Raw genomic sequence first — 144,179 nt, 5'->3', positions numbered from 1 at the left:
ACAAAAGATGCTTGGTAGTCCACCGAGAGTTATCCCATGATGGTAGATTTGTCGTAGAGGTGAGCGAGATCAGGAGCGAGATGGTAATACAAGCACCAAGACACAAGATTTAGACAGGTCCGGCCATCAGTATGACTTAATACCTACATCTTGTGTTCTGATGTATTGCATTGAGATGTTTGGATCATTGTCCACTAGGGGACCCCTGCCTCTCCTTATATAGTTTGGAGGGGCAGGGTTACAAGGAAAGTATCCTATTTGGTACTATACAATAGCTTGCGGTGCACGCCATGTAGCGCCGTGCACGCCTTGATCTTATGGGCTAGGCCACCTCTGATGGTGCGGCCCATGTCTTGTCTTGTTGAAAGGTCCTAATATGGCTAGAGGAGGGTGAATAGCCTATTTAAAAATCTACAAATCAACTAGAGCAATTTGATTAGTATGACAAATAGCGAAATGCAAACTTGCTCTAGCTCTACAAGGGTTGTAAGCCACCTATCCAACAATTCTAGTTGCAATGATTACTAGGCACACAACTTGCAATGTTACTACTCAATAAGAGCTCTCAATCTTGCTACTCTAAAGATCTCCACTAGATGAACTTAAAATAACAAAGCAAGCTCTCAATTCTAATTACACTAAAGAGCTTGCCACAACTAGTTTGCAAGAATATAAATGAGTGAGTAGGGTGATTATACCGCCGTGTAGAGGAGTGAACCAATTACAAGATGAATACTAAATCAATCACCGGGAGAATACCAAAGGGCAAGAGACAACCAATTTTTCTCCTGAGGTTCACGTGTTTACCGGCACGCTAGTCCCCATTGTGTCGACCAACACTTGGTGGTTCGGCGGCTAAGAGATGTTGCACGAACCTCATCCACACAATTGGACACTGCAAGAACCTACCCACAAGTGAGGTAACTCAATGACACGAGCAATCCACTAGAGTTACCTTTCGACTCTCCGCCGGGGAAGGCACAAGACCCCTCACAATCACCACGATCGAAGCTGGAGACAATCACCAACCTCCGCTCAACGATCCTCGCTGCTCCAAGCCGTCTAGGTGGCGGCAACCACTAAGAGTAACAAGTAAATCCCGCAACGAAACACGAATGCCAAGTGCCACTAGATGCAATCACTCAAGCAATGTGCTTGGATTCTCTCTCAATCTCACAAAGATGATGAATCAATGATGAAGATGAGTGGGAGGGTTTTGGCTAAGCTCATAAGGTTGTTATGTCAATGCAAATGGTCAAGAGAGTGAGCTTGAGCCAGCCATGGGGCTTAAATAGAATCCCCCACAAAATAGAGCCATTGTACCCCTTCACTAGGCACAACACGGGGTGACCGGACGCTCTGGTTAGTTCGACCGGACGCAGGACCCCAGCGTTCGGTCGCCCGATGCTTGCCATGTGTCATTGGCTTCAAACGCCGATCGCCCGATCTCAACGGTCAAGTGATGACCGGACGCATCAGTTAGAAAGTGACCGGACACAGAACCCCAGCGTCCGGTCGTTTCTAGTAAGGTTCCAAATGCAAAATTTTACGACCGGGCACGTCCGGTCATGCTCGACCGGACTCACCCGGCGTCCGATCACTCAACGTTTCCTCTATGCGCCTCACGTCAGCACTGACCGGACTCAGACCATGAGCGTCCGGTCAGTTTACACGCCAGCGTCCGTTCATAAGACTGAGACCATGTGCTTACTGCTGTCACTGATCGGACTCTGAACCCAGCGTCCGATCACTGCACCACCAGCGTCCGGTCACTCTGTGAACCCCTGTCTTTTTTGTATAGGGCGCTGGTGGTACCGTCGGACTGTCCACACTCTACGGGCGGACACTCCGCCGGTGAAGTTTCTAACCCTTGCTCAAATGTGCCAACCACCAAGTGTATCACCTTGTGCACATGCGTTAGCATATTTTCACAAGCATTTTCAAGGGTGTTAGCACTCCACTAGATCCTAAATGCATATGCAATGAGTTAGAGCATCTAGTGGCATTTTGATAACCGCATTTTAATACGAGTTTCACCCCTCTTAATAGAACGGCTATCTAACCTAAATATGATCACACTCGCTAAGTGTCTTGATCATGGAAACAAAATGGCTCTTACTATTTATACCTTTACCTTGAGCCTTTTGTTTTTCTCTTTCTTCTTTTCCAAGTTCAAGCATTTGATCATCGCCATGCCATCACCATCGTCATGATCTTCGCCATTGCTTCATCACTTGAAGTAGTGCTACGTATCTCATAATTACTTTTATAAACTATGTTAGCACTTAGGGTTTTATCAATTAACCAAAACCAAACTAGAGCTTTCACTTGTGGATATCAGGGGCCATACCCCCACACTTGGTGTCTTGTGACTCCGTTGAAGCATGCAAGAAGATTGTGCGGTGCTCCGGAGGAGGATTTGTGAGGGAGATTGTGCTCACCCTGCGGGGATCATGAAGAGCAACTCTAGTTGAGCGTGTCATTGAGCTACCCTCACTTTCGGGGTAGGTTCTTGCTGTGCCCGATGTGCAGGCTTGGCGGGTGATGCTAATGAGCCATCGAACCATCAAGTGAGCGGTCAACATAACGGAGACATAGCTTGGTGGCAACCAAGTGAACCTCAGGAGAAAATCACCGTGTCACCATTGTCTTCATCATTTTCTCGGTGGTTTGCATTCCGCGAAACACAAGCTTGTATTACTTTAATATATATTGTGCTTGTGTAGTTGCTCTTGTGACTAGTTTAGCTTTAGTAGCTTGCTAGTTGCCTTCTTGCTTGTGTAGCATAAGAAGTAGCTCACTTGAGTGGCTAATTTGGTTTTAATTACCTTGTTAGTCACATTACTTAGTTTGTGTAGCTAAGTAATTTGCGCTCTCTAATTTGGCTTGTGTAGCTTTGTTATTGAGCATTGCTAGTAAGCTTAGGTGGCTTTGTGCTTTTGCTTACTAGATTGTGTAGGAGCTTCCTCAGTTGTGTGAAGTACTAGTTGCATAGGTTTGTGTGACCTTGTAAGCTAGATTGGTTAGGTGAGCTCTAGCTAGCCTGGCACCTTAGTTTCTTGTTTAGAATCTTTTTAAGGTGCTTGATAACTTAGATAGAGGAGTGTAGTCTTGGATAAACCGATAGTTTTAATCCTGCACTTGTATCGGTTAGTCGGCGCGGTTAAGTTTTAGAAATGACTATTCACCCCCCTCTAGTCCGCCATCTTGACCCTACAACATGCCGTACCATCATCGAACCATCCGCCGTCCATTGGATCCTTTGCTGCGCTCTTCGATGGTTGCGCATCTTGAGCACGAGCGCGAGTCGCGAGGCGAGTCCCTTCGCTTCTGCGCCGCCAATCTTGTCGACTTAGGCGCTGGCATCGATGGGAGGAGATCGAAGCAGCAAGGGAGAGAATAATGTTGTGTTTGCGAAACGAGAGCAGGGAGAGGATACGATTATGCTGGATGCATAGGAAGGAAGCGACGTGCAGATAAGCATGGCGCGGGAAAATTTTTTAATTCATACGAGGATGGTGGATAAGCCATTCGATTCTGGCTAGTACGATGTTGAAGGGGACAAATAAGTTTCGGGTCTGTCTACTGCAGACTCAGGTGATTTGTGGTCTCCTGTCACCCGAGTGAGAAGGGCTAAAAATCACTTGATTCCGCAAAGAAGACAAAATGGAGTGATTTGAAGCCATCAATCACCCAATTTACAAAAACCACAAGATCTAGATCCAATGAACCAGATAAAATACAATTTAACATATTATTTTTATGAAATGCAAATTGAATAAATTCAAAACAAAAAAACAGATAAAACATACAAATTGCAAATAAAAATAAAAGAAAAATTACCTGATCAGTTCTATGGAAGAAAAATTGAAAGAAATTCAAATATAACAAAAAGAAATACAAATTCAACCAAATAAAACATCCATAAAATAAAAAAGCTAAAAAATAATCAGATAAAAATTGCTCGAATAATTCTAATCATTCTCATTTACAAATAATTAATTTACATCAATTAAATATAGAACTTACGTCAAACAGGCATAGTAAAATATAGTCTAATAAGATGTGATCTACCCTACTAAAAGAATAAGGCTCTGATTGATTCTTTAGCCGCTCCTAAAATTTCTGTCACATTGAATGTTTAGATACTAATAAGGAGCATTAAATATAGATTAATTACAAAACCAATTACATAGATGGAGACTAATTTACGAGATAAATCTATTAAGCCTAATTAGTCCACGATTTGATAATATGATGCTACAGTGAACATATGCTAATGATGAATTAATTAGGCTTAATAGATTCGTCTCGTGAATTAGCCTTCATCTGTGTAATTAGTTTTATAATTAGCTTATGTTTAGTCCTCCTAATTAACATCCGAATATTCAATGTGACATGAATTTTAGGAGCGACTATGAACCAAACACCCCTAGTTATGCATCATATATACGACCATTGCAGGGCCTACACACATGGGGCTACGCACAGGAGCCGAGGTGGGTGGATGTGACTGGGCAGCAGCATGCCTACAGCCTCCTGCTGCTGATCGATGTGGACCGTGGAGCTTTCTCGCGACGGCACTCGCGAGGCGCATGGGCCCTGCTGGCTGACAGCGTGCTGGACTTCACCGATATTATTCCCTGCGTTGACAGCGCCTGATCTGACGGATGAAAGATTGAGTGAGCAGCGGCCAATTTTCATCCGAGTAACAGATAGATTTAGCGTAAAGTTTCACCACTTTCTGTACTTTATGGATGGTGAAATTTATTTAGAATAATCGAAAAACCTCAGATCAGCCAGCCAATTGTTCCAAGTTCCAACAGCCGTCGTCCTTCTTGCTGGCTCGGGCGGTGAGGCCGTGCTCTGGATGAAAATTAAGACAAAATCACGGATTGCAATTAAAGAGCATTTCCAAAAGTTTCTTTTAAATTTGCTCTCTAAATTTTCATTGAAAGAGTCATTTTCTCTATTATGTCTTTTTTTTATCTTCCAATAACTTCTTTATATGTTGTAAGGACTCCTTTGTTCTTCATCTTTAGCCAATGAGATAACAATATTTACATCTAATTAAATTAATTATTAGAAGGATTTTTTTCAACTAAAATCTCTATTTCAATATTAAATTAATACGCCAAAAGGCTCTTTGTCAAAATAATCTATTATACCACCTAAAAAGAGAGAGAGGGTTTCGTCCAGAGGATTTTGGTGTGTGCGCTCCTTCGAAGTCCGACCACAATCAAGTAAGTCTTCGACTCAGGTTCGCGTTAGATTTCCTCCCCGCAACGGCGATTGGAAACGCGGGTGAAGAGCTGCCATTTGGAAAACGGGAGCAGCTTGCCGAGCGCTCGCCCTCCCTCCGGACCTCCATGTGGCCCGCCGGCGGATCCGTCCGCCCGCAACCGGAGCTCCTCCTGCGCGGAGTTTCATGCCGCCCGCCCGCAGCTCCACTGGTCCAGAGTTCCATGCCGCCCACCCGTAGCTCCTCGAGTCAGACTCACGCGCCCGGGCCACCCCTCACCTCCGCGCGAGCCGCCGACGGGCCTATCTGCTCGACCCTCCCAGTAGCACCGCCCCTCCCCTCGCGCGAGTCGCCCCTCTCCCTCCTCGCCTAGAGCACGGCGAGCACGGACGCATCTGGGAGCTGCTGCGTGGATTTGAAGAAGAAGGACCGGGATGCAAATAGAAACTTTTATCTAGGTCTAGTTGCAAGATTAAAGACTCATAGGAATAGTAGTAAGTAGTGCAAAGCAGTTTGAGAGAAGTCAAGGGTTCCCAATGCAAAATGTCCAGCCAGAAATAATCGGGACAGCCAAACGCCCAGCTTAGATTCTACATAATCCTACTCATTCTAAAAAAAAGATAATCCTGCTCAGCTTATAACCGAGACCTAGATGAGCTGAACCATAGATGGACAGGGATTCAGTGACTTACCTGAGGCAAGTCACAACGTAACTTACCTTTAGCATCCAGCCATTGAAATCAGATCCAATGGTTCAAATCAGATCCAGCCTTTCAGCAATTCAGAAATAGGTAAACAGCAGCAAAGTAGTTCAGATTTCACAGATACATAGTAGGTCACTGCATTTTCAAAGCTAATCCAGTGCTTACAAATTAGCTAATCCAGCAGCTAATCAAGTGCATCAGCTTATCAATTAAGTGACATAACTCGATCCAGTGCTTACAAAGCTTCCATCAACTACTTACAATAGTTGCTGCTCCTACATTCTGACATTCAGAGAAGTCTACTTGATTGGCATTGTGATATTCTCCACAAAATACTATACTTAGCCCTGCCCAAAATACTATAGTTAGCCCTGTCCAAAATACTAAGTAACCAACTAATAAAAGCTAGAACATATCTTGAAGGTCCAAATTTGCCAAAGTTGGAATTGTTATGAGCTGAGTAAAACTGTCAATGACAGTGTACTCTTGAAGCTCGACTTCTCCTTTGTTCTTGCCATCATGTTCTCCTTCTACTTGAGGCTCTGCACCACCTTTTTTCTTTTTTTTTTGCTGCCAAGAAATTGCAATTAATTAGTAGAGGATGAGCAGCAACTTATTGAAATGTCAGCATTATAGAAATTTTCAGATTGCAATTACAACATACTTTTGCTTTCTTCTTTGCTGGTACAGCAGATTTGGTTGGTTTGTGCTTCACCTTACGCAACTTATCTAACCAGGTTCTCAGTCTCTTTGATGTCTTTGACTGAACTTCCTTTTTCTTCAGCTGTGCAGCACTAAGGGCATCTCTTTCCTACACATTTGGGTCAGCATTTTCCAGCCCACTAAATGGGTTTTCATTCACAACTCCAGTACATGCATTGAGTTTATCCTCCAATTGCGTACCAAGGCAATCAAGTCCGTTGTCTAATAGCAAACAACATTCTGGAGAGCTAGCTGCTTTATATGCCAAATGCTGAAATTTATGGCATAGAAACTTGTGCTGAAGTTGAGCTTCAAGTTTCGGGTTTTCTACCACAATTCTTCCTTCTCTATCTTGTATACTTTCTTTGCGGGCTTCTCTAGTCCATCTCTTTAACACATAGTGTGTTGGCAATATCTTTATATTCATCAAATCAAGAACTTTCAGACCATGTGCACATAATATTCTTGTCCTATTGAACATTCCACAACTACATGAAGCTGTTTTGTTCAAGCACAAGATCAGTGACTTCATAATTTCCTTTCTCTCTATCCAATGAAATAGTCATCCGAGCTTTGCAAGCAGTTCTTGTTTCAGCTCTAAAACACTTAGTCACATGATCAATTTGCCCTTTTCTTCGATAACCTTCATTGGCACATACATATCTGCATGAAGTGACTTGATGATCGAATTTGCTTATATTTGTGTACCTTTTTTCACATCAAAGCCTGTAAGCCCACCATTGGCCACCCAGAATCGCCAAGCCTCATTCGGATTTCTGAACCTCAAACCAATTTTAGGTATCTTCTTATCAGATTATGCCATTCCCTTCCACAACTCAGATTCTGAACTTTCACAACTCGCAAAACCCAGGCATCAACTAGTCTGTAACCCAAACAATGGACATATGTGTATGAAAATTCTAATTCCACTAGTTCTGTAATACTACAGTGTAAAAAAAAGCTAAAGCACCTAATAGTCCTATAACAAAATCAAGCAATGTAACCTTTCTTGGTTCACTAAATCTTAAATTTGGAAGCATTCTTGTATATGACTTCGTTCTATTTTGCATTAGTAAATAGCAAAGACAAGAACCCTTACTGAGCTTTTGTGGTCGGCAGAGGATTCGTCTCCCACGGCGCCGCGGCAACACCACGGGCTACCGACGATACGTGAGGAGGCCTGCGGCGGCATGGGAGGCCAGTGGGGTCGCAGGAGGCTGGAGACGACGCCCACGGCGGCGCGGGAGGCCAACGGGGTTGCGGGGATGGCGCACGGGAGGCCGGCGTGGACGCGCGAGGCCAGGACGGTCACGGGCGCACGGGAGACCGGCAGCCATGGGCAAGGCCCGCGGCGGTGCGCGAGACCAGAGGGGTCGGCGGGTCGCAGGACGTCGCGAGTCCGGCGCGACCGCCCCCGGTGTCCACGCGCGAGCCAGGATGGTCACAGGCGTGGGGGAGGCCAGCAGCGGCAAGACCCGCGGCGGCGCGCGAGACCAACGGGGTCGCAGGAGTCAGGACGACACGAGTCCGGCGCGGTCGCGTGGGAATGTGGTCGTCGCTCCCATGTCCGCAGACTCTGTAAAAAAATGGATAGATATTTCTATTTTAGTTGCAAGTGCTGTGAGCCTTTGGATGTACTTGGACGGTGGATGAAGGGTCGCAAGTTACGTTGTGACTTGCTGTAGCTAAGTTACTGGATTTCTGTCCAGCAAATGGGGCCTCAGATAAATAAGGATCGGTCTCGTCTCCTCCTCGGGTACTCTACGTTAAAAAACCGTCCCACCCTCAACCCGTGTTCTCTCTCCTCAACCAGTGAAAATGAATAAAATAAGGCACGCGATGTCCAGCAGCATAATTATCAGTAAAGGAGAGTGCCTTCCAGCAAATGACTCAATTTTAGGTGTCCGCCAGCCAACGACCTCCATTTGGATGTCCAGTAGACATTTTCCCCTTATTTTATTCATTTTCACTGGTTGAGGAGAGAGAACAGCAGTGAAATGTCATTTTTACCCCTTTCTTCTTCACCTCTCCCTCTCACACTCTGCTCTCTAGCAGAAGCGATGTAGGCCCTCACAGCGAGCTCCCCTGCTTCTTCATCCTTCCCTTCCTCCTCCACCGCACACCGGCACCGCTGTTCCAAGCTCGTGCCGGCAACGCTTCTTCCTAGCTCCATGGCTGGCCACCGGCGCGAGCTCCTCTCCGGTGGCTTCCTCCGGCGGCGCTTCATCCCCTGCTCCATGGCCGGTCGCCGGCGCGAGCTCCTCTCTAGTGAGCGCATAGGCCATCATCACCGGCGCGAGCCCCTTCCCCGGCGGGCGCGTAGGCCATCCTTGGCGGCGCGCAGAGCCTCTACCCCATCCCCGACAGCCAGTGATTCAAGAGGAAGAAGAAGAGCTGTGTGGCGTGGGATCCGGTGGCGTCCCCGACGCGACCCCTTCACACGGAGGCGAGCGGCGCCCTGCCCTGGCACGGGCGCTTCCCCTACGATAGTGAGTTCTGGCCGCCCTGCCCTGTTGCGTGCTTTGGAGCCGCTCGACGCAACAGCGGACGGGCTTCGTCGCCCGTGTCGTCGAGGCACTCGTCGCGTCGGCGGCGTCTCGGCCAGACCAAGGTAGAAGAAAGGGGCAGGGGCAAAACAAATATTTTATCGTCCTTCTCTCTCCTCAACAGCCAGAAATTAATATTTTATTGGGTGGAGTGTCCACCAGCAAATTTGTAAAGAACCAGCAAATCGCTCTATTTTGGATGTCCAGCAGCAAAACGTGGTCACTTTCGATGTCTAGGAGCCAATTGTCCCTTTTATTAAACAATGTGCTGGTGGTACCTTCCCTAATACAAAACTTACGTTTTGTTCGTCCAGTTCACACATGTAATTCTTGTTCTATTGAATTTGCGACGGTCGTTTACTATGACAATGTGAATGCAGTCTACATGACAAGCAACCCTATCCATCACCGCCGCACGAAACATATCGAGATGGACATTGACCAGTTTGTTCGTGAGAGTGTTACTTTGGTGGGGCAAGTTTGAGTTCTGCATATCCCGCCAACACATCGGTTTGCGAATATCGTGACTAAAGGACTGTCGATAGTTCATTGATTTTAGATCCAGTCTTTATGTCTCGGATCCTCCGGCTGCAACTGTCGGCATGCTTAGAGATAAGAGCTTGACTATGACTTATATTGTACTCTTCTTATAAGACAATTCGTATCCCATCTGTATATAATGAAAGGTCACCTAACCGGCTCAACCTAGGGTATGAGGCGTTTTCCTATTTCTTCATATACATAGGCCCAGTTCTGACCTACTACTAGGCTACGCTAGCAAGTATCAAGTTCTCTTCTTTTAAATCTCTGTTGCATACTCTCTCTGATCATAAATAAGTGACATTGAATTGTTTTAAATCAACCATTTTAAAATTTTAGTTATATATTACATTACATTACATTTTATGTAAAGTTGGATACTTGAAAATGATACAAGTGGGTTTGCCTCACGATGTAGGGCCAAACACATCGTAGCCGTTGTGTTTTTTTCAGTGGCAGAACACGACAATCGTGGATTTTACAAGCGGATATTCAGTGGCAGAACACGGCAATCGCGCCAAACAAGTCATAGCCGTTGTGTGTTTTTTTCACCGCTTCAAGCCATGGACTACATAATTTGAACTAGGGTCCTGATTTTGGGTACCATAGCTCTCCCACCATGGATGGTGTGCCGCACCACACGGTGGGCACAAGCCAAACCAAATATGGCTGTAGTTTCGTAAAGCATACTTTTATTTCCTTTTATACATATTTTGTCACAAAAAGTACCAATCAAAGTTATGTTTTGTAGACTGTTTCAACGTTCAAAATATTCTTTTTTTTCTTCCCTGAAAGAAGCGATATTCTATTGTCCTGATCTATAAAGGGACTACTTATTAGGTTATGTTAGTTGGTATGGCAAAGAGGGCTTTGGGTAGGCATGAAGTTGTTAATGATCGTGCCGTATGCTGGTAGATTACATGTTTGCCAATCTTACTTGCTTTTAAGTTTCTGCAACTTAACCTCACCGTGATAAGCATATGTGTTCCTGCTAGTTTCACTGCAGGGAATATGTCAAACCCCTAGTAACATGCATATGCCAGAATTTCTTCCTTTGATGGAATTCTGCGACATCGCTACAATAGGTGTAGTCGTGCGCGCGGATGTGAACTATAAATACTAATGTGCTTGCTTTGCTAACGCTCCATACTAGTTGTCAGTTTTGCAAACAGGAAAAAGAAAAAAGAAAGAAAGAGAAGAAGTCATTTCTGTTGCCAGGAGCCAGCGGTGCATACAGAAACCACCGGCAAAACAAGGCTGGGTCCAGAGTAGAGGCTCTGTTACAACAAATTGTCTCTCAGTTTCTTTTAGACACGTTACCTTTTGGATTGCAACTCTTAGTTTGTGTGTTAAAGCTGAAAAGAAAATTTGTGCTGCTCGCAAAATTTGATTGCAGGAACAGGGATAGAGTTTATATGCTCCTCACAATATTGACTTCCTTTTGTGCTCTCAACAATTTCACCACATCTTATCTAGTGCTAATTCAGGGACATTTGTGTACGTAGGTGAGGGGGAAAAGCTTTTATGTTCTCCTTACTTTACTTCGGTGTATATTATCTGACAATATGTTTAGCTTCTAAAGATACCATATTTACTCTTTTATTACAATAAAGGGATTTCGTAGCAACCATATAATGCTAACAAAATTATCCGTCTGCGTATAGTGATAACAACAACGTGGAAATAAACTTGTAAATTAAATAGTTCTTCTTTCTCTTGGCTTAATTATGACCATCACACTGTTATTTTAGCCCATATTCTGGTGTCAAGGTTCAGATTTATTAAAATAAAGGTTTATTCTAAGGGCATGTTTGGATATGGCCCTAGCCGGGCAGTGCTCGCCAGGCATGCGCATCGGAGCCTAGGTGCTCGAAATCAAATGCTTGGGAGCAATCCAGACAATTAATGGTTTTGTTCATACTTAATTACTACCTACCAATTGTACACAATTAGCATAGTTGTCCCACGAATAATTGTCACATGCTCATATGTATTCTAGATTGGTATACATCTACATGCTAGGCTTGCATTTTTCCCATGAAACATATATTGCAAAACCATGCTATCTATCAAAGGCTTTCAGGTTGCAGCGTCGGTCTGTAATGATTTAGAAATAAATAATTCTAAAATATGTTTTATAGAGGACATGCCATGTTTATTAATGGCATATTTATTCCAAGATAGCAGTTATGTCCAATTCTTTTTTCCTAGCCTTTTAGTCTAACAGCCATACTATTTGCCTAAGCTGATTAGCTGGCTTTACCATCACTTCGGCGAGAGGCTCCACCATCAACCTTGGCGACATCGAACTTCACGGCGAGGGGCTTCGCCGTCATCGGCGACATTGATGTCACCTTCGCCAGTACTTCGGCAAGGGGCCCTGCCATCGGCCTCGACGACTTTGACGTCACCTTCGCCAACACTTCGGCGAGGGGCTTCGCCATCGACCTCGGCAACATCGACGTCACCTTCGCCAACACTTCGGCAAGGGCTCCGTCACCGACCTCAGTGACTTCGACGTCACCTTCACTAACAATTTGGCGAGGGGCTCTACCATCAACCTCGGCGACATTGACATGACATCGATGTCAACTTCACCCACACTTTGACAAGGTGATCCACCATCGACCTTGCCGACATCCACGTCACCTTCGCCATCACTTCGGCAAGGAGCTCCATCATTGACCTCAGTGATATCGGGGTCACGTTCACCCGCCATCGCCTTCGGTTCGAGTGAAGAACCTCCTCCCATGTTCATCGTCAACACCTTCATCAACTAGGCACGAGACCTTCGCCCGCTCATAAGCACTAGCCAAGATGGGCTAAGGGGGTGCATTGGAGAACCAATTCAACTCAGAGGACATGTATTGATCGATGCCCATGACCTAAAGGAGGCAAGCCCCGCTGGCTACGACAACTACACCATCTACGTCCACCTCGAGAAATGTGTCATCATCAACATTCAGTGACAACCCTTGCGTTTGACCATGATTGGATGACTATGGTAGCCAATACGACTGCTTCCACTACTACGACTGCTTTGGCTACAGAGAGCTACCCCTAGAGAGGTAAAGACCCTCACAGCAGCTGAGACAAGCAGGAGCAAGACTATCGACCTCTGCAAATGAAAAGCCATCATCATCATTAGATCACGGCCTCTAACCTTCGCTGCTGAAACATTTCCTACTCCGACGACACCTATCGTGGCTCGATACAGGGATCGTAATTGTACTCTTGGGCCTTTTTCCTATTATTATAGCAACTAGGTCTTGATGTACCTACCAAAACCTAGTGGCTAAGAGGCTACTTTGGGGAAAGGGGCGGTTGCGCCTACCCCTTAGATGTAGAAAGGCCCAAGGCCCATGGTCTAATGATCTCCACGTAATTTATAAACCGAAGAGGGTAGGGAGGAAGATTGCCTCCTCTCACCTCCCATATAAATAGAGCCCAACAACACATTTGGTTAGAGGGAATTGTTAGAAGGGAATGAGAGTTAATAGATGTGTGATTAAAATTCCTTTGATTGGTTGGTGGGTATGGGAGTTCTTGTGGGAAGGGAAGAGGAATTCGAGGGCCTCAACTCTCACCTTTTAAACCGAGGAAGAGAGGTGGGAATTGAGAGGGAATTCTTTATTAACACAAGACGAACGTATCTCCACCGTTGATGGTAAATTAATTTATGATTTTCCATTCCCAAATCTACCAACCAAAGGAAGAAGGAACTCTCTTAATTTCCAGCACATGCCAAACAAGGGATTGGGAGTATAAATCAAAATCCCACATCAATTCCCTCCACTAACTACCACCTCCAATTCCTATGCCCTTTCTTTGAACTTGCCAAACACACCGCATGGGGCAAGGGTAAAGGAGTTCTTCCCTCACACTCCAAACCCTCCAAACCCAGATTGATGAGATCAGTTGACCTACCACTACTAACCACACTTAACATTGTTTGTCTTCTGGATAGTAACACTATTCTTTGCTACAATTTACATGGATGCAGATAGCCAGTTATTTAGTTTTGATCTAATTTCACGCCGAGTCACGAAGATATTTAGGGATAGAGGTGTTAGCAACATAGTTCCATTCATGAGTGTTTATGTTGCAGGTATGGGTTTACTTAATTTTTTATTTACCTGACACTCTAAATGAAAACTTTTGGAGGTGCCAACATGAAAGTATGAAGGGTGGTTTGTATATACCGAAGATGGATAAATTTATTAAACATGACTATAGATAAGTGGTACAATGTGTTTAGATTTTTATGACCATCTTTCAATTCTCTAGACAGTAGTATGCATAGGAATTTCATTAGTTTATTCCTGTGTCATACATGAGATGTTGGTGTGTCGAAAAATAATAGTAGTTCTAGTTTTAGGTTGCGACTGGAAATTGTCTAGTGTAGCAGAAACCCAAAAAAATGAAGCTTCTATACTCCAAATGTATATTAGTCTTTCCTGTCTCTACCCCTATAAATTAATTAGTTTTGACCTATTAATGCCACCTAATAACTTAGAAACAAGGATAACCGAATATGATGCATGCCAAGGAAAGGTGGGATTTTCTCTAGAGTTTTAAGTTATGATTTTGTGCAAGTGTAGCTATAAAGAATGGACTAACGATAAGTTTGTGTTGTTTGGTGAATGTGTGGTCGTTGTAGTGATGAGTAACAACCATTCGTTGGGGGCAAATTGATTCCTCATCCAACTGATATTAATTTCAAAATTTTGCATGTTTCTGCAGCGCTTCGTGTAAGCAACTCTACACATGAAGGACCAAGAGAAGGTGCTTCAAGTGCTTCTTGAGGTTATTCTGCAATGTATAATGCAGGAAGTGGTTTTCTTTTTTTGTCAAGGATACATAGAGTGATTTCTCTTAATTTAGTACTTTACTTCAATTCTGATGTTATATTATTTTTTACGAGGACACTGTGTTATTATATAGGTGCTACTGTGTGTAGTCTTTTGCATGTACTCTTTGAAAGCAACTCCAAGCTATGAGGGCTACCTTTATGCGTGCTGCAGCATGTTTTTACTCTGTTTCCTGCACTGCTATGTCTAATGGATAGTCTAGCAATGTTATCTTGAGTGAGGTTGATTGCGTACTATTTTGGTAGATGTATGAGATTGAGTGATTGAAGATGTGTTTCTTTGAACCTTTTCTACAATTCTTGCTTATGCGTGGGGTATCCTGGTGTGTTGCCTGTGCATTGTGGCACCATTTGTATCCCTATGTTCACATGTCAATAAGTGAACTACGATGGCATGAATGGTTCATAAGTGCTAGCTAGGCGTGCTTATTCTCAGAAAACTTGACCACTGGTGGCGTTGCTTCTATAGTGTGCACTATCCCTCCATGGATCCGGATGTGTCAACAAGCTCAGAAAGGTAACTGTTGCAATTGTTCTGAAATTGCAATTGTTGTTTTAGCAAGGTCGGTTTCTCTAACTATAAGGTGAAAAAAGATGAAAACAAGTCGTGTGAACTAAGATTTATGATGTGTATATGTGCCCACAATACAGTGAGAATGAATTTTCTACTCTTTGCAGAAAAAGGTATAACATTGCATAACATGGGATCCAATGACATGGGAGGAGTGGATATCGGCGAATGGTTGGTCAAGGAGCCTTACCAAATAGTAGGAAACGGCCATGGTGCAAAATTGCTAAATCAGTCTGATCCTAATGGATCCTTCTTTTTTATAGCGCCCTTTATGTTGCCCCCCCCACTATCGATAAGTGGTACAATGTGTTTAGATTTTTATGACCATCCTTTCAATTCTCTAGACAGTAGTATGTATAGGAATTTCATTAGTTTATTCCTGTGTCATACATGAGATGTTGGTGTGTTGAAAAATAATAGTAGTTCTAGTTTTAGGTTGCGACTGGAAATTGTCTAGTGTAGCAGAAACCCAAAAAAATGAAGCTTCTATACTCCAAATGTATATTAGTCTTTCCTGTCTCTACCCCTATAAATTAATTTGTTTTGACCTATTAATGCCACCTAATAACTTAGAAACAAGGATAACCGAATATGATGCATGCCAAGGAAAGGTGGGATTTTCTCTAGAGTTTTAAGTTACGATTTTGTGCAAGTGTAGCTATTAAGAATTGAATAACGATAAGTTTGTGTTGTTTGGTGAATGTGTGGTCGTTGTAGTGATGAGTAACAACCATTCGTTGGGGGCAAATTGATTCCTCATCCAACTGATATTAATTTCAAAATTTTGCATGTTTCTGCAGCGCTTCGTGTAAGCAACTCTACACATGAAGGACCAAGAGAAGGTGCTTCAAGTGCTTCTTGAGGTTACTCTGCAATGTATAATGCAGGAAGTGGTTTTCTTTTTTTTGTCAAGGATACATAGAGTGATTTCTCTTAATTTAGTACTTTACTTCAATTCTGATGTTATATTATTTTTTATGAGGACACTGTATTATTATATAGGTGCTACTATGTGTAGTCTTTTGCATGTACTCTTTGAAAGCAACTCGAAGCTGTGAGGGCTACATTTATGCGTGCTGCATCATGTTTTTACTCTGTTTCCTGAACTGCTATGTCTAATGGATAGTCTAGCAATGTTATCTTGAGTGAGGTTGATTGCGTACTATTTTGGTAGATGTATGAGATTGAGTGATTGAAGATGTGTTTCTTTGAATCTTTTCTACAATTCTTGTTTATGCGTGGGGTATCCTGGTGTGTTGCCTGTGCATTGTGGCACCATTTGCATCCCTATGTTGACGTGTCAATAAGTGAACTACGATGGCATGAATGGTTCATAAGTGCTAGCTAGGCGTGCTTATTCTTGGAAAACTTGACCACTGGTGGCGTTGCTTCTATAGTGTGCACTATCCCTCCATGGATCCGGATGTGTCAACAAGCTTAGAAAGGTAACTGTTGCAATTGTTCTGAAATTGCAATTGTTGTTTTAGCAAGGTCGGTTTCTGAAATTGCAATTGTTGTTTTAGCAAGGTCGGTTTCTCTAACTATAAGGTGAAAAAAGATGAAAACAAGTCATGTGAACTAAGATTTATGATGTGTATATGTTCCCACAATACAGTGAGAATGAATTTTCTACTCTTTGCAGAAAAAGGTATAACATTGCATAACATGGGATCCAATGACATGGAAGGAGGGGATATCAGCGAATGGTTGGTCAGGGAGCCTTACCAAATAGTAGGAAATGGCCATGGTGCAAAATTGCTAAATCAGTCTGATCCTAATGGATCCTTCTTTTTTACAGCGCCCTTTATGTTCCCCCCCCCCACTATCGATAAGTGGTACAATGTGTTTAGATTTTTATGACCATCCTTTCAATTCTCTAGACAGTAGTATGTATAGGAATTTCATTAGTTTATTCCTGTGTCATACATGAGATGTTGGTGTGTTGAAAAATAATAGTAGTTCTAGTTTTAGGTTGCGACTGGAAATTGTCTGGTGTAGCAGAAACCCAAAAAAATGAAGCTTCTATACTCCAAATGTATATTAGTCTTTCCTGTCTCTACCCCTGTAAATTAATTAGTTTTGACCTATTAATGCCACCTAATAACTTAGAAACAAGGATAACCGAATATGATGCATGCCAAGGAAAGGTGGGATTTTCTCTAGAGTTTTAAGTTACGATTTTGTGCAAGTGTAGCTATTAAGAATTGACTAACGATAAGTTTGTGTTGTTTGGTGAATGTGTGGTCGTTGTAGTGATGAGTAACAACCATTCGTTGGGGGCAAATTGATTCCCCATCCAACTGATATTAATTTCAAAATTTGCGTGTTTCTGCAGCGCTTCGTGTAAGCAACTCTACACATGAAGGACCAAGAGAAGGTGCTTCAAGTGCTTCTTGAGTTTATTCTGCAATGTATAATGCAGGAAGTGGTTTTCTTTTTTTGTCAAGGATACATAGAGTGATTTCTCTTAATTTTGTACTTTACTTCAATTCTGATGTTATATTATTTTTTACGAGGACACTGTGTTATTATATAGGTGCTACTGTGTGTAGTCTTTTGCATGTACTCTTTGAAAGCAACTCCAAGCTGTGAGGGCTACCTTTATGCGTGCTGCAGCATGTTTTTACTCTGTTTCCTGCACTGCTATGTCTAATGGATAGTCTAGCAATGTTATCTTGAGTGAGGTTGATTGCGTACTATTTTGGTAGATGTATGAGATTGAGTGATTGAAGATGTGTTTCTTTGAACCTTTTCTACAATTCTTGCTTATGCGTGGGGTATCCTGGTGTGTTGCCTGTTCATTGTGGCACCATTTGTATCCCTATGTTCACATGTCAATAAGTGAACTACGATGGCATGAATGGTTCATAAGTGCTAGCTAGGCGTGCTTATTCTCGGAAAACTTGACCACTGGTGGCGTTGCTTCTATAGTGTGCACTATCCCTCCATGGATCCGGATGTGTCAACAAGCTCAGAAAGGTAACTGTTGCAATTGTTGTTTTAGCAAGGTCGGTTTCTCTAACTATAAGGTGAAAAAAGATGAAAACAAGTCGTGTGAACTAAGATTTATGATGTGTATATGTGCCCACAATACAGTGAGAATGAATTTTCTACTCTTTGCAGAAAAAGGTATAACATTGCATAACATGGGATCCAATGACATGGGAGGAGGGGATATCGGCGAATGGTTGGTCAGGGAGCCTTACCAAATAGTAGGAAACGGCCATGGTGCAAAATTGCTAAATCAGTCTGATCCTAATGGATCCTTCTTTTTTATAGCGCCCTTTATGTTGCCCCCCCCACTATCGATAAGTGGTACAATGTGTTTAGATTTTTATGACCATCCTTTCCATTCTCTAGACAGTAGTATGTATAGGAATTTCATTAGTTTATTCCTGTGTCATACATGAGATGTTGGTGTGTTGAAAAATAATAGTAGTTCTAGTTTTAGGTTGCGACTGGAAATTGTCTAGTGTAGCATAAACCCAAAAAAATGAAGCTTCTATACTCCAAATGTATATTAGTCTTTCCTGTCTCTACCCCTGTAAATTAATTAGTTTTGACCTATTAATGCCACCTAATAACTTAGAAACAAGGATAACCGAATATGATGCATGCCAAGGAAAGGTGGGATTTTCTCTAGAGTTTTCAGTTACGATTTTGTGCAAGTGTAGCTATTAAGAATTGACTAACGATAAGTTGTTGTTGTTTGGTGAATGTGTGGTCGTTGTAGTGATGAATAACAACCATTCGTTGGGGGCAAATTGATTCCTCATCTAACTGATATTAATTTCAAAATTTTGCATGTTTCTGCAGCGCTTCGTGTAAGCAACTCTACACATGAAGGACCAAGAAAAGGTGCTTCAAGTGCTTCTTGAGGTTATTCTGCAATGTATAATGCTGGAAGTGGTTTTCTTTTTTTGTCAAGGATACATAGTGTGATTTCTCTTAATTTAGTACTTTACTTCAATTCTGATGTTATATTATTTTTTACGAGGACACTGTGTTATTATATAGGTGCTACTGTGTGTAGTCTTTTGAATGTACTCTTTGAAAGCAACTCCAAGCTGTGAGGGCTACCTTTATGCGTGCTGCATCATGTTTTTACTCTGTTTCCTGAACTGCTATGCCTAATGGATAGTCTAGCAATGTTATCTTGAGTGAGGTTGATTGCGTACTATTTTGGTAGATGTATGAGATTGAGTGATTGAAGATGTGTTTCTTTGAACCTTTTCTACAATTCTTGCTTATGCGTGGGGTATCCTGGTGTGTTGCCTGTGCATTGTGGCACCATTTGTATCCCTATGTTGACGTGTCAATAAGTGAACTACGATGGCATGAATGGTTCATAAGTGCTAGCTAGGCGTGCTTATTCTCGGAAAACTTGACCACTGGTGGCGTTGCTTCTATAGTGTGCACTATCCCTCCATGGATCCGGATGTGTCAACAAGCTCAGAAAGGTAACTGTTGCAATTGTTCTGAAATTGCAATTGTTGTTTTAGCAAGGTCGGTTTCTGAAATTGCAATTGTTGTTTTAGCAAGGTCGGTTTCTCTAACTATAAGGTGAAAAATATGAAAACAAGTCGTGTGAACTAAGATTTATGATGTGTTATATGTGCCCACAATACAGTGAGAATGAATTTTCTACTCTTTGCAGAAAAAGGTATAACATTGCATAACATGGGATCCAATGACATGGGAGGAGGGGATATCGGCGAATGGTTGGTCAGGGAGCCTTACCAAATAGTAGGAAACGGCCATGGTGCAAAATTGCTAAATCAGTCTGATCCTAATGGATCCTTCTTTTTTACGGCGCCCTTTATGCCCCCCCCCCCCCCCCCCCCCCCCCCCCCCCCCAAGTTCTGGGTAAGACAGTCCGTATCAGATTTGTGCTAAAAAAAAGTGCACGTTTGGCCGGAGCAGCAACCTCATCCTCGATGACACTGGCATTGGCCTCTGGAATCCGTTGAATGCGTCTGCTTGGAAGTGGGCAGAAAGCCATGATTTGGTCTTAGAGAAAGTGAACCTTGGCTGTGCCCATTGTTTGATGTTATACATGCTTCTGAATGAACCCGACTTAGTTTATACATGGTAAGCTAACTATTTCATGCAGATATGATGCTGGATGGAATCCAGATAGTGTGAATTCCATGAATATTTTTTTCTTGGTTGACCTGATTGCCTAGGCATAGCAGCCACTAAGCCACCAGGAGGTGGCCAGTAGTAGCTGGGCGGTGGCTGGCCGTGGAGACGAACTGACATGAAAATGAGGGAGGCTCACATGGCAGCAGAGTGCTCATGCGCTCAGCCATTAGATAGTCAGCAGGCTGATTCTCTTGAAATTAAGCTCACCAATGATCTCAGTGAAGGACGCTGGGTCGATGGCCTCTATTTTCCTGTTACTACAAATGTGACTGAATGATATGCAGAACAGATTGATTCTTGTTATTTATCTTCCTTTTATCCTGATCTAGGTGAGAAAAGACACAACTGCTGGTCAGTACTTGATACAAGCTTTGGAAAGTGTCCGGCAAGAACTTCTTGCTTGACAAATTACAGGTATGTAAATCTTCTTGCTTGTGAAGGCTGTCGGGTAATACAGCTGAATACACTAATATCCAAGTTATAGATACCTGCTCCAAGTTATTTCATGGTGCTTGTAGTTATTCATTCATTTAAGGACATCTACTATATGTATAATGCAAAAAAATGTAGTGTTCATGTAACAAGAAAGGTAGCTTAATGCCTTTTCTTATTCCTATATTGCTTCTCTTAATTTTCTAGGGTCTTGAATAGTGTGGTAGAGTGTAGGCAGATCCTGGGTATTCGGAGGTGAGCCAAGTGATGCTATACTTGAATTATATCTAATATATAAATACATCCTTATGTTTGCATCCATGTTTGTGTGAAAAGATTAATAGTGGGTTAATGTATTTGGGTGAATCCAAAAGTGAGGAAGAACTGCTTACAAGTAAATTTTCTTCATTATTCTTGCATATATAATGTTGCCAGTGCTACAGTCAAGGCGCCGACCCACGGCCTAGAGCCTAGGCGTTTCAAGACGTTTTTCTAGGCGATGGCTTATACATGCCTAAATACTTGAAAGAAAAGAAAAAAAAAATAGGAGATCAGTGGTCAAGAAACAGGGAGGAAAAGAAGAAGGCCCAGAAGGCCCATTTAAGGGCCCAACTCTCCCACGGTCATCTTATCCCCTCCCCTCCCCTCCCTCCCAGCCTGTTCCCGTCTCTCTCTCCCTCCCAAACTCTGCCCGCACGGCCGTGCCTGTCGCTCACCCGCGCCGCCGCCAGCGCCCGACGTCGCCTCCTTCCCCGCCGGTCGTTGCCGCCCCCGCCGACGTTACCTCCTCCCCCACTGCCGCCCGACGTCCGCGCCGCCCCCATGCATCCCTGCCTTGGTGGATCTGCCTGCCGCCACAGCCTCTTTCCACCGACCGCCGCTGCCTCACGTAGCTCCTTCCCCATCGTTGCCCGACCTCCACGCCCGCCTTTAGCCTCCTGGCGCGCTCGCCGCCTCCCGTCGACCCTCCCGCAGCCCTAGATCTGGGGGCACACCGCCTAACCTCCGCCTACCCCCTTAGGCGAGACGGTGCCCCTCCGCCTAGCGTTGAAGCGCGCCCAGGCGAGCCTAGGCGAGCGCCTTTTTTAACATTGGGTAACCCTAATCCCCAAATCCTCGAGCGCCTCCGTCAATCCCCCAACACCGGGCCGAAGTCCTAAACGGCGTGTCGGTGCAGAAAGTGACCAACTAGTGAATATTTGTAGTTTTGCTGTATATTGTGATCGGAGGTGGCCTAGCACTCAATGACATATGATTTATACTGGTTCAGATAACGTGTCTTACGTCCAGTCGGGGTCAGTTGGTGACTTTATTCCTGAGCTCAGGTATCGATCTAAAGAACTCTGGCCAACTGGAATCGGTCCTCCTTGTTGGAGGAAACGCACCCCCTTTTATAGATGAAGGGGACAGCTTTACAAGTGAGAGGGTGAGGGTACGTATGCTGCCGAGCCTTGTTGTCCACGCCTTCCGAGCCTTGTTGCCCACACCGACGGGTACAAGATAGTGGTTGGCGTCTACAACACTGTTGCTGTCATTGTAGAATGTCAGATGCACACGGGAGGTCGTGCTGCATTTTTCAGGGATGGTGGACGTCGGTACCTGAAAATACTGTTTGATGCCTAGAGGCATGTGAGGGGTCTCGCTATGTTCACCCGGTACGGTAAATCCTGGTGCCCATACCGCTATCGATGCCTAGAGACACGTGGGGGGGTCTTACTGAATGGGAGGTTTAGCGGCCCCTACTATACCGTAGAGGGAGATGTCGGCGTTTGCAATACTGTTTGTGTCAGGGTGGCTGCAGAGTACTGCTCCGCGCAGGCTATGGTTCATGGTACAGTGGTTTTAACTTGTGAGCTTTGTCTTGTCTTTCTCCGCACGTCTTTTGGTTTCTACCGAGCGGGCGTCCCTGGTCGGATGGCTCCAGTCGGCTCTGAGTGCACCGGTCGGAGAAGAGCGGTGAGCAGGGTTCCTGCGACTCCCGGTCGGAGACGTGGGGTCGAAGTCGAAAGTAGTGTTTTGGGCCAGACCTTCCAATCGGAGAGGCTGTCCGGTGGCGGCTGGAGTCGAAGCGAACGCTCCGGTCGAAGAGGTGGGCTGAAGCAGCCGATGAGAGGGCATTGTTCCTCTTTGGCCAGTCCTTTCGATTGGTGATTGGACCACTCTTTTGGCCTATTGTTTTAGACTTGGACCGAGCCTCGGCGTGGAAGCCGGTCCAAGGGACCCCGGATTTATTTACGCGACACGGCGGGTCGGCCATCTTCGCGGGCTGTCCTCCGCGTGGCGCCGCTACGTCGGCGATGGCGTCCGGATCGAGCGACGCCGGGAACGTCTGCCCTTGGCCGGCGTCGATTCTCCTCGCGGAGGAGGGGTACGCCGCAGCCAGTAGGAACGACACCACGGCCAGAGCCAGATCGAAGGACAGCCATACCGTGGAGATCACCTTCTGGATCGCTGATCCACCGGCGGTGTCCTTCTACACCTTCCACTGCATCAAGGCTCCCAGCTCCGACTCCGACTCCAAGGACGTCGACCTGAGAGTTAATTCAGACGTTGTGGGCGCACATGGCAGATTCCTTCTTATTCGCACCCTCTTGGCCGGAGACGACCAGGATGAATACTTCATCTACAAGGGCCACCCCAAGTCCCCGTCCCTCGAAAGCATCCCGCTTGTTCCATATCATTATAGGCTGCACGGAGAGGAGTTCGGAATCGTGCCCCGCGGTGACGATGGCCATTATCTCCTGATTGCACTCCGTGACACGGTGAATAAAGATTACCGGCTTCACATCTACTCGTCTGAGGATACAACATGGACGACTAAGGAACTGCCCAATCCATGTCCTGAGGTCGGTACAATTATGCCGGACAAGGTCTTCACACTCGGAGATGGCTTGGTGTTATGGGTCGGTTTGCTGAAAGGTATAGTGACATGTGACGTACTAAAAGAACCCCATCTTGCGCAATACATCCCATTGCCTGAGGCCTGAGCCCTTGCCTGAAAACAGAGAAAAAGTGAAGAAAGCGAAGAAATTCCTCCCAGGAGTTAGGCTTTTTCGGGATGTCACCTGTGTTGATGGTCTGATCAAGTTTATTGAGATAGAACACCGTGTGATTGTAAGAGAGATTACAGATGATCCTCCTGAAAAGCCTTTTGACCCAAGGACCAAGGATGTGTTCTATGATTCAGAATTGATCATGCTGAGCAAGCACAAACCAGTGGAAAACAAGCCTAAGATTCAGCGCTCAGCGAATGGTTGGAGTGCCACTATATGGACTAGGGAGATAGGGTCAAACTTTTGGCTCAAAGGAAGCAGCGTTGATGTGAATGACATTTTGGTCGATGACTCGGCGTTTTCAGCGTCGGTGTCCAGCAAGAAGAGTGAATCTGCTGGGAGCCTGACATTCAAGAACCTGCAGTGTGCTCAGCCCACCCTGAGCACGGACGGTAATGACATCCTTTACCTCCAGTTGTTTGGCCGGCAATTGGGTGTACCGGTGCTGGCTGCTGTGGACCTTGTGGAGAAGACAATGAAAGTGGAAGCACCTGGAGTGCGTACTTTTGGAAAATATCCCCCTTCGCAGCAAACATTGCGTCCCTGTGCATTGGCGAACAGCCTGAAAATGACTCCAGGTAACTGTTGACCTTCTCTTGTTATCAACACGCGTGTGACAACACTGTTGGCCAATTATATTGTTTGCTGCCTACACCCTTTTAAGCTCCACACCATATATATGTTTGTTATTACTCGTGGTTTCTGCTGTGAGAAATAGGGATATCTGGTTTTTGTACCTTGCCTTTATGACAATATCTTAATCTCATTTAAACTTTTTGTTTACAATAGATACAGGGCATGTAAGGTTATATTCTCTGTTGATTTTTATTTATACTGTGTAGAATCCAGTCTTAATCTGTGCTGGGCAGCCAGATTTTTTATCTGCGCTAATGCTTATCAAAGAATTCAAATGATTCTATGATTGGGTGAGAGGATATTTACAAACTGCGTGCTATTTTGGACTCCATATGAGTCTGCAAAAGTAAAATAACTTGAGCACTACTGAATCTCTGTTTAGGACTATGGTATTGCTTATGAGTTTACCTGTTTCTGTAGGCATTAAAGTCTCAGCAAGCCAGATTGCAATGATGGACAGCTCTGCCAATAAGCCAAACAGTACAGCTGTAAGTATTTTCTATCATGCGCTGGTCTTCTTATTTCAAAGAATTCCCAGTTCCCACCTGACCTGCTAATGTTTCCTCCCTTGTGTCTGTAGATCTGTGTGGGCGAGCCCATTTCCTATGAATCTGAGAACAAACGTCCAAGGCAGGTTTCTTACTCTGTTCTTTGAATATCTGTGCAATGATGATCTGTTTTAAATTATCAAACCATTGAATATTCTGAAAGCTATCGCCCATTAGTTTTAGCTGATATTGGAGCTCTTTTGTATAATCGGATTTGCTGTCCTCAGGCTCTTGGCTGAGAAAGTCAACCATGCACAAAATGGAGCTCAGAGTACTGTACAGAATGTTCTTATCTCACAGGCCCATCCTAATCAAAACAATATGGTATGCTGAATCCAGTATATCATGTTTCCTAGTATGTGTCATACAACAAAAATAGTTCTAATGTGCCATTTCCAGCCTCCGCGGCTATGTTTTAACAGGTACGAGCAGCTTGGCTACAGTGGGTACTCATCATGGCCCCATCAGAACAATCCGGTATGCCGTATTTCATATGCACTGTTTCCATTGTGTACTGAGCGTGTTCTTTTCCATGGGAGAAGGAGACTAAATTTTAGTTCCAATTAGTCCCTTTGAACCAAACACCAGGAACTAAAACAGGGACTAGAGACTAAAATGTAGCAGTCAGGGCTGCTAATTGGGACTAAACAGCCCATACACCTCCCTCTCTCTCCTCCCCTCTAGTCCCTGAAACAAACACCATTTTAGTTTTTGTTTTAGTTTCTGATTTAGTCTCTAGCCCTAGGATTAGAGAAAAGAACACGCCCTTAGTCATCATACAGCAACATTAATAGATTGTGCTTCTCCAGCAGCAGCTGCCACCGTCATGCTTCAACAGGTGGGCTGGACCCTACAACCCCTTCTATCCACCATCGGCCCCTGCACCTAACATACAAAGCTATGTCAATTATCAACCGCTGCCGCAGCAGCCACTACTGCAGGAGCAGCAGACTACTGGCATTTGGACCTCACATGGTAACAAAATTGTGCAGCTTTTATGATACGAATCCATGTCCTCATTTGACCTGCTGTTTTAGAAAAGACAATCTCTTATTATTAAAGTTTAGGCCTTGCCTGGATGCGAAATATTTTTGAAACACTATGGTTTTGCAAAATACTTCATCAGTTTTCAAAAGTTACCAGGTGTTTGGATACAACAAATCTTGTACTCTTTAAAACCATGGTTTTGTGAAAACTGTAGTCTTTTTGGAGTTTTAGATCATTACCTCTTTCTTCTAAACCGCAGTTTTGTGTCTTTGGCTTATAAAACTACAAGTTTTATGATACTACCGTTTCCGAAAACTGCGTCATCAAAACAGGGTCTTACTTTCATATGTATACTCTTACCAGAAATTATTTGATGTGCTATAATCTCCTTGTGTTGTGTGATTAGAAAGCTCTAGAAATCGTGGACATGCTTATAAACGTGAAAAGAATTCCAAAAGGGACTGAAACATTCGAATAAGCTTGATCTAATTCATTGTCATATATTTACAAAGATTTAATTATTTATATGTCTGTTATCTGTACTGCTTTTATCCTACAGTGAACTTAATTAGAAGTTGCTGTTTCCAGGCACACCCCATCAATACTTCAACAACTGGTATGGAGCCAGGTACCATGGGAATTCACAGCAGCATTAACTCATATGCGTATGGTGCCCACTCAGGCAGTGGCATCTACCATCAGCGCTGATAGCATCTCCTCCCTATTCAGTTGTTTGCCTATGCAGCTTAGCAGCAAACACGCAGTGGTGTTTTGATCTCATCCTGTAAAGCATTGTTGCAGACTAAGATGTGCTGCCATCTCCTTTTTAAGACAGTACCCATGGCGTCAGCGATATTCTCCTTTTAAAATTTTCATACTGATGAATTTTAGAGGGTTGAACGGTTGCCTTAAATAATCTATAGTAGAGTTGGGTGTCCATAAACTATTAAAACTCAGTGATATCGGGGTCACATTCACCCCGCCATCGCCTTCGGTTCGAGTGAAGAACCTCCTCCCATGTTCATCATCAACACCTTCATCAACTAGGCACGAGACCTTCGCCCGCTCATAAGCACTAGCTAAGATGGGCTAAGGAGGTGCATTGGAGAACCAATTCAACTCAGAGGACATGTATTGCTCAATGCCCATGACCTAAAGGAGGCAAGCCCCGCCGGCTGCGACAACTACACCATCTATGTCCACCTCGAGAAATGTGTCATCATCAACATTCAGTGACAACCCTTGCGTTTGACCACGATTGGATGACTATGGTAGCCAATACGACTGCTTCCACTACTACGACTGCTTTGGCTACAGAGAGCTACCCCTAGAGAGGTAAAGACCCTCATAGCAGCCGAGACAAGCAGGAGCAAGACTATCGACCTCTGCAAATGAAAAGCCATCATCATCATCAGATCACGGCCTCTAACCTTCGCTGCTGAAACATTTCCTACTCCGATGACATCTATCGTGGCTCGATACAGGGATCGTAATTGTACTCTTGGGCCTTTTCCTATTATTATAGCAACTAGGTCTTGATGTACCTACCAAAACCTAGTGGCTAAGAGGCTACTGTTGGGAAAAGGGGCGGTTGCGCCTACCCCTTAGATGTAGAAAGGCCCAAGGCCCATGGTATAATGATCTCCACATAATTTATAAACCGAAGAGGGTAGGGAGGAAGATTGCCTCCTCTCACCTCCTCTATAAATAGAGCCCAACAACACGTTTGGTTAGAGGGAATTGTTAGAAGGGAATGAGAGTTAATAGATGTGTGATTAAAATTCCTTTGATTGGTTGGTGGGCATGGGAGTTCTTGTGGGAAGGGAAGAGGAATTCGAGGGCCTCAAATCTCACCTTTTAAACCGAGGAAGAGAGGTGGGAATTGAGTGGGAATTCTTTATTAACACAAGACGAACGTATCTCCACCGTTGATGATAACTTAAGTTATGATTTTCCATTCCCAAATCCACCAACCAAACAAAGGCAGAAGGAACTCTCACTCTCTTAATTTCCAGCACATGCCAAACAAGGGATTGGGAGTATAAATCAAAATCCCACATCAATTCCCTCCACTAACTACCACCTCCAATTCCTATGCCCTTTCTTTGAACTTGCCAAACACACCGCATGGGGCAAGGGTAAAGAAGTTCTTCCCTCACACTCCAAACCCTCCAAACCCAGATTGATGAGATCAGTGGACCTACCACTACTAACCACACTTAAAAAATTTTGTCTTCTGGATAGTAATACTGTTCTTTGCTACAATTTACATGGATGCATATAGCCAGTTATTTAGTTTTGATCTAATTTCACGCCGAGTCACGAAGATATTTAAGGATAGACGTGTTAGCAACATAGTTCCATTCATGAGTGTTTATGTTCCAGGTATGGGTTTACTTAATTTTTTATTTACCTGACATTCTGAATGAAAACTTTTGGAGGTGCCAACATGAAAGTATGAAGGGTGGTTTGTATATACCGAAGATGGATAAATTTATTAAACATGACTATCGATAAGTGGTACAATGTGTTTAGATTTTTATGACCATACTTTCAATTCTCTAGGCAGTAGTATGCATACGAATTTCATTAGTTTATTCCTGTGTCATACATGAGATGTTGGCGTGTTGAAAAATAATAGTAGTACAATGTGTTTAGATTTTTATGACCATACTTTCAATTCTCTAGACAGTAGTATGCATACGAATTTCATTAGTTTATTCCTGTGTCATACATGAGATGTTGGCGTGTTGAAAAATAATAGTAGTTCTAGTTTTAGGTTGCGACTGGAAATTGTCTAGTGTAGCAGAAACCCAAAAAAAATGAAGCTTCTATACTCCAAATGTATATTAGTCTTTCCTGTCTCTACCCCTGTAAATTAATTAGTTTTGACCTATTAATGCCACCTAATAACTTAGAAACAAGGATAACCGAATATGATGCATGCCAAGGAAAGGTGGGATTTTCTCTAGAGTTTTAAGTTACGATTTTGTGCAAGTGTAGCTATTAAGCATTGACTAACGATAAGTTTGTGCTGTTTGGTGAATGTGTGGTCGTTGTAGTGATGAGTAACAACCATTCGTTGGGGGCAAATTGATTCCTCATCCAACTGATATTAATTTCAAAATTTTGCATGTTTCTGCAGCGCTTCGTGTAAGCAACTCTACACATGAAGGACCAAGAGAAGGTGCTTCAAGTGCTTCTTGAGGTTATTCTGCAATGTATAATGCAGGAAGTGTATTTCTTTTTTTTTTCAAGGATACATAGTGATTTCTCTTAATTTAGTACTTTACTTCAATTCTGATGTTATATTATTTTTTACGAGGACACTGTGTTATTATATAGGTGCTACTGTGTGTAGTCTTTTGCATGTACTCTTTGAAAGCAACTCCAAGCTGTGAGGGCTACCTTTATGCGTGCTGCAGCATGTTTTTACTCTGTTTCCTGCACTGCTATGTCTAATGGATAGTCTAGCAATGTTATCTTGAGTGAGGTTGATTGCGTACTATTTTGGTAGATGTATGAGATTGAGTGATTGAAGATGTGTTTCTTGGAACCTTTTTCTACAATTCTTGCTTATGCGTGGGGTATCCTGGTGTGTTGCCTGTGCATTGTGGCACCGTTTGTATCCCTATGTTGACGTGTCAATAATTGAACTACGATGGCAGGAATGGTTCATAAGTGCTAGCTAGGCGTGCTTGTTCTCGGAAAACTTGGCCACTGGTGGCGTTGCTTCTATAGTGTGCACTATCCCTCCATGGATCCGGATGTGTTAACAAGCTCAGAAAGGTAACGGTTGCTGAACAATGTTTCTAGTTCCATCTCTACTTTAAGTGATCAATCCAAAATATGTTCAGTCCACCTAGAAATTTATCCCCACAGAGACGAACTTTCCTACGTCCATCCCAATTCGTGCACCAAAAAAGTTTCATCTTATCTCTCGTCTTCCTCATCACAACTAAAAAAAGACACGGTTTTAGTGTCACAGATACTTGGCCTCACCTTCCTGCCCTCCCCGCACAGTCTGCCCTCGATCCTGCAGCCCTCAATGTGATCTCCTCCCGCAATCCCGTAGCCCTCCGTGTAGGAGTGGATCTCCACCGCGATCTCGTACACGCAACATTGCTGTGCACGCGCCCTCGACGTCGCCGCTGCTGGCTGGTGGCGAAGGAGCCACGGCGTTCCTCTGTTTACCGGTTGCGGAGGAGCTACGCTGTCCGTGCTGGACGCGAGGGAGGACGTGGTCATGCAGCCTCGACGACCTGGCCGCCGCTGCTACGCCGCCGAGAGCGCCTCGACACCCCCGCTCCCGGCCTCCCTCGACGGCCATCCGCCGGCTCTGGCGCGGACAGCGCCTCGGGTACGTGCGGACGGTTGACTGCTCGCCACCTGGGACGACGCCGGACGCCACGACGCCACACCACAGGCTCCGCCGGACCGCCCCCTGCTCCGTCATGCTAGGCGCCGAGGTCTCTTCCGCCGCCGCCGTACACCACGCGCTCGTCGACGACGCCGGACGCCACAACGCCACACCGCAGGCTCCGCCGGACCGCCCCCTGCTCCGTCACGCCCTTCGTCAGATCATCGTCGGGCACCAAACAGGTATGCCCACCCCTTCTATGTGAATTTGTTGTATTCGGATCTGATCTAATTACATTTGAGCCGGGGGGTTCTTTGTGCTTTGATCTGAATGTTATCGCTTTTCTTGTAGAACATACATATGCATCCCGTTAATAATCTTGATGGATCATGTGTTAACTATGATCTCCACTCCAATGAAGCATTTAGTTCAATGTCTCCCATCTTTGCCTTCTGTATAATTCTTTAGCTGAAGAGCAATTTTTTTAACTAATGATACAATGACAACCCTTCTGTTTGAGAATAAGCCCTTAAGCCCTTGGCCGTGCTCAAGAGTTCTTCATCCAAAGATGCTGCAATCCATGAGCTGCTACTGAACTCTGAAATCCTATGAATGTTCTGGGTCTCCATCAGTGGTGGTTTACTGCAACCGATTAGCATGACTCTAAAACCCCTTCTTCCTTTGTTCTCTACTGAACCTGTGATTTAAGTCCTCTTATATGAGTCACTGGTGGATGAAACATCCTCTATCAGTTCCTGTCCACATAGACTGAAAGTTCCTCTTATGAGTCTGTAAATGCCTTCCACTATGAAATGCAGCAATGGTTTTGCAGTTTATTGTATCGTATCCACCCGGAATACTTTTAGGACTCCAGACATTACTTTGCTTCTTCTACCTTTCTATTGTATCCACCCGGATTAAAGCCATCTTTCTTCAATGTGCTGCTTCATCAGGTTGAGTATTGGACTAGCCTGGGAGCATTTTCGAATGTTTAACCAATGTTTGCAAAATCAGGTTGTCTGATAAATGAACAAAACCAAAATCAGGTATGTGTTAGAGAGGGGAAACCTAAAAAATCTCTACTATTCATGTTTGCCAAAAAAAAGGTTTTCATCTATTGATTTGTTGATTCTTGCACGCACATGGGGCGATCAACAAATATTTACAGCTCACATGTATGTGTTCATATCTGATCTAAAATCAGGTATTGTGAAGCTAGCATTAGCAATGTTGCTGCAAGGAAACAATTAAGCTTATGGGAAAATATGATAGGTAGACATGGTTTGTTCTAATGGGATCTTTGATATTGTACTGCAGGTGCTGGTGCTGACGGAAACCGGAAAATTTGCATTTTTAGGTTATTGCGGTTGAGGCGGCTGGAGTGGCAGCACGATGGGCATCTCGGCGAAGTGTCTCAGGTTGTTAGATGGGTTGATGAAGGTGGAGCGGCAGCAGCAGCAGCATCGTAACTGAGAAATATAGCATTACACTGATATATTTTTTTGGCCACATATTTGCGAATGACTTCCTCTGTACAGCCTGCTTGAAAATTATGTGCTGAACTTTTACCGAAGAAGATTGCTCTATTCCAATTTCAGCTAAAGATGATGCACAGAGGACGTCGGCAGACATGGAAAAGGGGAGACGACGAAGGAGAACATGGATCTCTTCCCCCAGAACGCTGGGTTCGGCTCAGAGGCTGCCATGAAGGAAGCCTCTGATGCGAGGTACTTGATGAAACAGATACCTCTCCATTCCATTGGTTTCGGTTCACAGCCATTCTTGTTCATATACCTGTTAGTATTATGATACTATTGCTGTAGTCAGTTGATGACTGAAAACGTTAAAAAAGCATTCTAACTTCTGTGAGAAGTAGCTCTTGGTGGCCAGGTTTTTTTCCCAGCAAGCTGTGTTTCAGATCATGGCTCGTATCCTTTGTATGATGTGGATGGTTCGATCATCACACTGCACAGATCTTTGTCTGCAGAAAATAGTGAAGTTAATTTATGATCTGAAACTGAATAGTTTAAGAGTATTTTTCGTAGGTCTTCTTAGATTGCAAGCCAGACTTTACCAAACAATCTATGGCAAAATGTGGCAGAGCACAGTTTATGTGATGTGTGCCAAAACTTTCTTGCTATGAAGTAGTGGTTGAATGGTAGAAAATCCATCCATGAATATGTAAAACCTGGCATTCCAAAACTAATCAATGAAAAATTGGTGCCATGCAAGTTCTGAAACTTCAAATTTGTAATTGATACAGGTTGTTATTGTGTAGTGGAAGAAGCCTGTAGTTTTCCTCTTTTTGGCCCGACACGCGGCTTCCTCCTTGACTAGCGGCGGCCTCCTCCCCAGCGGCTGAGGGTGCGACCTCCTCCCTAGCGACGACCGGCGGGCTCTGATACGCGGCCTCCTCCCTGGCGCGTCTCCGCCCGACCACCTCCCGACAGGCAGCTTCCTCCTCGACGAGTGGCGGCCAAGGGCACGACCTCCTCCCTAGTGACGACCGGCTGACTTTGATGCGCCGCCTCCTCCTCCACATGCCTGGTCTCTTCCCCGAGCGCCTCCTCTCCATCTCCGCGAGATGCAAAGAGGCTCCTTTCCTTCAATCGCGTGCAGCCAACTGAAATAAAAAGAGTTAGCACCAACTTGATCCTTTAACCTAAGCAACCAGTCATTCATGTATTCTTGTAATAGAAAATAAAGGTGGCTGGTGACTCGTCTCAGATGCCGCTCTTTATATTTTCATCTTATGAGCTGCTCTTTGATTGACGTTCCATTTCCACTTTATGCTTTTAAGGTGATTTGGAGCATACACAGCTGGTCAGGGGCTTGGACTACGCTCTACTTCACATAGTACGGAGTGAAATTGAAAAGAAACCTGATGCAAAGGCTGGGAAAGATGCAAAGTCAAGGTGATTTGGAGCAATAGCATACACAGTTTTCCCCTTATATGATCGTAACATTGATTAGGGTTGAAAAAATCACTTATGCAGTTTGTATTTCGAATGCTATAGTATGCCTATAGTAGTGACTGCCATGTACATGATATTCAGTTACTGAATTGTACAGAAAGCAAGCCAGTACAGGTTTAATTTCCCTTGCATAGGAACAATTGATGTTAAATAACCTTTATTTAATATTATTTATTATGCAATAGCTTTTGGAGTAGTGCATGTGAACGCAAACTTGATTTGAGGATGCCTTTGCATGCATTGTTTCGATTTTTTTTAGTTTCTCTTCTACAGTCTGAAATAAAAAAATATAGAAGCTATTCATTGTCAGTTAATGGATAGCTATTAGGTGATCATGGATAGATTTAACACGATTGAATTAATCACAGATTGCATTGTATGATTTGGAGATGCTAACATTATCCATGTTGTCTTTTATTTGCAGGGACAGAGTTTTGTGGTGGGTTGGTGGGCTAACTATGAAATCCATCTTGAAATATCATGGCATTTTGTGGTATCCAAGCATCTGCGCAGAGCAATAGGTGTCAGTTTGTCTTTGCTTACTTGTGTTGTACATGGTGATCCACTTCTTGGCATGGTGGTGTAGGTCTGGCAGCTCCATCGAGTTGACCTGAGACGGTGTCGACATTGACCAGCTCAAGGTACACCTATGACCCTCATTAGATGTTTTTTGTTCGACATTGACCAGCTGAACATTGATGTCATATCCTGCTGACTTACATAATGTTTTTTTGGTTGAGTAAATAGCTTTACTTAATTTGTGGTAATGGTTAGTGACTTTAGAATCTGAACAGTGACGAGGTGATATGAAACAAGCAGTGCAACATGCTATTCTGATAAAGACATGTATAAAAACTGATTTCCATTGGCCACTAGTTGCTTTGATGTATGCAGTATTAAATTGATTGGTGTCATTATTGGTTTCTCTTGCAAAAGTTTGTATTCTTCTGCTGCCTTAACAGGCAATGGTAGGTCCATATAAATATTTGAAGTGTGATAATTTGAAAACATTGGACTGCTGAATCTCATTATGTATTTAGATGTAGAAGGGTTAATGTTCCCCTCAAAAAAAAAAAAAGAAGGGTTAATGTTTATGTGTAGTGGGAGGGCTGGCTTAACATTATGACTAGAATAGATTGGTGCGGATTATGCTTTGGGAGGTTTATGCAGTTAAATCCTGAGAAGGCTTGTGAAGTGTTTGGACAGCAAGTCAAGGTTTCTCATTAGCTATTTAGTGTTTAGGCAAGCAGTTCGTGTTTAGTCCAGTACTGCCATAGAGGAGCTCTTTCCTGTTTACCTGGTCAGGCCGATATGCCCCTTCTGAAAATCTGTTGGTTAAGAGTTCAGCAGGTTATGTGATTGATGATTTTTTAATTTGCTTGTTTATGTTATTCAGGAACTACAACTATGGTATGGTTAGTATGAGTTTCAAACAGGATATGTTGAAGGGCTGGCTTAACAATATGCCTATAATAGATTGATGTGGAACTGATGCCACCCTAGCATTTGAAGCAACTATTTGGATTGGAGGAGGCAACCATCTGACCATGTTTTTTTTTTCCAAGATATATCCTGGCTTTGGTGCTACTATGAGCGCCGTGTGTGGTGACTTGGTGGCCTTTAAACCATTGTCAAACAATTCCGACTCCTAAGCATGCTTTCTCAAAGATCTTCTTTCCTGTATATTTGGGACCATTGCCTTGGTTTCCCAAGCTATAGAGACCAAGTCTGTGAAACAAAAAGATGGTTTTTGCTATTTAAATCCTGTATATGAAACATGCCTGTAAACGAGCTTGTCCAAGCTTTGGCATCTCGTGCTTCTGTTGAGTCCGACTCTGAGTCTGTCTACAGGCTTGGATTGATATGAGGCTTGGCTTTTCTTTTCTTTCTTTCTTTTTTGTGTGCGTGTTTGTATCAATTTCTTTTTATCATAAGTCAATCTCATTCCATGTTTGATTAGCAAAATATGTATGTAGCACCTTTAGTAGTTTGATTTGTATTACTTGATATCACCGTAGCATTAGCATGAGCAATATATGGTGAGTATAACCTACTTTGTTTTAAGGTTTTGTGAGACATTTTTCAAAACACGCGGTATTACCCATGTGACAGATATTAATATTTACATATATACTCGAACCTATGTATATGATGATATAAAGATGTAGTGAAACTTATTCGTGGATTTATTGGCGTACAAAAGAAATAGATATTGGAGATTTATTTCTATCGATATAAAACATTATCTTAGCCACATCACGGAGATGTCTATATAGTAGAGTTGGCGCCGCGCTCTCTGTGACTGTTAATTTCACGAGCTTTGCTTTTTAGATTAAATGTTACTTTAATGCCGGTATTTAATTTCACAGTATTAGTTATCTCATCGTGTGATCCGTTTGTTTTTAGTATAAAAGTTTTTAGTACAAAAGTTTAGTTGCGACGTACGGAAATGTCTACTCTATTCTCACAAAGCTTCGCCATGATCCGATAGCCAAAGTTGTTTTTGGTGGTGAAGCCAGGCTTCAACGCACCCACCGGCGGCGCGCGGGGTCCCTGAGAACCCGCGCGTCCTCTCCTGATTTCCCGTTTCAAAAAGCAGACATGCATGTCAAAGGGAATTGAATCCTCCGCTTCCTTTTCTACCGCCTAAATTTCTTCTAGCTGTGACGTGATGAAACCTTCCTCATTCATCTCCACTCCGTAGAGACACCCCGCTCCATCCCCAAGCATCTTTCAGGCGGCAGCGGTGCCACGGCGGCCGGCCGGCTGCGGACCGGCGGCTGACGGCGGGGCGGCGGCATGTGCGTGGGCAAGAACCGTAGTCTATAACCTGAAGAAAGGAACTGTTTACACTGACGCTTCCAAAAACTGGAGCCAAGGGCCAAAGTTATGGAGAACGGTAAAATAGAGAAATCTTTGCTCTTCTGTTAGACAAAATTTTATGGCATTGCTTGAACAATTCTTTTGTACATAATCTGCTTTCACAGGGGAGCTTGAAGGAATTGGTCCACTGGTATCAAGTCTGAAACCTGAAATGAAAGAGCAGCTTGCCGCCAGTCAACTTAGGCGCTCGGCGAATCGGCCTCTGCAGTCTTATCGTCATGGCCAGAAGGACCCGGCCAGCCGCCAGCGAGCCAAAGATCAAGCCAATTTATCCATTGGCCGATCTGCAGGCTCTCCAAGGCACCGAAACTTTTTTTAAAAAAACGAATCCAAGGTACGATATCGATTATCAAATTAACAAATTGCATATAACAGCCCTGTTCGCTTCGCTGAAAAAAAGCCAAAACACTGTTTCCGACTAATTTGTTGGGAGAGAAAAACACTGTTCCGCCTGAAAAAATAAGCTGAAAAAAACGGATTATAAGAGAAGCGAGTAGGGCCAACATATTATTGATCTTAGTTTATCCATTGGCCCCTTGTGTAATTTCAGATTTCATTTAGATCTATTGCTTAGCATTTTATGTTGTTATCGTATTGCTGTTATGGTTCTTGTTGAGAATATGTATTGTCTGTACATGCACTGGCTAGACAACCGCTGGTCAATGGGCGCGGTCACCACGCTCCCACGCACACACGCGCACGCCGTGCACACCTAGCCTAGGATCGGTTGCCCTGGAGAGCAACCTCCCTGTTGTACACTATATGCACCCAATGAGATCAATATACAATGGTTGTCGGCCCTATTATTCCTCTCTATATGGTATCACGAGTTGCGGGCTGATCCTTCTCCGTCGCTCACCACCGCTGCTCTTCTCCGACGAGCCCTTTTTCCTTCCATTGCCATGCCCACCATGCCCACCATGGATGACAACCCCCTCTTTGGTCTCGACCTTTCCAACGACGATGTCTCGTCCGTCGCCAACTCCTCCTCCTCTTCCTCCTCCTCACGCAAAAGCTGGAGGTGGAGCGTCGCGTGCCTGGGCAGCCGGCCTAGTCGGCGTCGGAGTACGCCGTGACGTCGAGGGTGGCTGACAAGCAGAGGTGGAGGCTGAGCGACGTTGTACCACGGATGTGCCGAAGAATCCGTTTGAGCATGGTGAGGTATGGCGCACGTGGATCGTGCATATGTAGGCAGGCTTGCTGCACAACAAAGGCAAGATCCGGTCTTGTCATGGTCAGGCCTGCCTCCTCCACTCCCCCTAGCTACACGCCACCTCCGGCTATGGATCCTTGGAACCATCAGGCTCGGCTCGCCGCCCTGAACGCGAGCACAACATCGCCAACTGGTCCCCAGCCAATAGAATGGTTCCTGGACACTGGTGCATCATCACACATGGCCGCCAACGCTGGTAAATTCCCAGCTACCCAACCTGTTCTTCATTCTCCTCGGATCACCGCTAGCAATGGTGCCACCATGTCGGTCACCCATCGGGCATCCACCTCTATCCCCACCACCAAATCTCCACTTTTACTCAACAATGTTCTTCTTTCTCCATCCTTAGTCAAGAACCTGATTTCAGTTCGTTCTCTCACCCGCGATAACAATGTTTCAGTTGAGTTTGACCCTTTTGGTTTCTCTGTCAAGGATCTTCCAACACGTTCGGTGATCCTCCAATGTGATAGCGCCAGGGAACTGTACCCCCTGGCCTCCCCTCCACTGGAGGCCCTCTCAGCCACGACACCAAGCGTGGAGCTCTAGCATCAATGTTTGGGTCATCCCGGTCGCTGTGCATTCCACCAAACGCTACCCAACATCGAGTTCACCTTCACCAGAGAGCCGCCCCAGTCTTGTGAAGCCTGTCAACTCGGCAAACATGTTTGTTTGCCATTTTTGTCATCTCGTTCAGTGTCTTATGTTCCATTTCAGCTTGTACATGCCGATGTATGGACATCACCCGTGTCTGGTTTCTCATGCTTTAAGTACTATAATAAGGGGCTGTGACGTCTAAGAGGGCGGTGAATTAGGCAACTTAAAAATCTACTCTAAACTATAGCCTCTGATTTTACCTAGTCAAAACCTATGCAAGAAAGTAATCTATCTAGATGTGCAACTTGTAAAGAAAAAAAAATTAAAAAAAAAGTTAGCTAGCTCACAAGATGCCTATAAAAGCTTGCTTACTAAAATAGAAACCATGTGGAAACATTGTGATGAGCTAACTAATAAAGTTGTTAATCTTAAAGCCATCATTACTACCCCCACTGAGGCACCTAAAAAGAAAAATTCAATCTTTGACGGGCCTAAAAAGGATGCCTCTACTTCTTGCAATGATTTTAGAGTCACCCTTGTGCAATCAAGTTTGTGTTGAGAAAGTTGTTGTAGATACATGCACACAAGAGGTTGCAATGGAGAATGAGCAACTCAAGCAAGAAGTGGCTCGCCTTACCAAGGACTTGACTCAAGTAAAAGTCAAAATGGAGCAAGCCCAACTTCAAAAAGATAACACCGTCAAGGGAGTGAAGAAGCTTGATGAAGGACAAACCATGGTTTGCTATGTATGCCACAAAGAAGACCACAAGTCTTATGAATACGAAAGGTAAAGATGAGGTAGAGATGCAAACACCCATTGATGACTCCGGTATTTTTACCGAGGTATTGAGAAGTGCTCAAGCTTCCTCGTAGTCTTCGTTGGAGCCCTTCGTAAGGAATCCCTCGCAAGGGCCAAACTCCCGGTGAGGTAACTCTGTGGATAGCCCCGGTCCTTCCCCATGCGCAAGTGGGTCTCCAGTGTGTCTTCCAGCAAGCCTCTCCCAGAACGCTCCCCACCGTCGTCACTATCAAGCTTCCGGCCAAACCACCGCGGGCCTTGTTCCCTTCGGTACATGGTGGCGGCCACACCACAAACATGGTTCGTGTGATCTCGCAAGACTACAAGCCCCTTCGATATACAACAATGGTGAGCGCAAGCACCGAGTAATAAGAGGTGTGCAAACCTCACAAAACACTAGGCCTAAACCTAGAGCAAGCACATAAGCGGTGGTCTAATCAACCTAAGCACTTCGCAAAGCACCTACACTAATCATCTAATGAATCACTAAGCACTATACAAGTGGAGATCACTAAAATGGTATATCAACACCCTTGGTATGTTTCCTCAGCTCTCCACACCTTAGATGGCCGGTTTGGGATTCTATTTATAAGTCCCATGGAGAAAGTAGCCGTTGGGGATGAAACCCAGCTTTCTACCATTGATCGGATGTGCAGGTCGTCCTGATCGGACATGTCCGGTCGTCCCGACCATTGAAGCCGACCGTTGGTGCTCACTATTGATCGGACTCTCTGGCAAGTCCGGTCGCTTACCATCTGACGTGTCTGGTCGATGTTTCGCCACTCAACGAACACCACTGACTGGCGCATCCAGTCGTCCACAGGTGCTGCATTCGGTCCTCACTGAGTTGTTGCCTCGATGATGAACAGTGAAGTCCATGCGTCCGGTCACTGCCTCGCTCAGCATTCGGTCACTGCTATTGACGCCTGCTGTTGCCGAGCAGCTGATCGGACGCGTCCGGTCCTCATAAGGGCCATGTCCGGTCACCTCTGTTGAGTTCGTTTTTTCACGATCTTGCGTCCGGCTTGGTTCCCATCTTTGTGTTTGGACTTTGCTTGATATCTTGAGTCTTCTCTTATGCTTCTAGGGTCTTGCTTATGGTGTTGATCGTTGGATCATCATGTTGCCTTCGTCCAAGTCACGTGTTGCACCCTATTGAACTACAAAATAATTATTTGCAAATTTAATAGGTCAATTTAGTTGTGTTGGTCATCAAACACCAAAATCCAAAGTAAATGGGCCTAGGTTCCATTTTCCTTACAACTATGTTGTTCTTATAGATGATTTCACGCATATGTATAGACAATTCCCTTGCATGCCAAATCTGATGTTCTTCAGTGTCTTCTACATTTTCACGCATATGTCTGCACCTAGTTTTAGCTTCCCCTCATAGCGCTATAGACTGACAATGGCAAGGAGTTCGATAACCTCGCCCTTTGTCGCCACCTTACCTCCAGTGGCATCACGATACAACTCTCTTGCCCATACACCTCTCCCCAAAATGGGAAAGCTGAGCTGTAAGTGCAATCAAACTCTAAGTGGGTTTTGGTGATGTTGACCACATAATTAAAGAACTAATGGCTTTGACAAGTGTTTTACAACATATCTTTAATCGTGGATGCAAAGAAACAAAGGAGGAGACTGTCGATGTTTTACCACCGATAGCCTGCCACAGGGGTACCCGGGGCAGTATGTTCGGGCTTCGGCGTATGCTGAACTCGACGGTTAACGCAAGAGACAGTCGATTTATCCTGGTTCAGGCCCTCGATCGTAGATCGAGTAATAACCCTATGTCCAGTCGGCGTTAGCCTTTGCGTTGGATTAATTGTGAAGTGTTGTGTTGTACAATTGCTATTCTGTTCTCTGTCTCCCTTCCCCTAGGAGCCCTGCCCTCCTTTATATAGTCAGGAGGCCAGAGTCCTAGTCGGTTTACAATGAGAGTTCCTAGTAGGATTACTGAATAGTACTACTACTAAGATTACATGGGAAGAATCCTAGTTGGACTAGATCTTCTCTCTCCCTTACGGGGTATCCTGTGGGTCCCGCATCGACAAGCCCCCGAGCACTTCATGGTTGAGCTCTAAAAGTCTCGTTTTGCTCCTTCAAGTCCTGTTGAGTAGGAACAAATGTCATCCGAGTGCTTTCTTGAGTGAAACCTTGTAGCGCTTCTTGGGACCTTCGAGTGGTGAGTGCTTTTTGAAGAAAAAGTACATCCATCTGGTTGTAGCCCCCGAGCCTCTTGCTATTTGGAACAAGGAGCTGGAGGATCTTGTCTTGAAGTTGCTTTGATTGTTCGTTGAAGTTTTATCAAAAAAGAACTCGAATATGGCTCGTTCTGGGTTCTTTTTGTTGTAATGTCTTGAAGTGGTCTGCGTTGAGGAAGTCTTTTGGTGACGTGCACTTTTTCGAAGAAAAAGTGCACTCACTGAGTGTAGCCCCTGAGCCTCTTGCTATTTAGAACAAAAAGTTGAAGGGTCTTGAATCTTTATGTTGTTTGAAAATTTGTGTTTTGAAGTGGTCCCCGAGACTTGGATTATGTCATCATCTGAGTAGTTTTTCGGCATCTTTCCGAAGCAGCCCTTTAGTCTTTGATTAAATCACCATTCGAGTAGTTTCGCAGCATGCAGCCTCCGAGCGTATATCCATGTTGTTTTGTTCAGGAAGAACTCGGATGCGAGGTCTTGGCGTATTCTTTGATAGTCTGCTGTTGTCAGATATAGTTGTATGGTGGTGGTTGAGTGTAAATGCCTTTTGTTCATGGGTTGTACTGTGCTGGTATATTCTTCCGAATATGCTCGTCTTCGAGTACTGTTCCTTCTCGCCTGAGTATTCCATTATTGAGTCCTGTCTTTTCACTATGTCCTTTGCTAGGCTTATTTCATTGGTACTCCTAGTCCATGTGTGCCGCTCCTTTGATCTATAAATACTGTCCCTGAGTGCTTGTTTTCATCCATTGGACATTCTGTTGAAACCTTCGTGGTCATGAACATGGTAGTTTGTGAAGCAGAGCAGCCCCCGGGCATATTTTGTAGTTCCTGTGTGTCTTGTCATAGCTGGAGGAAGTCTTGTGATAGGGATTAGAGGTAGGCTAATCCTGCGACAGCATTGTACCAGGATGTACGTGGCGGTAGTTGGAGGAAGTCTTGTGATGTGGGCTTCGTTCCTTCATCTGGCAGTTCTGGGTTGATCCTTGTCGCCTATCCTAAGACTGTCCGGTGCAGATCAACACCATATCCAGCATCACATCGGTCTTGGGTAGACAGATGCCCACCGGCCTTCTCTGCTCCATGTTGTCTTGCCGTGCTGCCGATTTTTGCCTTGGATGCACTGCGTCCGTCCTTTGAAGAAAATAGTGTAGCTGATGGCGGTTTGTCCTTCCGAGTAGCAATTTGGGACACATAGTCGTTCCAGAGCCTAGCCATGTCCGTGTTCCTCTTTGCTACTTTGCTTTTTGTGGTGCCGAGTTCGTTGGGTCTTGTAAGATTTGTAATCTTCTATTTTTGAAGTCGCTTGTAATGGAACGAATCTTGTCTTCTAAGTTGTCCTTTACTTTTCTGCTGTGATCCCTGTCATTCATGAGATTACCGAGTTCTTTCTTAAATAACCAGGTTCTTTTGTTCCTTGCGAGGTAGCCCTTTGTTTCTTCTTGGTTTGACGAGTTGTTCTTGTAGTTCATCTGATAACCCTGTCGTGGTGCTGTGTGGATAAGTCTGAAATCTGTCCATTGGTTTGTACTGTTGTGTGGATTCGTGCCCTCTGTCGTTTTAGCTGCGTCGGTAAACGGACCGTTGCGTTCTCACACGGTGTTTTAACGGGCCTGGTGGGTCATTTCTAATGCTGTAAAATTTATTTATAGACCCTTCGTCCTCTTTTTCTTTACTGCCTTTCTTTTGCATCGATCATTGAAAGTGTAGCAATTTTTGATGGTGTGTCTCCCATTGGGATGCAATGGGCAACGTATGTTTTCAATGTCATCATATCTTCTGGGTTTGGAAAATTTCTTTGATTTGTTGGCCATTGCCATGGTATTGTCTGGTCTATGTTTTCTTTCTTGATGTCTGCTATTTCGATGATTTTGCTTGTCCGGGTTGTCCTGGTTGCTTCTATCCGAGAACCTCTCTTGTGTTTTTTCTTCTGCAGTAATCATCTTTTCTACTGTTCGTCTAAATTCTTCATTGTTTCTCGGATTTTCTTTGTAGAAGTCTTGAAATTGCCACCTAGCCATGATTCCGTGAGAGAAAGCTTCAATTACTTCTCGTTCGGTGATGTCGTGCACTTGAGCCCGTAGTTCGCCGAATCGTCGATAGTAATTTCTGAGACTTTCGCCTCCCTTTTGCTTGAGTCCTTTCAGTTCTGCATGAGTGATCGGGTGTGTGATGATACCCGCGAAATTTTCACAGAAAGCTCTTTGCAAGTCCTCCCAATTTCTGATCGATCTTGGGTTCAATTTATCGAACCATTGGAGGGGCATAGTTTCTAGTGCCATGGGAAAGAACAGGGTTTTGATATCGTCGTCTCCTCTGGCTAGTTCAATTGATTGTGAATATATTCTGAGTCATTGCCTTGGTTCAGTTTTGCCATCATACTTGGAGTGGTTAGACGGTTTGAACTTATGAGGTAATCGTACTGATGCAAGCCTGTTCGCGAAACAGGGGAATCTGTCGTGCGTTCTGGCTTCTTTGAATTCGGATTCGGCACCTCCTTCTGGCTAACTGTTGTTTTGATGGGAATAGTTCTGCGAGGCTGTCTGGGTAGGCACTCTACTCTTGGTCTTTCTTGGTTGTTCAAATTGGTGGCCTTGATTATGTTCCTTCCTACTTTCTCTGTTATGGCTTCCACCTGGCCCAAGTCTTTCGAAAGTAGACTTCCTTTGATTTTGATCTTCTTGCCTATGGGTTGTTGATCTGGCGGGTAGTCTTGATTGGGCTCTCTCTTCATGCGTTCTCGGGATCGTCGATCGGAGCAAGTCTTGGAGCTGTTCATACTTCTCACCGGGATATGAAGTTGCCCTGAGTTCTTCTAATGCTTCTCGAATCTTATCATAAGGCGTATTTGCCGTGCGTCTTCCTTCGACTTCTCGTTGTGATTTTCTTCTGTCGTATTCAGCCAAATCTGACTCGTATCTGATCCAGGCTTCCCTGCGCTGCCTAGCACAGTGTTGGCGCCCTTGCTTCAACTTGTTCTTCCTTTCTCTAGCTTGTTTCTGACTCTCGGTTTCTCCATCGTAGCCCTAGGCAAAGGGTGATATGTTGGATTCTGATTCATCTGATGACCTAACATCGGGTGCTTCTGGGGGATTTAATGGTGACCGAGGACGTCGAACCATGAGCACTTCCCGTGCGTGAGCCATTCTGTTATCGGTGTTAGTTTTCATACTGTCGGAGTTGCTAATGACTTCAGTAGATGCCTCGATGTCGCAGATCGAGTCTCCTTCTTAGTAAGGTAGAATAGCTGTTGTTGTGCTGACTAGTTGGGTTCTGCTATCTTTAGGAACGGAACCTGGCCAGTGGATGATACAGTCTTGCGATGTTATCGTTAGCACGAGACCCTCCTGGGCTCCTGTCAGTGGTATCCCAAGCATTGGATTGAAGGATCTTTCGAACTGTCCCTGATAAGATGTTGCCATGTTTAGGAGTCCAAGTGGAGGAAGATCTGACTTCTTGAAGGGATTCTACGCGTACTCCGAGTTGTATTCTTGATAGGTTAAGGCCACGTTTTTAAGTCCCATCGGAAAAGAACTTGGTTTCCCGAAAGGACTCGGATAAGACTCCAACTCGAATGCGGAGCTTGAATTTGAGTTGGATGCGCAGAGCTGTGGAACCTAAGTTGAATCAGACACTATGAGCTGCGCGAATCCTCCAGAGATTTGATCTATCGTGGTCGTCGTAATAGAATCATCTTCATGGTGTTTCGAATCTTCGAGGAGATGACTTTGGAGCTTGCCATTGTTGTTCGCCTCGCAGATCCATGAGCCGAAGATGAAAGTGGATCCCATTGAGAAGATCATGTTGTTGAGGTCCATCGAGTTCTCGGATGCAAGTTCACCGAAAGCCCCTACCTGGCGCGCTAGCTGTCGATGTTTTACCACCGATAGCCTACCACGGGGGTACCCAGGGCAGTATGTTCGGGCTTCGGCGTATGCTGAACTCGATGGTTAACGCAAGAGACAGTCGATTTATCCTGGTTCAGACCCTCGATCGTAGATCGAGTAATAACCCTACGTCCAGTCGGCGTTGGCCTTTGCATTAGATTGATTGTGAAGTGTTGTGTTGTACAATTGCTATTCTGTTCTCTGTCTCCCTTCCCCCAGGAGCCCTGCCCTCCTTTATATAGTTAGGAGGCCAGAGTCCTAGTCGGTTTACAATGAGAGTTCCTAGTAGGATTACTAAATAGTACTACTACTAAGATTACATGGGAAGAATCCTAGTTGGACTAGATCTTCTCTCTCCCTTGCAGGGTATCCTGTGGGTCCCGCATCGACAGAGACCCCCCAACTCGAATGGATGGCTTGCAATGGCTTCAAGAGCTAGTTTAATTCATTTTATATTTTGAAATTGAGTCATAGGAGAAGCCATACTATCAAGGGGGATACTAATGGTGTGCTAGGTGGAACCAAGTGCTCAAAACTCCATCTACATCTCAAATAATCCTAGCCACAAAAGCCAGCCGAGCTGAATTCTTATCTGCTTTGGCCTGCGCGGAAACTCCACGTCTTGATGCTGAGGCTCCAGGGTCTGACAGACCCCATCATTTTGTGGGTGACGTGGGTGGTATTTATACCATACCCCTTTGTCCCCAATGGTCATCTTCTCCATTCCTTCATTCCTGATGAACAGAAGCTCTCTCTCTCAAAGCTTAGTGCTCCCATCTCCCTTGCTTAAATCTTTGTGATTCCTTGAGGGATTTGGCTCTAGAGAGTGTGAGATAGCTCGAGAAGATCCTTCTCCTCCGTTCTTGTGCACTTGGTGAAGCCCTAGCCGCTTGGTGTGTCCATTACTCTTGGAGCTTGTCTCCTAGATGGCTAGCGGTCGCCCAGTAGCTCCTAATCCGCTATGGTTGAGCACCAGGATGTTTGTATTACCCTTTGTGACTTAGTGGAACCCGCCAATCCATTGCCTTAGTGATAGGTTGGAGAAGCGGAGTGAGTTGAAAGAGACTCCATAGCCTTTGTGGCTAACCTCAACAATGTGGACGTAGATAAGCCTTTGTGGTGAGTTGAACCACGGGATAAATCCTTGTGTCCTCTGTGATTGATGTTGTTGTTGCTATTACTTGTGATTTGAATTGATTTTTAGGGTTTGCATCCGATCTATGAATTCTTCATCCTCTAGGTGCAACTAACTATTTGGAAAGCTCAACACACTCCCTAAGATGGCTAGTATTACATTTGATCTATTTTTCATTCATTAAATTCTGCAGTAGATCGATTTTATACTCTGATCCTAGATGTTCCACACTCAGTCCTAGAGCCTCTACGCCCCAGAACCTCCACGATCAAACCCGGAGGTTCCGCATTCTAACTGGTTTCATGAAGTTGATTAAATTTCAGAAAAAGTCATATTCACCCCCCCTTTAGGCCACTTGCTAGATCCTTTCAATTGGTATGAGGGCAGGTTTTCTTGTGGTAGCACTTAACCATGTGAGGAAATGGCAGGTCCTAGAGAAAGGGTACTAGAGGAAGATGGAGAGGACCACTTTGAGGATGTTCCTAGTGAAGAGGAACCCAAAGCTCCTAAGGATGATCCCACAACAGCGCTTGAGTGACTTCCAAAGCTCACGCTTAGTGCTAAGGGATCCTTCAAGGGAGACAAGCAAAGGGACACGAACAAGAACAAGGAGAAAAAGAAACACAAAGCAAGAGGAAAGGTGCAATCAAGCCCACAACCAAGCAACGAGTCGGAGAATGGAGATGATGATGATGAGTACTATGCTCAAAGGCTACCAAAGAGGACACTCAAGTCCAACACCAAGAGATCATATTCAAGTGTATCCTTTAATTATGATTCCATAAATTTTCCTACTAACACTCACATCAACATACCCGTGGGCAAGTTACCCCAATTTGATGGGACTAACTTTGCCAAGTGGAAGCATATGATGAAGGCTTATATTATTGGACTCCATCCAAAGATGTGGAATATTGTGTGTGTAGGTTTTGAAGATCCTGTTGATCCCAAAAATCCCACACCAAGAGAGATTCACATGATACATCGCAATGCTCAAGATGCTAGTGCTCTTCTAAGTGCATTAAGCCTAGAAGAGTACAACAAAGTGATTGGTTTGGAGATTGCTAAGGAGATTTGGGACACCCTTCACCTTGCACATGAAGGGGTTAGTAAGGTAAAGAAGTCCAAGATTGATCTATTGATGGCTCAACTCAATAGGTTTGTCATCAAGGATGAAGAAGGCCCTCAAGAGATGTTTGATAGATTGATGGTGATAGTTGGCAAGATTAGAGGCTTGGGTGGGGTTGACTTGGATGATCATCATGTTGTAAAAGTGATGTTGGAAGCATTTGCACCAAGAAACCCAACTCTTGTAACATTGATTAGAGAGAAGAAGAGGTTTGAAGAGTTCACCCCTAGTGATGTCCTTGGAAGAATACTCACTCATGAGCTCATGGAGATGGAGATACAACAAAGGAAGAAGTTTGGAGAACTAGAAGCAAAGATGGAGAACTTGAAAGTCAAGGAGGTAGCTCTCAAGGCAAACAAATCAAACAAGGCCTTCACCTCAAGCAAGCTGCCAAGATCAAGATCAAGCAAGGTTGAGATGGTTGATTCATCAAGTGACTCAAGTGATGATGAAGTGTCTTCCGGTGAGATTGGTGATGTTGCTTTGTTCATGAAGAAGTACAAGAAGGGGTTGAAAAGAGAAGGGTACAAATTTATGAAGAGGGGATTTCCCAACAAGCAAAAGAGGAAATGCTATAATTGTGGAAGCACATAGCATTTCATTGCTGATTGTCCTTATGAGAACAAAGAGGACAAAAAAGACAAGAAGAAGAAGCACTACAAGAAAGATGACAAGACCCAACATAAGAAGAAGAACTATTTAGGTCAAGCTCATATTGGTCATGAATGGGATTCAAATGATGATAGCTCAAGTGAAGAAGAAACAAAGAAAGTTGCAACAATTGCTATCAAGAATCATTCTTCTTCACCAAACTCTTCACCAACTTGACCAATGATGAGGAGAGGTCTACACTCTTTTGTCTCATGGGCAAAGGAGAAAAGGTAAAACCTAAATCCAAGCCTAAACCCTCTCCTCCATCTAGTGATGAATCCAACATAGACTCTAGTGATGAATCTAGTGATGATGAAGTAAACAACTTGGTAAGTAAAATAGATAAAAAATCTAAGAACTTCATAGCCAAGGTGGTATATGAATTAGAGAGAACTCCAGCTACTCTTGCCAAACAAGATAAACTCTATGTTACTTGCAAGAAAGCTCTTGCATCAGAAAGAAGTGAGGTTGAAACTTTACGTTTGGAAGTTGACCAAGCGGAAAGTGTCATAGCTACCCTAAAGGATGATTTAAATACTCTTCAAGAAAAGAACAATGTCCTCAAGACAAGAAATGAGGAGCTTGAAGAGCAATTTAGCATCCTTTGGGATAAAACCTCACATCCTACAAAGGCAAGTGAGATCTCTAATGCATCTACTAGCAAGGGTTGTGATAGATGCTACAATGTTGATTTAGAAGCTTGTGCTACTAACCTTGCTAATATGAAAGCTATGAAGAAGGAAATTGCAAGACTCAACAATATCATAGCTAGTGGGTGGATGGATGATGCAAGCAAGAAGCCCAAGTTCATTCAAGGAAGACATCCTTTCATCAAAGATGATCTCGGCAACAAGAAGGGTGGCAAGACCAGTGAAAGGAAGATGGTGAATGGAGTGTCTTGCATCAGGTTCGAGAAGGAGACCATTGGTGAGGTGTAGCCTATTCAGAACATGGAGGCTCCACGTAGAAACACAGAGGTTCTACGCCCTAGAGGCTCTGCACTAAAGCGTGGAGGTTCCAGGGTCTGTAAGCACAGTAGCACCAACAAGAACAAGACACAACCTCAAACAAGGCAGCAAGCTCCTAAGGCTTGTAACACTCGTTTATAGGTTAAGGAGAATCCAATTGTGCCCAAGAGGAACAAGTATGCTCACAAGCCCAAGACCCATGTATCCCAAGAGAGCATGTCCTCTAGCTATGTGTTGAGACGCAACAACCTTGGTAAAGTTGTTGCCACTTATGTTGGAAATGAGCCCAACATATATGTGAAAAGATTTCTATGGGTTCCTAAGATTCTAGTGGCTAACACTCAAGGCCCCAATGCAAATTGGGGACCTAAAAGAAGGAACTAAACTTGTTTTCTAGGCATACTCCTCCGGTGGATCAAGTTGGGTGCTTGATAGTGGATGTACAAATCATATGACTAGAGAGAAGAGTATGTTCTCATCTTATGCCCAAATGGAAGGTCCAAGTGAAAACATAGTATTTGGGGATAATTCAAAAGGAGAAGTGCTTGGTGTCAAATCTCTATAACTCAAGATCATTTAATTTCTAATGTTTTACATGTTGATTCGTTAAGTTACAATTTATTGTCCGTATCACAATTACGTGAGATGGGCTATGATTGTCACTTTACCGATAAGGGTGTGACCACCATTAGAAGGGAGGATTCCTCTATTGCTTTTATGGGTCGCTTGAAGGGCAAGCTTTACCTAGTTAACTTCAACAAAAGTAAAGCAACACTTGATACTTATTTAGTGGCAAAATCTAGCATGGGTTGGTTATGGCATCGCCGACTAGCTCATGTTGGGAGGTGGAACTTGGCCAAACTTCTAAAGGAGGAACACATCCTTGGACTAATGAATGTTAAATTTAAGAAAGATAGGATATGTAAAGCATGCCAAGCCAGAAAGCAAGTAGGCATACCACACCCACCAAAGAGCATCGTCACTACCTCAAGCCCATTGGAGCTCATCCACATGGATCTCTTTGGACCGGTTGCCTATGTTAGCATTGGGGGTAACAAATATGGTCTTGTTATTGTTGATGATTATTCTCGCTTCATGTGGGTGTTCTTTATGTATGATAAGAGTGAAGTGCAAGGGAAGGTGAAGACCTTCATTAGAAGAGCACAAAGGGAGTTTGGGCTACTTATCAAGAAGGTGTGAAGTGACAATGGCACCGAATTCCATAACACCAACATTGAAGAGTTTCTTGATGAGGAGGGCATCAAGCATGAATTCTTGGCTCCATATACCCCTCAACAAAATGGGGTGATTGAGAGGAAGAATCACACTCTTATTAACATGGCAAGAACAATGCTTGATGAGTACAAGACTTTGAACAACTATTGGGCTGAAGCAATCAATACCGCTTGTCATGCTATCAACCGCCTCTATCTTCACAAGTACTACAGGAAGACTTCATATGAGCTCCTAACCGGTAACAAACCCAAGGTGTCATACTTTAGAGTATTTGGGTGCAAATATTTCATTCTTAACAAGAAGCCCTAAAACTCTAAATTTGCACCTAAGATTGATGAAGGCTTTCTTCTTGGTTATGGTCCAAACAAGCACGCCTATCGGGTTTTCAATCTTTCTATCGGACGAACTGAAATCACGGTAGATGTGACATTTGATGAATCTAATGGCTCTCAAGTGGAGCAAGTTGATCTAGATGTTGTAGGAAAAGAAGAGCCACCTTGTGAAGCAATCAAGCATATGGCCACAGGTGATGTGAGACCAGTTGAAGCAACTAAAGAAGAAGACCCTCCACTCCAAGTTTCAACACCACTCCAAGGGCCAACTATTGTCCTAGGTCATGTGAACATGCAGGACACAGAGGCTCCATGCCTGAACATGGAGGCTCCAGGGCCTAGAGGTTCCATGTCTGAGCACGGAGGCTTCGAGGTCTAGGACAACAATCAGCAAGAGGATGAACATATTCAAGATAATGAGCCTCAAACTGTTGTTGATGATGACAACCAACCCCTACATCAACCTTTAGATAGGCCACCTCATCCAAGAGTGCATCAAAGTATACAATGGGACCATCCCGTTGATAACATCCTTGGGAGCATAAGAAGGGGGTAACAACTCGATCTCGTCTAGCAAATTTTTGCCAATTTTACTCGTTTGTTTCCTCCTTGGAACCACTTAAGGTAGATGAAGCTCTTAAGGATCCAAATTGGGTGATGGCTATGCAAGAAGAGTTGAACAACTTTGAGAGAAATCAAGTATGGGAATTGGTGGAAAGACCCCAGACTAATGTGATTGGCACCAAGTGGGTCTTCCAAAACAAGGAAGATGAACATGGTGTAGTGACAAGGAACAAGGCAAGATTGGTTGCTCAAGGGTTCACTCAAGTTGAAGGGCTAGACTTTGAAGAGACCTTTGCACCAGTGGCAAGACTTGAAGCAATTTGAATGCTTCTAGCCTTTGTTGTCCATCATGATTTCAAGCTATAGGAAATAGATGTGAAGAGTGTCTTTCTCAATGGTCCACTCTCTAAGCTAGTCTATGTGGAGCAACCATCGGGATTTGAAGATCCTAAGCATCCTCGCCATGTCTACAAACTCCATAAGGCGCTCTATGGGCTTAAGCAAGCACCAAGAGCATGGTTGAATGCCTTAAGGATTTCTTGCTCAAGCAAGGCTTTGAAATAGGCAAAGCCAACACTACTCTCTTCACAAGAAAGATTAAGAATGATATATTTATGTGCCAAATATGTGTCGATGGCATAATATTTGGTAGTACTAATCAAGCTCTTTGTGAAGAATTTAGTAGGATTATGACAAAGAGGTTTGAGATGTCCATGATGGGTGAATTGACATTCTTCCTTAGGTTTCAAATCAAGCAATTGAAGGAAGGAACATTCATATGTCAAACGAAGTACACAAGAGACATACTCAAGAAGTTTGACATGGAAAATGCCAAATCCATCAAGACACCTATGCCAACAAATGGGCACTTAGACTTGGATAAAGATGGGAAAGCCGTTGACCAAAAGGTATATCATTCCATGATCGGCTCCCTACTTTACTTATGTGCATCTAGGCCGAATATTATGCTTAGCATGTGCATGTGTGCTAGATTTTAAGCTAACCCGAAAGAGTGCCATCTTATGGCCGTTAAGAGAATCTTGAGATATTTAGTCCATACTCCTAACTTTGGCTTGTGGTATCCTAAGGGCTCTAATTTCAATCTACTTGGGTATTTGGATTCCGATTATGCCGATTGCAAAGTAGAAAGAAAAAGTACAGTAGGGACATGTCAATTCCTTGGATGGTCTCTAGTGTCTTGGAGTTCTAAGAAGCAAAATTCTATAGCCCTTTCTACTGCTGAAGCCAAGTATATGGCGGCCGGTGCATGATGTGCCCAACTACTTTGGATGAAGCAAACCCTCAACGATTATGGATGTCACTTTACCAAAATCCCACTTTTGTGTGACAATGAAAGTGCTATAAAGCTTGCAAACAATCCTATAAGCCACTCAAGAACTAAGCACATAGACATCCATCATCATTTCTTGAGAGACCACAAAACCAAAGGAGATATCGCAATTCACCATGTGAGCACTGAAAAACAACTAGCCGATATATTCACAAAGCCTCTCAATGAGTCTAGATTCTATGCTTTGAGGAGTGAACTAAATATACTTGACTCTCGTAACGTGGATTGAAATCCTGCACGCCTCTGATTGCTATTCCTTATTTCAATTAGATAGGCTTGCAAAAATATTTATAAGTGTTTTAAAATGTTGGTTCTTATGTCCAATTTTGTCTCAAGTAGCTATTGTTATGAATTGTTGATCTGCTGGCTAGCTACAAGAGACAAGAAGTCCATGACCATAATCAAAACACTTAGGATTGCCTTGAAATACACACCTAGTTTTTGCTCGGTGTTAGTTCATGGAGGCTCTGTGTTTTCGCGCGGAGTTTCTGTGGCCCGGAGGCTTCGTGGTTTAGCGCGGAGGCTTCGTGCCCTGACAGACGGTTAGGGTTTGGGTAAAAATAAAAATGTTCTCATCTTTCCCATTTTACCCTTCCCAGTAACTTAGAGTTACTAGGTTTTCACTTGACCGCGCCGCACCCGCTCTTCCTATCTCGCGTGCGCGCTCACTCTCTCTCCATCGCCCTCACCATCACCGTCGCGCCGCCATCGTTCCCACTATTGCCACCCCATCACCCCACTTTCCCCTATTGCGTGGGCACTCATGGTGGTGGTGCTGGAGGCCTAGGGCTCAGGAGGAGCCCAAAGAGGAGGAGAAGCTTTCCCTCGCCGTCTTCATCGCCGTTTGAGGGATTTGCCATCGCCGGCCAAGCTTCTTGGCTTCTCGGTTGCATCCATGGTAGAGGAGCATCCCTTGAGGCCGTCTGTGACCGATTGCTGCTCTTTCCTTCTCTAATTTCTCACATCCAAGGTGAAACCCTATTTCCATCGTGGATTCTATTTGGGTTATCATTTCCATCGATTTCTTGCATAGATGAGTTCTTTTTTGCTTCCTAGTGCTGGATTTGATAGTGCATTGGAGTTAAAGGTTGAATCAAACCATAGGGTGAAATCTTCCAGAGCGTGGAGGCTCCATGACTCTAGCACAGAGGCTCCACGGTCTAGAGGGATTGAAAGTCTCGGTTTGATTCAAAACTCAACTAAAATCTTCTCTAATGTTGTTGTTATGTTTTGGCACTAGTTTCTCATCCTTTCTACGCTTTTCTTTAGAATGGGAAGTTACTAGTTAAGTGTGAGCTTTTGTGGCATGGTACTAAATGAACAAATAGAGGAAAAAAACAAATAGTTGTAGATACAATACTCCTTCCAGTCCAGTTTATACGGCGTGCACACATATTAAAATTCAAATTTTATAATCTTAGACAGTATTTTGGACAACTAACTAATGCAATACAAACTTGATATGATTAGATTTGTATAAAAATACATCATCTGATCAATAATCATAAGTTTATAATAATAAAAAACATAATACAACACAAATGAATGGTCAAAGTATAAAATAGGTGACTATGCCATAACAATCTATGGCTTATAAATAGAACCGAGGGAGTATTAACATTTAATGCTCATATAATATGTCTTCTACTATTCTAACCCAGGAGCATAGGTTAATGAACTAGTGCTATTGATTAGAGTTTAGGAGAAACCTCTTGGAAATTACTAACAGATGGTTGGCGCGAAATCTAGAACAGTCGCATATACCCTCAAGTACTCGCGCAATTAGAGCCCTTTTCTACTTTGAAAAATCCCTCTAACTAGTTAGTAGTCAGCACGAGGGCTCAACCATAGTTAGACTCCCAGTCATGCAGGCTGGGGTTCGTCAATCTGCTCTCTCAAAAGTTGCTACATCTGGCATCTTCAATAACAGTACTCTAAATCCACAGGTAACAAATTTTGCTCTCTCGAAATATGTTTGCTTTTATTTGTTCATTGTTTTATTGAAGCTTTCCTCAGATGATGATCTACTGGCTTATGTTTCTAATTCTGAGTTCATGCAGAAGTTTATCAATATGCAAGCTATATTACGCAGTCTGTATCAGGGTTTACAATACCGGTAAGAAAAAAATTTCGGTCCCCAGCGATAAATACGAAATTTCAGAAATATCGGTTCAAATTTAAATAAATTTAAATTGAGTTTTAAACAAATTTGGCATCATTTCACTAGAAAAACTCTATAATCCATCATCCATCATAAATTTATATAACATCGACGAAATAACATAATATATCACAGAAGTAGAGCCGCGGTAATACAGTGTGCTGACGGTGGGCGAGCTACATATACTAGTGTCGTCTAATGTGTGAGTGAGAAAATTAAATAAATTTGAAGAAATTTAGGGCTTTGATAAGACTAGATGATATGGAGGGTCATTTTAGTGTGGTTTGGTGTAATTTTAGAGTGAAAGATGAATTTAACTGAAAAAATTTGACCGATACAAAAAAAAATTCGGACCTCAACGAAAAAGGCGATATTTCAGAAATTTCGGCGATATTTCGTCGAAATTGTAAACCCTGGTCTGTATGACGATGATCTAAGTGTTGTCCAAGCTGCTCTATCCATAGAAGGACTAGCTGTTGTTGCCAATCCTGATAGCCTGTTAAAAGCATATGATGGCGTGCTCACCAAATGCATCAAAATCATTAACAAAGGTGAGTATTCTTCAATGTCTGCTTGTTTTTTGGCCCAATTGAATGAGTTTTTTTTTTTTTAATTTCTAGGGAGGAGGTCTGCAGAATTATTTATATGGCCTTCTACCTTTTTCTATCCATTTACATGAGATCTATAGCTAGTGTATAGTGCACTTTAAATATAAAGCACTGGTAAAAACTAATTTATTCATGAAGGTTCTTAAATAATAGAGATCAGCATTGACAGAAAGTGCATCCATTGATGTCTTCTCGCCTTTACCACCAAACTAACTTTTTTTGTACTAGGACAAATAAAGTGAGATTGTTACTGCTGAATGCTGATGGATCGTTTTTAAATTCCTCCTGGTTTCGCAGTCACCATTTATTTTGGGCATATCAGCTTTGCCATGCATGACCCATATATGCGAACGGCCCGTGATGCAGTATCAACCGCGATTGACTTGCTCCCACTCCCACTCCCCCGAGGCCACGTCGAGGTATCTTGGTCTCGGTCTTGCTCACGCACTCACGCTATCGTCGGTCGTCGCAGCAGCAGCCTGCAGGGTATGCTGTACGTCTCAGACTCTGCTGCATGTCTGTCTTTATATACGATACGAATACGACTATATATACGAGGATATATATATATAGTGTGGTGTGGTGGAACGTGGGGAACATGTCCAATTTCAACGTAAAAAGAACTACAAAAGCTCTCAATTCCAGCATGTCGTCCACCACCGCAAACCACCATCGCCACAGCTGCTACTAGTGTTTGTGTTTCTCGTTCACGTATTCCTTGGAAGAGTTTTTTTTAGAATAATATTTTTAAAAAATTGCAGATATAGTACCCTGTCGGTCGTTGATGGGACATTATCGGCCTCTCGATGACCGACAGGTCCCATTCCACGTATTCTCCGGAACGGATAGCCGGCGCCCGCGAGGGCCGATATGACCCACTTTGCCGTACGAAGCAGCTTCCTTGGGGACCTTGTCGGCAGCTGGACAGCCGATGGGGACCCTGCGGCCATCCAAATGACGATAGGACCCGCTACCACTACCCCCAGTTCTTTGCCGGCCGGACCAGGCGTCGGCGTTGCTCCGGCTGAAGAGTTCCTTCTCCACCGACGGCTGGGGTCCCTTTGATAGGGGGGACGTGTGCACCGCCCTTGCATCGTGGCGGGCGGGCACGGACTGCTGTGGCTGGGAGGGTGTTTGCTGCGGCGGCCATGCCGACTGCCGCGTGACCACCCTCACCTGGGTCATTGCGGGTTACAGAGTCGCCTCCTGCACCCCGCGCTTTTCGACCTAACATCCCTGAGGCATGGCATCTGGACCTTTCCTGGAACAGCTTCAACGAGTCACAAATCCCTGCCGTTGGGTTTGAACGACTCGTCGAGCTCGTTCATCTCAACCTCTCCAACTGTGGATTTGCAGGCCAGATACCAGATGGGATACGACAGCTCACCAAATTGGTCTTCTTTGACCTCTCAACCAAGATCGACCTTATTGATGAATACAGTGAATATTATACAGTTGAGGGATGGTGGGACGAGCTCCTTGCTGTAGAGCCAAACATCTCATCATTCATTGCTAATCTTTACCTAGGCAGAGTCGATTTGTCCGACAATGGGGCAAGCTGGTGTAGTGCCTTTTCTAATTCCACCACCTCTCAATTCCAGGTTCTTAGCTTACCATATACCGGCCTCAAAAGTCCCATCTGTGGATCAGTGTCCACTATAACATCACTCACTGAGGTCAACCTACAGTATAATGAGTTATATGGGCGAATTCCGGAGTCCTTTGCTGATTTACCTTCGCTTAGTGTTCTTAGACTTACCTATAACTTTCTTGATGGATGGCTCCCCTCAAGGATCTTCCAAAACAAAAAATTAACAGCTATTGATGTCAGGTATAATTTCAAGTTATCCGGGTCATTGCCAAATTTCTCATCAGACAGTATTATCGTGGATCTGCTTGTCACTGGAACTAACTTCTCTGGTCCTGTTCCGAGTTCCATAAGCAATCTCAGATCCTTGAACAACTTGGGTATTGCATCAACTTATTTTTCCCAGGAGCTTCCATCGTCAATCGATGAGCTAAGATCATTAAGCTCGTTACAGGTATCTGAGACTGGTATGGTAGGGGCAATACCATCTTGGATTGCAAACTTAACTGCTTTAATAGAGCTCCAATTCTCGGACTGCAGCTTATCTGGAGAAGTACCTTCTTCCATAGGTAATCTCAAGAACCTATATAGTTTACAATTATACAATTCCGATTTTTCTGGCACACTACCTCCACAAATGTTTAACCTAACTCAGCTGGAACTCCTGTATCTTGATTCAAACAACTTCCATGGTATAGTGGAACTCAGCTCATTCTTGAAAATACCCCAACTGTTTGGTTTGAGCCTGTCAAACAACAAATTACTGCAGTAGTAGACGACGATGGCAATTCTTCAGTCACCAATCGATTGCATGTTTTGCGCCTAGCAGCATGTAACATATCCAAGCTCCCTAGTGTCTTGAGGCATTTGCATTCTGTTCAATATCTTGATCTTTCAAACAATCAAATCCATGGCACAATACCTCACTGGGCATGGGAAACTTGGAAAAGCTTGGTAGTTCTGGACTTATCGCACAACAAATTCAACAGCACAGGATATGACTCTATTAGTCCAATTGATATAGGCGTTATTGTCCTTAGTTTTAACCTATTTCAAGGACCCATACCTATACCAGGACCCTCTACTTAGGTGCTTGATTGCTCGAACAATGAGTTCTCATCCATCCCACTTAATTTCGGGTCTCACTTCGTATATTTCAACTATTTTGATACCTATGCAAACAACCTCTCTGGAAAAATCCCACCATCGATATGTGGAGCATGGACTATGGACGTTATTGATCTCTCCTACAACAATCTTAGTGGCTCCATTCCATCATGTTTAATGGAGGGTACTAGTGTGACTTTATTAAAGCTGAAAAGAAATCGCTTACATGGAGAATTACCAAATAATATGAATCAAAATTGTTCATTTGAGGCATTAGATCTTAGTTACAATCAGATCAAAGGAAAAATACCAAGATCCCTAGTTTCTTGCGGAGGCTTGGAAGTTTTTGACATTGGGAATAATCATATCAATGATATCTTTCCATGTTGGCTGAGTATGCTTCCTGAACTTCAAGTGCTTGTTTTGAAGGACAACAAGTTTGTAGGGGAGGTGGGGCCTTCTACTGCAGGAGAAAAGAACAATTGTGAGTTTATAAAACTCCGAATTCTTGACTTGGCTTCAAATAAATTCCCTGGCACTTTACAAGATGAGTGGTTTATGACCATGAAATCCATGGTAAGCATATCTGTCAATGAGAGTCTAGATAATCATGTGAGTCAACTTGGGCAAACATATCAGTTTACCGACGCAATCACATACAAAGGGAATGAAGAAGTCACAATTTCCACAACTTTGAGCACCCTTGTACGCATTGATGTTTCGGATAATGCATTTCATGGTGCAATCCAAAGTCAATTGGTGATCTTGGTCTTACTAAATGGTGTAAACATGTCACACAATGCCTTCACTGGCCCAATCCCACCTCAGTTTGGTGCTCTGAAGCAACTGGAGTCATTGGATCTCTCTTCAAATAATCTGTCGGGGGAGATTCCACAGGGATTGGCATCACTGAACTTCCTCTCAATGTTGAACCTGTCCTACAACGAGCTGGTGGGGAGAATACCCGATTCACCTCATTTCTTGACATTTACCAACCTCTCGTTCCTGGGCAACATCGGCCTGTGTGGGTTTCAGGTGTCCAAAGCATGCACCAACACAACACCATATGTGGAGGTACACCATTCAGAGAAGAAATCAGTAGACCTTGTATTGTTCCTTTTTACCGGACTGGGATTTGGCGTTGGATTCGCAATTGCAATTGTCCTGACATGTGGAATCCAAGTTAGGAGGAGATCCCAGAACCACATATTTCTGTGCTGCAAGAAAGTTCTCTTCATGTAGATGGCCTGCGAATGCAAATAGAAATGCCTCTGCATTAGTGAGTATATTGCTATGTATGCATCATCAATAATGTTGTACTGAATGTTTGAACCCTGTAAGTGTAAAAGGAGATCCCAGAACCACATATTTCTGCGCTGCAAGAAAGTTCTCTTCTTCATGTAGATGGCCTGCGAATGCAAATAGAAATGCCTCTGCATTAATGAGTATATTCTATGTTTGTATCATTAATAATGCTGTACTGAATGTTTGAACTTGTATGTAAGCGTAAAAGGCGAAGAGCGCAGGATGACTATAGCCTGTTCAATTCGCCATACACCATATATTCAGTTTGGCTTCATTTATTCAGAGTACGTATATGAGTTAACAACCCTTTATCAAATGCATGTCATGATTAGATTGTGCCCTCGCGCTGTCGGTGAACTTAGGCACCGGGCAAGCTCGGGGGCTCGGGCCGCAGGGGCGCTGGGCTCGGGGGGCGCCGGCCGTGGGCGCGTCGGGCCGCAGGGAAGCCGACCCTGGTAGTGACGAGCAGCAGCGGGAGCTGGGGGGGCAGGGTTACCCTTCTGTATGGCCGGCCATGGCCATGGTTGGAGGCTTGGAGCTCGAACTTGTGTAGTCGACAGCGATGAAAAAACGGATGAGGAAGACACGGGATGAGCGCAGGAGGTCGACCGGAGGTGTGGCGGCGGGCCGGGACGGGATGGGAGCTCGTAAAACGAAATCGATAGGATAATATCACAAGCGACAACGGTATCGATATTCCGGTAAATTAACGAATTTATTCGATCGAAAGTGCATCGATAACGATCGAAAATCATAAAAGCGATATCTAAAGTACAATAGATACATCATTGTGCACAGCGTGACATCACGGACTTAATACAATAATACTTAGGTCTCACAAGCAAACAAATAACACAAGTGTGGTCACATAAGCTCACAAACTCAAAAGTACCAGTATACTAGTGACTGAAATACCAAACCAAGATCTTAGTTCGACACTCCCAACAGTTGAACTTAACAAAAGATAGGACGTAGAATCTAGAATGGATGCTAGAAATATGATTTTTGATAGAACGGTAGTTCTTCACTGTAGGCTATAGTTGAACCTCCGGCATGTCATCATCATATCCAAGGACATAATCACCACCAATTTATGAGAATTCATCCTTCAAATTATAATAGAAATAACATGTCAGTATTTTAAATGAATTATATTGTACTGCAGTACATATAAATATAATTGTACCTCGATAAGTAGACTGTTCTTAATGGCTTCAAGAACCTCAAGATCACTAGGCAAAGAAGAAATATTCTTAGAACCTGCAAATTAGAAGGCGGCTACATGAGTAGAAAGATAATCAACACATTGTTAATACAAAGCAACAGATAAGTTTACACTTTACCTCTTTTAGCTGCAGTTATCCAATCCTTAGTGCAAACAAGTGCTTGTACCATGTCTGGATCAAGGCTGCTTCGATATGGGTCGACCACACGTCCACCGGCACTAAATGCAGATTCAGAAGCCACGGTTGACACTTGCATTGCCAACACATCACGTGCAATCATGGAGAGGACAGGATATTCATCCATCTGATTTTTCCACCATGCTAAAATATCAAAGGTATTATTGTTGGCTTTAGAAACTTTAAATTGTGGTTCTGCTAAGTACCTCTCCAATTCACTTATTCCTTCATCATTACCACCCACGTCACTTTCATAAAGGAATGAATCAAGCTCATCATCCACACTATCCATAAACTGATCTATAGCTGAAGTTGATGAAACAACTGTTGTACTCTTGGAAGAAGGTGCGGAAGAAACATACCAATGAAACATGTTCCTTAGAACACCATTGAATTTATCAAGTTCAGCTTGATAGGAATTTCTATATAATTTTCTCAGGTAAAATTCTATGATTCTTCTCTTGAACCTAGGATCAAGCACATTTGCAACAGCAAGAGCAACATTTGACTTCTTCCAATACTTGTCAAACTTGACACTCATAGCATTTGCCATTTGGCAAAGAGTAGCATCATTACTATTGCACCAATCAGTTAGATATAACTTAATCTCACAAAAACCTCTGAAAAACATGTTTGCTGTTGGATATTGAGTACCGGAAAATATCTCAGTGAGGTCAAAGAATTTTTTCAAGAAAGGAATCAGAACCCATGCCTTTTCCCATTCCTGACTTGAAGGAGCAATACACTCATACCTGCGGCGGTCGATGGAAGTGAGCCTCTCAAATGCAAGCTTATAATAAAGAGCATCCCTCAACATGAGATATGTAGAATTCCATCTCGTAGAAACATCAAGTGAGAGAGAAGGCTTTGTATCTAGTCCACATTCGGTAGCATATTTCAGGAACTCCTCCCACTGAACCGTAGATCCCTTAACAGCAACTACAAAGGATCTAATCTTTTCAGTTGCAGAGCCAATCACACGCATACCATCTTTAACAACCAAATTAAGGATGTGATTGGCACACCTCACATGAAAAAACAGCCCATCACATACTAAAGGACTATGCCTCTTCAGTTCTACAATGACATCCTTAACTGCTACTTCATTTGGCGCTGCATTATCCAAACTTAGAGAGAACATCTTCTTTTCCACATACCACTTCAAAAGAGAAGAACAAAGTGTATAAGACAACCTCTCACCAGTATGTCGCCCTTCAACATGGAAGAAATTGATGATCCTCTTCTGAATTTTCCAATCATCATCAACCCAATGAAGAGTAACACACATATAACCCTTGTTCTGGTTGGATGTCCATATATCCATAGTTGCACTAAAGCAACTTTGAACAGTTTTGAAGTATGCATACAACTTATCCTTTTCAGCCAAATAATATTCCATTATTTCCTTTCTAACCGTGACACGAGACTTTAGAGGATAATGTGGATGCATTGATTTGACCCACTCTTGAAAATATTCATGCTCAACCATATTAAAAGGGTACTCGTGAACTATCATATCCTCATAGAACTTTCTCAAGCTAGCTTCTTGATCATACTTGTAAGGTTGGACAACTGCGATGCTAGTATCTTTATCAGTTTTTGTTGAAAGCTGTTGTTGCCCTTTCTTAATGCTGTGATAATTAGCGAGATGGGTCCAAAAGCCAGTTGTTCCAAATCTGCTCTCAGCTCTGTGTTTGCTGGTCTTGTTTACACAACCTTTGACATTGCACTTAGCCCAAAGCTGATTTTCCTCCTTGCCATTCACCTTCACTGTTACTGTGTACTTGGTGAAGTATTGCCACACTTCAGACGTGCTTTTCTTTGCCCTTTTGCCGACAGGTTCATTTCCATCCTTGCCGTCGCTGCCTACATCCACGTCGATTGGTTCAACACCATCTGTTTTAGTGCCGCCAGTACCACCACTTGGCACTAGCATTCTCTCAGATGAAGGTGCTGCTGCAGGTGTTACAGAAGAAGCAGATATGCCAAGATTCTGGCTTGCGCTTTCACTTGCAGCTGGCCTTGCACGATTATGGTATCCTATCACAAATAATGAAGTGCATGCATTCTCATATATACACAGTGAAATAATGCATCGGTAATATATACAAATAAATCACAAAAAAATGTATATATACAAAAAAATGGAACTCTAAAATATATACAAATAAATCTATATTACAGCCTACGGTCCTACACTTACACAAAAAATAAATCAGTGAATGAGTGATACATGGCATAAGATGAGATGAGCTTTACCAGACGAAGTTGTGCCCGCGAGTTCGACAGGAAGTTGTGCCTCCATCACTCGCACTCGAGGGCCTCGGTGTGTTGGACTTGGATCCGTATCTCCAGCCGGTGCCATCTTCGCCTTAGATGTCGCCGTCGGTCGGTGGCCGCCTGATGAAGGAGAAGGACGAGGATGATCAGGTATCTAACAACGTGAGTACGTGATGGACTAGAAGCCCCCAGGAAGCTAGCACCGAGACCCAACAATGTGGAGGCACTAACACGAAGTCGCGGGGAGGTGCAGAGGACACCGTGGAATGGCGTCTGCCGTGCTGGAGTCGAAGACTAGCAGATTGGTGATGGAGGCGGCTAGGGCTAGGTTTACGTGCTGTGTTGGTGTCGATCGTGATTTGTGGTCGTGACTCGTCAGGGTGAAGACGTACGTGAGAATGTGAGATGGAGATGCGGCAGCGGCAGCTAGCAAGTGCCTCGTAAGGCCTAGGGTGCTCGGCGGGCTTGGCCAATGGGCCTGGCCTAGGATGCTACGCACTATGCCATCCTGGGCTCCTTCTGGTCTCTGAAATTCTGCATGATCGGTAATTACCGATGATATATTACCGAATGCATATGGTATTTCTCAAAAACGATCGAAAGAGTGCTAGATCGTTTTCGTTTTCATTATCGGATTTTTTTACCGTTCTCGTTTCCATTTCATCGGTTACCGTTGCCGTTTTCGTTTAAGGAGAAAAATCGGTGATTTCTTGAAAACGATTTCCGATAATCGAGAATTACCGTTTTTGTTTTCAGCCCTACTCATACGGGCGAGAGAGAAAGGAAGGGAGAGAAAAGGCAAACATGTCTTTTCCTTGTCCTGAGGGTCTGTTCGACGATTCACAGGGCTTTTGAATTCATAGTTCTACAAGTTTAGTTTTTTTATGAAAGTTCTACAAGTTTAGTTGATTAAAACTAAGGACTAAAGGAAAATGATAGAATAAATGTTTTGTCTCCTTCCCCCAAGCGCCCTCCAATGGACGACTTAGGGGGACATTGCCGGTGCTCAAGGCTCCCCATCCACGCCTCCCCTTCGGTCGCTGTCGTCGTCCTTCGGTGTGTGGCAGCGGTGGCCCCGCAAAGACGGAGCCGTCCATAGCTCCCCTTCCCTCCCCCACCACAACCCCTTACCCTCTTCTTCTCCAACGAGGTGGAGTAGTCGATCGGTCAGATCTAGGGCTCCCGGGACTGGATCTGACGCCTCCACCTCCCCACGCCCCTGTCTGGTGAAGAAGCCCTCATTGTGGGCTACACGCGGTGGATGGCCAGTTCTGGGCCAGAGACCGACGGCCAGTAGCAACGACTGCCTAGGCCGGAGGCGGTCGGCCAGTGGCCTAGCTAGGCCCGCACAGCAATGGCATGGCTGGAGCCAGCTGTGACCTGGCCGGCTAGAGCTGCCGGCGGCCTAGCTACGGCCGGCGATGACCCCTGGCCCTAGATCCGCTCTCATTTCTAGGGCTATCATTGCTGGTTTCGCGTAGTGCGGAGTCAGCGCGGTGGCACCGCCTATGCCTATGCCGTTGTGGCCATGTGTCATTGCTAGAGCCCTTGTGCATGTTCCGACGTCTTCGTCGGTGCGACCTTGGATACGTGGAGTTCTGGACGAGAGCTCAGCTCGATTTTGGCTGGACGGACGACGGTGATGCCTCAGGTACCACATACCTCCTTGGAGGCAACGTTGATGAACCACATGCTTCCAACTGACTACGTTGGATTCTAGGCATAAGCCCCGCCTTACAAGATGTAAGGCCAGCTTCGATGGCGACATGGTGGTAACCTTGGGCGTCATCCCCTTCCTGAAGGCATCGCTGAAGAATCTCTTATGGCTCGTCCCCCGTGTGGTTGCCGAAATCAGTGGCTCCTTCCATGTTGTCGGCCTCGTTGTGCCTATATGTACCTATGATCTACTCGCAATGGTTTCTCCTGTAGCAATGGACCTTGCCGTCGTCGTCTGGCTTTCATAGCGGATGCTTTGCCGCTATCGCTGTCTTCATGATGGATACTTGACGTCAATGGTTCTTCTAGCGGATACTTTGCCACTGTTGTCGGTGGCCTCCACTTTATCATATGCTTTGTTGACGAGTGTGTCATGGTCGTTCCCCTGCGGATGCTTTGTCGTAGTGGGCGTCGTCGCTTCTTTCCCGGTGGATGCTTGGCCATCGGTGGAATACTAGAATCCCTGGCGGATACTTGGCTGCCCTGTCTTCGCTGGTGGTTGCTTTGCCGCTGTTGCTGCATTGGGTGGATACTTTGCCACCATGGCATTGTCTTGTTTGTAGGCAACCATTGCATTGTTGTATCCTTTTTTGCAGGCTCAGTTCGTAGGTTCCGGGTGTTGTGGGCTGTTGCTCCTTCTTTTCCTCTTTACCTTATTCTTACTATAAGTTGTATTCCAAGTCACTCACCACTAGCTTAGTGGGTTGTAATCTGTGCTATGAGGGTTCTCTCATAGCTACGTCGTGTAATTCTCTTCGTCTTAATGAAAAACGAGCTATACTCCCCGGTTGCGAAAAACTAAGGTCTAAAACTTTAGACCACTTTAGCTTGCTTGTGTAGTCTAAAGTTTTACTAGAGGGTCTAAACTTTAGAAAGCAATTTAAACCTTCTAGTTGGGGCTTTAAAAACATAAAGTGGTCTAAATTTTAGTGACAAAATTATCTGTCTTGACAATTTTATATAAAAGTAGCATTTCAACATAATAATATTTCATCCATTTTAAATTATAAGACGTTTTGACTTTTCTGGATATATTGATTTTACTATATATTTAGACATAGTACATATCTAATTTGGAATAGATGCGAGGAGGATTTCTTGTCTTAAAGGGTGTATACACTAGAGTGTACATGCCTGGTAGGCATGAAATCACTGACAAAGAGTTGCCTAGTTCCGATGAAATTGCAAGCAAGATTTGGAATTTAATAGAAGCGGGAATAGCTATGCGGTGAACCACGAGAAGTTAGAGCATCTCCAAGAGTTCCCTAAATATTTCTCCTAAAAAGTCTAGGTTTACCAACTTCTAAAAAGGTTTTAGGAGAAAAAAAGAAGTTCATCTTCAATAGTTTCTAATATTTGACTTCTAAAAAAATCAAATGTTGGTCCCAAGACGGCCGGGGGTGAGCAGGGCGGCGCGCACGAGCCCGGCCGTTGCGTCCTCGCGCCGGCACCGGGAAGGAGTCCGCGCCATGGCCGACGCCTTGGTGGCCGCTGGGTACATGACGGAGTGCTCGCAGATGTTCCTGGTGGCGCGGCGGAACGCGTTCGACTCGACGCTGCAGGGGCTGGGCTACGAGAAGTCCAACATCGACGACGTGGTGAAGATGACGTGGGAGGCGCTAGAGGCGGTGATCGTGACGTGGACCAAGGCGTTCCGGCACGCCATCAATGTCGGCCTGTCCACGGAGCACGAACTGTGCACCCGCGTCTTCGCCGGCCGCCACGCCGCCGTGGGGCACGACATCTTCGTGGACCTGTCCCGCTGCGTGATGCTGCACATGCTCAGCTTCACGGAGGCCGTGGCCATGATCAAGCGCACCACGAAGAAGCTCTTCAAGGTGCTCGACATGTACGAGGCAGTCCGCGACACGTCCCAGGTCATCGAGGCCTTCATGTCCGCCGACGAGCCGGCGGCCGCCGAGCACCACAGCCATCACTCGGGGCTGGCGGAGCTCAAGTCCGAGATCGCCGCCGTGCGGTCCCAGCTCGGCGAGTCCGCCGTCGCCATCTTCCGCGAGCTGGAGAGCTCGATCCGCGCCGACGCCGGCAAGCAGCCGGTGCCCAGCGGCGTGGTGCACCCGCTGACCCCCTACGTGATGAACTACCTCAAGTACGCGTGCGAGTACAACAGCACGCTGGAGCAGGTGTTCCGCGAGCTCCACCACGGCAATCGAGACGACAGCAACCCGTTCGCGGCGGATTCCGCAACGTCCTCCGAGCGCGTAGAGTTATGCGGAAAGGAGAGGAATTTCCCAAATCCTAAAAAAATTAGGAGTAAATATTAGGAGTTGTTGGAGAGGATTTTTTTCTATCTTTCTAAAAAAACAAGGATTAGGAGGATGTTTAGGAAACTCTTGGAGATGCTCTTAGAGCAAGAGCTCCATTTAGGTATCGTAAACATCCCGAGTGTATCACGGCGTTGAAGCAGAAGAAACAAAAATATTTTCCTTTTGTTATAGTTGATATACAGACTGTTATGCTAAATAATGTGCTTGTACCTTATGCCTCGGGGCTCTTAGTGGTGAATCGAGGGATGATGTGGCTATCATGGATGATGAAATAGACATATTTTTGTGAAGATTACAATTCGATAATACCTTCCCTTGAATCAAGCCTCCAGGTGGCGTCCCCCGTGACCAGAGTTTGAATCCTTGGTCTGGCGAATTTTTAGTCGGTGGTGTGAAAAAAAACCTCCTCGCCGGTCCCACGTTACCAAAGCATAGGTAAAATGGATCGGCCCTCTCATCGGGTAACGGGCCTCATGTGTGCGGTCCGGGCATGGGGTTCGGAGGTTTTCTCGGGCTGGGTGAGAAGTTCTTTACCTTAAACTAAAATAGTTCGGGGGTGTCTACCCCCGCAGCCCGAGTTTTTTTCTATTAGCACATCATGTGCGTATGTGTACCCTTAGTCCAGTGCCGTAAACTACTGGAAACTCGAATTTTCCGGTTGGTGGAAAACCGATAGAAAAATAGCCAATACCAACATAAAAATTGGAAAATTAATTTCCTTCTCGGTCTACCGACAGAAAAACACCACAAAAAATAAAGCGACAGAAATGAGGCGGGTGGAGCTAGGGTTTGGGCGCGGCGCATTTATGTGTTCACGGGCACAACTAGTATGCCTTTGCCGGCTGAAAGGTCAGCGCAGCCCACGCCCAAGCCCACATTAGCTACACGATTGAAGTCCTGCGCCTCGTCGAAGTTAAATTTTCTATCGGTGTAATCTTGACACACTGGAAAAAACTACCTATTTTTCTGTCGATGGTAGAAAAACCGACAGAAAAATAAGTTTACTTTGTCGGTTTTCACATTATTTCTGTCGGTTCTTGGGGCCTGATAGAAAAAATATAATTATTTTGGCGGTTCAAGGCAAACCGACAGGAGCATTTTTGTTTCCAGCAGTGGTATGCACTACACCTCTTTTCTTCACCGTAGCACTATTGTCGAGAGAAAGAGAACAATACTCCCTCCGTCCTCAAATAAATCAATTCCTAGAATCCATATTAATCAAACTTTTTTAAATCTAACTAACTTTATAGAAAAGAGTAATAACATGTACGATGTAAAATGGACATATTATGAAAATATATTATATGTTATATCTAATGATACTAATTTGATATCATAAATCTTGATATTTGTTTTTCTAAAAATCCAGTTAATATTTAAAAAGTTTAACTTAAGACAACTATAGCAATACATTTATTCAGGATAGATCGAGTGTCCTACACAGCAGGTTTTATGCCAATGCACATGGGTAACTAAAGCCCTAGAACCATGGCGCGCATCGAGATTTGGGATCTGTTCATCCAAAAAATACCTGTTCAGTATTTTACTCGGAAACCCGTGGATCGACAATCCCAATGCAGCAATTTTTCACCCACCGTTTTCATATTCTAATTTCTAATCATACTTGGCTAGCTATGAGCCTATGACCGACCACCTTCGTTCTTTGAATGAAAAGAAAAGAGAAAGGTGAACTGAAATCCTGCATGAGCCACCGGATTCCCCTTCCACACTCTTGTTTGACCCTTGCCATCCAGTTTGCCACGCACGATGACACGATCCATGGCTGGCAACAAAGAGCTGATGAGTAATTTATAACATAGTCTTCAACCTTGAATAAATGCCCGAGTTTTTTTTTTTTGAAAAAAAATGATAAGTTCACAATCACTAAGCAGACACGAGAACCAAGACAAAGAATCATTTTTGACAATTACTTATTACAAGTTGCGAGGGTGCAACTCTCATGCCGTGTAGCCACAATGAGGGCCGGCATCCGGCGGCACTATCGCCGCTGCGCGCCAGCAACGCCCCACATCGCCGTCGCCTTCCTCCTCGTCGCGCTCGGCGTGCTTTACCTCATCTTCGGCCCGACCAACTCCGACCTCAACCTCGTTCTCGCCATGCCGCGCGTCCACGTCGTGTTCAACGAGGCCGGTCGGCATCCGGCGGCACTATCGCCGCTGCGCGCCGGCGACGCCCCACATGCCGTCGCCTTCCTCCTCGTCGCGCTCGGCGTGCTTTACCTCATCTTCGGCCCGACCAAAACCTCGTTCTCGCCATGCCGCGCGTCCACGTCGTGTTCAACGAACCCGCCGTCGTCCCAGCGGCGCCTGCCCCCGGCAACGCGACCGACGACGACGAGGACCGCGGCCTCCCGCCGCCGCGGCAGCTGACGGACCCGCCCTACTCGCTGGGCCGAGCCATCCTGGACTACGACGCGCGCCGGTCCGCGTGGCTCGCGGCGCACCCGGAGGTGCAGGTGCAGCCCGCGGCCGGGTGGCGGCCGCGGGTGTTGGTGGTGACGGGATCGGCGCCCGCCCGGTGCCCCGACCCCGACGGCGACCACCTGCTGCTGCGGGCGTTCAAGAACAAGGCGGACTACTGCCGCGTGCACGGCCTCGACGTGTTCTACAACGCGGCGTTCCTGGACGCCGAGATGTCCGGGTTCTGGGCGAACGAAGCTGCCGCTGCTGCGGGCGCTGATGCTGGTGCACCCGCAGGTGGAGCTCCTCTGGTGGGTGGACTCCGACGCCGTGTTCACGGACATGGCGTTCGAGCCGCCGTGGGAGAGGTACGAGCGCCACAACCTGGTCCTCCACGGCTGGCCCGCCAAGGTGTTCGAGGAGAGGAGCTGGGTCGGCATCAACACCGGCAGCTTCCTCATCCGCAACTGCCAGTGGTCGCTCGACCTCCTCGACGCGTGGGCGCCCATGGGGTCACGCGGCCCCGTCCGCGACAGCTACGGCGAGCTCTTCGCCCGGGAGCTCTCCGGGCGCCCGCCGTTCGAGGCGGACGATCAGTGGGCGCTTGTTTACCTGCTCCTCACGCAGCGTAGCAGGTGGGGGGACAAGACGTTCATCTATAGTTGGCCAACCGGGCCGCCCGGCCCGGCACGGGCACGGGCCCGGTCAGACACGGCCCGGCAAGGCACGGTACTAAGCGGCACGGTGGCCCGCCGTGCCGTGCCTGACGTGCCACCGTGCTAAGACAGCAGCCCAGGCACGGGCCTATCAGGGCTGAAGCGTGCCGTGTCGTGCCGTGCCTCCAGGCACGGTGGCATGTCAGTGCCGTGCCAGCCCAGGCACTATGAACATTTTCTGTCACAAGCAATTTGGCAGCATCATATTTAACTTCACAAGCACATTTTCAAATCAACAACTCCAGAAATTGAAGTGAAGAAGCAAAATCAGATCAAACACACAGAGAGTTAAGAAAATAGTAATAAATAGTGAGCTTGTGCAATGACTACCTCATTAAAAACCTACCTAGGTAAAACTCACCCTTGTGAGAAACCCTAGGCAGGAAAAGAGTACAGCCAAGCTCCAGATAAGTTCATTGTTCTTAATCTTACATCATTGTCCAAGTTTCAAATTACAATCCCATTACAGAAATGATAACTAAGAGAGAAACTAATTGTCCAAGGTCTTCAAAAGCTTCTTCAAGAATCCTTGTCCAGTTGTCTTTGTCCAGTTGTCCTTGTCCTTGTCCTTGTCCTCCACATTGTGCTGCAGAGAGAACAGAGTTAGCATTAGGATAATGATGTAGATTTAGTGATGTCCTCCACATTGTGTTAGGTTTTGGTTTAGTGATGTACCTTGGCATCAATAAGCACTAATCAAGATAGAGTTCTTCAAATGCTTCTTCAAGCTCCTTGTCCTCCATATTGTGTTGCAGCCTTGCCTCCGCCAACTCCCAGTCTTTGATGCAGGTGAGCATCTCCACCGTCTCCGGCTTCAGCCTCCTCCGCCGCTCCTCGATGATCCTGCCAGTCATGCTAAAAGTGGATTCTGAAGATATGATAGACACAGGAATAGTTAAAACATCCTTAGCCATAATGGACAGCACTGGATATGTCAGTTTGTGCTCATGCCACCATCTCAAGATGTCAAATGAATCATCCAACTGGCTAACAGTGTCACAGTCCAAGTAGTTAACAAGTTCAGATGCATTAGAACCTGTAGAAGTAGCAGCATGCAGCAAAGCAGTAGCAGATGTATCTCTAGACAGATTAAAAGTAGAATGCAGCATAGAAGTAGAAGATGTACCCCCACCAGAAGAATTAGAATCATCATCATATATTTCATCCCAAGTAGACCTTTTCTTACCAGACAGGTTTTGAGGGACAGTCCTCCTCAACCTAACAGCTCCAAACTTCTCCTCATACTTATTGTAAATATCTGTCAGTCTAGCTCTAGTGCCAACCTGATAAGCACTGTAATCTGTACTGGTAAGGTTCATCAACTTTCTCAGCACTTTTGAGAAACCTTTCATTTTAGCTCTAGGGTCCAAGATGAATGCAAAAGAATAGAGCAAAGGTATGTCCCTCCAATACTTATTATATTTGTCTACCATAGGTTGAATCACATCTCTAAGGTGAATGTCATTAGCATAATTATTCAGGTGTATATCAATTTTAACAAGATAATGAAGCATAAGTGGAGATGTAGGATAGTAAACACCAGACAATGCAACTGTAGCATCATAGAACAGTTCAAGAAACTTGAATACTTTTTCAGCAACAGTCCAATGCTCCTCAGTTAGAAGCAACTCACCATCTTCAACTCTAGGATAGTTGGCATGAATGAAAATAGTGAAAGGATCTTTATGAGGAAACAAAATCTTAAGCATGAGATATGTAGAGTTCCACCTCACATCCATGTCCAACTAAAACTTTCTTGGCCTAAAACCAGCTACAATGCAGTAGTTTTTGTATGCTGTAATTCTCTGGTTAGATGAGTTCAAAAATGATATTGCAGTTCTAAAAACTTCAATCAAAGGTTTAAGAAAGTCAAGTGCCTCCTTAACAATCAGGTTGATTATATGACATGCACAACGCTGATGCAAGAACATAGTAGTAACAGCAAATTCAGGATGTCTTGGATCCTCTGTAGGAACCTCAAGACCAAGATATTTAGACAAAATAGGTCTAAGCATACGCATGGCAGAAAAATTAGATAAAGCATTGTCCAAAGTAACAGCAAACACTTTTTCAAGCACACCATATTCACCAAGTATAGATGCAACTCTATCAGCAATGTTCTGTCCATTATGGGAACAATCAATAAGCACAAGACCAAGCACCCTCTTCTCTAGTTGCCAATCAGGATTTATGTAATGAGCAACAACACTAAGATAATCCTCTTTGGCATTGCCAGACCATATATCGGAGGTAAGGCAAACACAGTTAACAGAATCAAAAGCAAGTCGTTCAACAAGCTTAACCTTTCTTTCATCAAACATTTTGGTCAAGTCTCTAGTGGTGGTTTGTCTAGAGACAGCAACAAACTTAGGATTATGAGCATTTTTTATGTACTCCTCAAAAGCATTAGATTCACCAAAGCTGATAGGAACATCTACCCTAGCAAGCAATCGACATAATTCAGTACGAGCACGCATAGGACAGTACTCCCAATTACGCATAGAACCATCAGGATTAAAAGAGATTTGAGACTGAGTATAGTTCCTAGTTTTCTCAAGCCTCTTAGCACATTTAGCACGGTGATGACGAAGATGTCCAGTGCCACCACTAGATCTACCGGAGTACTCCTTGTGGCAATGGATGCAGACAGCGCCATACCTGATTTTCTTACCTTTGGGACCGATTTTGAAGAGCTTCTTGAAGTCGTTCCAGACATCAGAGGTAGATGGGCGTGATACCTTGTCATCGTCGTTGTTCTCACCGTCTTCTTCTCCACCACCCCCTTCTATAGCATCAAGGTCGATGGGGTCCCCCTCTGCGCCAGCTCGAGCTCCACGGCCGAAGAGCTCTTCTAGGTCGTCTTCGCCCATGTCGTCGTCTTCATCATCACCAGGGAGGCTCTGCAGCCTCTCATCTTCATCTTCATCTTCCATGGCCATGGCACTAGCCTCCACCGTGTCTTTAGAGACAGCGGGGGGGCGGGCCACGGCCGGCATTCTCACTGGCGCTGGCCTCAAACGGCTGCCAAAACACAAAAGAGAAGAAGAAGAAGTTAGATCGGGAACGGAGAAGAAGAAGAAGTGAGACTAGATCTAGGGTTAGGGTTTCTTACCTCCCAGTCGTCGGTGACATAGAAGGAGCTCCGACTCCTCCGAGCAGCAGCGGATCAGTGGATCTGTAGAACAAAACACACAAGTTAGAGAAGAACTGAAGACGAAGAAGCAAGATGAACGGGGAGCTGCGGGATGGCGAGAAGAAGTAGAGGTGGGTATCCTACCTGGATCTTCGTAGCTCTGGCTCAGGAGCCACCGGAGGGCGAGACGTAGAGGAGCGGACAATGGCCAGCCACCGTCGCCCTCGCCCCTGGGAGTCGTCGTTCGCCACGGCTGACGAAGCGCAAGCGAGGAGACCGGCGTGGGGGAGTGGGAAATGAAGTAGGGTTTCAGCCTTTCGCCTTTCGAGTGGGAGAGGGGAGTGAGGCCGGCGCGGCTTATATACACCGCGTTCCAACGGTCGGATCCAACGGTTAGAATCATTTAGGGTTCCTGATCCAACGGCTGGCGTTCATTAGGCCATGCCGATGCCGGGCCAGGCCACTTTTCTGTGCCATGCCTGTGCTGGCCCATGGGCCTGGCCCATCTGGAAAACTTTACTCATTGAGAGCACCTACGAGCTCAATGGCTTCTAGGAAGGGATAGTGGATAGGTACGAGGAGCTGCGGTGGAAGGGGTGGCCTGCCGGGGGCCTCAGCGATGACCGGTGGCCGTTCGTCACGCACTTCGTCGGTTGCAAGCCATGCCGGCGATATGCGGACAGCTACCCGGCGGACCGGTGCCGGCGCGGCATGGAGCACGCATTCAACTTCGCCGATGATCAGATACTGAGGATGTATGGGTTCGAGCACGAGTCTTTCAACACCACCGCCCTGCAGCGCGTCAGAAACGAGACCAGCGACGCGCTGGATGTGGACGACGAGGAGCTCGGCCGGCTATTGCACCCCACGTTCAGGGCTGCCAGGCCCACACAGACGTATGGTTGACTTGTTTTTTTTTCTTTCTCTCGTGCCCTCTCCCTTGTTACTGACATTCGACTTCATATTTTTATGGTCATTCTGGATTTACTATTGTACAAGTAGCAGTAGGCATAAAGGTTAGTAGTGGCTGTTTCACTTCAGATTTTTCTTTTCTCCTAAGTTACTAATTTTTAACTAAGGTTTCAGTTAATAACTAGTTCATTACCAAGCCAGTTGTAGCTAACTTATGATAAAAAGAAGCCACATACAGAGAAATGACTACGATGACCTCCCCACCTACCCTATTTCCCCATATCTCCATGTAGGATTTCTGATTAGCCTAGAGGAGGGGTGAATAGGCCGGTTAAAATAAATAATCAAACTTTTATCAAATTCAACATGTGGCACTGTCGCTCTGACAAGCTGCACTGCCGGACAGCGGCACTGTCGGGCCAGAATAGCAGCACTGCCGCACCTGCAGACAACTTCAAATCATAGTTCAAAATCAGTAAATGGAAACTTAGATCAGAAAATTTTCTTAGCTTACTGCAAGTATGAGAGTCACAGATCAAGAGCTAGAAGTGGTAGGAACACCACATATAAGTAGATCAACCACAAACCCTAGAAATCACCTCAACAACGATATAAAATGCAAATAATGTAAATCAAGCACAAAGTGACACATGATTTATCCCGTGGTTCAGCTCACCACCAAGGCTTGCCTACGTCCACGTTATTGAGGTTAGCCACTAAGGCTTATGTCTTTACAACCCTTCCTCGTTCTCAAGTCAAGAGAATCAACTCTTGAGATGAGGGGTCAGTTTACTAGCTTTAAGAAATGGTTACAAACCTCCCAATGTAGCTACACAAGTTGGCAAACTCCACGGGCGACGCTCTAGCCGGCTAGAAGCCAAGCTCTAAGACTAATAAACACAACCGCTAGCCAAAACATGAACCAAGTGCTCTTTTGAGTTGGGAAATCAAAGGATCTGCTCTCTAATTGAGTTTAGGACCTTTTTCTCTCAAGGATTGATGGAAAATCAAGAGATAATGCTTGGGAGCTCAAGGTCACCAATGGAGGAGAGAGAAGGGCACTCTTCTATTCTTGGGTGACCTGAATGAGTAGGGAGAAGAAGAAAGACATTGGGGAGGAAGGGGAAGGGTATAAATACCCCCAGCCCTAATGGTCACTTAAGTCACGGCAGTGCCGTGGCTTAAGTGTGGAAGTCCCTCTCTTCAAATCTGGCACTGCCACACTAGGCAAGACAGCAAGGGTAAGGGTGAAGTGTTGGCTATCTTGGTTGAGTAACTAAAGATGCATGTGTAAGATTGAGCACTTGGTAGCATATGTTAGCTTAAGCATTGTGTCCCCTTTATAGTACGGCTTTTTCTATACTTAAATTCAAAATATAAAAGAATTTAAACCTCTTTTGAGTTTGAAGCCATCACATTTGTAATTGGGGGCTCCTCTATTTTATGTAACATCCTCGAATATAAATTCCCTACTTGTCATCTCAATAAATCTCATTAGTTCTCTAATTGCGTGGTCATTATCACCAAAACCCACAATTAGGACTTGATTGTACTTTCAATCTCTCCCTTTTTGGTGATCGATGACAACCCAATTAGAGCTTACAAAAGATATAAAATAAATACTGAGATTTTTCGAGCCATGGGTGTACAGCCTCCCCCTAAATATGTGAATAGAGAATTGAATTCTCAAATTAGCATAAGAAGCCAAGATTCACATTTTAGTAAAAGTGACAAGGCTTCCCCTATATCCATGCTCTTGTGGGGTGCTGCACACTGTGTCAGGTATGTAGACGTGATGTGAATGACAGTTCATGCACAACGAGTTTGTTGTAACAGCTGGGTGCGGCACTGTCGCACTTGCTATAACAGCACAGATAAGAACAGGAACCACACAACATGTAACATATATAAAGATGTACATTCTAGCACAATATTGTCACAAGCTACAGCAGAGATTAATTCAAGTCCATATCCCATACATATAAAGTACTTATGTAGCATTATTACATAAATAGAGTTTTTGAATCATCTCTCAAACTCTCAACCTAACGAAGTCTACTCTAAACGAATAAGAACATGAAGCTCCAGTTGCAGCAACCTCTCCATGTCATCGAAAAAGTTTTTTCTCCCCTTTGGCATAAAGCACCAAAAAGAAAAGAAAAGAAGAAAGACCAACAAACTCACTCCTTGTCTTCTTGGATGGTGTCCCAATCGACATCATCGCCACTCGTAGCTCCACTAGCACCCGCAACATCCTCCTCACCACCATCATCATTGTCATTGGAGGAGGAGGACACCACCGCCCTCCCTTAGTGATGGGTGGTTAAAGTGTGGTGCTCACACCTGGTGCTCCTCCTCATAGACTACAAGGTGGAGCTCCTCCTCCTCATCATCTTTAGAATTTGTGTCGTAGAGGCTAGGGAGGTTGTCAAACCTCAGCGGTGACTGAACTGGAGAAAGAGGTGGTAGCCCTACACACTCTCTAGCCTCTTAGTTGGACTCACGATTCTCCAATCGAACCTCATGTGCGGTCCTCACTACATAGGTGCAAGTGGTAAAAATGGCCTTGATCCATCTCCCAAACTTCTTCATCTTCTTGTCCTTGCGAGGCCTAGAGCGGGAGGACTCAGACACGTCCTCAACTAATGGAGAGCATCTCACTACCCTGCTAGCACCTGAGGCCTAGGTCTTCTCAATCTTGTAGACGATGTGGAGACCATCTTTATCAAATCTATAACCGATGCCCCTCTCAATCATGAACATGAGATAGGGGCATAGGGCATCCCCTTTCTCCCATCCTCCATGGCATTCCTTAGCTCATGCCACATGAAGTGAGGGACATTGAACCTATCACCTCTAGGAGCAAACCTAGCAAACACATTCCTCACATAGCCATTAAGATCTGAGGCTGCTCCATCCTTGGGATTTATTGTGTGCCTGGTCAGATTGTTCATAATATAGTAATAGCTCTTCAAACCACTGACCTTACCATCTGCACTTCTCCTATCAATCCACATATATGCAATGTTACAGATCTCAGCTCTAGCCTCATCATGAATATAAGTGAAGCCCCACTCCTCCTCTCTAAAACCAAGGATCTGGCTAAAAGTCACAAAGTCAACCCTATAGTGCCGTCCCTTAGTCATCCAGTGAATCTCATCAGTGTAGATATCATAGAAAAAGGTAGCATGAAACTAGGCTAGCACTTCCTCATTCCAATTGTACCAGAAACTCATGATATCAGTGAGGCTAAAAAGCTCACAAGCCTTGATCACTTTGTTGAATTCTGGCTCATTCTTCTCCTTAATCTCCTCCCAGTCAACATATTGCATCTTGACAATCCTAGATTTCTTGGAGTTGAAGATTGTAGAGGCATAGAAGTTGGAATGAAACTCATTCCAAAACAGGTAGTCTATCCCCAAATCCTTTGGCTGCTTATAAGGATTGTTCTCATGTACTTCTTCCACCATCTTTAGCTTTCCCACATAATTGAGCATGGGATGAGCACGTGTGTCAATGGGACACCTCATAATCACCTCCTTAGAATACTCTCTGATGTAACTCCTATCAAACTCCTCAAGGTGAGGTGGAGTATCAGGGCAAGCACCTAAAGGAATGGTGCGACTAGCCCTCTCCAAGTTCTCCTCATCTTGGATCAACTGATCTCTCCTCCCCCTATCACTAGCCTCCCTTCTTCCAACTGCATTGTTGCTGCCCCCTATGGTTCTGCCATGACCATGATGAGACATCTGCTTGTCACAAGGCTTTGTCGTCTTCCTCTTCCCCCTCCGGTCATCTTCACCTTCGGAGGCCATCTACGCAAAAACACAGACCAATATGAGGAACTATACAAATGGAGAGTAGAAGTTACCTTATAAAGCAAGTTAAGTACTCAAGAAGAGTCAACGTGCAAGCGAGGGAAGCAGTTGATGTGGTACTACCCCCAGACGTGTGTCATTACCGTGCTTGGGAGTGGCACTGCTGCACCAGCTGTTTCACCAAGACTGCATTTTGCATCTTCTTATCTACTGATCTTACTTTATAATTTAACTCCTAGCCCACTATACAATCTCAGCAAGCATAAACATGTCTATGTCATTGATTCTCTAGATATGATTGAGAGAAAGCCAAGTAATCATGTCGATGTGAAATTTGGCCAATAAATAAATATTTGTAGTTTTGTCGTGCGTTGTGATTAGATGTGGCCTAGCACTCAATAATATAGGATTTATATTGGTTTAGGCAACGGGCCCTATATCCAGTTGAGGCCAGTCAGTGACTTTATTCATGAGCCCAAGTGCTCAAAGTTTGCTATGGGGTTACAAACGAGTAAGGAATAAGAAGGGGTGTTAGAGGCCCGGTCGGACTCTGAACCGAGTGGCCGAGAGTGACGGGAGCTCTAACGTATGCTAAGTATATGGAGCGTATGCTTTGTGTGTCTCTAAAGCTTGTTGAACTATTGTGTTCTCGAGTCATCAAGAGAGTCTTCGAGAGAGAGACAGCATCATTTTTTAGGAGAGAGCGCATCCCTTTTTATAGTTGAAAGGGATGGCCTTACAAGTCAGAGAGAAAGGGAGAAAGTGTATACATGTGCTGCCTAGTCTTGTTGCTCACGCCATCGGGTATGAGATGGCTGCCAGTGCCCACAATACTGTTTATGCCTAGATGCATCTGGCAGGCTCTACCGTGTTCATCTGGTATAGCAAATGTCGGCGCCCATAATATTGTTTGTGGTCTAACGTGTCTAGAAGGTTGTATAGTGTCCATCTATCATAACCTAGAGGCACTGTCTTGTAGGTGCATAGGGTATAGTAGGGTACGATCCTCGGTATTGCAGTTGACTTGAGCGCCTTACCTTATCTACTCTGCCTACTCCCTAGGCCCACACCGAGCGGGCATCCTCGGTCGGGAAAGAGCAGCGAGCAGAGGTCTGACATATCCTTGATTGAAGAAAGGGTCAGGCGAGGTGGAGCCCATGACCCAAAGGTCGGGCGAGTGTGGGGCCTACCCCCAGAGGTTGGAGGTGCCGGTCGGGGATCGGATCATGGTCTTGGCCTGTTATTGTGTATCTAGGCCGGCCTAGGCGTGTGCTATCATTGCGCCGCCTACTGGGCTGAGTTTTGTAGGGAAGCAGGACCATTGGGGACCCTAGGTTTATGAACCCAACAGAAGCCCCCAAGCCCTTTTGGGACTTCTGTGAAGTCGTTAAGGGTCTGTTATTGGAACTTCGATGTTTTGCCCCTTGGTTTGTTGTACCACGTAGGGTAACCGAGTAGGATTTAGGCACCTAGCCTCTATGTGGAGGACTAGCAAAGGCCGTGGAGGTGCGCAAAGTGGATATGGGCACCCAGCCACCGAGGGAAGGACTAGCGAAGGGCGTAGAGGCGTGCCAGAGGGATATTGGCACCTAGCCCCTGAGGAAGGGACTAGAAAGGCCGCGGAGGTGCGGCGTGTAGACATAGGCGCCTAGCACATGAGGAAGAGACTCGTTGGTAATCCATTTTCCACCGGGCATGCGTGAGCGCACCCGATGGGTGTAGCCCCCGAGCTTATGGCCAACTGGGGAGTCGATCAAAGGTTGAGTTGGGGTTGTGGACTCTTGTGTCTCTTCCAGTTGGGGTGTTCGCCCATGTCCACTTTGTTCGCAACCTGTGCGGTCGGCTAGACTCCTGAGTCAGGGTCAGGTAGCCTGAGCCCCTAAGCCTCGTTGGGCTTAGTAGGGGTTGATCGAGTTTTGTGCATCACTACATCTACGGTTTCTGCAACCAGAGGGGTTGAGCTAACGTCGCTTGCCTCGATGGCTCGATTGATGCGCTCCGTGAGCTCACTAACAGGCATGTCTGAGTGGAATCTGAGTCCGTAATTCATAACGGAGTCAGGATAGCCCTCATGTGGCACTCCACTACTCCTTAACCCACCTCTCGATAGATGCTTGAGCCGTTCTGGAGATTGACTCAGGTGGCCCGCTGGCCTCCTCTTGATGAAGATTCTATGGGCATGGCTCGAGGTCAGGATCGAATGAGAAGGTCAAGATGACCCTGTCCGCTTCTAAGAGGATCGGGCAAAGGTCACTAGGGCTCATCTATGTTTTCTTCCCTGGCTTTGTTGGACGCGAGGCAGCCTCAAGCCCTTCATTGGCCGGCCTTCGAACCCTGGTCGGTCATCGCTCATATCGAATGAGACGACTACCGCTTCGTGACGCGATACGAAGCGTTGTGATGCAACAATTGCATATGCAATGCTTGGATGTATGGGATGAATGTATGGATGAATGTATGAGAATGGATGAATGAATCATCACACACTGGGAAAGTAGAACGGGGGTTGGTAAAGTTACCTTGACAGCTCAAGTGATGGGTTCAAGGAGCTCCTATCGGATATGTCCATGTGGAATCTGGGCCCATCGTTCATGACGGAGTCGGCATAACCTGCATGGGGCATCCCACTACTCCTTACCTATCTCTCAGCAGACGCCTGAGCCATCCGATTGACTCAAGTGACCAGTTGGCCTCTCCTCAATGGAGATTCTGTCGGTGGGCCCCACCAAACCCTACCTGGGAAGGTGGAGGGTCGTTTGCATGTGGTTGCACCTTGATTTCTCATGCCTAGGTCATAGTAGTGGTGGGCCTTGGCCAGCCCACCGGCCATGAACTCAAGGGGTCAGGCAAGACAGAGCAGGTCACCGTGCAGTGGGTGATGGAGGCTCATTGTTTGACCATGGCTGCAGATGTGTGCTGGGAAGACATCGTCCAGCCTACGAAGGTAGCGAAGGCCGAGTTAGAGGCAAGCATCGTCCCACCCCCAACCGAGTCGAATGTTGTTCCGACCATAGCCGAGCTACCTTCATCCTCGTCAATCGCATCATCAGCCAACGTAGCCAGGGGGTCATAATGGAATTAGAGTAGAAATAGTCAGTTTATGTAAAACATGGGTTCATGGGGGAGCCCCCATGTGAATAGTTTTACATTTATGAATATTTTAAGTTTGTTTTGTGATGAAATCACTCGTGAGGGGAAGCTTGTCCCATCCGCCCTTGTTTTTACCCTTGCGTAGCTTTGTTTTTTGTCCTTTCTTTTTCGCACCTGCCCATTGACCCGTAGGCTGCAACCTTAAGAACCCAAGCGTGGCTCACGAGGCTCAGCTGCTCTTAACCATAGGTCGTGGCGGGGTGTGATCAGTCAGGAGGTTAAAGCGCAAGTTACGTAGGGTAATCAAAGGAATAGAATGCCCTTTTGTTTGGGCGACGCCCTTTCGTCTGGGCAAAAAGTATTAGTACATGATAGTAAAAAAGGAGGGTGGTATCGTACCCCCGTGACCCCGGCCAAGAGTGCTCGGGCTGGGGTGCTGTAGGAGCAAACATTGAATGGAAATAAACGGTAAGACTGAGCTTTAGGGAAAGAAACAACATAACTGTTCGATGTTCCATGTGTTGGTGAGAACGTTGTCATTGTCGTCCTTCAGCCGGTAGGCGCTTGGTCGGATCACCTTAGCCACCACGTATGGTCCTTCCCATGGTGGAGAGAGCTTATGTTTGTCCTTGGTGGACTGGGTCCTCCTAAGTATGAGATCACCAATCTCAAGGATCCCCCCTTAATGTTTCTTTCATGGTAACTACAAAGAGTTTGCTGGTAACGAGCGGAGCGGATGACGGTTAGGAGAGGCAGAGCCCATGACCTAGGGGTCGAGCGAGGCCGAGCCCGCGACCCAGAGGTCGGCGAGTGTGGAGCCTGCCCCTAGAGGTCGAAGGTGCCGATCGGGGACCGAATCATGGTCTTGGCCTGTTATTGTGTATCTAGGCCAGCCTAGGCATGTGCTATCGTTGCGCCGCCTGCTGGGCCGAGTTTTATATGGACGTGGGTCCATTGGGGACCCTGGGTTTATGAACCCAACAAATCATGAATCTTAGCATTGGGAGCTGAGTAAAATAGATAAAGTGAGTCAACCATCGAACCAAGAGTTTAGCACTGCCAGCTTTGCTATAGAGGTGCGACACTGCCACGCTAAGGGTGCGGCACTGCCACAATAGTTAATTTGGCTCCAAGGTTGAATCACGATTTCTACTTTAATCAATCCTCAAAGCACATCCAAACTATTATATGCCTTCCAATCAACCATCCAAGATAACTAGAATTAACACATTGCATAGATCGGAAAGAATTAGGGTTGCACCTTGGTTTTTGTGGATTTGGGGAGGAAAGAGATGAAATGGCTGCGCCCAAGAGCTTTAGCAGCCACCGGTGACAAGGGGAAGGCTGGTGGTGGCCGCGGCACTGCTGAACAGTGGTAGTGGCGCAGGGCGATGATGCTGGCTAGCGATAGAGAGAGGGCAGCACGGCGATGGGTAATGAGGGAGAGAGAGGGTTACCATAGGCCAACAGGTAAAGAGGGTAAAGATATGGGCCACCACAGTGATAGCCATTGTGGGCTGAATTTCGATTGAAATTCAAAGTACGGCACTACTGCAGTCCACACGCGGCACTGCCGTAGGGCAGGCGCGACATAGCTACTAACTAAATACCTCTATATATAGGATATGGACACATATCTTAAGCACACTATGATCAGCAACAGACAATCAATACAAACAATGATCATAAAGCACTTGTTTCTTATGATAAATCATTTTGAAGCACAATATTTAAACTTTTACAATTCATTTCTTCTATCCATGCTAGTTTATCAATCAAGGTGTGCTATAGTTCAAACAATGTTACAAGAATCAAGTATATTTAGCTCACTACACAAAGCACAAAACCATGACTCATTGAGTAGCTTAGTGAAGATATCGGCTAGTTGCCTTTCGGTGCTCACATGGTGAATTTTGATATCTTCTTTGGTTTCATGGTCTCTCAAGACATGATGTCGGATGTCTATATGCTTAGTTCTTGAGTGGCTTATGAGATTGTTGGCGAGTTTTATGACACTTTCATTGTCACACAAGAGTGGGATTTTGGTGAAGTGACATCCAAAATCTTGAAGGGTTTGCCTCATCCAAAGTAGTTGAGCACAACATGCAATGGCTGCAATATACTCGGCCTCGGCAGTGGAAAGGGCTATACAATTTTGCTTCTTAGAACTCCAAGACACTAGGGACCATCCAAGGAATTGACATATCCCCTAGGTGCTTTTTTGATCTACTTTGCAACTGGCGTAATCAGAATTCGAATACCCAAGTAGATCAAACTTCGAGCCCTTAGGATACCACAAGCACAGGTTAGGAGTGTGTACTAAAAATCTCAAGATTCTCTTAACGACCACTAAGTGGCATTCTTTTGGGTTAGCTTAAAATCTAGCACACATGCACACACTAAGCATAATATCGGGTCTAGATGCGCACAAATAAAGTAGAGAGCTGATCATAGAGCGATATACCTTAGTATCCACAGCTTTCCCTTCATCATTAAGATCTAGATGTCCATTGGTTGGCATGGGAGTTTTGATAAGCTTGGCATTCATCATGTCAAACTTCTTGAGCATATCATGGGTATACTTTGTTTGGCTAATAAAAGTTCCATCCTTCACTTGCTTGATTTGAAATCCAAGGAAGAACTTTAATTCACCCATCATGGACATCTCAAATCTCTTGGTTATGATCCTACTAAATTCCTCACAAAAAGAATGATTAGTATTACCAAATATTATGTCATCAACATATATTTGGCACACAAATATATCTTTACCAACTTTGTGAGTGAAAAGGGTAGGATCGGCTTTGCCTATTTCAAAGCCTTGTTTAAGCAAGAATTTCTTAAGGCATTCATACCATGCTCTTGGTGCTTGCTTAAGCCCATAGAGCATCTTTTGGAGTTTGTAGACATGGTTGGGAAACTTGTGATCTTCAAAGCCCAATGGTTGCTCAACATAGACAAGTTCTTGAATAGGGCCATTGAGAAACACACTCTTCACATCCATTTAGTATAGCTTGAAGTTGTGATGAGCGACATAGGCTAGAAGCATTCGAATTGCTTGAAGTCTTGCCACCAGTGTATATGTTTCTTCAAAGTCTAAGCCCTCTACTTGAGTGAAACCTTGAGAAACCAACCTTGCCTTGTTCACGAGCTGGAGTCTAATCAGCTGCTGCTGACTGTGAAGGTGTGGCACTGTCGCATGCAGGTATTGTAGTAGGTGTCTGTTGCTATTTAGCATCAGGTATGTTAGCAAAAATAGGTGCAGCAGCAACTTGAGGAACCTCCACTTCAGTGACTTCATCTTCTTGTGGGCTAATATCACCAATAGCCAATTGCTTGATTGCTTCACATGGTGGATCCTCCTTTCCTACAACACTTGAATCAACTTGCTCCACTTGAGAGCCATTAGATTCATCAAATGTCACATCTACCATAATCTCAACTCTCTCAGAGGTTTTGTTGAAGACACGGTAGGCATGCTCATTTGATCCATAACCAAGAAGAAAACCTTCATTAACTTTAGGTGCAAACTTCGATGTTTTGGGTTTCTTGTTAAGTATGAAACACTTGCACTGTCGTTGTTCTTCAAAACAAAGCATGATGTCAAACTTTGTCGAGGTACATAGGTCTTTGGTTGATATGCATACTTGTTCTTGTTGCCACATATTGATTCCTTAGGCTTTTGGAAAACCTATTTCTACTGGTACACCTTCTTGGGCTTAGTTTGATTAGGAACAGAATTGGTAGCCTTCCCATTTTTGCAGGGCGCGGCACTGCCGCCCTTCACCATGGCACTGTCGCGGTCTGTGCAGGCTAATCTGTACCAATTTTGCCCTTCCTCTCAAACTGCACACACTCATAGTCATTCACTATCCTTCTTCCATTTGTCTTGGCTCCTTTTGTGTGTCCAAGCCCATGCTTGATTGAGGGATGCCTTCCTTACTTGAATTGTGGCTTTTTTGATTCATCATTCTTTTTATCATTGGATTGGGTCTCACCCATCCATCCTTTTCCAATGATTTCATTGAGCCTAGTAATCTCTTTTCTCATAGCCTTCTTGTTTGCAAGATTAGTGGTATAGGCATTCATATCAAGATTAAGACATTTTTCACAACCTTGACTAGTGGAGGGAGTAGAGGTTTCCTTTGCCTTCGGGAGATGTGAGTTGCTATCCCAAAGAATGTTATATTGCATCTCAAGTTCTTTATGCTTTTCATCTAAGTCAATACCTTTTCTTGAGAGCTTTATTTGCTTTCTTTGTAATGGCATGGTCCTCTTGCTCTTTGGCCAAAGCCTTGCGCAATGATTTCACCTCACTCCTCTCTAATGCAAGAGCTTTTTTGCTTACAATGTAGAGATCCTCTTGTTGGATAAGAGTCTCTTCTCTAGATTGTAGCTCGGCTTAGACACTCTCTAATTCCTCTATTATCTTAGTGATGAATAATTTGGTCTTTCCATCCAAATTTTTAGTTATCATATTTATTTCTTCATCACTAGATTCATCATCACTAGAGCAATCACTAATATCACTACTAGAGATATCACTAGGAGGTGGATATTTGGCCTTCGATTTGGATTTTACCTTCTCACATTTTGCCATAAGACAAATGTGAGGGGAGTAGTAGTCACCATCGGATATGTTGTTGAAGAGCCTTGGTGTAGGGGATGACTTGTGAATAGCAACGGTTGCAACCTTCTTATCCTCTTCACTTGTGCTCTCTTTAGTTGAGTCTCATTCATGCCCAATGTGAGCCTCTCCCATGTTCTTCTTGCTCTTCCTACGGTTGGCCTTATCCTCTTTCTTGTATTTGTTGTTCTTGATCTCATATGGACACTTGGCAATGAAGTGATCAGTGCTACCACAATTATAGCATGTCCTCTTTTTCTTGTTTAGAAAGTTTCTCTTCACTACCTTGTAGCCTTGCTTCTTTAGCCCCTTGTGAAACCTCTTTATAAAGAGAGTGACATCATCAACCTTCTCATATTGATCATCATCATTTTCACTTTCACTTGAGGATGATGTGGTTTCTACTCTCTCTTGGACTTGCTTGATTGCTTTGGGCTTGCTAGTTGAAGCTTGCTTGTTGATCTTGGAATTGTTTGTAGAGCCTTGCTTGCTTGATTTGTTGGCCTTGAGAGCTACATCTTTGATCTTGATGCCTTCTAGCTTTGCTTGCAATTCTCCAAGCTTCTTTCTCTCATTTGCTTCTTCTCTTTGCATGTCAAAGGTCAAGATCCTCCCAAGTATATCATTTGGTGTGAAGTACTCAAACTTTTTGTCTCTAATTAGAGTCACTATGGTCTCATTTCTAGGTGAATAAGCCTCCAACATGGTCTTGACAACTTTGTGATCATCTAGCTCATCACAACTGTAGCCTCTAATCTTGCCCACCATTGTCATCAACCTATCAAACATTTCTTATGGCCCCTCTCCATCCAAGATTACAAACCGGTTGAGCTTTGACATCAACAAATCAATTCTTGCCTTTCTCACTTTGTTAACCCCTTCATGTGCTAGGTGTAAAGTGTCCCCTATTTGCTTGACAACATCAACCCTAATCACTCTATTGTACTCATCACCATCCAAAGCACTAAGCAACACACTTGTGGCTTAACCATTGAGATGAATGATTCTCATCTCTGGGTTCTTGGGATCAACCGGTGGCTCAAATCCATTGCAAACAATCTCCCAAATGTCAGGGTGAAGACCTATAAGATAGGCTCTCATCAAGTTCTTCCACTTGGCAAAGTTAGTCCCATTGAAATGAGGTAGCTTGCCCGCAGGCACATTGATGAAAGACCTTCGATCATGGTTAGTCATAGGTATAGAAGAATAGTTAAAGGATATGGTAGCATATTTGTTGTTGTCGGCCTTGCCCTTCTTCTCCTTCTTGTCCCCCTTTGACACTTGATATGACTCATCATCATCTCCATCTTTAGAACTACTTGATATATCACTTGATGATGCATTTGTTGCCTTCTCTTCTTCTTTCTTCTTCTTCCTAGCTTCTCTTCTTTTTCTTCTTGCATCTCTTTTGAGCTTTCTTTCTTCTTTTCTTTGCTTCTTTTCTTCTAACCACTCCTCCTCCTTCTTCTCTCTTGCTTCTCTTTTGAGCTTTCTTGCCTCCTTCCTTCTTCTTCACTCATTATCATTGAGAGCTCTTTCAGCATCGGTAGCCTCAAGATGCGGTAGCGTAGTGTTGCTTGTGGTTGACGCGCTCAACTTGCTATTGTTTGTGTCGACATCCACCGGCTTCACGCCACTAGTTCCTCCTTTAGGCTCCATATCTCATGTGGTGAAGCGCACATGAGGTAACTTGGCTTTGATACCACTTGTAGGATCTTTGGTTAGCCTAGAGGGGGTGAATAGGCCTATTAAAACAAACACTCAAACTTTTATCAAATTCAACATGCGGCACTGCTGGATAGCGGCATTGCCGGGCCAAAACAGCGACACTGCCGCACCTACAGACAACTTCGAGTCAGTTCAAAATCAGTGAATAGAAACTTAGATCAGTGAAATTCCTTAGCTTACTGCAGGTATGAGAGTCACAGATTGAGAGCTAGAAGTGGTAGGAACACCACACACAAGTAGATCAACCACAAACCCTAGAAATCACCTCAACAATGATATAAAATGCAAATAATGTAAATCAAGCACAAAGTGACACAATGATTTATCCCATGGTTCGGCTCACCACCAAGGCTTGCCTATGTCCACGTTGTTGATGTTAGCCACTAAGGCTTAGGGCTTTGCAACACTTCCTCATTCTCAAGTCAAGAGACTCAACTCTTGAGATGAGGGGTGAGTTTACTAGCTTCAAGAGATGGTTACAAACCTCTCGGGGCTACCACATAAGTTGGCAAGCTCCACGGGCGATGCTCTAACCGGCTAGGAGCCAAGATCCAAGAGTAATATACACAACCGTTGGCTAAAACGTGAACCAAGTGCTCTTTTGAGTTGGGGAATCAAAGAATCTGCTCTCTAATTGAGTTTGGGACCTTTTTCTCTCAAGGATTGATGGGAAATCAAGGGAGAATGCTTGGGAGCTCAAGGTCACCAATGGAGGAGAGAGGAAAGGGCACTCTTCTATTCTTGGGTGACCTGAATGAGTAGGGAGAAGAAGAGAGATGTTGGGGAGGAAGGGGAAGGGTATAAATACCCCCAGCCCCAATGGTCACTTAAGTCACGATAGTGTCGTGGCTCAAGTGTGGCAGTCCCTCTCTTCAGGTGTGGCACTGCCACACCAGGCAAGACAGCAAGGGTAAGGGTGAAGTGTTGGCTATCTTGGCTGAGTAACTGAGGATGTATGTATAAGATTGAACACTTGTAGCACATGTTAGCTTAAGCATTGTGTCTCCCTTTATAGTATGGCTTTTCCTATACTCAAATTCAAAATATAAAAGAATTTAAACCTTCTTTGAGTTTGAGTCCACCACATTTGTAATTGGGGGCTCCTCCATTTCATGTAATATCCTCGAATATAAATTCCCTGCTTGTCATCTCGATAAATCTCATTAGTTCTCTAATTGCGTGGTCATTATTACCAAAATCCACAATTAGGGCTTGATTGCACTTTCACTTCCCTATCCCTATGTCTCCCTCTCCTTATCACCCATGCCATTGCTTGCGCCATCATGTGTCTCCACCCAGCCACTGGCGTCCCATGAAGAGAAGGCAGGGCTGGTCATCCCGGACCACTTGCCTCCACCATGCATCTAGATCTAACCACATGTGTCCCGCACTAGGAATCAAGTTTGGTTGACCTAGATCCACACCCATCCCAGCTGCCAACCTCCTTGTCCATTGCGTGTTTAACTCTGGCTGTGGTCTGCCAGCCTTAGCCACTTGTGTCCTTGCCCGCTGGTCCACAACATACCCTAGCACAGCTCCACACCCAAGCACTGACAAGGGTGGTGACAAGGAGATGATATGGCAGAGGAGGAAGAAGGACAGTAGACATGTTTGAGGAGGGAGGAGAGAGTGGCTTGGAGTGGGAGGATGTGAGGGCGATTATCATATGAAATAAGGCAGGTGTGAGGAGCGAGAAAAGAAATGGTACTCTAGTCTAGGTCTAATCATTGCAATAAACTACTAGCTAGGATCAAACAACCAAATGTCTAAAGTTTAGCTAGCGAAATCCAAACAAGGCCTTGATCCTCCATCGAGAGCACACATGTACTTGAATATGTGATTCCAATGGGTTGCATTGCATCTCTAGCCTTCAAAATTCAAAGGAAAGCAATCATATGAGTTCAAAACTCATGTTTCAATTCCAATTGCAATATATATCGAAATGGATGACACGGTTGCTAGATAAATTATTGAGCCACGGGGTCGTTCATATGACCATTCAACAAGGTGTGTGTATGTTCCTGTTGCAATGTATGGGCACGTTTGCTAGTAAATTATAACTTGAAATGAATTTTGAACCTTTGATAAGAGGAAAATTCATGGCCGGTCTTCAAACTTGACATGAGGTGTCATTCAGGTCCATCTATTCTTAAAATGCTATTTTCTGGGTCCTTAAACTTGGTTTTAGGTCTCATCTAGATACAAATGGGTCTTAACCCACTCTGTACATTGACGTAGCACACTAAATGTGCATTGAAGTGGACCCGACATATGGGGCCCACTTGTCAAGTCATTCTATCTCTTTTGATTCTTCTCCTTTATCTCTTAACTTATGTCTCTCACCGTCGTTGCCGACGCTATCGAGGTCTCCCCGACATCATCGAGCGCGATGCCTAGCATGTCCCTGCCGATGGCCTAGTCAAGCACGGCCACCACACGGAGCTCGATGTCGTGGCACGTCTTGGTAGAGCCTCGATGGTGACCACAATGTGGAGGCAGGAGAGGAACTTAGCTAGGAAAGGCGCATCAACGGCGAGAGTCTCAGCGGATGGGTGCTATGGGCGTAAGGACCCCAACCAGGACATGCGTCATGTACGTGATGGCCATGGTGGCCACCACCTTTGGGCCCACACGGTGACCACCCTCTAGAACAACAATGCGGTGAGCTTGGTCGCCCACCACCTAGGCGGTGGCACCGACGCCCCTACCCGTGTCATTAGGAAATAGCGCCTTATATGCGCACTGCTGTCAGAGCGATGATGCTGCTACAAAGGAGGGAGGTGGTGGTGGTGGTGGTGGTGTGGCCACCCAAGCGATGGATCATGATGCACCCGTGAGCGTTAGCGCACGCGTGGATGAGCCTGGGAAGGGGCAAGGGGGCGTGATGAGGTGTGTTGTGGTGTAGCAAGTCATGGGAGTAGCACGGGCGTTGGGAGAAGCACCAAGATGGAAGTGGCCATCGCCGCGGTTGTACATGTAGGCCGAGAGAGAGGAGAGAGAAAAGGAGAAGAAACAGGGAGGAGTGAAGGACCTGACAAGTGGGCCCCATGTGTTAGGATCACTTCAATGCATATTCAGCGTGTGAAAGGTCCTAAATGGCTAGAGGGGGTGAATATCCTATAAAATTTTCTATAAATACACTAGAGCAAGTGGGTAGTACACTACATGGCGAAATAGCATTTTGCTCTAGCTCTAATCAAGAGGCAAGCCACCTACCAACAATTCTAGTAAGTTATGATCTCTAATCACTTGATGGCTGTCTCTACTTGCTACACTAGTTGAGCTAGCCAGAAACCAATTACAACTAATTAAAGTAGGCTACTCAACTAGCTAAGCTACCACAAGCTCTACACAAGGTAAATACAAAATGCAATGCAAGGGAGTGGTAGGGGAGATATACCGCCGTGGCAAGTGATCAATCAATGAATTCCAATGAATACCAAGGAAGACAATGTGACACAATGATTTTTCTTCCGAGGTTCACTTGCTTGCCGACAATCTAGTCCCATTGTAGCAATTCACCCACTTAGAGGTTCACACGCTAATAGGCAGCACACGCCTAACCCACAACTGGGTGCCACACAACCAACACAAGATGAGGATCCACAAGCTACGCACAATCCACTAGAGTTGTCTTTCATGATCTTCCACGGGGAAGGCACAAGAACCCCTCACAATCTACCAATCAGAGCCAAAGAAAAACACCACCCTCTGCTCAACGATCATCGCTGCTCCAAGCCATCTAGGTGCCAGAAAACACCAAGAGTAATAAGAGAAATCCACAGTGAAACATAATCACCAAGTGCCTTGAGATGCAATCACTCAAGCAATGCACTTGGATGCTCTCCAATCTCACCAAATGATGAATCAATCAAGCAAGATGAGTTAGAGAGGATTGGCTAGGCTCACAAGGTTGTATTCTCAATAAAAATGGCCAAGAGAGTGAGCCCAAGCCGGCCAAGGTCAATTTATAGAGCCCCCAAACAAATCCAACCGTTATGCCCCTCAATGAGTTGTCTACAAGTCGACAGGACCCACCGACCAGACCCATAGTGTTTGGTCCAGACCGAGTCTGCTGCACGTGATGAAGCCACATGTCCTCGATGTTCAAGCTCGCCTATCGATCTCCAACGGTCACCTCAGCTACACACTTGAGTTACTCCAGACCGGACTCTGATCCCTAGGGTCCAATCGCTCCTTCTCTGCGTTCGAGCGCACGCGCCAATGGTCAAAACCTTCGGACTGGACTCTGAGGCTAGGGTCCGATCGATGTGTGCCACGTGAGTCTGGTCATTTATAGAGAGCTCCCTGAGCACCAAAATACGAACGAACTAGGTTCGGTGCTCACGACTAGACTCTGACCTAGGGTCTGGTCCACCATGAGCCGCCATGTCACCACTACGCTGAGCAGTCGACCAACCGGACCCTTAGCCCTAGGTCCGATGCCTCCTTCATGCCGGTCTGGTCACAATGCTGCATCATTGGCCTAAGGACAGGGTACAGACCAAACTCGCTGTCATGGGGTCTGGTCCTGCCATCAGCAGGGTTAGGTCCCTATTTTCACCTCCTTTTCTTCTCCAACTTCTTCATGCTTGCTCACATGTGCTAAACACCAAGTGTATCACTAACGTGCATGTGTGTTATAACATATTTTCAAAGCATTTTCAAGGGTGTTAGCACTCACTAGAATCTAAATGTATATGCAATGAGTTAGAACATCTAGTGGCACTCTAACAACAACATTTCACAAATGAATTTTGCCCCTCTTCATAGTATGGCTATCTATCCTAAACTCACTCACACCTACTTGGTGTCTTGAGTGGCAAAACAAAATGGCCCTATCAAATATACCTTTGCCTTGAGCCCATCTTATTTTTCTCTTTCTTCTTTTTCAAGTTTAGAGCTTTGATCACCATCATTACATGTCCATCTTAATCTCCATGGACTTCATCTTGCTCCAACACTTGATCTTGGACCATCCTATCTAGTCACACACTTAGATGCAAGGATTAGTCCGATGGATTTTATCAATTAGCCAAAACTAAACTAGGGCTTTCAGCTTGTCACGTCAGCGTATAGAGAGGATTAATTTCTATTTGGACCCAGGTGAGACCTGAAACACAATTTAGAGAATAAAAAATAACATTTAAGAGTACATGAACCTAGGTAACACCCTATGCCAAGTTTTAGGGCCGGTCATGAATTTTCCTCGTTTGATAACTTATGTTTTTGGATCGGTAATGCTCGGCCATGGGCATCCGTCCATCTGGATGTGGCTCCTAGGCCTATGCAACAGACCACCCCCCATCTCTCTCAACCCCCCACTCCACCTCACAACGCACATGCCGAGCCAAAAAGGCATTCTCAATTTCCAAGGAAAGACTCCGCCGTCACCACATGACCTACAACTCACGCCGACCGGGTTGATCTCCACCGTCTACTGCTACCTCTCTCTTCTCTGTTCAAATCCGGTGACCGACATCCCTCCACCACTAGTAGTAGGCAGTAGCAACTCCTGACGCTGCCGTTGCACCTGCATCTCACGCTAGCTAGGCTGATTCCGCCCTACCGTGCCCCCATCCCCCACAAGCAGATGACGTTGGACGACTGTGGCCAAGCGAGCAGCGACTTGGAGTAGAAGCAGCAGGGCTGCGGTGATGGACGCATGCCTGAGCCGTGAGCAGGCGTGGGAGAATCGCAAGAGGAGTGATGGGCCACACTGACCGGCATGAGCGCGCGGAGCGACGTCTCCCTGACTTGAGATTGCTGGCTACCGTAGTTCCTCACCAGGTAGGCTGTGGCCACCAGCGACGTCATGTTTCAAGTGTTTTAGGCATTTCAAACTTATATTTCAAGTGTTTCTTCTGGATGTTGCAAAAGTAAATCTAGGATACTGCATATGTTGCAATCACAATATACGCATGTTGCAAGGCTATGTATCAAGTGTTTTAGGTGTTTCAGACGTATGTTTCTAGTGTTTCATTGCATATGTTGCTATGGCAATACACGTATGTTTGAAGCATATGTTTCAAGTGTTTCAGACTTATATTGCAAGTGTTTCATTTGGATGTTATAGAAGTAGATCTAGATGTTGCATATGCTGCTACGGTTATACACGAATGTTTCAAGTGCATGTTTCAAATATTTTATTTGTTTCAGACACACGTTGCAAGTGTTTTATTTGAATATTTCAAAAGTAGTCCTTGAGGGAACACATGTTGTAATGGCACCAGTGGCCAGTGGACAACGACCAGCCGTAGCCGCCTGCTGCTAGGGTAGTAGGGCTCCGTCGTGGGTCAATACACCGCCTGCTAGTGCCGCCGCTGCTACTGCATGCATGCAGGCGCGTGAAATGGAGAAGGCTTGGGTGTTCCCTGTGCATGCCTGGGCGTGAGCGAGCAAGCCGTTGGTGGTGCGGCTTTTTCCCACGAATGCCTGTGACGAAGGAGGTGCGAGAGTTGTGTTTGTGTGCGTGACAGAGGAGGCTTGGGAGCAACGTCCGGGGGATAGCCCTTCCGTTTTAGGGTGGTTGGAGATTAAAGAGAAAAAAATCAGAAGAAATCTGCAGAAGGAACAAAAAGTAGTGGCAAAAAAAGGCTAGACCAAGCGGACGAAACAGGAAAAAAAGCAAAGAATAGGAAAACAGAAGGCGACAGATGGACAAAGAAAAAAATTAACTGGGCGGTACGGAGAAGAAAATTAACCAGACAGATTGAAGGACGGTGGACGGACGAAAGAAATGTAGAAGATACTATTCGGACGGAACACGGGCAGACGGATAACACTTTAATATTCAGAAAATGGAAAAAAAATTACTTACCAGATGAAAAAAACGGATATAACACTTTAATATTCAGAAAGCGGGAAAAAATACTTATACCAATTTAATATTCAGAAAGCGGAAAAGATTACTTACCAATTTAATATTCAGAAAGCAGAAAAAATTACTTGCCAGATGAATAAACCAGACCAAAGGAACAGGCGAAGAAAATTATGTACTTCAGTATTTCAAAAAACAATAATAGTATTAGGGATAAAATAGAAAACAAACAATGTCTCTTTTATATGCAAGCTGTAGTGGCAGAGCGTCCGCAGTGTGCAGCACCGGGGTCGGTTCGATCGTGGGCTCCACAAACGACATGACACGTCTTACTGTTCAGCTCACAATGGATAGAACCGTACCCGGCTCGATTGCCGGACCCACACACACAAAAAAGAGACAGGGGTTTCTTCATGCAATATCTTCAGTCGGGCTTCTTTCCCCATTCTTCTTCCGTTTCGCCGATCTGCTGCGACTCCTCGTCCGAGTTCGTTGATCCGCCAAATCCAGCCAATCTAAGCCTCGTGCGGCGCCCCCTGCACTTCCCCATCTGCCGCTGCCTCGTCTCCCTCATGCGGTGGCCGCCTTCTGCTCGTTGTGCGTCACCGCCTCTTCGTCATGCGCCGCCCGATCTGCTCCAGAATCACGCATCGCGGGATTCCCTCCCCGGCCCTGTGACGTTGGCGTGCAACAAGGAGGACGAGGCAGCCCGAAGGAGGACATCGCGGCATGGGCATCCATGGTGTCGTGCGTCGAAGCCGCGTGCTGCGTCACCTTCGGGAGGCATGGTTTGTCTCTCCCTGTCTAATAGATTTGGTGCTGTGTGATAGTAGCTTTGGACATTGCATTATTGTTTCTGTCTAACATCTAACTGAAGTTACAAATAGAACTTTTCATTGATTTAGGTTCACAGCAACAATACAAAAAACTAAAAATAACAACGATACATGCAAAGATTACATGCTCTAAGGTTGCCGACCACTAAATTTTTGCCATATATGTTCCACTAGATCTGCCCGCAGACGTTTATGAGTCTCTCTGTCATGAATCATATCATTGATCTTGAGAACAAGGAGAGCAGGTGGCACATTGCATAAACAGGTACAAACCAATATTGATATTACCAATAATGAAAAATCATACATAATAGTAGTGCCACATACATTTAGTACAACACAAATTCCACGCACTAATACATAAAGGTAGTGCCACATACATGTAGTACAACACAAATTCCACGCACTAATACATAATGGTAGTGCCACATACATTTACTACAACACATACAATACACACTAATCCATAATGATCTGCTTAGTTGTCTGAAGATGGAAATAGTTCCTTGGCTAGACCCTGTAAGAGTTGTTCATGCAGCTTCAGTATTGCTGGACTCATGTTCGAAGTATCCTTATCCAACTGTTGCATGTAGTTTTTTATCTTGTCCATTCTAACATGTTCCTTTGATGCTTGTGCTATTTTCTCTAGTGCACTTGCTCTCTTCAACATAGCATCGTGAAACAAAACCATGTCTTCATCTGGCTGCGAGCCTAGGGGAGATTGTGGTATGACCTTTCCCTTTCCTTTTCCACTCATCCTAGCTTTTGCTTTCTTCTGCCCCTCTGGCAACACTTCTTTGAATGTCTCCCCTTCGTCAGATGAAGTGTATGCTCTAGATTCATCAACTTTTGTCCTTTTGTTCTTCTTTGAACAATCCATACCAAGTATACTTATATATCATTTTGGTTCCTTCCTCAGAATCTTCCAGACATATTCAAGTGTAAATGGCTTTTTCTTGTTTTCTCTTTTGAATGTAGCACATGCTTTGTCCATCAACATGTCATCAGATTCCCCACTACAATAGGTCATTCGACCATAGACCCCATTGAACTTGGTAACAACTGCATTAATTCTTCCCCAATGGCTTTTGAGTTGTCCCTTTGACCTTCTTCTTGCACCTTCAGCCAGGCCCGAATTGAATGCTTCTGCTATCTTGTTCCAGTAGGCCTCTCTGCTTTGATCTGTGCCATGAATTGGATCTACTGAATGCTTAATTCAAAGACTTACAAGGCGTAGGTTATCGTCCTCGGTGTAATTAATTCTCATAGCCCTCCTTCCTTCATCCGGGTTGCTGGCGCTTGAATCTTCCTTTTCTTCATCTTGCTCCAGCTCTCTTATTTGTGTTTGCGGGGTTGATGAATCTGAGCCATGTGAAGACCTACAAACATTCCACCTGAGAAGCCAAAGTTGGGTAGTGGTTGAAAACCTTGATAACTTGGTGAAAACTGGACATACTGTTGAAGGTTGCCTACACCACCAAAGGGATTCAAGTTGTGCATGGCATGAGTAAATTGACTATGTTGGGGATAATGAGAGTGAATGGTGGTGGTGGGGTGGAGAACTGAGTCTGGTTAAAAGTGTTGGGTGCGAAATTTGGCATGTGTTGGAAGCTTGTGTTACCTGCTCTTGGATTTCTAGGATAAGTGGCGAGCAACCTACCAAAACTTTCCTCTAAGGGCTCCATGTGAACTAAGAAATATGAGTATTGAGTTGTTTTGATTTTGCTTCTCTATTTGTGTAGGCTGTTAGGAACAAGGAGGTAGGGAAAGATTGTTGGGAGCAGAGAAGGAGGCCGCTAGGATCAAGGAGGCAGCGGAGGATTGTTGGGAGGAAGGAAGCAAGCTGCTGGGGCTCCTTTTGAAGAAGTGTTGTTCTGTAGCAAGCAACAAGGAACACTTTTTTTAAGGCAACGGTCAAGTGACGCTGCATTTCACTTGACTTTGCATTTCAAACCGTTGAAATCTAAATGCTCATCCGCTCATGGCAGTTAGAGCCATCTGTGTCATGTGGTGGTGATGGTGGTGGTGGTGGTGACAGCTTCAGATTCCATTAATTTGGTTAGTGTTGAGGGCAGAGCTTTTCAAAAGCTGAATCAAAGACAACCTACTGCGTTAGAGGTACCCTAGGAATTCTAAGACATAATATATGATAAACCAAATGACACAATGTAACCCTTCTTGATTTTACCATATTATAATAGAAAATTAATGGTACTTAGGTGAATGTAGCATTTTTAAACTAAGTTACAGGTTAGTTCACCTAGAATCCCTTATAATCCAAGACAAATTTTGAAGGCTTGGATACTCTGTATTTCAGGATGGAGGGAGCAACCAAAAAAGATGTAAAAAAATAACATAAAAGGCATGCCTAGGCACGCAGAAAAAAGTGTCACTAATTTTCCATATTGGCCCCGTTCGCTGGTCTGAAACTTGACTGAAACTGGTTGAAAAATACTGTTCCGGCTGAATTGTTGTGAGAGAAAAACACTGTTCCTGCTGAAAAAAAGAAGCCGAACAAGCCGAATATGGAGTATGCCAAACAGGGCCATTATGGTTACCATGTATCATCACAAAATGTAACACAGAAAACGATGCACATTTCCTTTCTCCTTTTATTGCTGAGTGTACAAAATGAATTGTCTGTTAATGCATTTCCTCTACCAGCTTTACACCTTAGCATCTTCTCTAACAAAACCCCAATGTTTCATGTCCAATTGGATGAACCATTATCTTGACAACTGGAGATCAAATGGTCAGAGGTGTTAGCAAATAGAACTTTGTATCAGCAACTAGTTTAACTGGTTGGAGCTACACCGGAAATACTTTCCTCCCTGAGAACTACTTTGGTTAATTTCTCTAAATACGCCTCAGTAGGAGTGTAGGACCAGTAAAAATCATATCGATGCCTGAGGCAAAAAAATTGCTGAAACAAAACGGGAAATTGTCAATCAGGCATCAAGCAATGTCACCTACAGTGATGAAAAGATCTGGTCGACCCACTCAGAGAGCTTGCGGGTCTTTTTGGTCATTTCACTGATCTTTGAAAAGTAAGATTCTGCATTTGAAAGCATCACAGTGGTATCATGTCTGACAGCCTCCAGAGTTCTGTAATAATTGTTTGCTAATCTTGTCTTGATCACCTCAATAGAAAATTGGACAGGAAACCTAGGGAATGAATTGTATGGCCAGGAGTCAGTTAAGATGAGCATTACTGTTAGATATAACATTAGTGTAAATAATACACAACAGATATTTGTAATCTTTGTACTGAGCGAAAAAAAAACCCAAAGCAATGTACTCCGTATATGGTATCTCCTAAAATTCTAGATAATCTGATGTAAAAGAATATATTATGAAAGAAAAAGGAATAAAAGAGAAAGGAAGTATGAAGTCACATTTTTTTCTGTCAACCTTTTGTGAAGAAAACTTCAACAAATATTGCCCTGCAAATCATAATTCAGTGAAAAGTTGTTGGAAAACAATATATTAGAAGTACCTGTTGATGAAATCTGACTTTTCTGCAACCTTGTCCAGCTTTAAAACACCATAACGATCCTGTAAAACCATAAATTCATATTGTAATTGATCAATACCACAGAAAAAATGGTAGCAAAAGTGTGATGATTAAAAATCAAATGGCTTCACCTGATCCCTGTGTGACATTTCCTGTAAATTTTCCATTTCTGATATCAATTGATCTCGAATCGTGAGATCGATATGCGGATGTTTCCATGGATCCCATAAATTGCCAGTATCATGAAGTTCCCAGGGGCTATGAGCGTGAAAAGAACGATCCTCCTTATACTGTATGACATATTTTTCCCATGGACTCTCAAGAAAATCAGGTGATTTAGGTTTTACTGCCGTCACCCGTCCCTCCCACCAAGTTCCTCCTACCTGTCCTTCTACGTCCCTCCACCAAACTTTGCATTTGTCTCTGTGGGTCCAGTTCCGCTCCATAGCAGCTTCATACCTTGTTCTCTCCACAAGAAAATCTGGAAAGTTAACCAGCTCACGCAACGTGATCAAAAATATTTTGCCAAATCCACTGGAATTGCGATCAACGAATTCAATGGTTAATTTACAGCAGCTTTCGCCAGATCCTCTGTAGGTGGCATACTCAAGACCCTGTATTTTGCAAAGTTCTACAGCTTTAAGGCCTTTTATCTGGTTCCAAGGGCAAGATTCAGATGATTGCGCTTCTTTAAGATATTCCTCATGGCCCTACAAATAAAGCAAGCCCAGAAAGAAGTATTATAATAGTGAAATACTAAACAAAGCAACCCAAGAAGTGACAGTCACATGCTTGTAATTCATTTCACTTTACAATTTACATGTACTTTTTTTCCACCAATTAGTAGTCCTACACTTAGGACAACGAGAAGCAGCAAAATGAGAACAAAAAGTGAGAAATTTCATCCCCATTATTTTTGTAGACAACGTAAACATAACATTACCTGCCCCAAGTACATAACCTCATCACCGAGTTGAGGAATATAACGGTAGCTATCTTCATGCTCAAGCAACATTAACCATGAATACTTTAAGGAAACCTGGTGCCTTCTACCCAATGGATGTGTATCAGGAAAGTTGCTACTTTCTCTTTTGTTCCTAGAAGACCTTAAACCTGCAGTTTTTGAGTTTTGTCGCCACATTACATCACGCACATCTGTGACAACTCGTCTTCCACTAGTTGATGCTTCATGGGAACTGTAAGAATCTTTCACTTCCGAGATATCCTCCTGTGCTGTACCATCGATATTGTATGCAAATGACTTCCTTGCGCTTCTTCTCAATCTACCACTTGCAGCTGCAACAGGACTGTATTCTGGAGGTTGGTATCCACCATCGTCATTGGAGATAGAAGTGCTATCCTCGTTTGCATATTCATCTGAATCCATTTTTTTCTTGTTCTTTGGCTTTAACCTTTTGTACACTGCAGTGTACTTCTTTGAAGAATCCAAGTACAGTTTTTTTGAATCATGCAAACTAGTGCTTTTATCTGGGCATTCCTGAGAACTTTTGGGCACATTAAGGAAGTCAGTATTTCTAGGTTGATTGATGGAAGAATCATCACCATGCTGCACTGAATCTTTACCATGCTTGGAGTTCATGACATTTCCTACTGCATCTAAAGATCCACTTGACTTGAACTTAAGTTTTAATTGAGGCTGAGAAGTATTGGGAACTTGTACTGCGTCATTCACTCCATCTGCATGGCCCTTACTATTGTTAGATATTTTTTCTTGATCCCCCATATTTTCTCTGTTGTACTCATCAGTACTGTTGTTTTCCTGAATGTTATCTAGAATTATTCCATCATGTACTTCTTGCGCATTTTGCTCAACAGTTTGCTGGATGCCATCACCATATTCATGAGGCATCTGCTGACTGCCTGATCCCTCAATATCCTGTAAAGCAGCATTATTTGAAGAAGACCACAAACCTCCAGCTGGCTCACTGTACTTGCAACGCTTTGAGGATCGTGCCTTAACCTCACCCCACCTAATTGAGTTATTACTACGAGCAGCGGAACTACCATGCAGATCACCATCAGTTGTTAATTCAGCCTTGCAGGCAGAGGAATGTCCAGGTTCAATAGTTAGTTCTTGCTCAGCTGGTTCATCATTAGCTAGAGAAAGAGATTTCACTGCTTTATCCTGTGTGGAGCATTCTGCTTTTCCGCTTCCTGAAGGAAATTGAGTTTTTAAATCACATCGTCGTATTCTGAGAACTAGTTTCTTACCAGTTCCAGAATTTCCCTTATTATCAGTAAAATGAGAAGGTTCTGCAACATCTTCAGTGTCATATTGGGAGTTAATCCCTCTGCTGGTTCTTAGATGGCCATTCCATTCTAACTGTTCAGCTTCAGTGCTATCCGTGTTCAATTCACTATCAGAGAAACTCTCGGAGTCATCTTCATCCTCTTCTGTTGAAGCTCGAGCTCCTATCTTTGAGAAAAAATGTAATGCGTTTCGAGCAGCACGTTTTTGAGGTCGCAAAACCCTGGATTTAGGGGACCTTTTCCTTTTGCTAGAACGTCCATTCCTAGATTTCTTTCCTCTATGTGGCCTTGACACTGTGGCTACACCAGGCTCATCCAAATTTTTTTTCCTAACTCGCCGACCAGACGAAGTAACAAGATCAGCCTGCAGGAGATGAAAATATGCCAAAACTTAGAACACAACACCAAGGAATATAGGATGATCTTGAAAGTTGACACTTGCCTCAGATTTTTTCTTCTTTCTTCTTGATCGGCGGAGAAGAGCACTATTAGGGTCATCCACATCAATTTCTGCACTTGAATATGAAGTACCTGAGGAATCACCACTCATAATCTCCTGTTCTCCTTCACTTGAATACTCATCCATGCCATTGTACTCAGAATCAGTATCGTCAGAGATAACTTCATTTTCAGGTTCAAGCTCAATGAAGTCTGTTATCTCTGGAAGCGGTTCCCACCTATCCGGATCAATAATTGGGATAGTTTGGTATTCACCGGTTGTTGCATTGTAAGTGGGGCCAACAGCAAAATTTACAGAGGGAGGTCGCCACTCAAGACCAAGGGTACCTAACCGGCGATTCTGGTACATACTCTGGAAGGGCTCTGGATATGGTATCATACCTGCAATTGCCAAGTATGACAAGAGTGCAACTGACTATTCAAATTACTCGAGAAGGACTAGTATGAAAGTTACATACCAGCGTCACACAAAAGGTCTTGCATATTTCTCCTGTATGGTACAAGCTGTGTTTCCTGCATAAAGCAAAAGCTGCATAAGGAACAGCTGCATAGCTCACTAGCCTATGGGCTTTTACAGAGAAAAGAACTCTACAAAGTTATATTAGAACAGGGATGAATTCTGATGGTTTCAATTGAGGAGAGCTGTCTCCTTTGTGTTTAATAATGTTTCAACATTCCACTAAAACCTACAAAACCAGACAGCTACAAATGTAGAATGAATTTTGTGAAGCTCCTGAAATAACTGTGCATAACTTCTTGACATTCGCACAATGAGAAGCTAACATTACAGCTACTCAAAAACATATAGTGCAAAGATCATAATGATACAAATATTTTCAACCAAGGCTATTAAGATGTCAAGCACTCCTGGATGCCTAGGCAATACCATATTAGCTATAAGGAGCGGCGTTTAGAGTGGATAATGAACAACATGCAGCTGTACTAGAGAGAAACGATATGACGCCCAGCCCACCAGACCAATCCAGTTGACAACAGGGCAGTTCAAAGTAACAGTGAGCAAGTGTAGCAGCAATGCCAAGAGACAATGGCACCAACAGCAACAATGAACAGCAATTTTTTGAAAGCAACACATTATACAAGAACATTCTGTTCAGATTTTCACATCGTAATGAATGAAATTATCCATTTTAGAAACAAATCGTCAGAAAAAATAACTCTGAACTGTACCACTAAAAACTCAAATTGAAAACATTTCAATATCAGAAATTAATCACATTTTCTTAACAAACCTGATCAATAACACTTCCATTGTTATCACGGATGAGAGGCCGATAGTCTCCAAGGAAGAACTGTTAGAAAGAACAACTGTAGTCAGCATCAAAAGGGATAGTCAACTACACAATAGTTTATTGTTGTTCTTATTATTATTGGGTAAATTCCAGCAGCAATCCCTAAACTTGTCTAGCATTCTCATATAGGTCTACAAACTCTCAAATTGCATATTAGGCCTTAAACTTGTCATGGTTTTCCAGGTGGGTCCAAATCAATGTTCTCATCCATGGGGGCACTAAGCAAATTTGTGAAGTATTAGCCGGGGGGTTAGAAGATATTAATATGACTCGCATTAACTAAGGGGGCATCATGGTTGCATGCCACATGGGCAGCAGCCAATTTGGACCTGTTTAGACCAAACCTACCAAGGACAACTATTAAGGTCCAGAATATGCAATATGAGAGTTTGTGGACCCCAGATGAGAACGCAGAACAAGTTTAGGGTCCACTGATAAAAAACACTATTTTTAATTTTTGCTGAGTGGGTGGGGGGCACTACGTAGTGTAAACATGTCTGAGTGCATTCTGCAAATTCTATGAAGTAGATTACCAGGGATATTGGCACATGTGTGGCTAATTTTGTGAAATAACACTAACCCAACAGACCTGCCAGATTAGAAATTTATACATGACATAAAACTTGAATTATAGATTCAATCCATCTGCTACTCAGCAAATGATTCACATTCTCACTGGGATTGTAGTAATATGCATGGTTTCACCCAGACATTAGTTTGCACTAGGCAATGCCCGAGAACGTGATAGTCCAAAAACAACTAGTGTACCTGATCGTATTTTGCATCTTTCTGGGACTCTCCTTGCCCAGTACCAATAATGAATATTTGACCAATTTCGTCCGATAAAATAAGTGATGTACCATCCCTAAATGACCATCCAGCATACAAGAAAACATGACACATAATTAGTTCACTTTCATTAACAACATTAAACAATTAATCAATGCGGTAAATCGACTTTGAAAAGGGGCTACTCATACTATAATGCTATAACTAACCGGAGAAATGTAGTAGTATTTGTAAGTATACTCTAAGAAGGAATAGGACCGATACTAAATTCTTAAGTATATGTGGAGCCCATAGACATCCAAGGGTACAAGGCACTGCAACTCAAAAATCCAACCTCATCCACAAAGCAAGTACTCCCTTCATTCCAAATTATAAGACGTTTTGGCTTTTCTACGTACATAGCTTTTGCTATGCATTTAGATATACACTATGTCTTATACATAGTAAAGGTAATGTACCTAGAAAAGCCAAAATATCTTATAATTTGGAACGGAGGGAGCAGAAGTAAAGAGAGTAGTGGCAGCAAGTTCTTCTGCACACAATTCTTGTGTAGAGAAGTTACATGGTGCCTAAAGGTTCAAGAGGATTATAAGAATGACAATTCCTCGTACTCTTTGAGGTTGTGCTAAAAGAATTTGAGGTCAGCATCGTAAAAGAATTTGAGGCTGTAGCAGGACAATCCTATTAGGTTCTGAAGTGACAGCGGTAAAGTTGTGCATTAACGAAGGCATTCGGACTGTTGACCATCTCAGTATCTTAAACAATTCGAATGCTGGTTAGTCTGGTCACAGAAACGAAGTAAGAACAATAACTGGGTCGTCATATTGGAATTCTTGTAGGGAGGACCACTCTCAGCTTAACAAGGCATTTGCATATCTATTGGAGTGGAGTTCATGAAAATTTTGAGGCAAAAATATCAGAATTGTGTTTCTGCATCAAGCAACAACAGATTTTTACCATGTAGTTAATCCCTCGATTCCAAAATGCAAGATGTTTTAGTTTTTCCAAACTCAAACTATTCTAACTTTGACCAAGCTTATAGAAAAATATATTAACATCAATAATACCAAATAAACGCACTATGAAAACATATTTCATGTTTGATATAATTAAACAAATTTGATGTCGTATATGTTGGTGTGCATTACTTTATGAACTTGGTCAAAGTTTGAGATGTTTGACTTGCGACAAAGTTAAAACCTCTTACGGAACAGAGTGAGCACAAAAGAATATTTTAGTCAATAAAAATAGCAAGGTTCCAAAAGGCGCTAGGTGCTGTCTAGGCAGTGACCTTCGCCTAGAGCCTAGGCGAGCCTAGGCGTTTTATACAAATACATATATAACATCTAAAAGAAAAGAATAAAACAGAACAGTGGGCTTAGATTGGAAAAAAGGCCCATCAAAGAGTCCAGCCCACCTTACCCACTCCAAACTTATCCATCTGCTTCCTCCCAATTCAGCCGCACGCCCTCACTCGCCTCTCTTCACGCTCATCGCTGTCGCCTCTGCTTGCGCTCGTCGTGCACCTCTGCTCGTGCTCTTCATCCGTCGCCTCTACCTCCTCCCGGCCATGCTCGTCGCCCGGCGCCTCTCTCTCCTCCCGGACGCGCTCATTGCCCGGCGCCTCTACCTCTCCTCCCGGCCACGCTCGTTGCCCGGCGCCGCTCTCTCCTCCCGGCCACCGCCCACCCTCCTCCCAGCCACCGCCCGCCGCTAGCCTCCTCCTGGCCGCGCCCGCGGCCCACCCCCCTCCCGGCCACGCTCAACATCTCCGCTGCGACCCGCCATCACTCAGTGGCTCTGGATCTAGTGGGGACGCCGCCTAACCTCTGCCTACCCCGCCTAGCGTTTAAGCGTGCCTAGGCAAGCGCCTAATAGCGCCTTTTGGAACACTGAAAAATAGTACCTAGCTAAAATTAACTATTGCAGGAAGGAGGAAAAACTTAATTACGTTAAATGGGCCCAGTATTATTCACTCCAATCATGAGCAAAATAAAATTTTGTATCACTCATATGAAAACATGCTATTTCTAGACTTTTTAAAGTATGTTACTAAATTATGTCAATGTAAAAGATTAGTTTAGGGTCCAATGTTAGGGGAACTACATTGGACTAAAAAACAAATAACCCATGGTCCAATTTTCCATGCTCAATAGCTGCATGAGAATCGCACATAAACATCAGGGAATCGATTGACTATACTAAAAAGTTAAATCTTGTAGGCAAAGCAAGCACACAAGCTTAGTTGTCAATATGTGCCAACTCGTTGGCCATTGCCATGATTATTAATCAAGTAACATAAAAGATTTCTAATAATGGCGAGAATATCAAAGTCTTGGCAGTTACTTAACTGTTAGGACCTGTTTGGATATTTTCTAGGTAGAAAGGCAGGGTGCAAACCTATTGGAATCACAGGCCATCCAAGCAAACATTTGGGTCTAACAAGGAAAAAAGATGGGCTAGTAAGCTCCAGATTCTCCATGAGAACGCGACAACCAAAAGGGTAAAACACCAACAACATTCTAGTGAGGATCTGACAAGAATAGCTTCTCTATTTACACTGCGAGGGAGCTAAAAAGACCCGCTCCATTCAATCCCCACCAGAATCCCCCCAAAACACACACACACACACACACACACACACACTATGCAGCATGGATACGGATACGTGGATACAGCATTTTCATAATAATAGGGGAAAAAAACTCGATACGTGGATACGATTTAGTATTTAAAATTTTAATAAATATAAGTAAACAATAAAGCATATTAAAAAACTAAAAGCAGTAGCAACCGAGGCTTGCATTCTCGTAATTGTGTTGTTTTGCTCATCCTTTCCATATTTCCATCTAGCCAACATTCCAACAGGCAAGCTTGCCAAGCATCTCCATCCAATCCTCAAAATCCAATTAATGTATAGGTGTTTAGTGCAGAAGTAGAAATACTCAATTTGAAGGAGGATTCAATTATTCAGTTATATCATAATGCTGCATCTATATAATATCAAGATCCGGAGAGAAATTACACAAAAAGCATTAGAGAAAGGGGAAAGCTAACTGAGGTAGCCTAACTGCTGAGTGCTGGCCATGACTAGCAAGCGATGCACAACATTCTGCTACCTCCCTTCGCTTGGAGCAACAGTGCGAGCAGAGAGGCTGCCTCCAGAGGACATAAGAGGCCTTCCAGTTGCCGCCCCAAACCAACTATCCCTGTGCCATGGCCGACGCAGCGACACTTGGGGTAGCAACCGAGCAGGGCCCGCATCATGGTCATCTCGTACGGCCAACCGGTCACCGGCCTCGCGCCATGGCCGCCTAGCACAAGCGCAACTGCAGCCCCACCTTCTGCAGCAGCATGGCGTGCTGTCGCTCGTCCGCGAGGATCTCATCGCCTCGCCTCCACAGGAACTGCTGTGGAGCGGTGGAGTGGAGGACCTCATCACCACCGTGTGGGCGTGTTGTGGCAGCCGTGAAGGGTTACACGAGAAGAGAGGCAGCAGGCATAGAGAGTGGGGGAGTCAGCTGTTGATGGGCTGGGCAGTATCGGAACAACATATCAAACAAGCCCAATGTATCGATAAAGAGTATCCAAATTATCGCTGATTTACTTTTTTACAGATACTTCGTGGATACTTATCCAACGGGTATCCATCCCGTATCCATATCGGATACGTATCCGATACGGGATACGTCCTATCCCGCCGTATCAGGGTAACGTACCACACACCCATCAGACAATTAGGGAACTGGAGCTTAAAATGAGAGCGGAGCTCTACCAAACAGGACCTTACACAGGTTTCACATCTAAACCAGGCTTCCAAAGATGCCCTTATGAAACTTGCTCAAACCAGGTAGCAATTTAAGAGCTATACTAAATCGCATGGTATTCCTAGAATTGTAGTATATATGTTAAGCATACTGTACATATTAAACAGTTCAATAAACAAAGGGATCCGGAAACGCTTAAAAATAAGCTTGTCAAGAAAGTATACAAAGATACTTACGGAGAGAACTTCCCATCAACTAGTTTAAATTGCCCTGTTTCATAGATCTGAACAGGTTTTCCTTCCCATATCTGGTGTAGAAAATTTGGATGAGATTATCAGGTTTGTGTATTTATTAGAAAATAAAGGCACGTAATTTTTCTTCTCTTTTTTTTTATGACGAACAAAGGCATCTAGTGAAAAGAAAAACAGAAACAAAGGCATCAAGTCAAGAGCATACATCCCAGATGATTGTCTTCCCATCATACCCAGCACTCATTGCTATACGAGGATTGAACGGATGCACATCTAGAACAAACGTCTGTTAAGAATGAAGTTGATTGATCAAATCAAAAAGGATAATATTTCTGCAACCACAAGTCAGATTCTGAGGAAACAGACGTTGAATAGCAATATGCAAATGAAATGCAAAATATTAGGAATCATGATATTAGAACCAAACAACCCACAGATGTTTATATCATTAAAGAATAAAAAATCAGCAATGATACAGATCATATAACTGCAAGTGAAAATAGTACTCTATTTGAGATAATACCACACAAATCAATTTCTACAAACATAACTCATTGCCAAAACAAATATTAGTGCCCTTGGTGGTAATGGAAGAGTGTGAAATGCAGTCACTAAACATAAACCAAAACTCCACCGAGGCCAAGGATGTCACTGACTAAATGGAAGCTCTTGCACATGAAAAGGCTAACAATTCATCAGAAAGAGAAAAAGGATAAGTTCTCTACAACAAAAATTAGCACCTGAAACTCATACTGCCAGAGTTTTCCAAAAGAAAAGGAAAATACTCAAGTTTAACATTCCAAAGATCTCATTTGCAAGTTTTTATGTTCCATTTAAGTTTCATCATCATTGATCAATGATCTTGGTACAAAATTTTTGGCAAATAATAGATGCTGCTTCAAAGTGCATAAGATGATAAAAGTAACATGATGAAATTTCCTTCAAAGGGTCCTTGTCCTTCCCGGGCGCGGCCACTGCCGCTCCTCGTTTGCATCCTTCCTTCCTGGGCAAGGACGGCACGCTCTGCCACGGCCACAGGGATGGGGGCGACGCGTTCGGCTCCTCGCTTTTCTTCTGGCCGTTCTTGCCGTTCTTTTGGCCGCCATTCCGAGTCCCGGGCGGCGGCGCCGGCGGGACGGTGTCATTCTCGTGGCCGTTCCCGGTGCCGGACTGGCTCATGCCATTCCTGCGCCACCGTTCTTGCCATTCCCGACCTACGAGCAGGCGCCGGCACCACCGCCGCCGTTCTACCGCTTCCCGGCTTCCCAAGAAGCGGCCTAGAATCGTTTAACAAGAAGAGCTAGGTGGTCCTCACCTGCGTGCCTCGTCCTGGCGCGGCCCTCGCCTACGCGCACCACCAGGACCGTGGCCCCCCTCGCCACCTGACCCCAACCCCGGTGGCCATCGACATTGCTGCTGCCTGCTCCGGCCTTGGCGTCTACCGATTTGCTAGTGTCCAGAAGACCCGAGCTAGCTCCTTGGCGTCTCCTCGGGGTTGGAGGAAGCTTCTACGGATCTTGCTTGCAAGGTGTTCGAGGTTTTGCGGCAACATCTAGGCAAGGCCCACCGGTGATTTCCTGATCCCCTCCAGCAAGCCATGGGTTCAGCATCGGAATTGGCCTCCCGGATGGACTTTGATCTTGGGCTGCAATTCCAAGATGAGGTCCGTCGGCTCTACAAATCTCTGGTACACCATCCTCACCACTCCCCCGATGGCTCGTTCTTCCTTCTTGTCACCTTTCGGCGTCACTTGTTTCGTTTAACGGAAGATTCAGTTTCTCTTGCTTTACAATCTTGTTTGGGAGGCCGTGCTTTGGATTTCCATGTGACTTTTCTGAGCAATAATCATTTTCGGTTCTCGGTCTTTTCCAAACAAGTCGGATTCCATGTGTATAGACTTCGTAGAGTGATCACCTCTACCTTTGATCTATACTTCCACCTATGGAACAATGGCACGCCTCATTGGGAGCGTGAGAAACGTGCCTGGGAAGAAGAGCAGGAGAAAGAATGGACAAAAGTACTCTCTAAGAAATCGAAAAGGGAAGCTGTAAAGGCCTCTAAACCTAAAAAAAGAGTTAGTTTTGCTAAGAATTTGGTCGATCATTCTCCCCCTAAGCACTCTCCGCAATCGTCAATTTGTTTTGGTGCTTTCTCTGCTCCTATCAAAGAATCCACAAATCTTCTGTTTGGGAATACCAAATTTCAAATTGGCGGAGCCCATGATAGTGTTCTTCGGCCTGATTGCATGCAGCGTCCTCCCTGCATGCAGCAGCCTGGAGAGGATTACACGCAACGTCCTCCTTGCATGCAGCGGCCTGGAGAGATTTCCGCGGCTGTTTCGGAAGATTCCCTCAATCAGCGCGGGACTATGGCCATCTTTTCAAATTCCAAATCTGCTGTCTCTGGGCCTTTTTGCTCCCGTTGCTCAAGTTTGGGCCATATTAGCTCCAATTGTCCCTCTCGTATCCGATGCTAGAAATGCTCTAATTGGGGACATACTAGAAAGCATTGCCGGTCACGTACCCGGCCAAATTGGGTCTGGCAACGAAAGTTTGACTGCACCAAAAATTTTGTTACGAATACTGCTCCCCACCTGGTTTGGAAACCGAAAATCCCAAAAGGCAAGGAAATTGAGCTGAACCTCGATTATCGCGCGGATCCCCGAACCCTTCGCCTAACCAACCAGTTCAGCAAGGTCAGCATGCCCAGCAGGGCCCGGTGCAGCAACACCCAGGTCTGCAGCAGAATCAGCAGCTAGATGTGGACAACATGGAAGTAGATGAAGCTGATGATGAGTGGCCAGCATGGAACCCTGCCGTGTTTGCTGCTGACAATGGTCAGGTGCTCCATCAGCATCCTCAGTTTCCTCAGGATCACCTTGATCTCGAGCTGTCAGGATCCTCTATGAGGTTTTTACGTGGTGATGGGACAGACATCTCCCTTGACCATGTACTGGAGGGTATTTCAGTTGAGGATGGTAGTTCCTTGTCTAGTGATGCAAGCTCCACTTTGGTGGACAGAGCAAGGTTTGCTGCTGCACAGAAGAGGTGCACCATCATCTTGATTTTCAACAGAAAAGACATGCCTGATGAAGTATTCCACAGGGCCTCATTTTCTCAGGCCAATGACAACATGGGACCCATTGTGATTGACAGAGCTGTTCTGCAACCATCCCTCAACCTGCCCTCGCCAACGCCCGCTATCATAGGCATGGAGATTGTCACCTGGAAGCCGGTCCTGCCTGCTCTAGCTCTCCAGCTATGGCCATCTGTTGTGGCGAGTCGTCGGGCAGCATGTGCTCAGCCAAGGTCCTCCTCTGTTATCATCCTGCCTGATCCTCGTGTCGAGCAAGGCCCAGCTACTTCTGGCTCGTCAGGTTTTGAATTTCAAAGTGAGCAAATGCAGCCCAGTCCATGTGGTGAAGCAGGCATGAGAGTATACCAACGTCGGAGGACTGCCATGCTCTCCCTGCCTGTGGCCTCGAGTAACACAATCTCGCCAGTGGTGGAAGGCTCTGTTAGTCGCAGCACAAGGATGAACAACAACATGTCTCTATCCAATGTCTCTAGTAATCCTGCTACTCCGCTGGTGGACAGTACTGTGAGACACAGCACAAGACTTAGTGACAAGGATGGCTTCCATGAGGTCAGGTTGGCTGGAAATCCATGCAAGAAGAGAAAGACATGTCCAGTACTGCTTGTCGAGCCTACGGGTCAAACTGGACCAATACCAATTGATATCCTGCAGGGCTGGGGTATCAATTGTGGAGTAGCTCCTGGAGAGTTATCCCAAAAAGCGCTGATGCAGGCACCCTCTTCCAATCCGGTGGCCAATGATGAATCCTCTGATTAAGTTATTGCCAAGTACTATGATCGTAAACTTTTGTAGAACGCCTGGGGCGGCAGTTTGCTCATTTTATCTTGTTACAGTCGTGTGGCCAGATTTTAAGTGTGTCCCTTGCTTTAATGTTACTATCTTTCCCTCTTTGGACACTACTATCAATCTTTGTATTTTCACTTATCTGGCTTCTACTTCTCTGTTGATCTTCATCCTCTCGATCAACATACCACCTGAAATGCAGCCCATCCTAATTATGCTAGTCATATCAGGAACTACCGTCTCCCTTTTATTGTTACATAATGGGTACACGTAACTGGACTATTTTGTGCTGGAATGTTCGTGGGATCAATGCCACAGAGAAATGGGATGCGGTACGTGGTAAAATCGAAGAGAGTGCTAACTCAGTAATATGTTTGCAAGAAACGAAGAAAGAAACCTTTGATATATCCTTTATCAGAAAATTTGCACCGCGGTGTTTTGACCATTTTGATTATGTACCCTCGGTAGGAGCATCTGGGGGTATCCTTGTTCTCTGGAACAGTGCAGTTTTTTCAGGCATAGTCACTGATAAACAGAGCTTTGGTCTCACAGTTAGCTTCACTTCGACTCACACCAGCGAGACCTGGAAACTAACCAGTCTATGGACCATGTAATGATCCTGGCCGCTCAGAGTTTGTCAGCTGGTTTTGTAGTCATGCTATATCTGTTGGTCCCATGCTGCCCTGCACACAGTAAGCTTACCAGCACACTCACTCACTATAGCTAGAGGTAGAAGAACAGATTGAGTTCAAGAACACACACACAGCACAAGCCCAGCCCTGGCCGAAGCTCTGCTTATGAATGTGGCAAACTGAACTGATTTGCTGCATTGCCTTGGCATAGTATATATACAGGTGCTGGTACCTCTACCACGTACATAGTTGTTGGTGAGTACACCAACTACCTACTCCTAAGGTACAAGGCTTAGCTCAGCCATCTCTACACTACATGGTTGAAGTAAGCCATTTCTACTACGGCCTACTGCCTTACTGCTACAGAAGCTGGGAGTGGACAGCCGAGCCGACCAGCTCCAACTCCTAATCAGGGAGTGGACAGCCGAGCCGACCAGCTCCAACTCCTCATCAGGGAGTAGACAGCCGAGCCGACCAGCTCCAACTCCTAATCTGCAGCCAAGAGAGAAATGGGGAGCAGCAGATTATGTCTTACAATATCTGACTCAGAGAATTGGATCTTCCTAGGAGATTTTAATTTCTACCGCTCTCTGAATAACCGAAATAGACCCGGTGGCAATCTTGCTGACACTTTTATTTTCAATGATGCGATTAGGCATCTTGGTTTAGTTGAGCTGCCTTTGAAGGGTCGGGCATTCACTTGGAGCAATATGCAATCCGATCCATTGCTTGAGCAACTTGATTGGTTCTTCACGTCCACCAACTGGACCATCGACTTCCCCAACACAGGGTCCTCCCTTTAGCAAAGATCACTTCGGATCATATTCCATGCAAGGTGGTGATTAGCACAAAAATTCCTAGAGCTAATCTATTCCGTTTTGAGAATTTCTGGGCAGAGCAAGATGATTTCCTAGACACAGTATATGACTCGTGGACCTCTACGCCAGCTAACAGTGATGCTGCTCGTACCATCTCTTCCAAATTCAAGGCCCTAAGAGCCAGACTGAAGGACTGGAGCAAGGATTTATCAAATCTAAGAATGCTCATCAGCAACTGCAACCAAGTCATTGGTTTTCTAGATGCTTTGGAGGATATAAGAGGCCTTTTTAATCCAGAAGCAAACCTACGGGCTGTTGTCAAGAAACAACTTCAAATTTGGTTGCGATACAAGAATCTCTACAGGAGGAATCGTTACACAGTCAATAGAATAAAGTTGGGCGATGAGTGTACAAAATTCTTCCATGGCATGGCTACTATTTCTTATAGAAGAAATTCCATTGCGCAGATCATGAATGACCAAGGCATTTGGATCCACGACCATGAAGGGAAGGCAGGCCTTCTCTGGAACTCCTTCAGAAATCGCATGGGCACCGCGTCATCACCTACTATGCTTTTTGACCTCTCTAGCCTTGTCACGCCAGTGAACGACCTAGATTCTCTTGCTGCCCCAATTCTGCAGGAGGAGGTGGATTTGGTGGTGAAGCGTATGCTGGCTGACAAGGCTCCAGGCCCTGATGGTTTTAACGGCCGTTTCCTAAAAAAGTGTTGGCAATTTATCAAAGGTGATTTTTACTCCCTTTGCTCAAAGTTCTTCTCGGGTAAGATTAATCTTGAATGCATCAACACTTCTTATATCACCCTGGTTCCTAAAAAGGACAGTCCAGAGACAGTAAATGATTTTCGCCCCATCTCCCTAATGAACATCTCGCTCAAGGTCATCACCAAGATTCTAGCTGAAAGATTGCAGGCTGTCATCTTGAGAGTTGTTCATCAAAATCAATATGGTTTTATTCGCTCTCGCACGATTCAACACTGCTTAGCATGGAGTTATGAGTACATTCACCAGTGCCATCAGTCGAAAAGAGAGATCATCATCCTAAAATTAGACTTCGAGAAAGCGTTTGATACAGTGGAACATTCAGCTATTATGCAAGTTATGGCTCACATGGGGTTCCCACAGAGATGGTTGGATTGGGTTCAAGCCATTTTTTCTTCAGGTTCATCTGCTGTCCTACTCAATGGCGTCCCAGGAAAATTTTTCAAGTGAAAGAGAGGGGTCCGTCAAGGCGATCCATTGTCGCCCCTCCTCTTTGTTATAGCGGCTGAACTTCTGCAGATTTTAATCAACCGAGCTGCTGCTATGAATTTGCTCAGAGTTCCAATTCCACAACCAACTGGGGATTTTCCAATAGTTCAGTACGCTGACGATACGCTGATGATGTTGCAAGCCGATGCTAGACAACTGATCTTTCTTAAGGCTTTGTTGCACAGCTTTTCGGAGTCAACCGGGCTTAAAGTTAATTACAGTAAATCACATATGTACTCCATCAACGTCAATGAGAAGATGACCCATCTGGCAAACACTTTGGGTTGTGATATTGGTTCTATGCCGTTCACGTATTTGGGTTTGCCCATGGGCACGACCAAGCCACACATTGAGGACTTCACCCCGATGATGGACAAAATAGAGAGGAGGCTCTCTGCGTGCTCCACATGGCTTTCTTACTCGGGTCGGTCGGAAATGGTTAACTTGGCTATAACCCCCATCACCACATATGCTATGTGTACCATCAAGCTACCAAAAGGGGTCATTGACAACATCGACAAAGCACGAAAGCAATGCCTTTGGAGAGGGGTAATGATGCCCAAAAGAAAGGGGGGAATTTAGTTGCATGGGAAGTTGTTATGAAGCCCAAGGAGAAAGGGGGACTGGGAGTTCTTAACCTCAGATTGCAAAATGATGCGCTACTACTCAAACATCTCTTCAAATTCTATAACAAAGTTGACACCCCATGGGTGCATCTTGTGTGGAGCAAATATTATACCACCAAAGTACCCCATGCATCTAGGGAAGTTGGCTCCTTCTGGTGGAAGGATGTTCTTCATCTCAGCATCATAAACCGAGGCATTGCCAAGTGTGAGATTGGGGATGGTTCGACAGTCTGTTTCTGGGATGATATGTGGTCTGATGCTGTTCTATCCCAAGAGTTTCCAAGGTTGGCATCCTTTGCAAGTAATGAGAATGCCTCAGTGCTGGAGGTCATGCAAGCAACAGACCTTGATGAACTTTTCTTCCTCCCACTCTCGCAGCAAACTTTTGAGGAATATGAAGTCCTGCAAGTGCACCTACAGAACCTGCCATATGATGTTGATGCCAAGGATTGCTGGCTGCCCACCTAGGGCAATGTGTATACTTCACGGCGTTTCTACTCTCATGTCTTCAGTACCATGGAAGCACATCCAATCTTCAAAGCCATCTGGAAATCTAGATGCACTCGACGCGTGAAATTCTTTGTGTGGCTTGTCCTGGTGGACCGTTTGAATACCATGTCTATGCTCCAGAGACGACATCTGAACATACAGGATGATAACATCTGTGTCATGTGCAACCGTGGTGAAGAGGGAGACCATTGATCACTTATTCTTCGACTGCCCCTTCGCGAAGGAATGTTGGGCAATCATCCATTTTGACTGGAATGACACGCTGCAACTTTCGGATATATTGGTACAGGCGGGACAGGTTCACAATGTTCCTTTCTTCACGGAGGCAGCCCTGATAGCAGCATGGGAGTTGTGGAAGATGCGCAATGACAAGGTTTCTCAGAGGCGTGATCCAACTCCATCGGCCTGGTCGGCAAACTTTAAAAATCAATGTTTCTTGCAGTCTGTTCGTTTCATGACCTGTGGTCATCCTTTTGTGTTTGGCTGGATGCTTTTAGTTAATCCCTGTTTGTAAGTACGTTCTACCTTTTGTTAATACAAAATCTATCACTGTGGGGATCTCCCCCACAGTTTTTTGCAGTAAAAAAAAATTCCTTCAAAAAGGGAAAGGAAATAGCATATGAATGGCAAAACACAACATATCATTCACAAAATGAAAACATAAAGCATAGATTGCATGAAATATGCTTACTGATTCCTTATGGCCAATCAGTGAATGCACCAAACTCCCATCAGAAGCATTCCATACACAAATTCTGCAATCTGCAGAATATAGAAATAAGGAAGATGATTAGAAATAACAGCACTAATAATTGAGCTATATTGTAATAATAAGAATGAGAAAATGACTATTGCTTCTAGCTGAAACTCAAACCATGCGTAGGTGGATGCTTTGAATATGTTTGGTAATATAACAATTTCAATCAACGAAACAAATCGAAGAGATGCAGGTTATCTGTAACCATGATTCCATGCATCAAAATTGTAGTATAGCTAAAGCAATTACTAAATAATGTCCTTGGCATTCAAAACGAAGCAGGCAGGTGAGGATGGGCAGCATCGTTTATTGCTGGGAAAATGGTTGATGATCAGAGCGATCATCCAATCCACTCTTGTTTGGTCATAATGAGAGCAAAATTAAAAAAAAATAGATTGGTCCTTCATACTTATACTTAATTAAGCAACTATGAAATAATTACATCGAATCGAAGAGACAAAAAACTTCTAAATCCAAGAGGACAATTAAACAATTCAAATGGGAATATAAACAAATATTAGTGAAAAACTTAAGTAAAAGAGTAAAATGCACCAGAGATCCATTAATTTTTAAGGGGCTGCCGTCTAGGTCCATCATCTTTCAAACTGCATTTTTGAGCCCTAAACTTTTTAAGTGGTTCACCGGAGGTTCATACCCCTTCGTTTGGCCTTTGGATCCGACGTGGAGTTAGCAGCCAGCGTGACAGAGATACCATGTGCGGATCATGTGAGGACCGAGCTCCCTTGTGTTTTGTGTCTTCCATGCGCCAATGATGCTAGGGCTGGCGCTAGCCATTTATCTACACAAAAAGCGTGACGGAAGATAGCTCGGCTGTAGGCAACGGCCAGTAGGCAACGCTGGCGCAATTGGACAGTGAGCGAGCGCACCGAAACGCGGAGCTGGTGTGCGACGTGGGCACACAAGGCACCAGGTCACGGAGCCAGCGTGCAGTGTGAGCGTGCGCAGCAACAGAAATCAAGCGAATCCAGCGCGAACCATGCTGCGTGGCAGCCAGATAGACGACGACTCCATCGTAGGCCTCTTGCTCCAGCGATGGCAAATTGTGGTTCTGGGCATCCGATTAGTGACTGGCTGCACGGCTGCTTCGAGTGCGGTGGGCTTCCTACTAGGCGGGAGACAGCTTGGGCTTGAGCCTCCTGCTCCACAGCGGCGCGGACGTGGAGTCGACGAGCATAGGCAGGGGCATGGAGTCGGCGTGCGAGCGGGGCCAAGGTGCGGGGCCAACGAGCACGAGCCGTTGAGTGCATGACTGTTGAGCACGAGCCGACGAGCACGTCTGGGCAGGTTTACATGCCATTGCTGCAGCCGTTGCCTACAGCCGAGCTCGGGCGATCTATCTTCCGTCACCCTTTTTGAGTAGATAAATGGCTAGCGCTAGCCCTAGCCTCATTGGAGCTCGGTCCTCACATGACCCGCACGTCGGATCTAAGGACCAAACGAAAGGGTATGGACCTATGGTGAACCACTTAAAAAGTTTAGGGACCCAAAAATACAGTTTGACAGATGATGGACCCAGACGACACCACCTAAGAAGTTAATAGACCTCTGGTGCATTTTACTCTAAGGGTCCGTTTGGATGTAGATATTGGACGGCTGGCATTGAATTGGGTATCAATACCAAATCAGACTAGCATTGGAAATGGGCTACAATACCAAATCAGATGTTTGGATGTAGATGGAATTACTATTTGGAATCTAGGGACGGGCCAATACCGAATAACTGTTTGGATGTACATCTCGTGGAATTCAATTGACTCTCGTCTTATCAACCATGACTCTAGGTAATGTCCGGCTACGCGGGTACGCAACTCCACGACTGGTGGCCTACGACGCCTGCTTGGTGCCCGCCTGAGCCTGGAGGCTCGAGCCGGCCTGTGTGCTGCGCCGCCGATGCCCTACGCTTGCTGCCAGGGGCGGATTTGTCCGCTTCTCGCCTGCTGGCTGCTTAGCGGCGGCCTCCGCACGCCGCCGCCCCGACACCGGGCAGCGGCCTTGCACCACCACAGTTGAGGAAGTCGCCGGAGTTGAGGAAGGAGATAGATGTGGCCGGACTTGAGGAAGAAGAGGATCCCCGAGTGCCTCCACCACGCGCCATCATCGAGCTGTTCTCTCTGCTACTTCGACAGTATCGAGCCGCCCCTCCTCAGCTTCTCGCCTACTCCGGCGAGGGGGGCGGAGAACCCCCGACGAGTGGGGTGGAGGGGGGCGCGAGGGGGGCGGCGGGGAGCGGCGCGAACCTGGGCTCCTCAACGGCGGCCATGGCGGGTTGGCGCTGGCATGCTGTGCGCCGGCGTGCGGAGTGGCAGGCGCGAGATTTGGGAGCGCGCAGAAGGAAGGGCGTGGGAGAAGAAGAGGGGCGCCGGCTCCAATTCCCCCCAATATGGAGGGTCAGGCCTCGGTATTGCGGGCGAGTGGCGAGTGGGCACAGTCATTAGCGAATACCCCTTGGTATTGAAGTTTATTTCCAATTCCAAAGTCTAGGTCATCCAAACAGCGGCATTTGGTGCTATCCAATGCCAATTCCAATTCTTGCGCCCCAATATCTACATCCAAACGCAGCCTAAAGTAAAACGTTGGATCGATATGGTTGCAGTGAATTAGTGAAACCATATGAAACAGTAGATCAAAAGTACCCATGATTGCAGCAAGCACAAAGCGGTTGTCCAGACTCCAAACTATCATATTGACACCGCGAGGAGTTGGTTGGTATCTTTGACGAGGACCACCTCGAGGTGGTTGAGGCGCCATTGGAGGTGGGGGGACTTTAAGATGGTAAGCACGCGTCCAGCGTCCAATTTTTCCCTGGATCAATGCAGGAACAAATTATACAGGAAACTGCTTTGAACACATGTATAGCATACAATAAAGGCATTCATGATCTACAGTTGCACAAAATGGCAGTAGTGCTAATGAGCCAGTAAACCTGACTTGTCCATTGCATTGGGTACATCATTACTGAATGAACACATGACACAATGAAGAAATTCAATGCATACATAAATCATAAATTATGATTGGCAGCATTTCAAGAGGCGACCATACCATTATAGCAGTAGCTAGATTGGACAGTTATGCATGTCATCATAAAAAACTATTCATGCAAACAAAGTTTTTAGAAAACAAAATTGTAAAGTTCTAGCATACAGCAGCTTACATGCGACCTCCGAGATCGTGGAACCCATATAATTGCACTGCCATCACGGGAGCAGGTAACAATATTATGCGTGAACCTAGCAAAAAGAAACAACTCAGCTCACGGAGGATTGTTGAAGCCAAAAAACAACACCATTTGGACGTTGGTGAATTGAACAACTAAGAACAAACTGAAGAAAAAAGTGATGGATAAGTCTAGCTGCTGTGGTCTTTGTGGGGCTGTTGTGTTCTTTATGGGGCTGTTGTGGTCTTTGTGGTTTTAGGACAGCATAGGACAGCATCTTAGACTAGAGGACAGCATCTAGGACACCATCTTAGACTAGAGGACAGCATCTAGGACAGCATCTTAGACTAGCATCTTGACATATGCTTGGCTGGCTAGCAGCCTATAAATATGTATCTCCAACCCCTCGGGTTGGTATGGCATTGAGAAATAAACCAGAAAATTATCCCAACTCCTAGTGTCATCCTCTCTCGATGAGAGTAAGAATTCTGCTACTTCCAAGAGTGAGAATTCAACGACTAACAAGTGGTATCAGAGCCGTACTATCCTGTAGCCTAAGCATCTCCTGCTCATCTCCTCTCCCAGCCACACAACAGCCCAGCTGCGAGCAGCAACTCCAGCCGCTCCTGCTCACTCCTCCCCCGCACAGACGAGCAGCAGCTCGTCTAAAGCAGCCCTCTCCCCACGCAGCAGCCCCCCGGTAGCGCGTCATGTCCGCAGGGCAGTCTCAGCGCTCGGTCGCCTCGAGCACGCGGCGTCGGCAGGAGGCCGAACTTGCCGCGGCAGAGGAACGCGAGCGAGCAGCGGCAGAGACCACTGCGGCGGCGGCAAGGGCGTCGAGGCTGGCAGCGGCGGAGCTGGCAGCAGCCAGAGCGGAGGCAGAAGCAGTGGCGGCGGCGAATGCAGCGCATGCGGCGGCAGCGGAGGTCAAGGCTCTGCGCGGCAGCATCGGCAGCTCCATTTCCGCTGACGACACCGCCGACGCGGACCTCGAGCTGCTAGAGAGGGAGGCAGCGCGAACGTGGGCGGCAGCCCAGACAGGCGCGGACGCGCCGGTGGCGCTCCTGGAGGAGGCGCGCACGGCAACGGTGGCGGACGGGTCGATGGAGAGCGCGGCCTTCACAGGCAGTGTGGCTCTCTCAACCCGGATCGGTACCATGGTTACCACGGGCTCTAGGCTGTTGTCAGGGACGTCGGTCCCGGCGGTGGGTGGCCTACCCTCACCAAAACCAACTATGTCGAGTGGGCTGCAGTGATGAGGGTAAAGCTCCAGGTGCGGCACATGTGAGAGGCAGTCCAATACGGCGACGTCGACTACGACCTAGATCGACGGGCGCTGGATGCCCTCATCGCTGCAGTCCCGCCCGAGATGCAGTTCTTGCTTACCAACAAGCGGACTGCCAAGGAGGCTTGGGACGCCATCGCTGCGGCACGCATCGGCAGCGACCGCGCCCGCAAGTCCACACTGCAGGCACTTCGCAAGAAGTGGGAGAACCTGGCCTTCAAGCCAGGTGATGACGCTGATGACTTTGCTCTCCGTCTCAACACTCTGTTGCAGAAGATGGTGCAGTTCGGCGATGACACCTACGGCGAGGAGAGAGCTGTCGAAAAGCTCTTTCGCTGCGTCCCCGAGAAGTACAAGCAGATGGCTCGCTCGATCGAGTCCCTGCTGGATCTCTCCACGATGTCGATCGAGGAGGCGATAGGTCGCCTCAAGGTCGTCGACAGCGATAAGCCATAGTCTCTCTCGGGGCCCATCACCACTGGCGGGAAGCTCCTTCTCACTCGGGAGCAGTGGCTTGCCAGCCAAGGTGATCGGAAGAAGGGGGAGCCTTCTTCCGCGACAGGCGGCCGCAAGCGTGGCAAGCCACGCAAGGCGCGGAGAGACGCCCAGGCCGGGGCGCGAGGACGTGCCGAGGGTGATGCCCGTGGAGGCGCCCAGGGCGGTGCCGCCGGCAGGCACAAGCCGGCACGAGACGACGCCTGCCGCAACTGCGGCCAGCTCGGCCATTGGGCCAAGGACTGCCGACAGCCACGACGCGGCCAGGCCCACGTCGCACAGGCGGAGGAGGAGGAGCCGGCTCTGTTCATGGCACATGCAAGCATTGAGCTACCTCCAGCGGCACCGGCCACAGCGGCTCTCCTCCACCTCGACGAGCCAAAAGCACACGCCCCCCTCGGCGACAGCTCCGGCAACGACAAGACTGACGGGTGGTGCCTCGACACCGGCGCCACCCATCACATGACCGGTCGACGGGAGTTCTTCACCGAGCTTGACTCTAGCGTCCGAGGCTCCGTCAAGTTTGGGGATGCCTCCGGCGTGGAGATCAATGGCGTCGGCTCCGTCATCTTCACCACCATGTCTGGTGAGCACAGGCTGCTCACCGGAGTCTACTACATCCCCGCGTTGAGGAACTCAATCATCAGCTTGGGACAGCTGGATGAGAACGGTTCGTGCGTGGTGGTTGAGGACGGAGTCATGAGGATTTGGGATCGTTGTCGTCGCCTTCTTGCCAAGGTATCCAGAAGCGCAAATCGACTCTACGTCCTTAACGTGCAGGTGGCACAACCCCTCTGTCTCGCTGCTCGTCGGGACGACGAGGCGTGGCAGTGGCACGAGCGTTTCGGGCACCTTCACTTTGAGGCCCTGAAGCGGCTCAGTGCCACGGAGATGGTGCGAGGCCTACCGTGCCTCGACCATGTGGAGCAGCTCTGCGACGTCTGCGTGTTGACAAAGCAGAGGCGACTCCCCTTTCCACAACGGGCTAGCTTTCGAGCCAAGAAGAGGCTCGAGCTTTCGAGCCAAGAAGTGGCCCACACAAGTCCCCGTGCACAAGCTCGAGCCTCTTCTTGGCTCGAAAGCTAGCCCGTTGTGGAAAGGGGAGTCGTCTCTGCTTTGTCAACACGCAAACGTCGCAGAGCTGCTCCACATGGTCGAGGCACGGCAGGCCTCGCACCATCTCCGTGGCACCGGGAGGACGACGCTACTTCCTGCTGCTCGTCGACGACCTCTCCCGCTACATGTGGGTGATGGTCCTCGGCAGCAAGGGAGAGGTTGCGGACGCCATCAGGCGCGCGCAGGCTGCTGCGGAGGCGGAGTGTGGCCACAAGCTGCGCGTGTTGCGCACCGACAGCGGCGGCGAATTCATGGCGGCTGAATTCGCGTCGTACTGCGCTGACGAGGGCATTCAGCGCCACTACTCCACGCCGTACAGCCCGCAGCAGAACGGCGTCGTCGAGCGACGCAACCAGACGGTTGTAGGGATGGCTCGGGCCCTCCTCAAGCAGAGGGGGATGCCGGCTGTCTTCTGGGGAGAGGCGATGGTGACGGCCGCCTACATCCTCAACCGCTCGCCTACCAAGGCGCTCGACGGCAGGACGTCGTACGAGGCTTGGCATGGGCGCAAGCCGGCGGTCTCCCACTTGCGGGTCTTCGGCTGCCTCGTGTTCGCCAAGGAGCTTGGCCACATCAGCAAGCTCGACGACAGGAGCACTCCGGGAGTGTTCATCGGCTATGCGGAGGGCTCGAAGGCCTACCGCATCCTCGACCCGAAGACACAGCGTGTGCGCACGGCGCGCGACGTTGTGTTCGACGAAGGGCGAGGATGGGCGTGGGACAAGGCGGTGGACGACGGCTCGGCTCCGACGTACGACGACTTCACTGTCGAGTACGTCCACTTCGAGGGAGCTGGGGGAGTAGGCGGCTCTTCTTCGGCGAGCGCGTCTACCCCAGTCCCCGAGCCTCCACCGACCCCGGCGCCTGCTACTCCGACAGCACCACGCTCTCCAGCTAGGACCTCAACTGCGATGAGTTCTTCGCCGGCTCCACCACAGCCGGCAACGCCACGCACTCCAGCACCGACAGGCACCACTCCGGGCACAACTACTCCACCACCAGCTCGTGTCGAGCACGGCCCGGTTGAGCTCGCTACTCCGCTCTCTCACGACGAGGAGCGCGTAGACGCGTACCACGACGACGAGCCGTTGCGGTACCGTACGATGGAGAACCTTCTCGGCGACCAGCCGGTGCCGGGACCGGTGCCTCACGACCTGGAGGCGCAGTTGCACCTTGCGTGTGACGACGGTGAGCCTCGATCGTTTGCAGAGGCCGAGAGACACGCGGCATGGTGCGCCGCGATGCAGTTGGAGATGGATGCGGTTGAGAAGAACCGCACCTGGGAGCTTGCTGACCTTCCTCGTGGTCACCGCGCGATCACCCTTAAGTGGGTGTACAAGCTGAAGAGGGATGAAGCCGGTGCCATCGTCAAGCACAAGGCTCGCTTGGTGGCACGAGGTTTCGTGCAGCAGGAGGGGGTCGACTTCGACGACGCCTTTGCTCCCGTGGCACGGATGGAGTCCGTGCGACTCCTTGCGCTAGCTGCCCAGGAGGGCTGGCGTGTTCATCACATGTACGTCAAGTCGGCGTTCCTTAACGGCGACTTGAAGGAGGAGGTCTACGTGCACCAGCCGCCGGGATTTGCGATCCCCAGCAAGGAGGGCAAGGTGCTCCGCCTACGCAAGGCCCTCTATGGCTTGCAGCAGGCACCGAGGGCGTGGAATGCCAAGTTGGATTCCACGCTAAAGGGGATGGGCTTCGAGCAAAGCCCGCACGAGGCGGCCATCTACCGACGGGGCAGTGGAGGTAATGCTCTGCTGGTGGGTGTCTACGTCGACGACTTGGTGATCACCGGCACCAAGGATGCGGAGGTGGCAGCATTCAAGGAAGAGATGAAGGCCACCTTCCAGATGAGTGACCTGGGGCCTCTCCTACCTAGGAATCAAGGTGCACCAGGATGACTCCGGGATCACGCTTCGACAGACCGCCTACGCCAAGCGCGTCGTTGAGCTAGCTGGGCTCACCGACTGCAACCCAGCTCTCACTCCGATGGAGGAGAGGCTGAAGCTAAGCCGCGACAGCACAACGGAGGTGGACGCTACGCAGTACCGGCGTCTTGTGGGGAGCCTTCGCTACCTCGCCCACACACAGCCGGACCTGGCATTCTCCGTCGACTACGTTAGTCAGTTCATGCAGCGACCGACAACGGAGCACCAGCAGGCTGTGAAGAGGATCATTCGCTACGTTGCGGGGACTCTCGACCACGGCCTCTACTACCCTAGGTGCCCTAGGGCGGCACACTTTGTCGGGTACAGCGACAGCGACCACGCCGGCGACATCGACACCAGCAAGAGCACGAGCGGGATCCTCTTCTTCCTCGGCAAGTGCCTCGTTAGTTGGCAATCGGTCAAGCAGCAGGTGGTGGCCCTGTCCAGCTGCGAGGCCGAGTACATAGCGGCCTCCACCGCTTCAACTCAGGCGCTCTGGCTCGCTCGACTGCTTGGTGATCTCCTCGGCAGAGACACTAGAGCGGTGGAGCTCAGGGTGGACAGCAAGTCCGCTCTGGCCCTGGCAAAGAACCTCGTCTTCCATGAACGCAGCAAGCACATCCGGGTGAGGTACCACTTCATACAAGGCTGTCTTAAGGAAGGGAGCATCAAGGCGAGCTACATCAACACCAAGGACCAGCTTGTGGACCTACTCACCAAGCCCCTTGGGAGGATCAAGTTCCTTGAGCTCTGCTCCAGGACCGGGATGGTTCAACTTTTCCACAAGACGACGCACAAGACTTAGGGGGAGAATGATAGATAAATCTAGCTGCTGTGGTCTTTGTGGGGCTGTTGTGTTCTTTGTGGGGCTGTTGTGGTCTTTGTGGTTTTAGGACAGCATAGGACGGCATCTTAGACTAGAGGACAGCATCTTAGCATCTAGGACAGCATCTTAGACTAGCATCTTGGCATATGCTTGGCTGGCTAGCAGCCTATAAATATGTATCCCCAACCCCTCTGTTGTAACATGGCCTCGACGGGTGGCGAAGGCCTCCGACGGCGTGGTGTCACCAAGGCGTCTTCGACCGTCTTAGGGCGGAGATCTGACACTGACTAAAGGAACTTTCCTGGCTATGCTTGTAGGGCGCTGCACGAGGCTCAGCGAGCTTGTCGCGGATTCCGCCCGGGCCGAGCACGGGCATCTCCGGCCGCTCAGGCGGACGCCGCCCCGCTTCGGCTGACGGGCGTCTCCGGCGTTAAAGGCGGAGGCCGCCCTACCCCCGAACTAATCAAACAAACAACCTTGCCTAAGTGTGTGCAGGTACCTAAGCGCAGGCGCCCGTGGTCCGCGCGAGCGTGCTAGCATGGCCCCCGCGCGGCCGGGCAGAGACTTACGGACGAGGTCTCCGACCGGACCGGCGGAGACTCACGTAGGCAGCTGCGCGCCCCTGAAGACGGAGGCCAGCGTCGGGGACCCAGGCCTCTGGACCGAAGACCAAAGCATGGTGGGCCGGCCGCTTATGGAGGCCCATTACTTGAAGACGGTGTGGCAAGATTGCCCCGCAAACAAGAGACTGGTGGCGGAATATTCCAGGAATGTACTGTAGCAGTTGAGGAGCATTGTAATAAATTCCGTCGAGAGGTAGTTGAGTCCTATAAATAGGGAACACTTATAACAGTACGGGAGGTTGGAGGATGAATTAATGAAACCTTAGTTTTGCGTGCCATTTCCCTACACGCCCACCTGTCGTGCCTATTCCCCGAGCCTTCGCCTGAGGGCAATGCTTGGTGGGCGGAGGCCCCTATCTCCCCCTCACTGTCTGAGATCGAGAGTCTCAACACCCTCGGGTTGGCATGGCATTGAGAAATAAACCAGAAAATTGTCCCAACTCCTAGTGTCATCCTCTCGATGAGAGTAAGAATGCTGCTACTTCCAAGAGTGAGAATTCAGCGACTAACAAAAAGGACACCTTTGGGTCATCAACTAAGAACTGATGCTTCTAATGCCTAATGGAAATAAATAAGAACATTTCGAAGGAGAAAACAAACCATAAGGGCAAACAAAATACTGACCAAGAATTTCTTAGCTTAAGGTTATTTTCTTCCTTGGTGGTATGACTGGAATCCGATGAAAAAGATCTTGATGCCACTGCACATCCACTAAATTGCACATAGTTTACATCATTTTCATGCCCACATAATAGGTCCATCTCATGATTCAGTTGTTCATGTTCATCAGAAGAACTCTTGCAAGCATTCCAGACCTGAAATGAAACATTTCTGATGAAAAAAGGGCAATTCTCCACAATTAGATAAGAAATTGACAAGTGAAGGTAAGAAGAAAAACACACCCTTGCAAAAGTATCCGAGCTGCCAGTGACAAACACTGTCCCATTAGCATTAAATGCACAACATAAGATCTGGTGATTTGTTGGCTGAACTTGAGAAGCGCTGGAAGATGCATCACCACTCTTACCTGGCATCAACACCACATGGATTGGCTTATCCAGAATTAGATATTACTAATGCACTATGCATGCTTCAATTAACTAACCAGGGGCAACATCTGGGGGCTTTGGTGTATACACTCGTGGAGGTTGTTGAGAGTATCTGGCATCCCAAATCCTGCACGTCCCATCATCTGATGACCTGCCAACAATATTATTTGACAATTTCAGAAGGAACATAACTAACAATGGCAAGTAAAACCCTATAAACAGTTATGTGCAGCGAAGTACTACAGCAAGCCAGATGTTGTAGCACAAATCATATAGAAAAAACAAACACATTTCAATGCACCTTAGATGTGTCATAAACAATAAGTGTTTAAAATGACAGTGAAAATCAGTGTAAAGCAAAGCAAGACTAAAAACACGTAATACATAAGCAGTACACCATTCTTTTATTTCAGAAAACAGCATAATATTTGGGATTTAGGGAGAATTAAGACCCTCTTCACTTTCCAAGAATATTATTTTACTCCTTTAGCATTAAATACTGTTACATGAGCCAATAATAATTTGTCTTCAATGTAATGTTAGAATGGGAGTTGGCTTTAACGAAGACCACATGCGTCATTTCTCATCTGGATTAAATTGTTCAAAAACTTTCAAAATCCGTAATATCATGGGAGGGAGGGTGTATGAAGCAGTGCATAATCCACACAGATTAAGTGCTCTAAGATCTTATAGAGAATCTAAGATCACATGAACCAAAGCACTCGCAGAAAAATTTAGCAATCAACTTATACTATAGATATTTTATTGCTGTATATAGTGCCTCCAATATGGGTAACTGTGTGCTAAACAGTTCTTGGAAAGAGAAAAATGACATGTTTCACTAGTGGCAATCTAGCTTTCAGATAAGTACCAGCCTCGTTCAAACACTCAAACTACAGCAGATAGAATACAGTTGTTATACCATTGGCTGGTATCAAATGCATGACTTCATGCAGGTCATTTTCGTTTGTAAAGCAGTTGCATCTAGCATGTATATAGCAACAAGAACAAAGCAGAGCAAATTATCTTTCTCGAATACACAGGAGAGCTGTGTATCATTATATTAGAGAAAGTCGAAGAAAGGCTGATCTGTACACAGAACCCTGAGGGCAATAAGAACAACAATGTAGCGCAAATAATATAATCAGGGGAAAACAAGAGAAAAGAGGCACTCACGACAACAGCTGGAAAGCAGCACCTGGCCTTGGACTAAATGCAATAGCAGTAACTGCCCCTGTATGCCCCTTGAGCACTGAGACTGGCATTCCATCAGGCATACGCCACTTCATTGGTATAAGGAGCCATTCAAGGTAAAGGGAAGAAATAATGTCATGGCTGTGAAAGGATGTTATGGCAGTTTACTTAGGAAGAATGAATACTACTAAACTTACCACTCTAATAATGAAATCATTAGATGAAGATGCTACCACAGCATTATTGGAACTCACTGCGAGATCAGTAATATCACCCTTGATTTGGAAATGAAACAGGATAAGTGGGATTAAGTTATCAATGAAACATTATGAGTATATATATATGCCACAGCAAGCAAAACTTACTTCATGGCCCCGGCAGCTAGCCAGGCAGAAAGCTGTTTCCATCGCCCATATTTTAACAAGGCGGTCATCAGAACCAGTAATAACATAATGCCCTGTGCGGTCAAAGGTAGCTGCAAAAACAGAAATAGTATGAAAGCCATGCAGAAGATAAAAAAGATGTATTGATGATAAGGTAAGAGGTTTGGGCTTTGAGGAAGCAAGGAAAACAAGGCAGCAAACTAAGTTTGTTATGCGCGGGGGAGGGGGGGGGGATAAGGTCTTGTGGAACATAATGAACAGCATATACAAATCATTGTTTTTGAGGCGTCGCCTAGGCGACAAGGCGTGGTCGAGGGCCTGGGTGTCGGGGTCACCACGACCTCAGCGTGTATGGCGTCCGCCTCATAGGATTAGGCGTCGCCTAGGCGCGAATGGCGTCGGGCGGACGCCTACCACCGCGCCGCGGACGCCGGATGCTGGTCGTAGGGGAAGGGCGCCAAAAAGAGCGCGGCCACGCGGGGAATCGACCGCACGCCCGCGGGAAACGGAAGAGACGCGGGAAATCGACCGCGCATGCGCCTCTTCGCGTGGGAAATCGACCGCGCGAGTCATTGACCGCGAGTGCGGGCGAGGGGAGAGGAAGAAAGAAGGCAGCGGACGGACCTCAACCTCCGCTGGGCTGCTACTCTGCTCGTGTCCACCGGCCGGCCGCCCCTGCCGTGGAGCCGGCCTGCATCTTCCTCCGTCGGCCTGCCTGTTGACTGCGCCTCCGTCGGGTCCCCTTCCGCATGGTATGCCCCCCGCCTCCACTCTGCTTTTCCAAATCTCGTACGACAGGAACTTGGTGAGCGCGAAGCCGGCGGCCTCGTCCCACGATGCCTCGCTGAAGTCCAGCTGCTGCATCTCCGGCACCGTCGACGATTCGGGGGAGGCGGACGGCGACGGGGACGGGCACGAGGACTCAGCTGCGGACTCGCGGCAGGACGAGGACGCGTCGTCGGAGGACGGCGAAGAGGAGCAGTTGCTGGTGGGGGTGGACGACGACGTGGCAGCAGCTGCAGTGGCGGAGGCGGGCTTCTTGGCGCCCTTCTTCTTGGACGCGGCGATGTTCTGGCAGAGCGTCTGGAGCTTGGCGTCGACGGAGGCGTGGAGCGGGCCGCGGGAGGCAGCTGCAGTGGCGGAGGCGGGCTTCTTGGACACCCACTCTTCTGTCTGCTCTGCTCTGCTCTGCTTGAGTGCTTGTACTGCTGCTCTATACTCTCTGCTTTGCCTCCTCAAGCTCTGTTGTGAATCTGAATATGCTATGCTCTGCTCTGCTCTGTCTGCTCTGAATATGCTATACTCTCTGCTCTGCCTCCTCAAACATAAGGCTCTTGCTTTCTTTTATGTAGCATCCAGCAACATGGCAAGCTCAAGTGAAGCACCTCATTATGATCCCAAGACTGATCCAGCAAGGAAAGCGAAATCCAATTATCCAAGATGGAAATATGCCTACTGGCAGGACCCTGCTAGGAGAGACTGGGTGACATGTATCCTGTGTGGAAATGAGGCTTCAGGAGGCATAAAGAGGTTCAAGCAACATTTGGCTGGTGGATATGGAGATATTGTCCTTTGTCCAAAAGTTACCACTGAAATCAGGAAAGAGATGGAAGCTTACTTGCAAAAGAAGAGAAGAAGGCCTTTGTTCTTGGATGGTATTGATGAAGAAGATGGGGAAGATGAAGTTGTGGAGGTGGCAGCAGCACATGTACAAGCAGGAGTAGATGGGGGTGCAAAACCGGCTGCAAAACCAAGTTCTGGGACAGCAGCCAAGAGAAGGCATGCTATCTATCAATTCAAAGGCTTCAAGACCTAGCAATGGCAATTCAACACCAAAGACACCAAAGACAACAAAGTCTGTTGTTGCTATGCTTAGAAGAACTCCTGAACAGATAGTAGATCAAAGGCGTGCAAAGGACTTTCAACCCACCATTGAGTCCAGCACAAAGACTAAGGAGGAGAAGCAATGTGGATTTGCAATGGGCACTAAGGAGGAGAAGCTGGTGGATATGGAGATTTGCAGTCCTGTTGATGGATTCTTTTGTGTCCTGCACGCTTGCTGTACTTTGGGTGTAGTTGACTTAATTAGTATGCTTTAGAGTTCAGTACTTCATTATAAGTTTGTGGACTATTTGAGAAAGACTATGATGTCATTTGTCATGCTCATGCATGCACTAATGCTTGCTAATTTGTTATCTTGCCTCTTGTGTATTGTTTGCCTACCCCAACTTGTTTGGGACTTAAAGGCTTTGTTGTTGTTGTTGTTGCCTCTTGTGTATTGTTTCCTATTTAATTCTCAGCAACTGATAATGTGTTTGATTGCTGAATTCTTTAATTGTCATGCAGTTTCCTTCAAGGGGTTGGATGCTACATGGGAGAAGAGCTTTTGGAAAGGAAAGAAAGGAACATGGGCTCTAGAATTGGCAACAAACGAGGTATGTATGTGCTGCACTAATATATAAAATTCTAGCTTACAACGCCTTACAATATGCGTATGGCGTCGCCTAGGCGTCCGCCACAAACGCCTAGGCGTTGTGAAGGGGGTCGGGCGCGGCGCCTCGCCGCGGCGCCTCAAAAACAATGAGGCGCGGCGCCTCAAAAACAATGATACAAATTGTTAACTGAATGAAATAACACATAGTAATCAACCACAAGAACTTCTCTAACAAGTATAATAGGCCTTGACACAGTTGATACATACATCTATAGAGATACATAATGTTGCCTGTTTGGATAGGGGGCAGTTTGGCCCGATCTTTAGAACTCCCTATTTGGATTGCACCCTAAGTTTGCCAGGCCTAAGCCTAATCAGCCACAGTTTCCTTAGGCAGTGTTTATTAGTTGCTGCAAAACCTTAGTCGGCTTAGCTTAGCCTCCTGGACAAGTTCCATGACTAACTTTAGCTAATGTTAGGTGGTCATTTTTCTTGCCACAAGAATGTGGTAAGACTAAGGCTAGTGACCTTCTAAAAAATATGTGGCAATATCAGTCACCAATCAAACACACTTAAGATGTTTTATTTAAACATATATAGCTAAGAGAGCAAGAAAGTTCAACGAACCACAATACACAGCATTTTGATGCCCCCTCAATCTCTTTATGATTTGCATCTTTTCAACAAGGGTAGATGGCTTCGCGATGGCATAACACGATGCTCGTACAGAGGGAGCACGGGCGTGCTTAGTGAAACCACCAATCTCTCTCAAACTTAGACCATGAACTTGATCAGCCTGAATGTGCGGCCAACGAAGATAACTTGGCAGCCTGGGAGTTTCCTTATCTTGCCTATCAGCTGAAGGATTCAAGAATGTGTAAAGACATTACAATATTAATAACATGGAAAACCAAAGAGTAGTTGGAGCTACCAACAACAACAACAACAACAACAACAACAAAGCCTTTAAGTCCCAAACTAGTCGGAGCTACCAAAACTGGGAAAAAGTTGAATATACAAGTGCTCTAACAAATAGCTCCAGGAAATAATACTAAAAAAAAGTAACACATTGAACAGCATTGATATGCATACATGCAAGAAGCGAAAAGGAGTTGAAGCCAAGAAGTGTTGGGACATCAGCAGCATTTGGAGAAACTCTTCCAATTAAGCTGTGTGGGTGACAGGAAATAGCCATCAGTTGCTTTAATAGCTTCACCAAGTGGTCTTTACCAATGTGGGGGTACCTACAATAAAACAAGTGAGAAAATGCTCAGCGTTATCTTATCATTTAGAAATAAAAATCATAATAAAGTAACAGTCCTGCCAAGGTAAGAGGCATATTTCATATGACAGGTCACTCATTGTGCTAAATTGTATACATTTTCAAGATAACCATTGTTTCAAAATCAAAAGGTTTAATCAGGTAGGACTGGCCAGACAAGCTATGAAAAATATTAGTACCATGTACAAACTGTGGATGAAGTGTGGGCAGAAGGCTCCACAAGAGGCACCAAATGAATTTATATCGAATTATGACCTAAATACAGATCCTTTTCTCAATTGTATTCAAATCTAGGAATCATCTCCAATCCCCCTAATTAATTGCAGAATCAACAATAAAGAGTTCCTCACCACCACATGATTAGAAAATAACAGAAGCAAATTGATTAGACAAGAGAGTAACATTTCTGTACCTCTCAGCTAATTTTACATAACCCAAAGGGAGTGATATGCCATCATCATTTTCTTCACCACTATGGAAACCACCACGTGAATACCAAGCATGGTATCTTCTAGGTAGCAGTTGATGTTCCAGGAGTTCATTGCACAGTTCTCCAAAGGTCCGTTTGAATGGACCATGAGATAAAAAATGCATAATGAGAAAGTGAACTTCTCTCATATCAATATCAACACCATCCATGGATGCAAAATCAGTTGACATCACTGAATTCACAGGGTTAACCTTCTCAAGTTCCTGATTTGGAAAATCCAGAGGAGCTATACTAATGGAAGCTCCATTACTGGAAGGTTGGTGCTTTCTAAAAGACATGTCCACTAGACCACCTGGACCTGGAAATGATAAAGCATAAGTTTACATTCTAAATTAAATTAAATTAAATTACTAAAAAAAGTAAAGCAATGAACAAGCAACTACATGGAAAAAAATTAACTGCCGCAGAAGTAGTAAATAATAAAGATATAAAGTAGAAGTCAAAGATAAAATACAGAACTAAAAAAAATAGGAAACACAGCAGCTAGCTGACGGTCATGAGATATATACCAGAAAAAATGAATACTGAATGAAACCAACTTCTCTACTGAAAGATATGGCAGAATCATGGTAAAAAAAATGTGGTGCATTGTACAAGAGTACAGGCAAGCAAGAACCTATCTTATCTTATAGTTAAAATTCACAACTTAGTAAACTTGTCAATGCATTACTGTAGCTACCGAAAAAACAGGAAAGCAGAACTCACTGAACTGTGGAGCAAAAGCACATCTTATATATAAAAATAGACCACATAATCAGCCCATGCAAGCATCTCAGTCTATTTATCTAAGAAACATTACATAGCAATAATTTCTCTTCAACCTCTCCCACTCACCCACCACCTAAGCATCAGTGTCAACAGAACAACAAATGCAGGAGTTCCAAACGCTAAGTATGTAATATTCATATACAAAATTGGACAACATAATCAGCCCATGCAAGCATCTCAGTCTATTTATCTGTGAAACATTACAAAGCGATAATTTCTCTTCAACCTCTCCGACTCGCCCACCATCTAAGCATCAGTGTCAACAGAATAACAAATGAAGGAGATCCGAATGCTAAGTATGTAATATACATATATTCATCCCATATTTTCCACCTTTCAGCTTAATAAATAGATACTAGCCTGCAAGCTCACCAGTTCCTAACAAGCAAAACAACAATTTCTTCCTGAGACACTTAATTTCCCATCACTGGAACCCTAGAATTCACAGCATTCATAAAACAAGCAGATCCAATATTCAGGCCACTCAATTATGTGCATGCACGAAAGCCGTATTATCTTCATGATGGCCTTCTCCAAAATTATCACAGGGGGCAACCAACACAAGCAAGCCATGCTAAACCCTAGTAATAAAATCCGTGAAATCGGCTCAATTATCAATAACCGGAGTTCTGAATCATGTCATAGGTACCGCAAAACCGGAATCGATGCATCCTCCGCACACCTTTGGACGCATCAACAGGCTCAAATTACCAATCTAGCTAACACAAATCACATAGGCGAAAAGCGGCATGAGGGTTCCGTAATTCGAGGCAGAGGGGGGACAGGGGGTAGAGACAGACCTCCTCGTCGGCGAGCCCTCTGGCGACGCGGCTGCGGCGGCTCAGAGGCATGCCAGATATGGAGGGCGCCTTGGCAGCGCCCGTGCCGCACGAAGAGGGCACCTACGGCGGCGGAGGGACGTCGGAGGCCGCGGTCCTGTCGACCCCGTACGAGCCCTAGGCACAGACGCACAGTGGTGGGGGAGGGACCGGAGGAGGCTGAGAGAGACGGGGCTGTTGGCTCGCGGGTGTATGATCCGGATTGGCCGATCGGGGTAGATTCACGGGCTATTGGGTTTTTTCGTAACGGGCTAATGGGTTAGCGGGTCTGCGTTTATAGAGCGGGTTTAGCCGTGGCTTGTCGAAAATAGGAACAGTATTTTTCCCTGGCACACAATGGTACTTCTTCGCGACGAAGCAGAACAACCTATCCGAATAGGCTGATAGAACCGCAGCACAGCGGCGAGCGCCCGAGCGGCGCAGCAAAAATCCGACCACGGTGACCCACCTGGAACCGGTTCGCACAAGCGGAAAAGCCAAATCGGAGAAGGCGGCGGCCGACGGCCCCTCCACACGAACACGCAGGTCGCACCGCCGCAGCACCGTGAAGACGGAGAGCGGAGAGGAAACGAGACACCTACCGTCGATCTATGCCGCCCGCCGGAGCCGCTCTCGCACAACCGACCACCAGCGGAGCAGCCGGAGAGCGCGAGAAGCAGCAGATGCGGCGAAGCGAGCCGCTAGGGCGGCGACGTCCAGGGGACGACGAGGCGAAGCAAACAAGATCGGCAGCCGCTCGGTGGGGAACGAGAAGAGGACGGGAGGGCACGCCAGCACGGGCCAAAAAACGAATGCTCCCACCGGGCCGAAAGACGATCTGCCGGCCCACGAAGCGGAGACACAGTCCATGCGAAAAGGGCCTCAAACTTTTCCTGTATTCCTTTTGAATCCATTGAACTCTTGAAGATGACCATATAGATCATCAATTTTTCAAGTTCTATTTGAATAAAGAGGGTGGTGTTGCTAAAAAATCAATTTTTCAAGCGGTGAACGTAAATGAATCACTTGATGGAAAAATAGTGTATCCATATGATCAACTTGAGTGTTTATAGACCCAAAGAAGAGTGTGAGAAAAGTTTTTTAAGGATAAAAGAAGAAACAAAGAAAAAGAAGGCACGATTCTTTGATCGTCAGATGCATGAATCAAGACCCTACGTTAGAAAAATTTAGCAATGTAGGTGATGCATCCACAAAACAAAGGGGATTTGATATGAGACCGCAGATCCACTCACGTAGAATGGAGCAAGCTCATTGGAGGGCACTACTAGTTCACTCAAGAGGTTAGCATAGGAGAAGAGTACGAGGGGCAAAGGTTAGGGACAAGCGGTGCCAACGGAGACATGGACCCTATTCGTTAGGCTGATAAGTATTGTTAGCTGATTTGTTGTGAGAGAAAAATAATGTTCGTTCGCTGAAAAAGTATGACTAATAAGACAAACGAACAGAGCCACGGAGTCGGATGTGCCAAGGTGTCCCTAGACACTCTAACATTCAGGCCCTTGTAATGCGAGCCTACGTCTGTCAGGCGTAGCCAGCAAGTTACGGTCGAATCAGCCTACTTCCACCCGCCACATGGTGTTGTATATTTTCACATGGGTATGCATGCTCAATCAAATAAGTTCTTGTTTTTTTACGCTTCTGTTGGGACACGAACAAAGAGACAGGGAACAAAACGCTACTACAGACAACATTTTAGAGGTGGCTAGAAAAGTTTCTAAAGATGACTATTTAGTCGCTTGTACTTGCCAATTAGTCGTCTCTATAAATCATTTTATAATTTTTTATAAACCATGTCAACAAAAAAATAACCCATGGAGAAGCCCATGAGCCAACCCTGTAGCCACAGGAATGGAACCTATCAGTCGTCTCTATAAATCATTTTACAAATTTTTACAAACCATGCCAACAAAAAAAAAAAACCCATGGAAAAGCCCGTGGGGCAACCCTGTAGCCATAGGAATGGAAAATTTACACGATTTTCACGCGAAATACACGTGTGGGGCTGCGGAGGATCAAACTCCTGATATCAAGGCTCGTGCTTACTTACTTACCACTATGCCTCAGAGTCACTCGGGACCAAGTGGTTCATACATTCTTCTTTATTCACTTTGCCAAATATTATAATGCATATTTGAGACCCCTAAACAAATTCAAATGAAAAGGTTTGTACTACAAATTTTGTATTTTCTTTATTGAATGTTTTAATGCATATTTGAGACCCCTAAACTAATTTAGACAAAAAAAATTAAACTGAAAAGTTTTAGATCCTTCTAGTACAACAACTTTGGTTTAGACATTTATGAATTAAAGGATTTTTAAAAAAATAAAAAAAGCAAATCTAAAAAGTTAGAACAAAATTTTCGGTCACTAGAAAACTTTAAATGAAAACATTATCAGGTACAAAGTTACAAAATTCTTTGACTACAGCTTCAGTTCAGGTCGTTTTTTCCTCCAAGGTATTTTGAGAACTTTTCAAAAAAAATCAAAATCTGAAAACTTAAAACAAAATTTTTGGATACTAAATAGTTTCAAATGAAAAGGAACCAACTGCAAAATTGCAAATCCTTTTAGTGCTACAATTTTGGTTTAGATCATTTTTCCATCTAAGCTCATTTGAAAAGATAGAAAAAATAATTTTAAATTAAGAAAACTTAAAGCAAAATTATCGGGCCTTAGTAGTTTTAAACGTAAAATTAGTCAAGTACAGAGTTGTAGATACCTTTGAGTATTACGTGTTTGATATAAAGTTTGTTTTTATCCGACTTGATTTGAAAAAAATTATGAAATTTATTATGTTGCACACATTTCTAGATGTGGCTCAAAAGCTCAACCATTTCTAAAAACAGATTTACAAAGGTGAGCCGTCTCAGAAACCACTTTAATAGTGTCGTCTCTACTTAAAAATAAAGGTGTTTCTAGAAATTATTTTTGTAACAGTGAGATACACATTTATAGAGTTATTTAGGCCTATTTGGATCCACTAGCAGCTATTAGTTAGGTGTTAATAGTTCATAACTAATCTTAGGTAAGTAACTATTAGTTGCATACATATTATTAGCTAAGTATTGCTTGGATCCCCGAGCTAAAAGATTCATGTATTGATGGTTTTGTTTGCTGTTCACCTTTTAGAGTCTATTGGTCAATCACGAGGATAGAGATAGATAGATGTAAATGTATCTTTGCAATCGATATATTAGCTGGGTTGGAGCTGTTAGTGAGATAGTTGTTAGCTAAGTACCTAGCTAAAAATTAGTTGGCCTACAAGCTAGACTTATTCTGGATCACTCCAATTATTTTAGTAGCTAACTATTAGTTGGGAGTATCTAAATAAGACCTTAACCCTCAATCTGTCATGAACAAAACTGCACAAAACATAGGAGCTCGGTCTAGTCTCTCTACGGCATAAATTCATGTTAGACCAATAGAGCATCTTCAAGAACTTTGTATAATTTACTTGTTAAACCAATGACTTCAGCAAGTTAACAAAACAAGTAGCAAACTTAATTTATCTCCTTGCCCTCTCCAATATTTTCTATATGAACTTAAAAACAAAAGGCCCACATGTTGTTTGGTGCGACAGTTCTAGGTCATCCACACGACACTTTTGTCACTCCGTCTATCACGAGTAGGATCAACAACTAATAAGGAGCCCTAACTAATCCAAACAGGGGATGAAGAAATTAGATAGTAAGGACCGAGAGCATGTGCATTCATGTAGAGATGGGTCATGGGCGAGAGATCGACTAGAGGAGATGAGGCCTCACAAAGTCACGAGAGAGAAGATAGATGTGACTATGCGAGGAAGAAATAAGGACAATATGGTCTTTCATGTATTTTTAATTACTAGATATATGCCCGTGCGTTGCACGGTGATCACCAATTTTGTATGTGCATATGTACATCAGATAGGTTCAAACTGAAGGTGAAGCCCGACAAAATGTACATGCTCTTGCTCATCAACGCTGCATTCAACAATGAGCTCTTCTTTCTCCATCCAAATGGTCATCGTCGTCGACGTCTACGCGCTCTAAGTCAAGCCCTTTACCGTGGACACCCTCTTCAACACGCAGGAGCAACGTTCAGCTCACCACCACACCAAGTCGACGTACCTGGCGTGAGCTACTACATGGAGTCGTGGTCGTACGTATGAACGCAAAGCAGGGTTCAAGTATGACGCGTGTGGCCACCATGCGGGGGGCTTCGGTGATGGCGTGTGCCCCTCACTTTTTGCCTAGAGCACTATGACTCCCATGATGGCGGCGTCAACATCATGTTCGGCACGCCGCCCGCACACCACCACGACCGCGCCACGGGGTACGTACTTGTTCACTCTGACGGCGGTGTACACCCAGGACGCCACGTCCAGTTCGATGGCGTTGCGGGGTAACTGTTCTCTCCGACGACGCCCAACCATCAGATGGACGGTGGTGGTGTGCACCTGGTACACCATGTCTAGTTCGACGGTGCTGCAGGATACCTATTGTTAAGAATATCCAATAGGATCACATGACCGCAATATTTGGTTGATTGATATCTCCTGAAGATTGGTTGTGCGCTCAGGCTTGGATTGTGGGTGAAGGCAAGTATCACGGCTTCGGTTAGATAGGATAGGTATCTCCTGATTGATGTAATCTTGTTTATGTAATCTATGTAATCTAGAGTTACCAAAGTAGTTAGCTTCTTCTTGTTGTATAAGTTGTACCGCCACGCCAGAGGCTCTTCCTGGCTATATTAACACAAAACCATGAGCCTGAGAGGGCATCATATTCCAACCATTTTCACATGATAATCAGAGCTAGGTTAGTCCACAATATTCTCGATGGCTTCCTCTTCCGCACTTCAACAATCGTTCTCTCTGATCGGTTGTCCCATCACCGAGAAGCTAGGCAAAGGGAATTTTCCCCTATGGAGCGCCTAGGTGCTGTCTGCTCTTCGCGGTGCGCAGATAGCGCACTATCTTGAGCCCAACATTGTGGTGCCGGCAAAGCAGATCCCCAAGGCGGCCGACAAGCCGATTGAGCTCATCCCCAACCCTGAGTATGAAACTTGGGTTGCGAAGGACCAGCAGATCGTTAACTATCTACTCTCCAATATCTCCAAGGAGATCTAGGTGCAAGTCTCCAATTACGCCTCATCGACCGAGATCTGGAAAGTGATCTCAGAGATGACGACTTCCCAGTCTCGGGGCCGTATCATCAACATGCGCATGGCGTTGGCCACAGCGCAGAAGGGCTCATCTACAATCGCTGACTACTTCAACAAGATGAAATGAAATCTCTTGCTGATGACATGGCGGCCGCCGGCAAACATCTTGAAGATGAAGAGATCATCTCCTATGTACTAGCCTAACTTGACATGGATTTTAATCTGATTGTCTCGGTTGTCGTGACGCGCATGGAGCGGCTATATTTGGGCGAGCTCTACACCCAGCTAGTGAGTTAGGAATAGCAGATGGATCTCCTACATGGTGGATCCGGTTCATCTGCTAACACGGCTACACGTGGAGGCTGTGGCGGTTTCAACCACGACGGTGGTGGCCGAGGACGTGGGCGCGGCCGCAACCGTGGCAACAACAACAACAGCGGGCGCCCCCGACAGAACTACAATGGCGATAAACCCATCTGCCAGCTCTACAGCAAGGAGGCCCACACCAGACTTCGTCGCTTCAAGCGTTTTGACGCTTCCTTTACCGGCCCACCAGAGCAATCCTAATCTACCTCCTCTATGTCATATGGGATCGACACCAACTGGTACACCAACACTGGTGCTGCCGACCACATCACGAGAGAGCTAGAGAAGCTCACCGTGAGGGACAAGTACCATGAAAACAACAAGGTTCATGCTGCTAATGGCGCAGGTATGAGAATCAATCAAATTGGTCGAAGTTTTGTTCGTACCCCAAATTAAAATCTTGTCCTAAACAATGTTCTTTATGTTCCTGAAGCTAACAAAAGCCTTGTATCTGTTCATCATCTTACATCTGATAACCATGCTTTTATTGAATACCATCCCAACTATTTTTTGATTAAGGACCAGGCGACGAAGAAAACCATCCTTAAAGGGGAATGTGAAGGCGGCCTCTACCTGTTAAAGTCTAGGTCGTCATCGAATAAAGGGGCATTTGGTGCTGTTAAGTCTCCTTCGTCCAGGTGACATAGTCATCTCGTCCACCCTTCTTTTGCAGTCGTTCAGCAAGTCCTTAACAAAAATAGTATTCCTTATGTTGTCGATTTGAATAAAGAAACTGTTTGCGATGCTTGTCAAAAGGGGAAAAATCATCAGCTACCCTATCCTAGATCCACGAGTATCTCATTGAGTCCCTTAGAACTTATGTTTTCTGATGTATGGGGTCCTGCGCCCACTTCTGTTGGCAAAAATAGTTATTACGTTAGCTTCATTGATGATTTCAGCAAGTTTACATGGATTTATTTGCTTCGTCATAAATCTAAAGTTTTTCAAAATCTTCATGAATTCCAAGCTATGGTTGAATGCCAATTTGATAGAAAAATTCTCGCTATGCAAACTGACTGGGGAGGGGAATATCAAAAGCTGAATGCCTTCTTTCAGCGCATTGGCATCTCGCATCATGTCTTATGCCCTTATGCACATCAACAAAATGGCTCTGCTAAACGCAAACATCGTCATATTGTTGAAGTAGGTCTCTTGCTTTTAGCCCATGCTTCTATGCCCTTAAAATTTTGGGATGAAGCTTTCATCACTGTCACCTATCTTATTAATAGACTCCCTAGTAAAATTATCAATAACCAAACTCCTCTTGAACGCCTGTTTCATCAAACACCAGACTACTCCTCTCTTCGTACTTTTGGCTGCGCATGCTGGCCGAATCTATGGCCTTATAACGCTCGCAAGTTATAATTTCACTCCAAATGTTGTGTCTTCCTAGGATACAGTAACATACACAAGGGGTTCAAGTGTCTGGATGTCAATAAAGGGCGTGTCTATATTTCCCGAGAAGTGGTCTTCGATGAACACATCTTCCCTTCGCCGAACTCCACCCAAACGTCGGTGCTTGATTACGATCTGAAGTTCTCCTCCTTCCTCCAACTTTGATAAATCCTTCACATGATTTTGGGACGACAATTCTTCAGATAATTTTGATAATGATTCCCTGCATACTAACCCTATGTCTAAGCGTGCAGCACATGAAAAAAATTCGGTGTCAAACGAACTAAATCTGGCTAGAAACGGGCGTCATTTCATGCTCCCCGAGTAATTTCCTATTTTGGCAGGAACAGGTGGCGATCTCCAGGCTGATTCACCTGCACCTTCCACTGCAGAGCCGATAGGATCGGTCTTGGATCCGACAGCATCAGCTCCTACGCTCGTGACGCACGCGTTAGCTCTACCGGTATCCTCTCTGCATGCGCCACCTGTCTCGAACTCGCCTAGTCTGGCTCCGTGGATGGGGGACAGGATATTTTGATCGGTGGTGGAGAATCTCCCTTGGGTCCACCGCTCGTCGGATCTTCTACGCCAGCCACAGATCAACCCACCGGATCTTCGCTCGTCGGATCTTTTGCGCTAGCCATAGATCAACCCGCCGTACCTTCTACATCGCCTGCAGCACCGGCTCTCCAGTGACCCACCACACGTCTACAACAAGATATACGCAAACAAAAAATTTACACTAATGGAACTATTTGATATGGTCAGTTAGCAGCCACCACTAAAGGTCCTATTGATTTGCAACATGCCTTAGTCGATAATAATTGAAAGCGTGCTATGGATGTTGAATTTGATGCATTGATCAGGAATAAAACTTGGCATCTAGTTACACCTCAAAAAGGTAAAAATGTGATAGATTGCAAGTGGGTCTATAAAATCAAAAGAAGATCAGATGGGAAAATTGATAGATATAAGGCATGCCTAGTAGCAAAGGGGTTCAAACAACGATATGGCATTGATTATGATGATACTTTTAGTCCTGTTGTGAAAGCAGCCATAATTCGTCTTGTGCTCTCTCTAGCTATGTCTAAGGATTGGTGTTTGAGGCAACTCGATGTTCAGAACGCTTTCTTGCATGGTTTCCTTAAAGAAGAGGTATACATGAAACAGCCGCCAGGTTATGAAGATAAGACCAAACCACATCACTTATGCAAACTTGACAGATCCCTGTATGGTTTAAAACAAGCACCACGGACCTAGTATTCTAGGTTGTGTGGTAAACTTCAGAGTCTAGGCTTTGTTTCCTCCAAAGCTGACACATCATTATTCTTTTATCGGGAAGGAAATCATGTCATCTTTATGCTTGTATATGTTGATGATATAATTGTGGCTAGTTCATCACAGGAAGTAGTGGATGCTCTTCTCCAAGATTTAGAGAAGGACTTTGCAATCAAAGATCTCGGAAACCTTCACTATTTTCTTGTCATACATGTTCAAAGAAAGAAATGTGAATTGCTTTTGACACAGGAACGATATGCTTCTGATATCCTCAAGAGAGTTAATATGCAGCTGTGTAAACCCGTCAAAATACCCCTTAATACTACCGAAAAGCTTTCAGTCACTAGTGGCACTCGGTTAGGAGTGGAGGACTCAACCAGATATAGGAGCATTGTTGGAGCTCTCCAGTATCTCACCCTCACACGACCAGATCTGTCTTTTTCGGTCAACAAAGTTTGTCAATTCCTTCACTCGCCGACGACCATTCATTGGGAAACTGTGAAGAGAATATTAAGATATGTACAAGGAACAATCGACCTAGGGTTAAAAATTAGAAAATCTAACTCTGTGCTTGTAAGTGCTATTTTAGATGCTGATTGATATGGATGAAAACGGATCGGATACGAACGGATATCACTCATATTATATTTGTTTTCATATTTCTGTTCGGATTCGGATTCGGACACGGATAGCGTTCGGATACATATATGAATACGGATTGACTCGGTTACGGATACGAATAATGAGTATTGAATACGGTATGAATCAGATTCGGAGAAGGTCAGATACAAATATCTATTCGGATATTGAGTAAAAACAGTATATATATATATATATATATATATATATATATATATATATCCAAGTGGGAACTTATATATGGGCCAGCTAGCTTAGCTAGGGTTATAGAGGATTGGGCCGTTTGGGCAAGAAGTAATATCTTGGTCAAATTCCAAAAATCACAATTCGAGAAAAAAAAACAAAAAATTATTGTTTGAGGTCCTAAACAAATTCAAATGAAAATGTTGTAATCAACAAAGTTTCATAACTTTTTGGGATCTAAAACTTTTATTTTGGTTGTTTCTCCATCTGAGATTCTGAGGTCGTTTGAAAAATCCAAATTTTAAATTTAAGAAATTCAAACATAGTTTTCCTTGACAAGATGATTTCAAATAAAAAAAGTTTTCAACTATAAAGTTTCATAAATTTCTGAGATCTACAACTTTTATTTTAGTCATTTGTTCATCCGACATAGTGGTAGTAACATTATTCACGAATCTCACACATCTCTCTTATTTTTAATGAAACTACAAGAGAGAGATGTAAATTTTGTGAACAATGTTACTACCACAATTTCGGATGAACAAATGACCAAAATAAAAGTTGTAGATCTTGATGAGTTTTACAACTTTTATGTTCATAACTTTTTCAGCTGAAGTCATTTAATATTTGAAAATGACGTTTGAAGTAGCTATTTTTTGAAATTCAAAATTCAAATAGATAGAATACAGTCACATGAAAAGATGAACACAATAATAGCTATAAGAACACAATAAATTGATAGAACATGATTTTAGAAAATTTTAGAAAAAAAATTTATCAAATTTGAAGTTAGTACGAGGAAGAAAAACTAGTTACAAGTTTTAGCCAAAGATTAAAAAGAGAAATAGGCGTTCTTTAACCATTTTAAAATTAAAATTCAAATAGCATTTTGAAGCACTAAATGATCTCAAATGAAAAAGTTGTAAGCAACAAAGTTTCATAACTTTTTGAGATCTACAATTTTTATTTTGATCATTTCTCCATCCAGGGTCGTTTGAATAATATCCGGATAATATCCGTTTGAATAATATCCGGATATATCCGATACTTAACCGGATTACCCGATATCCGCCGGATATCGATGATATTACATTCGTATTTGATATCCGCCTAAAATATCCATTTTATTATCCGTATCAGAAAAAAATTACGGATATCCGAGTAACTATCCAGATAAGTGTTCATATTTGTTCGGTCGAACGGACGGTCGAATAAATATCCGTACCGTTTTCATCCATACTGATTGGGCCGGTTGCCCTGATGGCAGACGATCTACAGGCGGCTTTGCTGTATTCCTAGGTTGCAATCTAGTGTCATGGTGTGCAAGAAAATAGCCTGCGGTTTCAAGATCAAGTACAGAAGCTGAATACCAGTCTTTGGCCAACGCTACTGCAGAGGTAATATGGGTACAAAAATTACTTGATGAGTTAGGTATTCCACATCCTTTGGCAGCACGTTTATGGTGTGATAATCTTGGCGCAAAGTACCTATCGGCTAACCCTGTATTTCATGCACGCACCAAGCATAAATAGATCGATTTTCATTTTGTACGCAAACAAGTTACAGCAAAGCGTCTGGACATCAGATTCATCAGCACTACGGATCAGATCGCCGATGGC

The 144,179-nt window shown here is 45.2% G+C and overlaps 3 protein-coding genes, 1 non-coding gene and 4 pseudogenes across 12 annotated transcripts; 6 read left to right on the top strand and 2 right to left on the bottom strand.

The window, feature by feature from the left end:
* Window positions 1-6,061: 6,061 nt before the first annotated feature.
* LOC136451615 (protein FAR1-RELATED SEQUENCE 1-like) lies at window positions 6,062-8,197 on the bottom strand (annotated as a pseudogene).
* Window positions 8,198-23,001: 14,804 nt separating this feature from the next.
* On the top strand, window positions 23,002-26,726 carry LOC136454313 (uncharacterized; annotated as a pseudogene).
* A 2,989-nt stretch (window positions 26,727-29,715) lies between these two features.
* LOC136449584 (uncharacterized) lies at window positions 29,716-35,291 on the top strand. 7 transcript variants are annotated; one of them, XR_010758054.1, is made up of 8 exons: window positions 29,729-30,578; window positions 31,290-31,382; window positions 31,541-31,608; window positions 31,694-32,063; window positions 32,600-32,973; window positions 33,137-33,251; window positions 33,736-33,952; window positions 34,708-35,288. XR_010758054.1 is itself a non-coding variant. In XM_066449641.1 (7 exons), the coding sequence occupies exons 1-3, from the start codon at window positions 30,431-30,433 to the stop codon at window positions 32,055-32,057; spliced, it is 372 nt and encodes a 123-aa protein (XP_066305738.1). In that variant the 5' UTR covers window positions 29,717-30,430; the 3' UTR covers window positions 32,058-32,063; window positions 32,615-32,973; window positions 33,137-33,251; window positions 33,736-33,952; window positions 34,708-35,288. The 7 variants fall into 7 exon arrangements, 3 of the variants coding, with proteins under 3 accessions (XP_066305739.1, XP_066305738.1, XP_066305737.1); XM_066449641.1 differs by lacking the exons at window positions 31,290-31,382; window positions 31,541-31,608 and having other exon boundaries at window positions 29,717-30,578; window positions 31,654-31,754; window positions 31,935-32,063; window positions 32,615-32,973; XM_066449640.1 differs by lacking the exons at window positions 31,290-31,382; window positions 31,541-31,608 and having other exon boundaries at window positions 29,719-30,578; window positions 31,654-31,754; window positions 31,935-32,063; window positions 34,708-35,287.
* An 18,831-nt stretch (window positions 35,292-54,122) lies between these two features.
* On the top strand, window positions 54,123-59,321 carry LOC136454312 (receptor-like protein 7; annotated as a pseudogene).
* Window positions 59,322-65,844: 6,523 nt separating this feature from the next.
* Window positions 65,845-66,710, top strand: LOC136454311 (exocyst complex component EXO70C1-like). Its single transcript, XM_066454771.1, has one exon. The coding sequence runs from the start codon at window positions 65,895-65,897 to the stop codon at window positions 66,708-66,710; it is 816 nt and encodes a 271-aa protein (XP_066310868.1). The 5' UTR covers window positions 65,845-65,894.
* A 1,979-nt stretch (window positions 66,711-68,689) lies between these two features.
* On the top strand, window positions 68,690-73,888 carry LOC136454310 (probable glycosyltransferase 5; annotated as a pseudogene).
* A 21,203-nt stretch (window positions 73,889-95,091) lies between these two features.
* LOC136449583 (uncharacterized) lies at window positions 95,092-133,790 on the bottom strand. 3 transcript variants are annotated; one of them, XM_066449637.1, is made up of 24 exons: window positions 133,516-133,790; window positions 131,870-132,245; window positions 131,271-131,419; window positions 130,803-131,051; window positions 127,724-127,833; window positions 127,556-127,633; window positions 127,341-127,447; window positions 126,221-126,315; window positions 126,018-126,142; window positions 125,740-125,930; window positions 118,840-118,915; window positions 118,319-118,487; window positions 115,599-115,669; window positions 107,380-107,460; window positions 107,160-107,230; window positions 103,136-103,232; window positions 102,308-102,367; window positions 101,516-101,570; window positions 101,041-101,438; window positions 99,271-100,962; window positions 98,459-99,037; window positions 98,310-98,368; window positions 97,787-97,978; window positions 95,092-96,192 (listed from the first exon to the last, which is right to left on the bottom strand). In XM_066449637.1, the coding sequence occupies exons 2-24, from the start codon at window positions 132,223-132,225 to the stop codon at window positions 96,030-96,032; spliced, it is 5,223 nt and encodes a 1,740-aa protein (XP_066305734.1). In that variant the 5' UTR covers window positions 132,226-132,245; window positions 133,516-133,790; the 3' UTR covers window positions 95,092-96,029. The 3 variants fall into 3 exon arrangements, with proteins under 3 accessions (XP_066305734.1, XP_066305735.1, XP_066305736.1); XM_066449638.1 differs by having other exon boundaries at window positions 130,803-131,033; window positions 131,268-131,419; window positions 133,516-133,740; XM_066449639.1 differs by lacking the exon at window positions 95,092-96,192 and adding an exon at window positions 97,404-97,551.
* A 5,071-nt stretch (window positions 133,791-138,861) lies between these two features.
* On the top strand, window positions 138,862-138,998 carry LOC136455761 (small nucleolar RNA Z247). Its single transcript, XR_010759233.1, has one exon. It is a non-coding gene; the product is annotated as a small nucleolar RNA Z247 (small nucleolar RNA).
* Window positions 138,999-144,179: the final 5,181 nt, after the last annotated feature.

The sequence above is a fragment of the Miscanthus floridulus genome, chromosome 5, assembly GCF_019320115.1.
Source record: "Miscanthus floridulus cultivar M001 chromosome 5, ASM1932011v1, whole genome shotgun sequence".
Lineage (NCBI taxonomy): Eukaryota > Viridiplantae > Streptophyta > Magnoliopsida > Poales > Poaceae > Miscanthus > Miscanthus floridulus.
The sequence above is the reverse complement of the archived record's forward strand: the minus strand, read 5'-3'. Positions and strand labels throughout refer to the sequence as shown.

Bases quoted from the DNA above. Each gene is read 5' to 3' on its own strand.
- LOC136449584 (XM_066449642.1), top strand. From the start codon at position 30,431: ATGCTAGGCGCCGAGGTCTCTTCCGCCGCCGCCGTACACCACGCGCTC. The intron at 30,579-31,653 runs GTATGCCCACCC...ATTGTACTGCAG, and splicing joins CATCGTCGGGCACCAAACAG to GTGCTGGTGCTGACGGAAAC. The intron at 31,755-31,934 runs GTTGTTAGATGG...TTCCAATTTCAG, and splicing joins ATCTCGGCGAAGTGTCTCAG to CTAAAGATGATGCACAGAGG.
- LOC136449583 (XM_066449637.1), bottom strand. From the start codon at position 132,225: ATGTCTTTTAGAAAGCACCAACCTTCCAGTAATGGAGCTTCCATTAGT. The intron at 115,670-118,318 runs GTACTTTTGATC...TATATTCTGCAG, and splicing joins TGTGCTTGCTGCAATCATGG to ATTGCAGAATTTGTGTATGG. The intron at 98,369-98,458 runs GTGAAGCCATTT...ATGGTTTTACAG, and splicing joins AAATGTCACACAGGGATCAG to GATCGTTATGGTGTTTTAAA.
- LOC136454311 (XM_066454771.1), top strand. From the start codon at position 65,895: ATGGCCGACGCCTTGGTGGCCGCTGGGTACATGACGGAGTGCTCGCAG.